Raw genomic sequence first — 143667 nt, 5'->3', positions numbered from 1 at the left:
AATCGGATTGTTTTGTTTCCGAATTTGCACAAATTTGCACAAAAGTGCAAATGCACAATCTCGCAGGTGTGAAATTGCACAAATCCCCCCAAAATGCACATTTTCAGGCTTTAGCCTATGAGGGCAATGCACATTTTTGGCCTTTAAAAAAAAAAGTCTTTTCCTACAATAAAATTTGCTCAGATTCCAGAAAGTTAAAAAATTGATCTGGAAGTCGGCAGAATCCACCCGACAGGGGGAAAGACGGTCTTTTCAGTAATCCCCTTCATGAAATCTGTGAAGCAGAATCTGCGAAGTGGATTCATGAAACTCCAAACTCATTTGGTTCTGTTGTGGATTTCTCTGACATCCCTACTAGAATACTCTAGTATAGTAAAGCCCGGCTTTTTTGCTTCTTCCTCCAAGAGGCAAAAACAAAACAATAAAAGCAAAAACAATGAGATTTGAACATCTCCTTCATCCCCCTATCTCTGGGGTCTCTGACATAGTGTCCGTGGGTGCCAATGTGCTCCTGGATGCCTCTCTAGGTGTCCACCAGTCTTCCTGTCCCCTCCTGATTTTTATTTCTTAATATTTGTTAAACATTTCTTTTTAAACTGGGAGGCCAGCTTGCTGCAAAGTGAAGTGCTGCCCTCCCATGTGAACTTTATTTGGATCCAAAAAGAGTGTGCAGGGGTTGCGTTTTAGAGCTCAGATCCCACCTCTTCCTTGTACTGAGGTTCTTGGGCAAGTTAATTTTCTTTTCGTCTCGTCAGTTTTGGTTCTGGCAAATGCATGTTCTGTGTTATGCCCTCCATGGCAGCCATGTTACGAATGGGTGAGTAGTCTCTGCGGCAGCCATTTCATGAGAGCACCCTTGACACACTCTCAAAATCCCAAACATGCCCGCTGACCCAAAAATGTTGGGGAGCCCTGTCCTATGCCTCAGTGCAGCACTAGCTAAACATCCAGCTTTCATAAGTAACACAGAATTATCAATCGGTGATTAAACTGAGGATTAAAAATAAATAAATAGCTTGCTTCCTATGGCAAAGCTCTTTGAGGAAAAGAGAACAGTTTGTGGCTGCAGTTTAGCAGAGCAAAGATGCTCAGCAAATTTATTAATGCTCTGGAAACAGGTAATCAATCCTTCAGGTCAAAGATGAAAGGGACTAGTAGCAGGGCTTAAAATGAAAAGCCCGAGGAGGTCACTTGGTATTGGCTTTGGATTATGTGGCTTCAGCTCCTCGAGATGAAAGTTCTGAGTTTCTGATGCATGTTTTTTAATCTTTGCCCTGAACCCCACTTAACTGGGGGAAGGGGGGGAAGGATTTGTAAGCTAAGAAACGGAGGATTCCCCCCCTCCTTTAGCTGTCAGAATGGATGTACTTTCTTGCAAAACAGCATCTTGCTTAGTATTCATGCCTGTTGAAGGCCTTGAACTGGAAACAGGAGAGATGTGGGTCACTGCCACCAAACTCTGGGCAAAGGAAGGAACTGCATAGAGAACAGCTATGGAAGGTGCTTTGCACTAATAGGCCAGAGCAGGTCAGGTGGTATGCCCTGACCCTTGCAAAGGCTTTCAGATTAAGCTTCCTTGCAAGTGAACCCTCACAGGGTCGAAGCACCAGGACTTTTTTTATTAGTGGAGCGATGATGTGACCTGGCCCACTCTCAGGCTCTTTTTGAGGTTAGCTTCAATCCTCACAGCAGATGGGGACAAGGGGGAATTGATTCTACCAGCTACAACAGATAGTTGTGAGCTATCCCCGTTGTAGTGCAAAGTATGTGCAAAAGGATTTGAAAGCTTTTTGTGAACCTCCCAGAGAGCTTCGGCTATTGGGCGGTATAGAAATGAAAGAAAGAAAGAAAGAAAGAAAGAAAGAAAGAAAGAAAGAAAGAAAGAAAGCTAGCTGGTGGCCACCCTTTTAGGTTTCCCAGAATGCCCCATTCCGAGGGACATGGGGGTGGGGGTGAGGAAATGGAGGCTGTGACAAAAAAGTGTCCCTACCTTTTTGTGGTGAGTGACTGCCATCCCCTGCCCGACCTGGTCATCAGAATGGAGCACTCTGGGAAATCCAAAATGGCAGCTGTCATTGTGTAGAGAAACAAGAGACAGCCCCCTCTGGCCAATTCTTCTGTGACTTTGCACCTGGGGCAATTGATTGATCCAATCACACCCAGTACAGAGACACAGCTGTTGCCCAGTGGAGTCTGACTGAGGAAAGAAGAGGCTAGAGTAGTAGAAAGCCACACTGGACAGCCTACTCTGGCCAATGCAGGCTCTGAGGTGGATTTTGAGCCTGCAGGAGCCATCCGTTATTTAATTCAGCCTTCCCCTATTTGGTGTTCTCCAGATGCTTTAGAGTTCAATCAGTGGCTGCTGCTGTGGTGACTGCATTTCTGGAGGAGCTCTGATTCCATTCAGGGTTTTAGTTACCACCAGCCAAAACTCTAGTGGTGGCACCCAAGGTGCTGAAAGGTGCTATCCCAGGTGCTGAACCCATTTGGGGATAGGGTTCAGCACCTTGGATAGCACCGTTCAGCACCTTGGATAGCACCATTCAGCACCTTGGATAGTAGTGTTAGCATTTTGGCTGGTGGTAACTAAAACCCTGAATAGAAGCATAGCCCCTCTGGAATTGGAGTCACCAGCCACCACTGACTTCAACTTTCAGCAGCCCCAGCCAGCATGGTCAATGGGGATGGACGGGCACCTCCTGCCCACCCTGATCTAGGTTCTCCTGTAATCTTGCGGATATGGGCCACTGACAGCCCCATTTTGCATATATATGCACAGGAGAAGCCACCACCACCACCGGGGAAGAGGCGTGCTTGCCGCCGCTGGGCCTGCTGCTGCTGCTGCTGCCGCCGCTGGGCCTGCTGCTGCCGCCGCTGGGCCTGCTGCCGCCGCCGCTGCCACCACCACCAGGCCTTCCTTGTGGACTTCTGCCTGGCAGACCGCCAGTCCCTGCAGGACCAGGCCCCCAGGTACCGAGCCAGCTGTGCTGCTCCACCTGCCCCTCCCTGGAGGGGCTACATAAGCTGGCTGGCTGAGGTGGCCTGGGAGAGCCAGGGCCTGCAGGAGAAGCCGCCACCACCACCACCACCGGGGAAGAGGCGTGCTTGCAGCCGCTGGGCCTGCTGCCGCCGTCGCCGCTACCACCGCCACCAGGCCTTCCCTGTGGACTCCTGCCTGGCATTTTTAAGGGGATTTTAATTGTTTTGTTTGTTTGTTTTATTTTGTTGGGGGGGATTTTGTTGTGTTTTTAGGGGTGGGTAGCCTGCCTGATAGGCGGGAGCGAGGGGGCATGTGTCCACCTGATGGAGGCAGTGGGGGGAGTGTTGGGGGCCAGAACATACCGAGGCTGGGCGGCAGGCGCTGGCGGAGTGCTAGGGGCAGGCCATGCCAGCTAAGGGGAACAAGGGAGAGATGTGTAGTATCTGTCCCCTGCTCCGGGCCTGTCCAGAGCCAAAGGATGGCTGGGGGAGGCGTGACCCCATCTTCTGGCCTTCGTTTGCTGCTCTGCAATGCCAGGTCTGTTACCCAGAAAACCTCCCTCATCCATGACATGATCCTGGATGAGGGTGCAGACCTGGCATGTATTACGGAGACCTGGCTGGCCGAGGCTGCTGCTCCAACCCTTGCAGCCATGTGTCCTGCTGGATTTTCGTATGCACAGCAGCCGAGGGCTGGGGATCGGGGAGGGGGAGTGGCTGTTATCTACCGAGATTCCTTGGTCTTCACCAGACCCCCTCTCCGGGAGACCAAGGTTGTTGAGTGCATGTACTGGAGGTTGGGCCCGAAGGGCAGTCTGGGGATTCTGCTCGTGTACCGTCCACCCCGCTGCACAACTGACTCCCTGGCCGAGGTGCTTGAGGTGGTCTCTGATGTGCGTGTACAGTCCCCTAACTTACTGGTGTTGGGGGACTTCAACGTACATTCGGAGGCCATCCTCACAGGAGCACCTCGGGACTTCATGGAGACCATGGCCTCCTGGGAGCTGCACCATATTCTAACTGGGCCCACCCATGTAGCCGGTCATGCACTAGACCTTGTGTTTGTTTCTGGAGAAGCGGGGAGTGATCTGGAAGTCGGGGGTATATCCACCACCCCCTTGTCATGGTCAGATCACTATCTGGTGATGTTGGACTTCTCGGTTCCACAACCCCTCCGCAGGGGTGGAGGACCCATTAAAGTGGTCCGCCCCAGGCGTCTTATGGATCTAAATGGATTCCTGAACGCGCTTGGGGATTCTCTGGGGCATGCCAACGGCCACTCGGTCGAGACCCTGGTGGGTGGCTGGAATGCTGCAATCACTGGGGCATTAGATCGGGTGGCTCCGAAACGCCCTCTCCCCCTGAACAGGGCTCGGACTGCACCATGGTTCAATCTGCGGTTACGAGCTCTGAAACAGGAGGTGAGACGGCTAGAGCGCCGGTGGCAGAAGTCTCGCTCCAAAGACGATCAGACACGGGCTAGAGCTATATCTTCAGCCTATCACGTGGCGGTGAAGGCAGCAAAAAAGGAATATTATGCTGCCTCCATCGCGTCTGCAGAGTGCTGCCCCAGGAGGCTGTTCCAAGTGGTCCGGAGCCTGGTCGGTCCTGTGGCTCCGGAACCACTGGAGCATTCTAAGGCCTCCTGTGAGGCTTTGACAAGGCACTTTGCAGATAAAATTGATCAGATTAGGTGTGTTACTCTGCACACTGTGGATACAGTTAGTGAGCAAGAGGCGGCCTGTGGCAAACCGGTTTTGTGGGATCGGTTCCAGCTTCTTCCTCCTGATGAAGTGGACAAGGTGCTTTCATCTGTAAGGCCAACCACCTGCTTACTTGATCCTTGCCCATCTTGGCTCATTATGAGCTGCAGAGAGAGACTGGGTGAGGGGATCAAGGTGGTGGTGAACGCCTCCCTTGAGGAGGGAGTGATGCCATCAGCCCTCAAGGAGGCAGTGATAAGACCGCTCTTAAAGAAGCCCTCCTTGGATCCTCAAGTTCTGAACAACTTTCGCCCAGTCTCAAATCTGCCATTTTTGGGCAAGGTGATTGAGCGGGTGGTGGCGGTGCAGTTGAAGGCACACTTGGAAGAAACTGATTATCTAGACCCATTTCAGTCGGGCTTCAGGCCTGGGCATGGGACAGAAACGGCCTTGGTCGCCTTGGTGGATGATATGAGGAGGGCTCTGGATAGGGGTGAATGCTCCTTCCTTGTTCTCCTCGACCTCTCAGCGGCTTTTGATACCGTTGACCACGGTATCCTCCTGGACCGCCTGGAGGGGTTGGGCATTGGAAACACTGTATTGCGGTGGTTCCAGTCCTTCCTCTCTGGCAGGTACCAGAGGGTAGCACTGGGAGAGGAGGTTTCGGACCCGTGGCCACTTACTTGTGGGGTGCCACAGGGTTCCATCCTCTCCCCGATGCTATTTAACATCTATGTGAAGCCACTGGGGGCTATCATCAGGAGGTTTGGGGTGCAGTGTCATCAATATGCGGATGACAGTCCGCTCTACCTCTCATTCAAATCTTCACCAAGGTTGGCCGTAGAATCCCTGTCCAAATGTCTGGAGACGGTGAGTGGCTGGATGGGGAGGAATAAGCTGAAGCTCAACCCTGACAAGACCGAGGTACTTTTGGTGGGAGACAAGAGGAGGCTGGGGGATGTTGACCTGGTGTTGAATGGGGTACAGCTACCCTTGAAAGACCAGGTCCGCAGCCTGGGGGTCATTTTGGACTCCCAGCTGTCCATGGAGGCTCAGGTGTCAGCTGTGAGCCGGACAGCGCTGTATCAACTCCATCTGATACGGCGGCTGCGCCCCTACCTTCCCGACCATCTGCTCCCATCGGTAGTACATGCCCTGGTCTCCTCTCGTTTAGACTACTGCAATGCGCTCTACGTGGGGTTACCCTTGAAGACGGTTCGGAAACTGCAGCTGGTACAGAACGCGGCGGCTCACCTGATTAAAGGCAGCCGCCGGCGAGATCACATCACTCCAGTGCTGAAGGAGTTGCACTGGTTACCAGTTGTTTTCCGGGCCAAATTCAAGGTGTTGGTTTTGACCTTTAAAACCCTATATGGTTCCGCCCAGCCTATCTTAAGGAGCGCCTCCATCAACACCAGACAGGCCGCTTAACAAGATCAGCCTCGGATGGCCTTCTCTCTGTCCCATCAGCCAGGACAGCTACACTGGTGGGGACGAGGGAGAGGGCCTTCTCTGTGGTGGCCCCCACTCTGTGGAACTCCCTCCCTAGGGAACTCCGTCATGCCCCCTCTTTAATGAGCTTCCATCGTGCATTAAAAACGTGGTTGTTCAGGCAGGCATTTGGGGTGGGTTAGGGTATTTTTTTTAAAAAAAAAATTATGGTAAAATTTTATTGTTTTAAATTGTTTATGGTGGGTTGTACATCGCCCAGAGTGGCTGGGTGACCAGTCAGATGGGCGATTAATAAATTTAATAAATAAATAAATAAATAAATGTTTGCGATCGCCATTTTTTACTCAAAATGATGATCACGGAGCTCAAGAACAGGGCCCAGGTGAGTGCGGGCAGCTCACCGAGTGGTGGTGGTGGGGCAAGCAGGGGCAGGGGCTATGCGAGAGTGGCTCAGCAGAACGTGGGGGGGGGTCCGCCAGATTCTCGGGCAGAATCAGGTGCCTGCAGTATCCTAATGGTCAGGAATGCTGGGAGGGTAGCAGATTGAGGAAGGCTGATTTAATCATTTATTACCCATGGCACATGCAGTTTTCCCTTAGCACACTTGTGTGATTCTGGCCCACAGTTTGGGCATTATGTCTCTAAAAGGTGACAGCTCACCAAGCCAAGGAACAAAAGCACTTGACTCCTTGGGGCTGCTGCACGTCTTAAATCCAGGTTGCACAGTGTGTCTGAACCTAGAAGACCCTGGGATGCTGAGTCACAGATGAGCCATCCATGCTGTCTAATATGCCGGCATTATTTCCAACCTCCGTATCGGCTCAGTCGTCTCCCATCTTTGTTTTATTCATCAGACAACTTATAGGTAGCACAAGGGAGGGGGATAGGGTCAGGGGAGAGGAAGAAAATACAAAACTGATTGCAACTGAAAACAGATAACTGTGCCGTATATATTATGCCTTATTTTTAGAAGGGGGAAAAGATCACATGAGAAATCGTTACTTTCATGATGTTCGGAGTAGACGGAGGCAATTTATTTCCTACACTACCTGCATTCTTTAGTTAACAATGGCTGTAGATTAAAACCTATTTACAGGCTTGGTATATATTGCAGAGCCCGGTGAAAAGGAGGACAGAATAAATTATAGGCTACGGTGAATTGCGTAGAAACTCGCTTCCTTGTGTTTAAGATCATCATTTCTTTCTGAATAGCCTCGGGGAACGGAGCAGCAAAGGGCTAAATATCAGGACACCTCTGTGAGGTTTACAAGGCCAACAAAGAGGGTTGCCATCTCTTCTTTAATTCCCCTGGCAGGGTTTCTGTGCCTCTAAACATCTTCAGCAGGGAGAGGTTCAGTGGGAAAAGGCTTACCCAGCATGGAAACACAATCGGGGGAAAGCTCGCCCCGTGGAACTGCTGCTGGGACATTTTCACACCTGTCACTTAAAGTGGCCCTTGCTTCCATCATTGGCCTGTCAAATCTCCACTGGCCAAAATGCTCATTTGCATTACAAGAGCCCTTCTTCCATTTTCTCTTTCACAGGACTTATTGTCAAACCTTGTCTCAGTCCAGGTGGAGCTGTAGCCTGTGGCGCTGATTCTGAGTCAGAGGGGGATGTTATGGAGCCAGGCCTAGTTGTGGGAAGTCAGACACCTACGAATTCAGAGCTACCATGCTTTCTACCTGGTTATGAGCCAGGCAATGATGAGACTCAGGATGCTGATACAGCCTATCTTCTACAGTTGGGAGTCCTGACCTTGGCGGAAGCTCCTGCTTCTTGACCAGGGATGCCTTCTATGGGAATGGGTGGCAAGGGGAGGGCTCTGCAGGGAAGAGTCTGCACCTTGGATAGCTCCTTTAGAGTTCTGACAGGTTCTGACTGAAACCCAGAGCAGATTCATTGCCCCACTGACTTTGGAGTAGGGATGTACGAAAGTGACTTACCTGTTCGAGGACTCTTTTTGCGGTGGGGGGATGCTCTGTCCCTCCCCCCGGAATCCTCAAAGGGGGGGAGGCCATCCGGTCCTCCCCCCCGGAATCCTGCCCAGCTGGCTCTGCTGCGCGGTAGCTCCGTGGAGCAGCCAGCCAGCCAGGGCCATCCGCAGCCGGATTTCTGGCCGCAGACTGGCTGGTATGGACGCAAATGGCGGCCGCCATAGCGGCCGCCATTTGCTTCCAGCCAGGCAGCCGTGATAGGCTATGTAAGTCTTTACGTAGCCTATCACGGCTGGGCAAAACAAAAAACAAAAACCGGCGTACGCAAATGGCGGCGGCTACGGCGGCTGCCATTTGCGTTCCCTATTTTTCGCCGTTCTAGCCTATGTAATATTTACGTAGACAATTACGGAGAAAAAAAGGGGAACCGCAAATAGCGTAGTGGGCACTATTTGCATTTCTTTCTTTTTTTCACCGTTAAAGCCTACATAAATATTTACGTAGGATAAAATGGCAAAAAAAAAAAACCCCGCAAATAATGCCCACTATGCTATTTGCGGTTCCCTTTTTTTCGCCGTAATTGCCTACATAAATATTTACGTAGGCTAAAACGGCAAAAAATAGGGAATGCAAATGGCGGCCGCCGTAGCCGCCGCCATTTGCATACGCTGGTTTTTTTGTGGTTTTTTTAGGGGTTAGCCGTGATAGGCTACATAAATTCTTACGTAGCCTATCACAGCTCGAAGGACGGCAATGGCGGCTGCAGCAGCCCGGCCGCGGCCGGCCAGGAGACCAGCCACCGCCGCATCCGCCCCAGGTAAGTTCCATCCCGGGGGATTCCGCGGGGGGGGGGGAGGGCAGGAGGCCGTTCCACCAGGGATTCTTTAGAATCCGGCCTCACTGGAATCTGTGGCGGAATTCTCTGCCATCCCTACTTTGGAGCCATCCACCCGCACTGGTCCTAAAATGCATAATCAGCTACAGCAGAACAGAGGCATCTGGGGAGGTGAAGCACACAGTTACAAGCTGGGTTTCCTTGCCAGGATCGAATGTCCGCTAGTGACCTTTGGCAGCCACTCCCCTGTATTTAAACAGGAGCAACAGGCAGCAGAGTTTGCTGGAAGGAACAGCTTTATAACCTGGAAAGCTTCCTTGCTGCCTTGCATCTTTGATGGAGCTATAAAGTCATTTGGATTTATTCTATATGCTAGACCTAAGTTTGTTTGGCTCTTTTGTTGAGAAACCCTTAAACTAATCTTCGCTATGGAACTACGTTATAATCTGTTCTCTGCTGATCATTATTCAGACTGTAAAGTCTGAACACCCATTACTAGAATTATAGCAATAAAGGTATTATAGAATTATAGTAATAAAAACTTCCTGACTGTTAGAGCAATACGACAATGGAACCCATGACCTAGGGAGGTGGTGGGCTCTCCCACACTGGAGGCGTTCAAGACGAGGCTGGACAGCCATCTGTCAGGGATGCTCTGACTCGGATTCCTGCACTGAGCAGGGGGTTGGACTCGATGGTCATGTAGGCCCCTTCCAACCCTACTGTTCTATGATTCTATGTTTCTGAAATTTGAGCCTCAGTATCAGGAAATCAAGATCTGACACTAATGGATAGACCTTATTTATAAATGGCATGTTTGTGGACAGTTCATTTTTGTTTGTGCATTGGGAGGGACCATAGCTCAGTGGTCGAGCACCTGCATTGCATGCAGAAGGTTCCAGGTTTGATCCCCGACATCTCCAGGTAGGGCTGGGAAGGAGCCCTGTCTGGAACCCTGGAGAGCTGCTGCCACTCAGTGTAGACAATATTGGTCTAGATGGACCAAGCGTTTGACTCAGTATTAGGCAGCTTCCTATGTTCCTGGCTAAAGAGAGGTCCAAAGGCAGTTTAAGCTTCATCTAGCTAGTGTGGCCTGGTGGTTAGAGTGTTGGACTAGGACCCCAGAGATCCGTGTTCTAGTCTCCACATGGCCACAAAGCTCACTGGGTGATTTTGGTCCAGTCATTAACTCTCATCCTAACCTACCTTGCAGGGTTGTTGTGAGGATAAAACAGAGAGGAGGAGGACCATGTAACCCAACTTGGGTTCCTTGCAAGAGGAAAAGGCAGGATATAAGTGCAATCATCACCTTCATCATCTATGACAATGCTCTTAAAGCAGGGATGTTGAACCTCAGGCCCAGGGTCCAAATCCAGCCCAATCCAGTCCTCTGGGGTTCCCCAGATGGCCACACCCTCTTCGTCATGTCACCAGTTCAAGGCCAGCCCTACCATTATGCAGAGTGAAGCAATCACCTCAGGCGGCAGAGGCTGAGAGGGGGCAGTAAGGTGTTGGGGGAGAGACCTGCGTGCCACGCAGCCTGCTTTGTGTCCCCCAAGTTAACCTGCTGTCTTCAGTTGCAGTGGAGAATGCTCTGCCATCATCAGTACTAATCTGCCAGTCCAGATTGGCTTTTGTATGTGAAATAGGAGGGGGCACCAGCTTGATCTTTGCTTCGGGCAGCAAAATGCCCTGCACTAGGTGGTTCTCCCCCCCCCCAACTGTATATTGTTTCCCCGTTTCCCAGCTTTTGTGTGATTTCTTCCCCATTCTAAAAGGTGGCAACGCCTTTCCTAAGGCGTTTTTACTGGCAGTAGGAGCTCTAAGCTCAAATATGCTGGGATGTTGACCCCACCCCCTTTGCCTTCAGTCCTGCCCACCACTGGAATTCATTTATTTATTCCATTTATATCCCACCTTTTTTCAGCCACAGAACTCAAGGTGGCTACATGTGGTTCCCAGGTGGTCTCCCTTCCAAGCACTGACCAAGCCCAGACCTGATTAGCTTCAGCATGGTGGCTGCCTCACGTGCCTTCAGAACATGTCCTGGGAATGTGGCACCCAAGAGCCTCTCGGAAATTTAATTTGGCCCTCAGGCTGAAAGAGGTTCAACACCCCTGCCCTAAAGGCAAAGGAGACCTTCTTGCAGTGGGTGGGTGGGGACATGTGGCAGCCTCACCAACAGGTAAAAGCATGCAGATTGGAACATTGGTACTTACCGAGAAGGTTCCTTCTGGGTCGGTGTGCGGAAGGCATCCCACAATGGGTTAGCTCCCCCTATCGCCCAGGAAAAGCAGGGACCCAAGTGACTGAGTTTTAAACACTCTATGGGTCTGAAGCTCCTCCTAGCCCGTTCTGTCTGTGGCTAAAGCTCAGAAACTGAGGAAGAAAACATCTCTTTGTATCCTAGGTAAAGAAGAACCACAGATTAACAGATAGTTTATCAGTAAATACATAGAAATAAATCTGAGAAAACAAACACTGAGGATCCTTAGGCGAAGAACTGGCCAGCCAAGCACAGAGACGCGTGGCCTGATCACCTATGCAAATAGACTCAGTGGTGTGGCAGGCTGTGGTTGGGATGCCTTCCGCACACCAACCCAGAAGGAGAACCTTCTTGGTAAGCACCAATGTTCCATCTCCAGGGAAGACATCCCACAATGGGACATGCTAAAGCTAAACCCCTTATTTGGGTGGGAAAAATATAAGGCTGCGTCTACTGTACTGCTGCTACCTGCTGAAGGACTCTCCTTCCAAAGGAGGCATCTGCAGAGACATATGTGTCTATTTTGTAATGCTTTATGAAGGAATTAGGATTGAGATAGGAGGAGATGGGAATTAGCTCTGTCCTGGGCAAAAAGCAGGGACGAACAGGCTCAGAGGAGCTTCGGACCAATAGAATGTTTAAAACTCAGTCACATGGGTCCCTGTTTTCCCTGGGTGATTGGGGGGAGGTAACCCATGACATGAACCTACCCATATACCACGCTCAACATCTAAGGCCCTCCTCCGGCTGCCTACACCGAGGGAAGCTCGGAAGACAGTGACAAGGGAGAGGGCCTTTTTGGTGGTGTCCCCTAAATTATGGAATGATCTCCCCGATGAGGCCCGCTGGGTACCAACATTATTATCTTTTCAGCGCCGGGTTAAGACCTTTCTCTTCTCCCAGGCATTCGACAGTATATGATAAGTGTTTAATTGATCCTGGAATGTCTTATGGCTAGGGTTGTTTGTTTTTGAGATTGTTTGTTTGAAGTTGTTTAAGATATATGTTTCCTTTGTGCATATTGTCTGTTCATATGTTTTTTATGTAAATGTTTTTTAATCTCTGGATATTGTATTTTTAATGTTTTTAATCTCTGTAAACTGCTCAGAGAGCTCTGGCTATTGGGCAGTATAGCAATGATGACAATAATAATAATAATAACAACAACAACAACAACTAGGGGTGTACGAAACCCCATTCACCTGCATCCACGGGGGGTCCGCTGGGGGGGGCCATCCGTTCCTCCCCCCCAGAATCCTCCGCAGCTGGCGCCGCTCCGCAGCCGGACCCATCTGCAGCCAGGCCTCTGTCCGCTGCCGGGCTGCTGCAGCCGCAAATGGCGTCCTGCGTAGGGGACGCCATTTGCATCCCCCCTGTAGCCATGATAGGCTACGTAAATACTTACGTAGCTGTGATAGGCTACGTAAATACTTACGTAGCCTATCATGGCAAAGAGCAGGGACACAAATGTTGTCCACTACACCATTTGCATCCCTGCTTTTTGCCAGGATATGCTACATAAATATTTACGTAGCCTATCACGGCTAAAGGAGGGACACAAATGGCATCCCCTATGCAGGGCACCATTCGCAGCCACACACCGGAGCAGAAGACTGCAGCGGCCAGATCCAGACCTGCCAGAGGCAGGCAGGATCTGGTCCGCGGGGACTTCGCGGGGTGGTGGGGGGAGCAGTCCGTTCCGCCACGGACTCCAGGGGGCTGGAGGCTGGATCTGTGAGAATCCAGTGAGGCTGGATTCTAAAGAATCCAGCCTCACTGGAGTCCATGGTGGAATTCTCTGCCATCCCTAAAAACAACAACAACCCATTGTGGGATGCCTTCCTCACAGCCTGGAGAACAAACAACTCTTTCTGATATTTTCATTGACCAGCAGATGAAATAAAAGCACATGGGTGAGGGGAATGGAATGGGTGATGTTCAGTCCATATGTTCAATCAGAGGTCTTGTTTCCACATAATTTATGTCTTTATCTATTTATTACATTTCCATACCACCCAATAGCTGAAGCTCTCAGAGCAGTTCATAACAATTAAAACCATAGAACAAAGACAATAAAATACTGTATAAAAATGTAAACATTTGGGGGGGGGGGATTTTGTCATTTCTTCCTCCATCCTCTAGCCTGAAGAAGAGTTCTGGAGAACTCAAAGTTTGCATAACCTGTTGTTCAATTGTTCTTGCTCCTTATAAAGGAATTGCCAAAATGTGGATTTTGGATTTTTTTTTTTTATCATGGACCAGCACAGCTATCTTTATATTGTTGTTTGTTTGTTTGTTTGTTTGTTTGTTTAATATGAAGAAAAGCCCACTGTGAATTCAGCAGGACTTTCTTCTGAGAAAATACACATGGGATGGGGCTGAAAATGTTTGATCATTGTATCCAGGTCAGAGCCAGATCAAATCAAATCTAGCATCTTGTACTTTCATAATCTGATTTCTTTATTCTTTTTGTACTCCGCTTTTACCTCCCAAAGAAAGCACATCATTTGTAAAATGGTGGTCACTGATCTAATTCAGTGCTTTCAAAACTGCAGTATCTGGCTATCAGTTTCCTAATCTCAATTTCCAGGCTAGCGAGATGGCTAAATCGCCTATCATCTCTGACAAAGATGTTCAGACCAGATTAAATCTGACAGGTCAGCATGAGGCAATTTGTGTGAGCTTCACATGCTGCACTATCATTTCTCCTAGATAAATTCCCATTCCAGGGGCCTTCCCACCATTTAGCTTTCAAGTGCAGAGACCTAAAGCAGGGGAAAACCTGTTTGGTATCCATTGCTCTTTCTTCTTCTTGCTACATTTCCCTCCTGAGTCCTGAGAACAAAAATAAGGCATTACTGGAGTGCCACCTCTTGGCAGATCAACACAATTCTGCCTGTAGATACAATTTCGCAGGGCACATGTGGGTTGTGGTTGTTGTTATTGTTGTTGTTATTATTGTTGTTGTTATTATTATTATTATTATTGCAAAGCATACATTGATTGTTAAATGTATACCTCTTTTATTTGATCCCATGCCCCTCAGTCCAATCAACGTTCTACTAATGTTGAATGTTCTACTAATGTTCAACCAAGAACATAAGGACATAAGAAGAGCCATGCTGGATCAGACCAAGGGTCCATTTAGTCCAGCATTCTATTCACACAGTGGCCAACCAGCTGCCCATGAGAAACCCACAAGCAGGACATGACTACAATGGGACCCTCCTGCCCAAGTTCCCCAGCAACTGGTGTACATAGCCATACCACCTCTGATCTTGGAGGTAGCATATAGCCACCAGGACTAATAGCCATTGATAGCCTTCTCCTCCAGGGATTTGTCTAATTCCCTTTTAAAGCCATCCGAATTGGTGGCCGTCACTACATCTTGTGGTAGAAAATTCCATAGTTTAACTATGCGCCATGTGAAGATATTAACATTCTATTAATATCTTCTTATTCAGTTGAATGATGCATTAGCTGAAAAATGGATTAGCAGAATGTAGAACACCATTGTTGGTAAAATTGCCACCTATGATTCCAGAGAGAGGGAAAGAAATATTTCTCAAGAAAAAAGGGCTCCGTTTTTTAATGTGGATGCATTGTATCAAGGCACAGTCCTTTTAAGTCAGGTGTAACAAGGGGCCAAGCCATAGCTCAGTGGTAGAGCACCTGTTTTGCATGCAGAAAGTCCCAGGTTCGATCCCTGCCTGGCATCTCCAGATAGGAAAGGATCCTGCCTGAAACCCTGGAGAGCCGCTGCCAGTCAGTGTTGACAATACTGGGCTAGATGGACCCAGGGTCTGACTCGGTATAAGGCAGCTTCTGATGTTCCTGTGTTCCAACCTGTGCGCCTAGGGCCACATGATCCTTGACCTGATTTCAAAAGCCCTCTGCAGGCAGTCAGTTCAGACTTTTTTGGCAAGGGCATTCTGTGCCTTCTCTTGCAGACTTTGTTTGCAAGACTATTCTATCCCTTCTCTGGCACTGGAATGAAGAGGGAGAGAAAAAGGAGGGTGACAGAAAGAGAAAGGGGCTGTAGAGTGGACAGTCCTCTGTTTGATGGGTTGTCCTGTCCAGGTCCAGTTTAAAGATAAAGAACCATCAGAAGGCAGATCATGGGCCTTGAATTTGCCCATCAAGACTTAGCATCTGGACAGCTTACTGAGTAGGCTCACAGGTCACCTGGTCCCAGTCTTCCACCCTAGGATTAGAAGTACTGTATTTCTAGTTATATTATAGTGATTATTTCTAAATGTGCACCCATACATATCAATGAGAGTATGCAAATTTCATGCAAATCTGCATCCTCACTACCACAAGATGGAGCAATGGCCACCACTTTGGATGGCTTTAAAAGAGGGTTAGACAAATTCCTGGAGGAGAAGGCTGCCAATGGCTACTAGCCCTGATGGCTACGTACAACGTCCAGTATCAGAGACAGTATGCCTATGTACAGCAATCGCTGAGGAACATGGGTGGGAGGTTGCTGCTGTACTCATGTTCTGCTTGTGGGTTTCCCACAGGCAGCTGACTGGCATGTGAACAGAATGCTGAACTAGATGGACTCTTGGTTTGATCCACCATGGCTCTTCTTATGTTCTTAGGTCCCCTTTTGGGGTGATTTGCAAGTGGCCACCGGACTTTGGTCTCTAGCTCTACCCATTACAGGCTTTTGTTCTGCCTACCACTGACATGCCCCCCAAGCAGCTTACCCATGGGGGAATGAAGCCCTGAAAAAAAAAAAAAGAGTGCCCACCCCTACCTTAAGGAAAGCCCATCCTCCAGACTTCTCCCTCCCTTGCTTTTCTTGGTCTATTAAAAATGAAACAAAAACCTGCTGCAAGCAATTATTTCCCTACTGCTTCTTCCTAGTTCTCTATTTTTATAAAAGTCTTTTTCTATTTCTGTGTTGTCTGTTGCATTGTATTTTATCCTTTTAAATATTTGTGTTGTGTTTTATATTGTTAACGGTTGTATGGCATTTTAGTCAGGACTAACTGAAGTCCCATTCATTTCAATGGGTCTACTCTAAGTAGGTCTTTAAGCGTATGTAAATCAGCTTTATGTGTGTGTTTAATAAAAGGTACAAAACAATGGGACCATATTTTCAAGAGGAAGACAAGGGTCTAGGCCATTCACATCTCCACACCCTTACTTCCTAAAGGCACGTTATATCTAAACGGTGTAGGGAAAAAGGAGAACCATAATAATAATAATAATAACAACAACAACAACAATAATAACAACAATAATAATAATAGCAGCTTGTTTAATCAAAAATTAAGTTTCAGACCACTGTGTAACTTTAGATTACAAATTCAATTTCAATTTCAATTTAGATTGTAAGCTTCTAGAGGCAGAGATCTGACTTTTTTTGCTTATGATTCTCTGTAAAGGACCACATACATTGTAAACACGAAAGTTTGTGCATCTTCTGGAAGCAGCTGAAGACATGTTTTATTCAGATTGTCTTTTAGTGACCAGCAACAGGGAAAGATAAAGTAGATTGATGGGTATATTGTTACCAGCCCTGAGCTTTTGGGATGAAGTAGACAATCCATCCAATCAATTAATCAAATAATACATCAAATATGGACAACAATGATGATTTATTTTCCTACCTCAGATAAAATAGTGACCCTATCATATGGCTAGAATAAAGCCTCATGGTCATGGAGCTTACTCTCAAGTAAGGGCGCTTACTCTCAAGTAAGCACAAAGCAGATATATGGAGGAAGTGTGCATGTGTGTGTGGAGAGAGAGAGAACAAGAGAAAAAGCTGCTTTACTTAACAAATTTATTTAAAGGCCATCGGGGTTGCTGGTAATGTGCACTTTAGGCCCTCACCCTCTGCAGGAACAGCCAAGAAGAACAGCCTGGTGCTCTCCAGATTTGCTGGATAACAACTAGGGATGTACGAAACACTTACCTGGTATCATCCAGGGACATCCGCGGTGGGGGGAGGCGCTCCGTCCCTCCCCCCAAAATCCTTGATTGGGGGGAGGCAATCTGTTCCTCCCCCCCGGAATCCTGCCTGGCCAGCTCCGCTCCACAGCCAGGCCGTGGAGCTGCTGGCCAGGCCAACCCGCAGCAGGGCCTCCAGCCGCTGCCGGGCTGCTGCGGATGCAAATGGCGTCCTGAGTAGGGGACGCTATTTGCATCCCTATGGTAGCCCATGATAGGCTACGTAAATATTTACATAGCCTATCACAGCTAAAGCGGGGACTCAAATGGTGTCCTCTATGCCATTTGCATTTCCGTTTTCTCCGTGATAGGCTACGTAAATATTTATATAGCCTATGACGGCTAAAAAGGGAACGCAAATGGCGTCCCATGGTGAGACCCCCCACCACTTCACCTCTGGTCCCTCCCCTGCCAAACTAGGCCTGAAGCCTCCTTAGCAACATGCTCCTCCTCTCTGCAGTAAGCTCTACCCTAGTGTTCTTTCTGCCTCAAATATGAAGAAATTTGAGAATGGTAAATTCTTATCAAAAAATGAACCGAACCAAAATTCTCACCCATCTGCACAGGCCAAATTAAATAGGTACAGTTATTCCCAGCATGGACAAGTCTAGTTTGAACCTGCCTGCCATACAGCAGTTAAAGATGAGCACCCTCTCAGACAAAATAGGTGGCAACCTTTTGTATTTTCTTCTCAGTAAGGAGGACCCAGAAACAAGGTTTGGACATAAAGAGAACTTCATGTTATTTCTAAACTCTTATTTTCTATTTTCTTTCTTTTTTTCTCCCTTTCTCCCTCTCCTTTTCTCCTCTCCCCCTGGAGCCCTCTAGGGACAAACCTCTTCTAGGGATGTACGAAAGTCACTTACCTTTCCGCGGATTATGTTGATGGTGTGGGGGAGGCGTTCCATCCCTCCCCCCGGAATCCTGCATGGCCAGCTGTGCTCCACGGCAGCTCCGCGGCAGGCTAAAATGGCAAATCAAAAAGGGACACAAATAGCGCCCACTACGCTATTTGCGTTCCCCTTTATTTTCGCCATCATAGTCTACGTAAATGTTTATGTAGATTAAGACATCAAAAATAAGGAACCCAAATGGCGGTGGCCATAGCCGCTGTCATTTGCGTACGCGGTGTTTTGTTTAGGGATGTATGAAAATCACTTACCTGTTCACGGATTATGCTGATGGGGGGGAGGCGCTCCGTTCCTCCCCCCCGGAATCCTCCTTGGCCAGCTGAGCAGCCGGCCAGGCCGCGGAGGGCTCTGAGAAAACAAAAAACCCGCATACGCAAATGGCAGCAGCTATGGCCGCCACCATTTGTGTTCCTTATTTTTGACGTCCTAATCTACGTAAATATTTACGTAGACTAAGACGGTGAAAATAAGCGGAACGCAAATAGCGTAGTGGACGCTATTTGTGTTCCCCTTATTTTCGCCGTCCTAGTCTACGTAATTATTTACGTAGACTAAGACGGCCCAAAATAAGGAACGCAAATGGCAGCGGCCATAGCCACCGCCATTTGCATACGCCTTTTTTTTTTTTTACCCAGACGTTTTAGGCTACGTAAAAACTTATGTAGCCTATCACGTGGGTGTAAAAAAAAAGAAAAAAACCCTGCAAATGGCGGCGGCGGCAGCTGGTCAGAAGACCAGCTGCCGCAGCCGCCGCCACCAAAGCTGCTGCCGGAGCCGCTGCCGCCCGGAATATCTGCCCCAGGTAAGTCTCATCCTGGGGGGATCCGCGGGGGGGTAGGCCGTTCCGCCACAGATTTCGGGGGGCTGAATGCACTGGCATTTGGCCTCCCTGAGATCCGTGGCGGAATTCTCTGCCAAAACTAGTTTTGTTTTTTGTTTTTTACCCAGCTATGATAAGCTATGTAAATCTTTATGTAGCCTATCACGTTGTTTTTTGGGTTTTTTTACAAGACAAGACTGCAAATGGCGGCGGCAGCCGGTCAGAAGACCAGCCACCGCCGCTGCCGCCGCCGCCGCCACCCGGAACATCCGCCCCAGGTAAGTCTCGTCCTGGGGGGGATCCATGGGGGGGCGGGGGGTGGCAGGCCGTTCCGCCATGGAGTTCAGGGGGCCGAATGCACTGGCATTCAGCCTCCCCGAGATCCGTGGCGGAATTCTCTGACATCCCTAACCTCTTCACAACTCAAAACAAGGAAGCGCATATACTTATGGGCTTCACCATACAAGGGTAAAATCCTGCATCCCTACCGGTGCTTTTTCTTCCAGATTCTTTGTGGGATTAAGATCGGCTGCTTTACACGGGTGGACACGTGCTTTGAATTAGGGACTTCCTTTCTCGGCAAGTTCTATAAGTTTCATTTTACAGCCACTAGATGGCGCTGTGCTTATAGTGCAACTCCGCCATTACACACAACTGATATATCTGATTAATGTTCCTCATCAGGTTATCTCTGATCTGTTAAAAGGCAGGATAAAGGTCAGAAAGTGCAAGAGGTGCCCTGGAAGTTGACGACATCATGAAAAGGCCCAACAAATATCTGTGAGTGACCGATCGTGAACATGCAATAAAAGCCTCGTGTAGAAATACTCTATTATAATACAACCCAACCCTAATTCAGCACTACAAAAACAGCTGAAAAGACAGGAATTCAAACTCAGGCTTTTAAGAGCTAAGTACTCAAAGCTCTGGTCTTGGATGGACAAATCTGTCAGTTTTATTTTCTCCCATGTATGTTGGGTTTTTTTTTTTTTTAAGTAAAGTTATTTTTATCCCGAATATGAAGAAATCTGTAAATCTGGTAAATTCTGATCAAAAAGGAACTGGAATTAAATTCTCACTCATCCCTGCTTAGAACACACTTCAGAACATACTTCAGAATCGTCCACATGTCAGGGTTTCTGTAATAGGTGTGTGTATGGTGGCAGTGGTGCGGTGGGGAGGGGAGGGTCCTCACGCAGACAAATTGACATGGAAAAAGATCCTTGAAAGGCCTCATGCAATATAGTGTTACAGATTTAAAACACCTTACTGGCTCTGGATTTATCACTTCATTATCAAAGTTTTCCCCCACCCCCCACTGCTAGCTATTTTGAAAAAGAAAAAGCAAATGGTGGAGGATGCTGATAATATAACCTACCGCACATGTAATGATCTAATTCCAGAGCTACAATTAGTTATTTCATAAAATGTCAGCATCTTAATTTTAGCAAAAGGATTTGTATTCCCTGTTCAGAGTTATGGAAATATTATTCATCTAACATTCTCAGCTCGCATCCCTCTGTTGTTTCATTTATTTACATATCATTATAATTCCCTTTTAGGATTTTTTTTTAAAATAAAAGCTTATTTCAACTCTGAAAACCATCCTTCAGTGAAATAAATGCTAGGGTTTTTTTTCCCCCTCCTTCATCTGTCTTCGGTTTATGATTTAATCTCTCTTCTTCTGCCATAAAAACAACAGATTCTTGCAGCCCTAAAACCTAACACATGACATTACACTTTTGTGGCCTAAACACACATGATGTGAAGTTGCATGAAACTTTCCCCTGTTCTTTAGAGATTTCAGAAAGCAAAAAGCAGTCGCAAGAAGATGCATTCTTGGGAATGGGAGGATAGGCTTAATTCCTTTGCCCTTGGGCTGTTTTTTAAGATACTTCTCCTGGAATCCTGTGATGTTTTCTGCCAAAGGATTCCCCCTGCACCCTGCAGGCTCCTGTGGGCTCTCAAAATCTGCTCCAGAGGGTTGGGCAACTCTCCAGAGCAGATTTTCAGGGGACACAGGGGGCTGAAGTTGGGTGGAAAGAGAGGGAAAGTTTCATCATGCAAATGGACACCTTCACTGCTTTCCCCATTGCTTTTCTCACAGTGGGAGAAAAGATACAGGTCCTCTGCCCCCACATTGGTAGAAAAGGTGGCTGGAGGCCTATTTTGAGCAAGAAAGGAGCCAAGAATGGGATACTCAGCTTCTCTGCCCCACTGGTTGTCCACACCCAAGGCAAAATTAAATGAAGATCACTTCTAACTTGTCCCCAAGTGAAATTAGGTTCCTTTCCATTTTACTCAAGACATCCTTTGTCTTTCTGGTTTATCTTTGACTATCTCTGCATATAGAGGGATGCACATTTTTGAGCATGGAAGGGGGATAGATAGGTGGGTAGCAGGATATGGGAGGATTGGATGAGAAATGCACTGGAGGACGGTCCATTAAGCACAAAGTTAAACTATGGAATTCGCTACCACAAGATGTAGTGATAGCCACCAATTTGGATGGCTTTGAAAGGGGATTGGACACATTCCTGGAGGAGAAGGTTATTAATTAATGGCTACTAGTCCTGATGGCTATATGCTACCTTCAGTATCAGAGGCAATATGCCTATGTACATCCGTTGCTGGGGAACATGGGCGGGAGGGTGCTGTTGCAGTCATGGCGTGCTTGTGGGTTTCCCGGTCAACAGCTGCTTGGCCACTGTGTGAACAGAATGCTGGACTAGATGGACCCTTGGTCTGATCCAACACGGCTCTCCTTGTGTTCTTAAGCTTGCACTTCATCGATATCTTGTCTATTGGTGGAATGTTGTGTCAAAGATTGGATATTGCAATACACATTGATTAAAATAAAGAAATAGAATGCTCATTTTTTAAAAAAAATCTGCCAGGTGTACACAAATCTGGAGCTATTTTCACAAGGATCCTGGTTCAAGGCCATGTGTCCTCGGATCTGCCTGCCACCTGTGGCTCTTGCAGCTTCCTGGCTTTTCATTACCACCTTCAAAAATGAATGCTTATTGACGGCACATAATCAAGATGGAGGACCAGATTCTGGATAAGCAGGCAGAGCGCAGCGTAGAGAAGCAGAGCATGTAATGGCCCAGGGAAAAAAGATAAATGGAAACCAATGATGTAGGTAGGGGTTTGGGTGTGTGTGTTATGTTTTGAGCAGAAGATGCTATAGAAGTTGAAGACTACCGACCCAGAGGCTCAGAGAGTTGTTGCGATGATACTAATTTCATTCAGATCCCACATTTTTCCAGGCGTATATGGGGGGTCCCGGGGGGTCTCCCATACTGGTCCTGATCAGAACTCCAAGATGCTTAGCTTCAGTGAGGTTGCTACATCATGTGCCCTCAGACTGAGACATTGGTGCAACTCTTTAGGGCAAGAGCGCAAAATTGGGTGCCCTCCAGATGTTTTGGAACACAACTCCCATCACACCCGCCCATTGGCTGTGCTAGTTGGGGTTGATGGATGTTGTAGGCCAAAACATCAGGTTGCCTTCCCCTGCTTTAGAATCTTCAAACCACTTCTCATACATCCTTTTAGCAATCTCTGCAGAGGCATCACTAGAGCTGGATCACTGAGCGAACATCTGGGGCCCTGCAGCTTGGAGGGCCCCCAAATGTAGTCCCCACACACACACTGGCATTGATTCCCTCACCAACTGGTGTTCTGCTTGCTCTCCCCCCACAACTGGCATGCTGTTCACTCTCCCCAGGTTCTTTTTTCTCTGCCCCCTCACACATTTTTCCCCAGACAGCATCTTTTCTCTCTCTCCTTTTCCTTCCTTTAAAACTTTTAGAATAGCTCAGGTGTGCTGTGGAGGAAGCTGTCGTTGTGCCCAGCACCTTCATTTCTCTCGACGGCCTCTAGATGGCCACGTTGGGCAAAGGAATCAAAATGCTGCCTGGACCGGATGACTGCAGCTTCCTCCTCGGCATGCCAGTCCTGTTCTAAAAGTTTTAATTAAAGAAAGCAAACAAGAGAGAGAAAGAAAAGGTGTTGCCGAGGGGGGGAGCAAGCACTGAGGTGGGGGAGAGAAAGAGTGAAGAAAGAGTCTGAGGGTGGAAGGAGAAACGGAGCAGAGAGAAAGAGCATGGGGGCGTAGGGAGAGAAGAGAGAGAGAGAGTGAAAGGGAGAGAGAAAGAAAGTCAAGGTGGAAGGAGAAACATAGCAGAGAGAAAGAGAATGTGGGGGAGAAGAGAGAGAGAGAGACAGCCAGGGTGGGGGAGAGAAAGAGCAGAGAGCGTATGTGCAGGGAGGGAGGAGAAACAGAGCAAAGAGAAAGAGCAGGGTGGGCATGTGGGGAGAGAAGAGAGAGAAGTAGAGAGGGAGAAAAAGAGAGAGAGAAAGAAAGCCAGGATGGGAGGAGAAATATAGCAGAGAGAGAAAGAGAAAGAGCATGTGGGGCGTGGGGTGAGAAGAGAGAGAAAGTGCCAGGGTGGGAGGAGAAACATAGCAGAGAGAAAGAGAAAGAGCATGTGGGGCGTGGGGTGAGAAGAGAGAGAAAGTGCCAGGGTGGGAAGAGAAACATAGCAGAGAGAAAGAGAAAGAGCATGGGGGGCGTGGGGTGAGAAGAGAGAGAAAGTGCCAGGGTGGGAGGAGAAACATAGCAGAGAGAAAGAGAAAGAGCATGGGGGGCGTGGGGTGAGAAGAGAGAGAAAGTGCCAGGGTGGGAAGAGAAACATAGCAGAGAGAAAGAGAAAGAGCATGTGGGGCGTGGGGTGAGAAGAGAGAGAAAGTGCCAGGGTGGGAGGAGAAACATAGCAGAGAGAAAGAGAAAGAGCATGGGGGGCGTGGGGTGAGAAGAGAGAGAAAGTGCCAGGGTGGGAAGAGAAACATAGCAGAGAGAAAGAGAAAGAGCATGAGGGGCGTGGGGTGAGAAGAGAGAGAAAGGGAGAGAGAGAGAGCAGTGTGGGGGAGAGAAAGAGCAGAGAGAGCATGTGCAGGGAGGGAGGAGAAGTAGTGTGGAGGGAGGAAAACTGGGAGAACAAACCGAGGATTGCTGTGTCCCTCCAGAAGGCGTGGCCCCCCTCAACGCTGGCAGGGCCACTGAATAATTGCAACGGTCCTACCAGCTAGGTCAAAATTATGAGCTCCGTGTGCAGAGTGAAGGGCTGAGGTTGAGAGGTGGCTGCTTGCCTAAGGAGTCAGCATGGTCGGGCAACTGCCAAGGGACCACACCCCAGCAGGGGCCCCCTGACAGGATCATCCTCTGCACCACTGCAACCTGCCTCTCACTCTGGCCCAGACAGCCGTGGAGGTGAGAAGGAGGAGCAGACGCCACGGCTCATTTGCTCACTGGCTCTCTCCCTGTCAAGCAGGCGAGCAAATGGCAGAGGAGCAACGGCAGCTGGTGACAAGGGCGGCGAGAAGGTAGACTCGCTGAGGGAGGCGGCCCATGGAGGGCCTCTTGCCCGAGGGCCCTCCGAATCCTGGAGGCAGCATTTCAGAGGCAGAATTGGAACAGGGGTGTTGTAGTTCCTAGCTCAGCCTCTAGGCCACTACTCTACACAAGCCATGAGGCACGGCTCTCTGTTGAGACGCCCGCTCCGTTGGGGAAGGCCATTGGTCTATATCTTGTCTGCTGTAGATGGCGCCGACTGGCTGTCTTTCCTAGCCAGCTCCCATGGCACTTTCTGTCTGGAAGCACCAGGAATTAAACACAGAAGAATTTTAGGCCTCCCAGGCCTGTACGATTTTAATCCTTAGAATAGGTAAGCAGCCGGGGGGGGGGGGGAGGAGAGAGAATAGCGTACCATATTTTTGAGCACTAGCAATTCTGGGAGATAACACAGTAAAGGGGGTTGAAATCATGTCATAATTACAGCTTTAAAATTTAAATGTGCCAGAGACAGTGTTTCCAGTATTTAGTCATGGAGTGACATCTAGTGGTGCATTTATGAAATATGATATATTTACTTTGCATGAAGAACACGTGCAAAAAAAGACTGGGCATAATCTGTGTGTGTTCATCCCATTCTTATTACGGGATTATTCACCTCCGAGTGCATCCTTTGCGTTTGCCATCTGAAAGCCTTTTGCTATGTGTGTGATGAAGTGTTTAGTTCCTGGCAGAACGAGTTCAAAAGAGCAGGTTGCAGGTGAGGGGAAGATCATTACTTTAGAGTAGGTGCATGCAGCCCTGATTTGGACTGGAACCAGCACACACCAGGAGAGTGGGACTAACCCTTCCACCCTCATGTCTGTTCGGTTCCTGAAATTCTGGTCAGGCATAGGGATTTAAAAGAGGAAAAAACCTCCATTGACTCCAAGGGCGGGGGGGAATCTTTTTTTAATCCCAGCAAGGGGCGGGGGGGGGGGTATTTCAGGAAAAAAATTGGTTAAAGGGGAGATACCAATCTGAATTGGGGCACTTATTCTAATGTTTTTTTAAAAAATGGCTCAGTTACACACTAAACAATCAATGTATGACGTAGTTTTACGCCCTAGCTCTAGGGGTTGGGAATTGAAGTGCTAGTCCACTGCCCCTGACTCTCTTCTCCAGCTGGAGGGCGGGGGAATTAGTGCTGTGCTGAAAATTTCTCCCACATTTTTTTTGACCATTCTCACTCAATTTGATAGAAAAGAAATTACTTTCCAAAAGATTTTCAGTGGCAAAGGGAACATCAGGGCCTGCTCCAGTTGGACTGCCCCTCCTTTGGGAGATGAGAGGGGGGGACAGGGCCATCCCACCAGCCCTGATGACAGTCTACCTAATTCTTTTTTCTCCCCTCCCCATTGCCTTTTCCTTCTGTGTTGTCTTTTTTAGATTGTAAGCCTGCAGGCAGGGACTGTCTTCTTTGTTCATTGACTGTAAGCCACTCCGGGAGCCTTTTTTGGCTGGGGAGCGGGATAAAAATGCAATTAAATAAATAAATAAATAAATACACAAATAAAATTGAAGAAATTCTCATGGGTTGGGTTTGGGTTTCTTGTGCTTACCTTGCTTATGAGGAGGCCAAGGGGTGTGTGGAAGTGTCCTGTTTTTAGGGGTGGACAAAAGTCCCTTACCTGTCCTCGAAGGTTGTTCGCGGTGGGGGGGAGGCGCTTCGCTGCTCCCCCCGCGAAGTTCAGCCCGGGGGGGGAGGCTTCCCGCCTCGCCCTGGCCGAAATTCAGGCTGGGGGAGAGGCTTCCCGCCTCGCCCCGGCCGAAATTCAGGCCGGGGGGGAGGCTTCCCGCCTCGCCCGGCCGCAAACTCGGAAGTTTAAAAAAAAAAAAAACGCCCCCTGATAGGCTATGTGACGATTAACGTAGCCTATCACGGCTAGATTTGCAAAGTCAGCCGTGATAGGCTACGTCAATCGTCACGTAGCCTATCATGGGTGACTTAAAGAAAAAAGAAAAGAAAAGCGCGTACGGATAATGGCGGCCCCCATAGGGAGCCGCCATTCGCGTTCCTTATTTGGTTGCTGTAGTCTACGTAAAGATTTATGTAGACTACGGCGAAAATAAGGGCAACGCTATTTGCGTTGCCCTTATTTTCGCCGTAGTCTACGTAAACCTTTACATAGACAACAGCGACCAAATAAGGAATGGGAATGGCGGCTCCCTATGGGGGCCGCCATTATCCTTATGCGCTTTTCTTTCTTTTTTTAAGTCACCCATGATAGGCTACGTGACGATTGACGTAGCCTATCACGGCTGACTTTGCAAATCTAGCCGTGATAGGCTATGTTAATTGTCACGTAGCCTATCAGGGGGCGTTTTTTTTTTTTTTCTTTCATTGGAATGGCGGCGGCGGCAGCCGGTCGAAAGACCGGCTGCCGCTCCCGCCCCGCACGAACACCCGACGAACCGCCGGCCGGACCCGCCGCCAGGAGGGACATTCGGCGAAGGTAAGTCCCGTCCCGGGGGGGGGGTGCAGGGGGCGGGGGGGTGCGGAGGATTTCTCCCCGAAACTTGTTCGGGGGGCCGAACACATTGGCGCTCGGACCCCTGAAGTTTCGGGGAGAAATTCTCCGCCATCCCTACCTGTTTTTCATTGTACAATTATCTCCTCTGCAGGCTGTAGCCTCTTTTGCTTCCCTCACTTCAATTAAAGCCCAAGGGAAGACATCATGAGGTAATTCCTCCCATAGGACTTTTTCAGGAAGCGCAGGCAGCCTGGGTGGCTGCAGAGCAATTAGAGAGAAGTGTAATAGAAAGAAAACACACACACAGCACCCTTGGCCGCCTTTTAGTGATTAGGTAAGCTCAAAAACACCATGAAAATAAATTCAAAACTTATAAAATGCCCTGAGAGTGAAGCAGAAAAATGGAAGCCTCTTTCTTTCATGGGGGAAGAAAAATTTCAGGAAATTGGAAGACAGAGTTTCAGCACAACAGTAACTCCATGTCTTCCCTGCCCCCTCAAACCTGTATTGTGGAGGATCCAAAATCCAACTGCCAATACAGTTGATGCTGTTGCCACTTGCAGTGTCAGCACAAGAAACCAAAAACCCTTAAGGAAAAGAAAGAAAGAAAGAAAGAAAGAAAGAAAGAAAGAAAGGAAGGAAGGAAGGAAGGAAGGAAGGAAGGAAGGAAGGAAAGCTAGCTAGCTGTTCTACAACCCTGCCAAAGGTGAGCCCTACCTGTGAGAAACTGTTGGAGAATTTATCCTTCGCCTGGAGAAATCCAGTGAAATTGTTCCCCCAACTTACCTGCCCACAAATAGGGTGGGAAATTTTGTCAGTCCACTTGCGTACAGCTCTAGAGAAAAGTAGTTCCCGACCTCTGTGTTGTCATGGTCAACAGGCCCTGTCCAACCTGAATGGAGCCATAAATTATAACATGTGGCATGTCCTCTGAAGACAGGTACATACACGCTCTTCAATGTCACGCTGACATCGTAAATGGTAGCCGTTCAGTTTATCAAACTGTCACAGTCATTAACAGTGTCATCAGCGTAGTCTGAAAGAACAGTAAAAGTGGGGTTAATGAGCAATCATTGCTTCTAAGTAGGCCGTCTTTAACATCCTTGTGAGGACAGGAACATCTAATGGGCTCTGACTGATTGGAACAATTTTTTTCTGATGGAGACTAATAACTCACATTGCAAGGAACACGTAAGGAGGAAGTTGCCCAGATTATTGTCTAAAATGACAAGAAAAGCTGAAGGCGAAAGAGAAGCTACTGAACCACCCAGCGGAGGCTGGTGGCTCCAATTTTGGTGGGGCTGTGGATCCATTCTGGGTTTTGGTCAGAACCATCCAGAACTTTGAAGGAGCTATCCAAGGTGCTGAGCCTATTTGGGGGGCAGGGTTCAGCACCTTGGATAGCTCTTTTAGAGTTCCAGCTGGTAGTGGCTGCGAGCCAGAGTGGATTTACAGCCCCACCAAACGTGGAGTCACCAGCCACCACTGTAATCACTATTCTGCATCATCTAAGAAACTCCTCTGCAAACGTTCCGAATATTCAGAGGATGTTCTGCATACTTGCCAAATGTTATCCACATTTGGCACCTCATTACATTTGATTTCAAGGCTTGAATATTCGCTGGATGCTCTACGTATTTCAACATTGTCCAGATATGATCGGTGTCTGGCACCCAAGTATGTTTAATTTCAAGGTCTGATATTTGACAGTTGGCACTGGGTGCATTTTGGCACGCAATTGTAGGCACTTTTTTACAATATCGGATCCTTGGCATGCAATGGTATGTGCAGCATTTCACAGATGATTTGATTAGATGACCTGCAGAGGTATATAGCATTTGTCAGTCAACCTTGTAAAACTTCAGAATGGATGGCTACCAAAATCACAAAACAATACAGTATCTGTGGAATGTGGACTCTAGTTACGGTGAGCATGAAGCTAGCAAGTAAATCATAGAATCACAGGGTTGGAAGGGGCCTATAAGGCCATTGAGTCCAACCCCCTGCTCACTGCAAGAAGCCTAATTCCCAGGCAGTCTCCCATCCAAGTACTAACCAGGACTGACCCTGCTTAGCTTACGAGATCAGATGAGATCAGGCACATCCAGCCCTTTGCTATGTTTTTCCAGATGCCCTATTCACATAGGCAAGAAAAATATAGAACAAGGACAACACTAGGCAGTGTTTTAGAGTTCAACGTAGAGCTGTGTGCAGATGACCTCTCAAACTTCTCCACACTATTCATGGGCAGAGAAATGAGGTGGGGCCAGGGGACCATTTCACAGAAATTCTCCAACAATTTCTTACAGGTTGGGTTCACCACTGGCAAGGGTTATACCACAGCTTCTTTCTTTTTTTCCTAAGGGTTTTTTTTTTTTTTTTGCACTGCCACTGCAAATGTCAAGAGCAGTAGCCATGTTGGCAGCCTGGCCCCCATTTGGCATTCTCCACAATACCCAAAGACCATGGCAAGGCTCCAGAGAGCATCATTAGCATCATATCTAGCATTGTTCTGGATCATGGGGGCAGGGGGAGGAAGGCGAAGCCCACCCCAAAATGGGGAAGAACATTATAGGAACTTCTGCAAAGTTGCCTTTTATTGGGGGGGGGGGAAGAAAAATCTCAAGACTTTTCTGAGAAAAACTCAAAAACATCTTCTGAGAAATTTTGGATCAACTCTACTTGTCATTCTTTAGTACTCAGCCCTTTCCCCAGAATCTTCCAAATGTTAAATTTCCTAGGGGTGATTGTGGATACATCCTGCCTCTAATGCAGGGCAGAGAGATGATTGTACAATGAAAGACAGAGCATTCATGCACACTGCAGGATCTCTTCTCAATCATCCCAGAGGGTAGGACATGGAATAATGGTCTCAAGTGACAGGAAGCCAGATTCTGGCTGAACATCAGGAAAAACTTCCTGACTGTTAGAGCAATACGACAATGGCACCAATTACCTAGGGAGGTGGTGGTGTTCCGGGACAGGGAGATTGTAACTGCCTGTACGACACATCCTATTGTGTCTTCTTATTTAGCAGTTTTTGCTATACTGGCTTTTCAGCCCATCTAGTGAGGACACTTTGGAGGGGAGGGAGGGGGCTGGAGGCGGCTCAGGATGTTGTGTATCCTGGCTTCTCCAGTCTCCTCCCCTCTCTACCCACTGGAACACCCCCTTTCCTCCTCCTCCAAGTTCGCTTTTCCAACGTTGGTGGACAGCCAGCGTGTTTCTTTCTGCACTGGCTGCGAGGGGGAGCAGATCTTCGGCTCCCCCTTCCAAGGTTGGAGCACTGTCTCTGACTCCAAGCAATCCTATGGTCCCTGGGATTCACTCCTAGGGACCACAGGATTGCTCCCTTAAAGATAATGAACTATCAGAAGGAAGCGTTGGGCCTTGAAGTTGCCCATCAACAGCAGCTAAACAGCAGCCCAAGCAAGGTCACCTGATCACAGTCTTCCACACTGTACTGTGTAATCATTTCTAAATTTCGGACCAGGATACCTAGCAGACTGCCTTCCCTTTTACATACCAAGGCAACCTTTAAGATCAGCAGAGGAGGCCTTGCTGGTCATTCCAAAATGAACAGAACGTTGCTGTGAAATACCCTTCTCTGTAGTGGCACCCGCCCTCTGGAAAACCCTCCCTCGTGTCATTCGGGAGGCAGAAAACATGACACCTTTCAAACAGGGACATACGAATGGGGGCATCCGCAATGCGGGTGTCCACGGTGGGGGGGAGGTGATCCGTCTCTCCCCCTGGAATTTTCCCTGCCCGGCTCCGCTCCGGGGCAAGTCCACGGAGCTGCCAGCTGGGGCCGGCCACTGCCTGACTTCTGGCCGCAGACGGTCTTCGGATGCAAATGGCATCCACCGTAGCGGACGCCATTTGCGTCCCCTGCCTTTTGCCATGATAGGCTACTTAAAGATTTATGTAGCCTATCACAGCAAAAGGCAGGGACGGAAATGGCGTCTGCTACGCTGGACGCCATTTGCGTCCGAAGAGAAGCAGCGGTGGAGGGCAGCTGGATGGACTGGACCTGCCGACAACCAGGTAAGGTCCATCCAGGGGGGATTCTGAGGGGTGGCGGGGGGGCAGTCCATTCCGCCAATGACTCAGGGGGGGCAGATTCTAAAGAATCCGGCCTCATTGGAGTCTGTGGCAGATTTCTATGCCATCCCTACTTTCAAATGCCTCCTGAAAACACACTAGTTCACCCAGGCTTTCCTTGGGCTGCAGGTAAATTAATTATGCTGCTCCATTTTACTGCTCCTTGATTTTTACTGTAGTTGGAAGTGTTTTTAATGCTGTGCTTTAATGCTGTATTTTTAATATTGTATTTTAATATTGTGAACCGCTGAGATTTTATTATATTCAGCGATATATACATTTGTTGTTGTTGTTGTTGTTCAGTCGTTCAGTCGTGTCCGACTCTTCGTGACCCCATGGACCATAGCACGCCAGGCCTTCCTGTCCTGCGCTCTCTCCCGGAGTGTGCTCAAGTTCATATTCATTGCATCGGTGATGCTATCTAGCCATCTCATCCTCTGCCGTCCCCTTCTCCTTTTGCCTTCAGTCTTTCCCAGCATCAGGGTCTTTTCCAGAGAGTTTTCTCTTCGCATTAGGTGGCCAAAATATTTCAGCTTCAGCTTCAGTATCTGTCCTTCCAATGAGCACTCAGGGTTGATTTCCTTTAGGAAATATATACATGCCATAAATCAAATAAATAGGTTTGCATCTATACAAATAATTAGCTAATGGAAATTGTGTGCAAATTGGTGCCCTCTCTTTTGATGATGCATTTCCTCTTTGGGGGCAATTCAGAAACGGTCAGCCTATGCATATGTCAGAGTTAGCATAGGAAACTGCTCCCACCTGGGCCTGCCCAGGAATAAGAGTTCTCAGGAGGTTTGACAAGCGATCATGAGAGACAGAGCTTTTTCTGGGGTGGTGCTGCCAAGTATGGAACTCTCTCCCAAATGAAATGCATCAGGCTGTCTTTCACCAGAAACTGTAGGTGTTTTTATTTTGCCAGGTTCTTCATTTGTTCAAGCCTAGTTTTATTGCCGCAGATTTTACCGTGCAACAGTTTTGACCTTTGCTGCTGAGCTGTTAGCCTTTGGTTTTTAAGTGTGGGTTATATTACTACATTCTTTGTTATGGCTTTTATGAGCTGGTTGTTATTGTGTTTGAACTGATTATTTTATGGTTATACTGTACACCGCACCAAGGGCTTTCAGCAGAAGAGTGAGATACAAATACATCATCAGCATCATTATTCAGACAATTGGTCCATTCTAGCTCAGTATAGTCTATCCTGGGGTGAGGAACCCAATGGGGGCTGGTGGCTCTGAGTCAGTGGGGCAGTGAATCCACTCCTGGTTTCAAGCAGAACCAGTCAGAACTCTAAAGGAGCTGTCCAAGGTGCTCTGCAGGTTGGTCAGAGCCTCAGACAGGTGGCCAACTTGGAAATGATAGAAGAATTTTAACAAATAGACACAGACACACAGAGAAAGGCCCCTCCCCTTTCTTTTTACAGAGTAAACGGGGGGGGGGTATAGCCTCTGCCACAGTGGCACTCCGATGCCAGTGAATCCAATGTCTATTGCACCTCGGATAGCTCTTTTAGAGTTCTGTCTGGTTCTGACTGAAACGCAGAGCGGATTTACTGCCCCACTGACATCAGAGCCACCAGCCTCCACTGGAGGAATCTCGGGCTGGGGGGGTGGGGGGAAATCTGGCCCACCTGTGGTCCCAATCTGTTCCTCTGGGATTTCCCCAATGGCTAAACCCTCTTCCCCTGGCCCCACCAACTCTTGTCTGATCCTCCATCTTGTAGAGATCTCCTGGCATTTATGCAGTTTTTCCCCCTTCCAAAAGGAGGTTGAACTGACTCTCCTGAGGCAGTAAGAGTCGAACTGACTCTCCTTTACTGGCAGCAAGACTTTTTAAAAGTATTTTTGGCCTTGCCCTTTTGGACCCATCCCTTTTGCCTTTAATCCCACCCACCCCTGGATTGCAGCCCCCGAGAGATTCTCTGAAATGGAATTCGACCCTCTGGCTGAAAGAGGTTCAACACCCCTGGTCTGGGGAACATGGGCAGGAGGGTACTGTGATGATGGTGATGATGATAATGATGATGATATTACATTTCTATACCGCCCAATAGCCGGAGCTCTCTGGGCAGTTTACAAAGATTAAAAACATTAAAAATACAATACACAGAGATTAAAAACCATTTACATTAAAAACACATGAACAGACAATATACACAAAAGAAACATGTATCTAAAACAACTTCAAACAATCTCAAAAGCAAACAACCATAACCATAACATTCCAGGATCGATTAAAATTGTTGCACTCCTGTCCTGCTTGTGGGTTTCCCGTGGGCAGCTGGTTGGCCATTGTGTTAACAGAATGCTGGACTAGATGGACCCTTGGTCTGATCCAGCAGGGCTCTTATTTTATTTAGTTATTTAGTTATTAAATTTCTTAATCGCCCATCTGGCTGGTCACTCGGCCACTTTGGGCAATGTACAATGGTACAATTTAAAACAGTAAAATTATACATTAAAACATTATTTCAAAATACCCTAACCCACCCCAAATGCCTGCCTGAATAACCAAGTTTTCAGTGCGTGGCAGAAGCTCATTAAAGAGGGGGCATGGCGGAGTTCCCTAGGGAGGGAGTTCCACAGAGTGGGGGCCACCACAGAGAAGGCCCTCTCCCTCATCCTCACCAGCCTAGCTGTCCTGGCTGATGGGACAGAGAGAAAGCCACCCAAGGCTGATCTTGTTAAGTGGCCTGTCTGGTGTTGCTGGAGGCGCTCCTATGTTCTTATGATTCTTTTTGATAAGTATTTACCAAATTTTGCCATTTTCTGCATATATGGGATGGAAAGAATTTAGGATCTGGAAGAATTTAGAGAACTGTACAACTAGCAGGAATGATAATTCCATCTCCCCACTGTTCACAAAAACATGGACTTCAGCTTTGTGTGCTGAGGCACCTTGAAGACTAACACACGTATTCTGGCATAAGCTTTCATGGACACTGTCCACTTCATCAGATGCAGGTGGACAGCTAATGCCAGAATAAATCTGCTAGTCCACAAGACTATTATTTTCTGCTGCACAGACTAACATGGCTACCCCTCTGAACTGTGTGTGTGGGGGTTTTGTTTTTAATTACAATTCTGTTAGGCACTTTTATTTATCCATTCACTCGTTTAGGATATTTGTATACTGTCCTTCATCAAAATGATCCCGGAGCAATAAATGAAATAAATTACAATACATTAACACCATAAAATGCCATCAATAAAAAACTAATTATAAAACAAACCATACAATTCAAGCATTATTAAGTAAAACACAGAAAGAGATTCGACTGAAAGGGGAAAAAGAACCAGGAGAATAAAGCTGGGTCTTTTTGTTTGGCTTGGTGCCTAAAAAACAGCCAGGTCCTTCCACACCAAAATACCACAAGCTTTCATCAATTCAGCAGCATCATTTGGAGTGGTGTGGGGATAGCATTTTGTTGTTGCTATTGTTAAACACTTGGAAGTCAGAACGCCTTGATGATCTACTGCAAATCACTGAGATCTGGCCATAGATCCATAGATGTTGGGAATACTGCAACCTTGTCCGCAAGTTACTGGAAAGGGGCAGTGTTCAGTTCATGGGACTTTTGACCACAGGCTACAGCTGGCTTTAGGATCTCTATAGCCTAAAATGTGATTTACTGTGATTTCTTCCTTTTTCTCCTCCCTTTTCTTTTCTCCCTCCCTCGCTCCCTCTCTCTGACTTCTGCTATTGCTGGGACCACATGTGTTTGCTCTCTTGCTCCTACCCACGTAATGGAACACAAAATAGACTGAGCAAACCCTTTTAAAGCTCTATGCTGTATCTGCATTGTATATGCAAGACAATCTGTAAGTAGAACTGCTTTATTCCTTCACTGAAGAAGGGTGTGTTCTCTTTTATTATGCTTAGATAGCCTGTGTGCATGTGGGACTGGGAAATGCTCATTCGGTTTTGCCATTTGTTTTTTTCTCTGCTAAGTGCCTTTCTATCATCTTTTTAATCACCTTTTTAAAAAGATGATGCTGTTAAAGTGCTGCATTCAATATGCCAACAAATCTGGAACACTCAACAATGGCCGCAAGACTGGAAAAGGTCAGTTTACATTCCAGTTCCAAAGAAGGGCAACGCCAAAGAGGGTTCAACGCACAATTGCGCTCATTTCACATGCCAGCAAGGTGATGCTCAAAATCCTACAAGCTAGGCTTCAGCAGTATGCGAACCGAGAACTACCAGAAGTACAAGCTGGGTTTCGAAGAGGCAGAGGAACTAGAGATCAAATTGCCAACATTCGCGGCATCATGGAGAAAGCAAGAGAATTCCAGAAAAACGTCTATTTCTGCTTCATTGACTACGCTAAAGCCTTTGATTGTGTGGATCACAACAAACTGTGGCAAATTCTTAAAGTGATGGGAGTACCAGACCACCTTTCCTGTCTCCTGAGAAACCTGTACGAGGGTCAAGAAGCAACAGTAAGAACCAGACATGGAACAACCAAGTGGTTCAAAATTGGGAAAGGAGTATGACAAGGCTGCATATTGTCACCCTGCTTATTTAACTTATATGCAGAGTACATCATGAGAAACGCCGGGCTGGATGAATCACAGGTTGGAATTAAGATTGCCGGGAGAATTATCAACAACCTCCGATATGCAGACGATACCACCCTAATGGCAGAAAGCGAAGAGGATCTAAAGAGCCTCTTGTTGAGGGTGAAAGAGGAGAGTGCAAAAGCTGGTTTGAAACTCAACATTAAAAAAACCAAGATCATGGCATCTGGCCCCATCACTTCCTGGCATATAGAAGGGGAAGAAATGGAAGCAGTGACAGATTTTACTTTCTTGGGCTCCAAGATCACCGCAGACGGTGACTGTAGCCATGAAATTAAAAGACGCTTGCTCCTTGGGAGGAAAGCTATGGCAAACCTAGACAGCATAGTAAGAAGCAGAGACATCACCTTGCCGACAAAGGTCCGTCTAATCAAAGCTATGGTTTTCCCAGTAGTAATGTATGGCTGTGAGAGCTGGACTATAAGGAAGGCTGAGCGCCGAAGAATTGATGCCTTCGAACTGTGGTGCTGGAGAAGACTCTTACGAGTCCCCTGGACTGCAAGGAGGTCAAATCAGTCCATCCTAAAGGAAATCAACCCTGACTGCTCATTGGAAGGACAGATACTGAAGCTGAAGCTCACATATTTTGGCCACCTAATACGAAGAGAAAACTCTCTGGAAAAGACCCTGATGCTGGGAAAGACTGAAGGCAAAAGGAGAAGGGGACGACAGAGGATGAGATGGCTAGATAGCATCACCGATGCAATGAATATGAGCTTGAGCACACTCCGGGAGAGAGCGCAGGACAGGAAGGCCTGGCATGCTATGGGCCATGGGGTCACGAAGAGTCGGACACGACTGAACGACTGAACAAAGTGCCTTTCTAACAGGAGGCATCCTTACTAAATAATCCCATCAGATCTACCTTGCTTCTTCCCAGTCCTGGCTTAAGACATGGATTACTGTGGCTAGATCCTTCTTCCCCAGGAAAGGATGTAGCTGGCATACCAGCTGAAGCTGGGCAAAGGAATTCCTTAACACCAATACCTGACCATCCGGGGCAGCACTGCATCCAAGGGCACCCTAAAGCTGCATATCTGGTCCTTCAGAGGGTGTGCAAGCAAAACCAGAACAGGTTGTACTCCCAGTCCTGAGTTGGCCTATCTACTGACCGGTAGGACCTCTGTCTTCTCTGGACTGGTCCTCAGTTTGTTCACCTACATCCATTTCCTCCCTGCGCCCAGGATATGCTGTCACTTAGGAGAGCCCATTATCTATTACTGATCTTCTCATTTGAGGAACCTCTAAAGCAGGCATGGGAAACCTCTGGCCCATGGGCCTAATATGGCCCATGGAAGTTCCACATCTGTCAGCTCCTTGCACAGGCCCTTCCCCCTCCCAAGCAACAAAAGGCTCTTATTTCCAATCCCTGCCACGGAGAGAGGAGAGAGCCTGGGGAAGAAGCTGCTGAATGATTCCGTCCTGCTTATTTCTGAGCAGACATGCAGCAATTTGCCCTGCTTACTTGTCAGTAGACATGCTGCTCATACAGAAGCTCGACATCTGGAATACTATTTGAAAGTACTGCTGAGTGATTAAAGGCTTCATCACACAAGGCTAAAAATTCTGCAGTTTATTGGGGCTTCTGCTTCCGGAATCTTTGTGGGATTAGATCAGGTCCTTTCCACGTGGCTTAAAAAAACAAAACAAAAAACCCTAAACTTCTTTGGGTTTCATTACAAAGCCACTAGGTGGCGCTCTTGTTTTCTTTGCAATAAAAGCAACTTTAAACAGTATACCCTCATTTATATCGACTCCATGGTGGGAGGAGGGAAAATGCTGGCCTTTCATCTTCAGGGAGAACAATGCAATAGAGCTCACAAAGAGCAAGAGGTTCCCTGGAGGAGGGCTGCATCGTGTACAGGATCCGCAAACTTCTGTGAGTAAGCAATCTCAGCACAATAAAAGCCCCATGTGAAGGAGCCCTCAGGCCTGCTTACTTCTGAGTAGACAGTCAGAGGCATATCTTGCTTCCTTCTGAATAAGCTTAAAACCTGTAAGAATCACATTTTGGTCCCACCTACTTTGCCTTTGGCTTCACCCACAGATGGAATGTGACACACACAGAGACACACCAGACCTTTCCCAGACTGGAATTCAGCCCTTTGATTAAAGCAAGGCTCTCACCCCTGATCTAGAGCTTCCAAAGAACTCCAGGGTTCAATGGAACACACTCTGAAAGCCATTCAACTAAATGTATCATAATGCTTTCAGCATCATAAAACTGGGATGAGCATTTCAATCAGAAAACATCTGGCTTCATGCAGCAGCCTGTACATGTCATTCCAGAAAAGCTTCCGTGAGCTAGATATCCCAAGCCTGCCACCTTGCTGGCAGCATGTCGTATTGTGTTTGCCAAATGAAAGATACAATTTAAACAAAGTCATCCATAATAAAATAAAATCCAGCAATGCCTTTTTGTGCACTTGCATAGACAGTATTAATCATAAAGAAACTTAAAGAGAGTTTAACATCACAGATGGTTCTCTATAGGAGACTCCAGCTCAATTCCCCCGCCTCCTTTTGTGTTAAGTAAGAATTTGTGGGGGAGAAAAATAAGCCTTTAAGATTTTTGTCAGTGCTTCATAACACACAGTGTGCAGTTCTGTTTATGGTGAGATCTAAGGGCGTTTTACCCATCACATTCTTAAAACCTAGATGCAGAACAGCACAATGTGAGCGTAGTTTTTTCTTTTGATGATTCAAGGAAGGGATCTGCTTTGTTCTTTTGCACCATGGATCTCCAACATCGTGGGTTGCAGCAAGTACGATCACCACCATTTTGTTTGTTTGTTTAGGGCTCCCGACCCTTTTTTTTTTTAAGAGAAAAAACAGAAGGGGAATGAACAGCACAAAGGAAGAGAGGTCTCCTGTTTGCAGCAAGGGGAATTTCAGCAGTTTTCTCATTCCTGCACAATGGTGCCTGCCCAAATTCCTATTTACTGTGCAACGTTTAAAGGCACAAGAGCCCTGTAGTCATCAATATCTTGGCAACCTAGAGAGAAAAACAGGCCAAGCAATGTTCACACAACCAATTGGCAGCAAGCCCTGCCTTATGCGCACTCAACTGGTTGTGTGAACAGTCAGGGCTAGTGTCAAGGGTAGGCATGGTTGGGCACCTGCCGAGGAACCACACCCCAACGGGGCCCACTGGCAAGAGTTCCCTGGACTTGGGCTGCATTAATAGAAGTATAGCTTCCAAATCCTGTGAAGTACTAGTTCCAGTTCCCCTCTACTCAGCACTGGTTAGGCCTCATCTGGAGTACTGTGTCCAGTTCTGGGCGCCACACTTTTAAGAAGGATGCAGACAAACTGGAGAGGGTTCAGAGGAGGGCAACGACGATGATCAGGGGACTGAAAACAAAGCCCTATGAGGAGAGACGGAAAGAACTGGGCATGATCAGCCTTGAGAAGACTGAGGGGAGATAGGATAGCACTCTTCAAGTACTTGAAAGGTTGTCACATAGAGGAAGGTCAGGATCTCTTCTCCATCATCCCAGAATGCAGGACATGGAATAATCGGCTCAAGTGACAGGAAGCCAGGTTCCGGCTGAACATCAGGAAAAACTTCCTTAGAGCAATACGACAATGGAACCAACTACCTAGGGAGGTGGTGGGCTGTCCCACACTGGAGGCATTCAAGATGAGGCTGGACAGCCATCTGTCAGGGATGCTCTGACCTGGATTCCTGCATTGAGCAGGGGGTTGGACTCGATGGTCTTGTAGGCCCCTTCCAACCCTACTATTCTATGATTCGATGATTTTTCACCACTGTAACCTGCTTATTCACCTGACTCTTGCTCTGGCCCAGACAATGATGGTGGTGAGTAGAAGGAGCAGGAGATGCCACTGCCTACTTGCTCACTGGAGCTCTGACTGTCAAGCAAGCAAGTGGTGGAAATGATGAGAAAAGAGGTCAAGGAGCAACTGCAGCTTGGGATATCCAGCTCACGGAAGCTTTTCTGGAATCAGATATGCAGGCTGCTGCATGAGTTCTTTGGTGAAGCCAGATGTTCTCTGACTGAAATGCTCATCCCAGTTTCATGTTAAGAAAATATACACACTGAGGGAGGGGATGCACTGAGGGGGCCTTGCCCAATGGGCCTCAAAAGATGGAGCCAGCACACTGTGAAGCCCGTTGTGTAGCTCTGTATGCACAATCCAGGACACTACAAAAAGCAGGGCATGCCATTTCTGTGCAGAGAGCATCTGATCACATGAGCAATTGAACCACATAAATAAAAAAAAGAGTAGAGTGGCCCATGACATTGGTCTGGATAGAGAATCTCCAGGTGCACTTTGCTGTGACATTTTGAGCGCAACTTTGTTTTAAAATACATTTTAGAAAACCATCTAAGGGCGCAATCTTACGGGGATAGGCAGCCACCTCCAAACTCGGAGGCGACTGCCTATCCAATGCAGGACAGGAGAAGCACGGAGGGGATCATTTCCTATGTGCTTCTCCTGCCCTGCATTTGTAGGTAGACAGCCAATTTCAGCTGTCTAGCTGCAGGAGGGCGGAGCGGGGGAGGAGGCTGCCAGATGACACACGGGATGTGTTGTACTGGCATTTCCACCTTTCCTGCCCCTGGAATGCCCTGTTTTGGCCGCTCCGCGTTCCTCTTCTGAGTGCCAAGTGTGGGGCTGTTCCCTGCTGCCTGTGAGGCAGCGTGGGGGGTGGGGGTAGGTCGGTTCTCCAGGAACCGACCTTGGAGCATGAGCTCCAAGATCGGTTCCCGGAAAACCACATATCCTATGGCCATCTAGCCGCTGAGTAGCGGCCATAGGGTTGCTCTCTCCGTCAATTTTAGATGGAGGTTTTCTTAAAAAAATATTTGTTGATGTTGTACTTCCTTTTAGTTTTCATGTTTCTATTATGTTGCTTTTATAGTTTTGTGTACAGCACCCTGGGATTGCCTTTCACCATGAAGAAGCAGTATAGGAATTCAATTAATTAAAGACAGACAGCATGGTCTAGTAGCTATAGTGTTGGACTGGGAGCTGGGAAATCTGGGTTCTAGTCCCCCCTTCGCCATGGAAGCTCACTGGGTGACATTGGGCCAGTCACAGACTGCCATCCCAGCCAACCTCACAGGCTTATTGTTGTGAGGATAAAATGGAGAGGAGGAGAATTATGTACACCGCCTTGGGTTGCTTAAGGAGGAAAAAAGGCGGGATATAAATGCAAAAATAAACAAACAAACAGCGGAGTAATCCTGTCACGGCAAGCCAATCAAAAAACAAAACAAAACGGCGTACGCAAATGGTGGCGGCTATGGCGGCTGCCATTTGCGTTCCCTATTTTTCGCCGATTTATCTTATGTAAATATTTACGTAGGCTAGAACGGCGAAAAATAAAGGAACGCAAATAGCGCCCACTACGCTATTTGCGTTCCGTTTTTTCACCGTTTTATCTTACGTAAACATTTACGTAAGATAAATTGGCAAAAAATAGGGAGCGCAAGTGGCAGCTGCCGTAGCCACCGCCATTTGCGCACGCCGGTTTTGTGGGTTGTTTTTGATTGGTTTGCCATGATAGGCTACGTAAATACTTACGTAGCCTATCACGGCAAAGACCAGGATGACAATGGCGGCCGTGGCAGCCGGTCGAAAGACCAGCCGCCGCCGCCACCGCCGCCAGACCCACTGCCGGAGCCGCCGCTGTCCGGAACATCCGCCCCAGGTAAGCCTCATCCCGGGGGAAATCCGCGGGGGGGGACAGGCCGTTCCGCCACGGATTTCGGGGGGCCAAAAGCCAGTGCATTCAGCCTCACTGAAATCCGTGGTGGAATTCTCCGCCATCCCTACTCCCATGGCCATCTAGCCACAGACTAGCGGCCATAGGATTGCACCCTAGAGTAAGTGCCCTTTCTAAACATTCCTGCTGCCCCTCCCCAAGGCACAAGTGGCGAGAGCTGTCCATCGAAATCAACAGAGAAATAGGATTTTTATTTAGCATAGCTGTGATTGATCAACACTCCCCCCCCCCCCGCCGCCCCCTAAACCAAAAGTAGCAGCAAATATAGAAGCATGTTCTTTCTAACTCAGGTCTTATTTCTTATGAAGTAATATAGGATTTAAAAAATAATAATAATCGTTCTTCAACAATAAAAAAAAATAGCTGGGCCAATGCAGATGCGATCCACTATCACTGACATTGTGAGTTGGTCGCTTGTGGCGAAGAGGGAGTGATGTAAAGAGAGCAGTCCTGCCGTGTAGTCTGCTGTTAACAGAGCAGGTCTGAAGTAGGCTGAGGGTGGTTTGGATAGCCTGTGGACCTAATCTGACCCTCTGGGTTTCCTCAGTTTGCAGGCTCTTTACATGACACCGTGACCTTCCAAGGCTCCTTCTGCACTAAATTCCCTTTGTTCTGTTTTTAAATAGATCGCAGACAAGGAGCTATCGAATTACCCCATTGTGTTCTGCTTCAGTTTCCTCTGTGAAAAGCGTGAAAGCGTGAAAGGAGTAATAGCGGCAAGAAGAGGAGCGAGATCAATGAAAGATAATGGAAGACTCAGGGCATCTCTACACCAGCTTAAAATCCTGCATTTAAAACAGGGCTTTCTGCTTCCATTTTAAATGAAGGATCACAACCGACTCCCTTTGCATGTGCTTCCTTTCCCCCCTCCCGTTCCCCCCTCCTTCTCCCCGTATCTGAGTCTTCCGTTATCTTTCATTGATCTCGCTCTTCTTCTTGCCGCTTTAAAATGAAGCAGAACATACCGGGGTAATCTGATAGCATAGATTATCAGATTATCTGTGATCTATTTAAAAACAAAACAAAGGGCATTTAGTGCAGGAGACGCTCTGGAGGGTCACGGGCCATCATGTAAAGAGCCCGCAAACGTCTGTGAAGGAGAAATCACAATTGCAGGATAAAAGCTCACTGTGAAGGAGCCCTCAGAAATGGGGGAGGAAGGGGAACGGGGTGGCGGAAAAGCAGGTTGTGATCCTGCACTTAAAACGGAAGCAGAACACCCCTTTCAAATGCAGGAATTTAGGCTAGTGTAGAGCTGCTCATGTGCTTCACAACTGAAGTAATGCCCATGGCCCTGTAAACGGGGCTGCATTAGGGATGGCGGAGAATTCCGCCACAGTCTCCAATGAGTCCAGATCACTTCCTGTTTCTGCTCAGCAGCGACACGACACGGCAGTGGCGGCCGTATCACTTGAGGAACAGAGCCGGCCGGTGGCTTACCACCGGACTTACTGCAGAGCGGAGCTGGCCAGTGAGGATTCCAGGGGCGGGGAGGAACAGATCGCCTCCCCCCCCCACGGACTCAAGGCAAGGGGATTCGTACATCCCTAGGCTGCATACGATCATTAAGTCCAGGGGCTAAAATTTCCTAGCTGCACCACCGGGTAGTAGCCAGTGCTAGTCCTCCTTCGACTAGACCCACTGAAATGAATGGGACTGAATTCCCATTTGTTTCAATGGGTCTACTGCAAGAAGAGCTCACACTGGAGATTACCCATTGGTTTCAATGGGTCTACTGCAGGTAGGGCACACACTGGAGATTACCCATTGGTTTTAATGGGTCTACTGCAAGTACGGCTCACACTGGAGATTACCCATTGGTTTCAGTGGGTCTACTGCAAGTAAAGCTCAAACTGGACATTACCCATTGTCTTCAATGGGTCTAGCGCAAGTAGGGCGCACATTGGAGATTAGCCATTGGTTTCAATGGACATCACCAGATGGTCAATATCGAAATCAGATTGATTATGTACTTTGCAGCCAAAGATGGAGAAGCTCTATACAGTCAGTAAAAACAAGACCTGGAGCTGACTGTGGCTCAGATCATGAGCTGCTTCTTATAAAATTTCGGCTTAAATTGAAGAACGTAGCGAAAACCACTAAACCATTCAGGTATGACCTAAATCCCCCTTCATGGATCACTGCCTTGTTGTGGCAAAGGGGCTTGCGTAACTCAGTGAAGCCATAAGCTATGCCGTGCAGGGCCACCCAGGACGGACAGGTCATGGCAGAGAGTTCTGACAAAATGTGGTCCACTGGAGAAGGAAATGGCAACCCACTCCAGTATTCTTGCAAAGAAAACCCCATGGAACGTAACACAAGGCTAAAAGAGATGACACCGGAAGATGAGCCCCTCAGGTCGGAAGGTGTCCAATATACTACTGGGGAAGAGCAGAGGGTATTTCCAAGTAGCGCCAAAAAGAGTGAAGCGGCTGGGCCAAAGCCGAAAGGACACTCAGCTGTGGATGTGTCTGGTGGTGAAAAGAAAATCCGATGCTGTAAAGAACAATTTTGTTTAGGAACCTGGAATGTCAGATCAATGAATCAAGGTAAGTTCGAGGTGGTCAAACATGAAATGGCAAGATTGAACATCGACATCTTGGGAATCAGCGAACTAAAATGGACAGGCATGGGCGAATTTAATTCAGGTGACCATCATATCTACTATTGTGGGCAAGAATCCCTTAGAAGAAATGGAGTAGCACTCATAGTCAACAAAAGGGTGGGAAAAGCAGTACTGGGGTACAATCTTAAAAACGATAGAATGATCTCAGTACGAATCCAAGGCAAACCATTCAACATCACAGTAATTCAAGTCTATGCCCCAACCACTGAGGCCGAAGAAGCTGAGGTTGATCGGTTCTATGAAGACCTACAACACCTTCTAGAACTAACACCAAAAAAAGATGTCCTCTTCATCATAGGGGATTGGAATGCTAAAGTAGGAAGTCAAGAAATCACCGGGATAACAGGCAAGCATGGCCTTGGTGTACAAAATGAAGCAGGACAAAGGCTAATAGAGTTTTGCCAAGAGAACACGCTAATCATAGCAAACACTCTTTTCCAACAGCACAAGAGACGACTCTACACATGGACATCACCAGATGGTCAATATCGAAATCAGACTGATTATGTCCTTTGCAGCCAAAGATGGAGAAGCTCTATACAGTCAGTCAAAACAAGACCTGGAGCTGACTGTGGCTCAGATCATGAGCTTCTTGTTGCAAAATTTCGGCTTAAATTGAAGAATGTAGGGAAAACCACTAAACCATTCAGGTATGACCTAAATCATATCCCTTATGAATACACAGTGGAGGTGAGGAATAGATTTCAGGGATTAGACCTGATAGACAGAGTGCCTGAGGAACTATGGACAGAGGTCCGTAACATTGTTCAGGAGGCAGCAACAAAATCCATCCCAAAGAAAAAGAAATGCAAGAAAGCCAAGTGGCTGTCTGATCAGACTTTACAAGTAGCTCACAAAAGAAGGGAAGCGAAAAGCAAGGGAGAAAGGGGAAGATATATCCAACTGAATGCAGAGTTCCAGAGAATAGCAAGGAGAGACAAGAAGGCCTTCTTAAATGAACAATGCAAAGAAATCGAGGAAAACAACAGAATGGGAAAGACTAGAGATCTCTTCAAGAAAATCGGAGATCTCAAGGGAACGTTTTGTGCAAAGACGGGCATGATCAAGGACAAAGAAGGCAGGGACCTAACAGAAGCACATGAGATTAAGAAGAGGTGGAAAGAATACACAGAAGAACTATACAGGAAAGATCTGAATGTCCCTGATAGACATGATAGTGCGGTCACTGAACTTGAGCCGGACATCCTAGAAAGTGAAGTCAAGTGGGCCTTAAGAAGCATTACTAACAACAAAGCCAGCGGAGATGACAGTATACCAGCTGAACTATTTAAAATACTAAAAGATGATGCTGTTAAAGTGCTGCATTCAATATGCCAACAAATTTGGAACACTCAACAATGGCCGCAAGACTGGAAAAGGTTAGTTTACATTCCAATTCCAAAGAAGGGCAATGCCAAAGAGTGTTCAAACTACCGCACAATTGTGCTCATTTCACACGCCAGCAAGGTGATGCTCAAAATCCTACAAGCTAGGCTTCAGCAGTATGTGAACAGAGAACTACCGGAAGTACAAGCTGGGTTTCGAAGAGGCAGAGGAACTAGAGATCAAATCGCCAACATTCGCTGCATCATGGAGAAATCAAGAGAATTCCAGAAAAATGTCTATTTCTGCTTCATTGACTACGCTAAAGCCTTTGATTGTGTGGATCACAACAAACTGTGGCAAATTCTGAAAGTGATGGGAGTACCAGACCACCTTTCCTGTCTCCTGAGAAACCTGTACGAGGGTCAAGAAGCAACAGTAAGAACCAGACATGGAACAACCGATTGGTTCAAAATTGGGAAAGGAGTACGACAAGGCTGCATATTGTCACCCTGCTTATTTAACTTATATGCAGAGTACATCATGAGAAAAGCCGGGTTGGATGAATCAGAGGTCGGAATTAAGATTGCCAGGAGAATTATCAACAACCTCCGATATGCAGACGATACCACCCTAATGGCAGAAAGCGAAGAGGATCTCAAGAGCCTCTTGTTGAGGGTGAAAGAGGAGAGTGCAAAAGCTGGTTTGAAACTCCACATTAAAAAAACCAAGATCATGGCATCTGGCCCCATCACTTCCTGGCATATAGAAGGGAAGAAATGGAAGCAGTGACAGATTTTACTTTCCTGGGCTCCAAGATCACCGCAGACGGTGACTTTAGCCATGAAATTCAAAGACGCTTGCTCCTTGGGAGGAAAGCTATGGCACACCTAGACAGCATAGTAAGAAGCAGAGACATCACCTTGCCGACAAAGGTCCGTATAATCAAAGCTTTGGTTTTCCCAGTAGTAACGTATGGCTGTAAGAGCTGGACTATAAGGAAGGCTGAGCGCCAAAGAATTGATGCTTTCGAACTATGGTGCTGGAGAAGACTCTTACGAGTCCCCTGGACTGCAAGGAGGTCAAATCAGTCCATCCTAAAGGAAATCAACCCTGAGTGCTCATTGGAAGGACAGATACTGAAGCTGAAATATTTTGGCCACCTAATGCGAAGAGAAAACTCTCTGGAAAAGACCCTGATGCTGGGAAAGACTGAAGGCAAAAGGAGAAGGGGACGGCAGAGGATGAGATGGCTAGATAGCATCACCGATGCAATGAATATGAACTTGAGCATACTCCGGGAGAGAGCGCAGGACAGGAAGGCCTGGCGTGCTATGGTCCATGGGGTCACGAAGAGTCGGACACGACTGAACGACTGAACAACAACAACAATGACCTAAATCATATCCCTTATGAATATACAGTGGAGGTGAGGAATAAATTTAAGGGATTAGACCTGATAGACAGAGTGCCTGAGGAACTATGGACGGAGGTCTGTAACATTGTTCAGGAGGCAGCAACTCAATCCATTCCAAAGAAAAAGGAATGCAAGAAAGCCAAGTGGCTGTCTGATGAGGCTTTACAAGTAGCTCACGAAAGAAGGGAAGCGAAAAGCAAGGGAGAAAGGGGAAGATATACCCAACTGAATGCAGAGTTCCAGAGAATAGCAAGGAGAGACAAGAAGGCCTTCTTAAATGAACAATGCAAAGAAATTGAGGAAAACAATAGAATGGGAAAGACTAGAGATCTCTTCAAGAAAATCAGAGATCTCAGGGGAACGTTTTGTGCAAAGACAGGCATGATAAAGGACAAAGAAGGCAGGGACCTGACAGAAGCAGATGAGATTAAGAAGAGGTGGAAAGAATGCACAGAAGAACTATACAGGAAAGATCTGAATGTCCCTGATAGCCATGATAGTGCGGTCACTGAACTTGAGCCGGACATCCTTGAGAGTGAAGTCAAGTGGGCCTTAGGAAGCATTACTAACAACAAAGCTAGCGGAGATGACAGTATTCCAGCTGAGCTATTTAAGATCCTAAAAGATGATGCTGTTAAAGTGCTGCACTCAATATGACAACAAATTTGGAACACTCAACAGTGGCCACAAGACTGGAAAAGGTCAGTTTACATTCCAATTCCAAAGAAGGGCAATGCCAAAGAGTGTTCAAACTACCGTACAATTGTGCTCATTTCACATGCCAGCAAGGTGATGCTCAAAATCCTACAAGCTAGGCTTCAGCAGTATGTGAACCGAGAACTACCGGAAGTACAAGCTGGGTTTCAAAGATGCAGAGGAACTAGAGATCAAATCGCCAACATTCGCTGCATCATGGAGAAAGCAAGAGAATTCCAGAAAATGTCTATTTCTGCTTCATTGACTATTCTAAAGCCTTTGATTGTGTGGATCACAACAAACTGTGGCAAATTCTTAAAGTGATGGGAGTACCAGACCATCTTACCTGTCTCCTGAGAAACATGTACGAGGGTCAAGAAGCAACAGTAAGAACCAGATGTGGAACAACCGATTGGTTCAAAACTGGGAAAGGAGTATGACAAGGCTGTATATTGTCGCCCTGCTTATGCAGAGTACATCATGAGAAACGCCAGGTTGGACGAATCACAGGTCGGAATTAAGATTGCCAGGAGAATTATCAACAACCTCAGATACGCAGACGATACCACCCTAATGGCAGAAAGCGAAGAGGATCTAAAGAACCTCTTGTTGAGGGTGAAAGTGGAGAGTTCAAAAGCTGGTTTGAAACTCAACATTAAAAAAACTAAGATCATGGCATCTGGCCCCATTGCTTCCTGGCATATAGAAGGGGAAGAAATGGAAGCAGTGACAGATTTTATTTTCTTGGGCACCAAGATCACCGCAGACGGTGACTGTAGCCATGAAATTAAAAGACGCTTGCTCCTTGGGAGGAAAGCTATGGCAAACCTAGACAGTTTCAATGGGTCTAGCGCAAGTAGGGCACACACTGGAGATTACCCATTGGCTTCAATGGGTCTAGCGCAAGTAGGGCGCACATTGGAAATTACCCATTGGTTTCAATGGGTCTAGCGCAAGTAGGGCGCACACTGGAGGTTACCCATCGGCTTCAATGGGTCTAGCGCAAGTAGGGCGCACATTGGAGATTACCCGCGGCGCCCGGCTGCGTCCCATTCCTTTCCCCCGCCCAAACCTGCTCCTCCTCTTCGCGCCGCCAGGGGCCGCGCTGCCGCGGCCGCCCCGTTGCGCTTTCCTTCCGCTGCTCGCTACTGCGCATGTGTGCCGCTTCTGCGCCTCGGCCCTGCTCCTCTACGCCCTTGCGCCTGCGGCCTGAGCACTTCCTCCTCGCGAAGCTTCGTGAAGCTTCCCGAAGCTTCCGCTCGGCTTTTTCCGGGTGGGGGGGGAGAGACGGGAGGGGCGCGCGGGCGAGCCTGTCCCCCCCGTCAGCCGGCCATCGGCTCCTCCGGCGGTCCGTCCCGGCGCGCTGCGCCTCCCTCGGCCCGGGCTGCCCCGCTTCCTCATGGCTCAGCTCTGCTACAACCGGGGCTGCGGGCAGCGCTTCGACCCCGAGAACAACGAGGAAGGTGAGGCGCGGCGGGGAGCTGCCGCGAAGGGAGGCCGGGGGACGCCGGCAGCCGCGGGGAGGCGCGGTCGCCCGGCCTCGCGGAGAGCGCCCTCGGTTAGCAGAGGGCAGCCCGTCACCCCGCGCGGCGCCCTCCGGACGCCGGGGGCTACAGCGCCCAGCGCCCCCGCTGACGGGAGTTGTAGGGCTGGAGGCTGTGTATGGCAGGGGCAGCAACGGGGCAGCCCGTCCCCCGACCTGGCGCCCTCCAGACGCCTTGGACTACAGCGCCCATGATCCCCGCTGATGGGAGTTGTAGGGTTGATGGGGGTGGAGACTCTGTGTATGGCAGGGGCAGCAACGGGGCAGCCCGTCCCCCGACCTGGTGCCCTCCAGACGCCTTGGACTACAGCGCCCATCACCCCTGCTGATGGGAGTTGTAGGGTTGATGGGGGTGGAGACTCTTGTGTATGGAAGGGGTAGCAATGGGGCTGCCCGTCCCCCGACCTGGTGCCCTCCAGACGCCTTGGACTACAGTGCCCATCACCCCCGCTGATGGGAGTTGTAGGGTTGATTAGGGTGGAGACTCTGTGTATGGCAGGGGCAGCAACGGGGCAGCCCGTCCCCCGACCTGGTGCCCTCCAGACGTCTTGGACTACAGCACCCATCACCCCCGCTGATGGGAGTTGTAGGGTTGGAGACTCTGTGTATGGCAGGGGCAGCAACGGGGCAGCCCGTCCCCCGACCTGGTGCCCTCCAGATGCCTTGGACTACAGTGCCCATCACCCCCGCTGATGGGAGTTGTAGGATTGGAGACTCTGTGTATGGCAGGGGCAGCCCATCCCCCAACCAGGTGCCCTCCAGACGCCTTGGACTACAGCGCCCATCACCCCCGCTGATGGGAGTTGTAGGATTGGAGACTCTGTGTATGGCAGGGGCAGCCCATCCCCCAACCAGGTGCCCTCCAGATGCCTTGGACTACAGCGCCCATCACCCCCGCTGATGGGAGTTGTAGGGTTGATGGGGTTGGAGACTCTTGTGTATGGAAGGGGTAGCAACGGGGCAGCCCGTCCCCCGACCTGGTGCCCTCCAGACGCCTTGGACTACAGCGCCCATCACCCCTGCTGATGGGAGTTGTAGGGTTGGAGACTCTGTGTATGGCAGGGGCAGCCCATCCCCCAACCAGGTGCCCTCCAGATGCCTTGGACTACAGTGCCCATCACCCCCGCTGATGGGAGTTGTAGGGTTGATGGGGGTGGAGACTCTTGTGTATGGAAGGGGTAGCAATGGGGCTGCCCGTCCCCCGACCTGGTGCCCTCCAGACGCCTTGGACTACAGTGCCCATCACCCCCGCTGATGGGAGTTGTAGGGTTGATTAGGGTGGAGACTCTGTGTATGGCAGGGGCAGCAACGGGGCAGCCCGTCCCCCGACCTGGTGCCCTCCAGACGTCTTGGACTACAGCACCCATCACCCCCGCTGATGGGAGTTGTAGGGTTGGAGACTCTGTGTATGGCAGGGGCAGCAACGGGGCAGCCCGTCCCCCGACCTGGTGCCCTCCAGATGCCTTGGACTACAGTGCCCATCACCCCCGCTGATGGGAGTTGTAGGATTGGAGACTCTGTGTATGGCAGGGGCAGCCCATCCCCCAACCAGGTGCCCTCCAGACGCCTTGGACTACAGCGCCCATCACCCCCGCTGATGGGAGTTGTAGGATTGGAGACTCTGTGTATGGCAGGGGCAGCCCATCCCCCAACCAGGTGCCCTCCAGATGCCTTGGACTACAGCGCCCATCACCCCCGCTGATGGGAGTTGTAGGGTTGATGGGGTTGGAGACTCTTGTGTATGGAAGGGGTAGCAACGGGGCAGCCCGTCCCCCGACCTGGTGCCCTCCAGACGCCTTGGACTACAGCGCCCATCGCCCCCGCTGATGGGAGTTGTAGGGTTGGAGACTCTGTGTATGGCAGGGGCAGCAACGGGGCAGCCCGTCCCCCGACCTGGTGCCCTCCAGATGCCTTGGACTACAGTGCCCATCACCCCCGCTGATGGGAGTTGTAGGATTGGAGACTCTGTGTATGGCAGGGGAAGCCCATCCCCCAACCAGGTGCCCTCCAGACGCCTTGGACTACAGCGCCCATCACCCCCGCTGATGGGAGTTGTAGGATTGGAGACTCTGTGTATGGCAGGGGCAGCCCATCCCCCAACCAGGTGCCCTCCAGATGCCTTGGACTACAGCGCCCATCACCCCCGCTGATGGGAGTTGTAGGGTTGATGGGGTTGGAGACTCTTGTGTATGGAAGGGGTAGCAACGGGGCAGCCCGTCCCCCGACCTGGTGCCCTCCAGACGCCTTGGACTACAGCGCCCATCGCCCCCGCTGATGGGAGTTGTAGGATTGGAGACTCTGTGTATGGCAGGGGCAGCCATCCCCCAACCAGGTGCCCTCCAGAGGCCTTGAACTACAGCGCCCATCACCCCCGCTGATGGGAGTTGTAGGGTTGATGGGGTTGGAGACTCTTGTGTATAGAAGGGGTAGCAACGGGGCAGCCCGTCCCCCGACCTGGTGCCCTCCAGACGCCTTGGACTATAGTGCCCATCACCCCCGCTGATGGGAGTTGTAGGGTTGATTAGGGTGGAGACTCTGTGTATGGCAGGGGCAGCAATGGGGCAGCCCGTCCCCCGACCTGGTGCCCTCCAGACGCCTTGGACTACAGCGCCCATCACCCCTGCTGATGGGAGTTGTAGGGTTGGAGACTCTGTGTATGGCAGGGGCAGCCATCCCCCAACCAGGTGCCCTCCAGACGCCTTGGACTATAGTGCCCATCACCCCCGCTGATGGGAGTTGTAGGGTTGATTAGGGTGGAGACTCTGTGTATGGCAGGGGCAGCAATGGGGCAGCTCGTCCCCCGACCTGGTGCCCTCCAGACGCCTTGGACTACAGCGCCCATCACCCCTGCTGATGGGAGTTGTAGGGTTGGAGACTCTGTGTATGTAGGGGCAGCCCATCCCCCAACCAGGTGCCCTCCAGACACCTTGGACTACAGTGCCCATCACCCCCGCTGATGGGAGTTGTAGGATTGGAGACTGTGTATGGCAGGGGCAGCCCATCCCCCAACCAGGTGCCCTCCAGACGCCTTGGACTACAGCGCCCATCGCCCCCGCTGATGGGAGTTGTAGGGTTGATGGGGTTGGAGACTCTTGTGTATGGAAGGGGTAGCAATGGGGCAGCCCGTCCCCCGACCTGGTGCCCTCCAGACGCCTTGGACTACAGTGCCCATCACCCCCGCTGATGGGAGTTGTAGGGTTGATTAGGGTGGAGACTCTGTGTATGGCAGGGGCAGCAACGGGGCAGCCCGTCCCCCGACCTGGTGCCCTCCAGACGCCTTGGACTATAGTGCCCATCACCCCCGCTGATGGGAGTTGTAGGGTTGATTAGGGTGGAGACTCTGTGTATGGCAGGGGCAGCAATGGGGCAGCCCGTCCCCCGACCTGGTGCCCTCCAGACGCCTTGGACTACAGCGCCCATCACCCCTGCTGATGGGAGTTGTAGGGTTGGAGACTCTGTGTATGGCAGGGGCAGCCCATCTCCCAACCAGGTGCCCTCCAGACGCCTTGGACTACAGTGCCCATCACCCCCGCTGATGGGAGTTGTAGGGTTGATGGGGGTGGAGACTCTTGTGTATGGAAGGGGTAGCAACGGGGCAGCCCGTCCCCCGACCTGGTGCCCTCCAGACGCCTTGGACTACAGCACCCATCACCCCCGCCGATGGGAGTTGTAGGGTTGGAGACTCTGTGTATGTAGGGGCAGCCCATCCCCCAACCAGGTGCCCTCCAGACACCTTGGACTACAGCGCCCATCACCCCTGCTGATGGGAGTTGTAGGATTGGAGACTGTGTATGGCAGGGGCAGCCCATCCCCCAACCAGGTGCCCTCCAGACGCCTTGGACTACAGCGCCCATCGCCCCCGCTGATGGGAGTTGTAGGATTGGAGACTCTGTGTATGGCAGGGGCAGCCCATCCCCCAACCAGGTGCCCTCCAGATGCCTTGGACTACAGCGCCCATCACCCCCGCTGATGGGAGTTGTAGGGTTGATGGGGTTGGAGACTCTTGTGTATGGAAGGGGTAGCAACGGGGCAGCCCGTCCCCCGACCTGGTGCCCTCCAGACGCCTTGGACTACAGTGCCCATCACCCCCGCTGATGGGAGTTGTAGGGTTGATTAGGGTGGAGACTCTGTGTATGGCAGGGGCAGCAACGGGGCAGCCCGTCCCCCAACCTGGTGCCCTCCAGACGCCTTGGACTACAGCGCCCATCACCCCTGCTGATGGGAGTTGTAGGGTTGGAGACTCTGTGTATGGAAGGGGCAGCCCATCTCCCAACCAGGTGCCCTCCAGACGCCTTGGACTACAGTGCCCATCACCCCCGCTGATTGGAGTTGTAGGGTTGATGGGGGTGGAGACCCTTGTGTATGGAAGGGGTAGCAACGGGGCAGGCCGTCCCCTGACCTGGTGTCCTCCAGACGCCTTGGACTACAATGCCCATCACCCCCGCTAATGGGAGTTGTAGGGTTGATTAGGGTGGAGACTCTGTGTATGGCAGGGGCAGCAACAGGGCAGCCCGTCCCCCAACCTGGTGCCCTCCAGACGCCTTGGACTACAGCACCCATCACCCCTGCTGATGGGAGTTGTAGGGTTGATGGGGGTGGAGACTCTTGTGTATGGAAGGGGTAGCAACGGGGCAGCCCGTCCCCTGACCTGGTGCCCTCCAGACGCCTTGGACTACAGCATCCATCACCCCCGCTGATGGGAGTTGTAGGGTTGATTAGGGTGGAGACTCTGTGTATGGCAGGGGCAGCAACGGGGCAGCCCGTCCCCCGACCTGGTGCCCTCCAGACGCCTTGGACTACTGCGCCCATCACCCCCGCTGATGGGAGTTGTAGGGTTGATGGGGGTGGAGACTCTGTGTATGGCAGGGGTAGCAACTGGGCAGCCCGTCCCCAGATGCCTTGGACTACAGCGCCCATCACCCCCGCTGATGGGAGTTGTAGGGTTGATGGGGGTGGAGACTCTGTGTATGGAAGGGGCAGCAACGGGGCAGCCCGTCCCCTGACCTGGTGCCCTCCAGATGCCTTGGGCTACAGCTCCCATTAGCCCCAGCCAGCATAGGCAGTGGTCAGAACTGCTGGGAGTTGCAGTCCAAAATGTCTGGAGCGCATCAGGTTGTGGAGGGCTGCAGGAGGGAAAATAAATGTCATGATGAAATGCTGACAGGGTGGAGTAGTGGTTAACGCAGCTTTCCCCAGCCTGGTGCTTTCCAGATGTTTGGGACTACAGCTGCCATCAACTCCAGCCAGCATGAGTAATGGGCAGAGATGATGGGGGGTTGTAGACCAAAACTTTTGGGGGGCACCAGGTTGGGGAAGGCTGTAATCCACTGATAACCTTCATTATCAAATACAGGTAGTGTGGTATAGTGGTAGTGTCTCATTAGAGTTCCAGGTTCAAAACTTCTCGGCCACAAAGCTGGGTGATCTTGGGCCAGTCTCCCTCTTTCTCACTCTCAACTTCACCTGCCTAACAAGGTTATTATGAGGATAAAATGGGAAGAGGGTCTGCCAGCTCCTTGGAGGACGGGTGAGCTAAAAATGCAAAACTGGAATAAAATCAAACTCAGCACACTACTGCTCCTCTTTGAATTGCTTCCTACTTGACTACTACTTGTACTTTGTGTGTGTATCTATGATTCTCTCACACACATGCTATAATTTGTGTGTGCGTGTATCTGTGATTATCTCTCATGTGCCATACCTAAATGAAAGTGGTTAGAAATATGTCAGAAATATGTGTTTATGTGAGTGTGTGTCATTCACAGCTTCCATAAATTTCCCATGGACAGTCAAGTACCTCTTATTATTTTTCCAAATGGGTATTCTTGTCCTTCATTTTAGTACATCCCCGAGGTGCATGGGTGTAAATTACACATACAAAATACATAAATGAAAGTGAGTCCTTATGTTCTGTCATTGATATTCATATATAATATATATGGAACAGAGAATAGAGAATTCTGATTCCTCCCCCTCACTCTTAGGAGAATTGCAAGACTTGAAATGGTGTGAAGGTTTGGGAACAGCCTGCTCCAGTGAATAAATGTGTGGGTGATTACTCAATATTATTTTTAACAAAAGATTAACAGTGTAATTCTTACATCTATTCAGAAGTCCCACTGAGTTCTATGGGGCTTACAGTCTAACAGAGCAATCCTGTGTAGGCCTACTCATATTTCAGTGGGACTTGCTCAAATGTGTCAAAATTGGAAAATACATTAAAAACCATAACATAGGGGTGCATATGTCATGGGAGGAGTGGAGAGGAAAGGTATGCCATGGCTTGAGTTAGAGAAAAAAAACACCATTATTTATGCATTTCATGCATGCTTATTTAACTATTATTTTTGTTTTAAGAAATATTATTTAAAGATTCTAAATATTAAGACATTTTAGATTCAGAAGCTGACTTCTCTCTTCATATTCAGTTGGATCAAGACTAGGGCTCCAATCCTATATACACTTACCTCGGAATAAGTCCCATTAACAATGGGGCTTACTCCTGAGTAGACATATATAGGATCACTCTATAAGTTAGTTGAATTGGGTCCCTTTGGAATCAGTGAGACAAGTTAGTAATGACTTCAGTTCCATTGATTTGGAGAAGGTAGCAATTCAATTCTAACTATTACTATGAGCTCACTCTCCTCCTCTGGCCACTCACCCATCCATTTATTTGTAGAGGGGAAGGGACCGCTTCTAGCCCTTCATACCCACTCCCAGTCTTGTAGCTCCCCTTAGGTTGAGGGAGAAACCACTTCTCCCGAAACCCTTCTCTCTCTCTCTTCTTCTAAGCCCTTAGGAACTAATGAGGTCTGGTTTCTTCAAGAATGTTTTACACGTGACTTGAATGAAAACTTGAGGTGGCTTCTTGACCCATTTGTTACATAGTGTATGGTGCAATATGGCCTACATGTGCTGCACTATAAAGTCCTGACTCTACCTTTCTATCCCTTTCCTTACTCTCCCTCCCCCCAATTAGGTCCTTTTTTTCAGTCTGGACCTATCTCTTTGCCCTACAATGAAGGAACCTCTGAGGAGACATTTGATAGATATCAGAGCTTGAGCTACATAGATGCGGTTGTGATATTTATCTCACTGTAAAAGTATATATGGCTCTGATGCTACTTTGGTCTAGTGACTGTCCTGCTAGCTTGCTGTGATGAATCATGAAGCTAGAGTACCGTGGTCCTCTCCCATCTTATTCATGTTGAAGTATGATACAGAGAGTGCCTAAGCTTCTTATCTGCAACGTGGTCCAGATATTCCTGAGGCGACAGAATGGTTTCTGAGGGCTTTGCGTTTAGTCAATAATCACAGAGAAGAGCCTGCTTCCTTTTTATCACTTCGCAGCACAGATAATGTTTCAGACTTGTTTTGGGAACATCTTGTTTTGCTGCAACAAGATAATAATGGCACTGAGTTACAAATGACATTTAAGTTATTTTAGGAGATGAGCCTGATCAGCACCCATGATACACTTACGTATGCAGAATGTAGAATTTTCATTCAAGTGATGTTTTGATGTAACAGAACTATGATTCACCAAGGAAACGTTCAGTATGTGACCTTAAAAGATGATCTTGTATGTCATTATTTATAGTATTATAATACAGTATTATAGTAACAACCAAAAGACATTCTTCTGCCCTGACAAGCTTCCTCTGAATTTACACTAGAGAAAGGAGAATGATGGAGGGTGAGAAAGGCAATGGTAATAAGTTAGAGTGAAGGAGGGATGGGAGAAAAAAGCTAGGGGTGACTGAGCAAATGCGGTTACACATGCTTGTACTTCCTTTTAGTTGGGGATGAGGCCTATGAAGTTAAACTAATGACTTCATGGAAAAGATGGATTTGAAGCGGAGAGAGTTCCAGTCATATGAGGTAACTAGGGAGAATGGATAAGGCCATTGAAAAGAGCAGAAGACCTTCAAGCAGAGTTGAGTAGTATATGTGTGTCCTATGGTCATATTGTGACCATAGTTAATGCCATGGCAGAAGGATGTTGGCAGTCACTGGTTGCCTACTCCTGGTATAGGTTGAGACACACCATCTTGAATCCTTCTTCCAACAAATGCATTTGCTTAGATTTACACTGTGCCTTCAAATGACTAGATCTGTCTGGGCATACTTGAGGCTTTGTGTATTAGTGTATGGATGGGGGCTATTCATGTCTAAGAAGGAGGGCTGAAACCCAGTTGAATGTTTGAGTAATACTCTATGGATAGGTTAAATTTGCATAAATCTGCCTAAGAATATATATACTTCTGAAGAAAAACATACTTTTTTTATGGATAATATACATGTGTTACAGCAGGCGCCATCTTAGAAGAAGCATTTCCTCCTATACAAGTCGGAAAGGGAATGCCTGTTCTAAGATGCCTGCCACTTGTAGGTTTTGTAAGTGCTATTGCTTTTTTAAATTGTCTAATTAATCTCAGGCACTTTAATAGATCAAAGACTTTTAATTTACTAATCAGCACAGTCCAACTACGAAGAAATATATACATGTCGTCTTTGTGGAGCCCAGCGCTTTTCAGACTCTTGTTAGTCATTAGAATAAGTACATGTATAGCACCTGTTATTTGTTGGTGGTTTTTCCCCTAGGTAGATGTGCCCATAGTAATTCAGATATTCTAAAAGGTGCAGAATTATAGACAACATAATTTTTACTTCACAGAGCTCAATGTTAAGGACTAGTAATGTCAGTGTTTTCAGTATTATCTTTAAAACTATGCGTAATTTGTTTTATATCACATTTAATGCTGATACGTTATATTTAAACCGGACATAGTGCTTAATAAGGTGAGAAATGAAGGCATATTGAACTCTGAAGCAGTTCAATTTGTGCTGTATATAACAGAACTGTACATGCTTAAGCAAGTTGATGACAGTATTCTTCTCTCGTGAGACAAATATCTAATAGAAGGGGCACTTCAACGCCTTCTGGAAACAAATCATGCCTATTTAGTTTTTCACTTGTTTGTTTACCATTTAGTAACTCATCTGTTCCTGCTGCTAAGACAGTATTAATGACTCATCTGGTAGCTTTAGGTGATGGGCAATTCCATGCTCCAACTGCCCTCATATATTGAAATATGACAGGTGACTATAAGAGAAAGTAGTCCCCCCCCCCCATTATGGAATGCCTTCCCAAATGAGGTCTTCCTGGCACCCACTTTAAGGTGCAGTCCTATGCAGGTTTAGATAGATAAAAAAATCCTATAACTCCCAACATGACCCAGCCAACATGGCTCGCTGGGGCTTATAGGACTTTTTCTGTCTAAACTTGCATAGAATTGCACCCTTAATGTCTCTGGTGCTGGGTGAATAACTTCTTATTCTCATAGGCCTCTTAAACTTTGCATATTTTTATTTATTTGTTTAATAAATAAAGAAATAAATGCAGATGAGTGAATGGAGGTCCATGCAGGTGACTGAGTGGGCTGGTGGAAGCGGCATGGATTTTTCAGTTCCACCTCTGCTAGGCCACTTGTGTTTCATGCTGGCCATGGAGAAAGGAAAGCCCCTTCCTCCATGTCAAGCACAGACTAGAAGCAGGATGAGGGAGGAAGAGCAGAGTGATTTTGCCCCTCCTCTGCCAGCCTGCTTGATATGAGCCTCTTTTTTATACTAGCTTGCTAAGAGCTTAGGAGCTTGCATTTCCTTGCTGGATGCGGAGGAAGAGCTTCTCGTATCCCACAGCCAGCATGGAAATGCAGTCTACTAGCCCCTTAGCAGTAAAGAAATGTTTGCAGGTGAGTAATTTTTGTGGGCTTATTTACTGGGGGGTTTCCTAAAAGAAGTGGTTATCCTCTTAAGCTGTGGTGAGGGAGAATGGAGACACTGTCATTAGTTAAAAGGTGCTGTTTGGTACTTCTGTTTAACTGGCATTCTTAGGAAGAGAAATATAAAATTGAAAATCTCCTCTAGTGTAACTTCAGTAGTGACCTAAATCTTGGTGGAGAAAGTCTGGATATGTCAGATGCATTGCTTGAACTGAAGCTTGTTGTTTAAAGTGTCTTGCTGTTCTAGATGAGCTAATGAACTTGCTCATGTGAAGCTGGGATGCAGTCTCATATTACCTGTTGAGAAACAAGTAACTGCAGTTACTGAGGTGATCATTCATCTGAAGTAGTGACCAATAGGGAGTGGCATGGAAATGTGTCTTGCCTGGACATCTCAGGCAAGGCTTCTTGTGCTGGATGGTGGAACTTGATATATGCATTGCCAATTTCAATATTTATCTCTTTGAGCTATTTTTACTAGGTCATTTATACTGGAAAAAAGCCACTTCGCTCTGTGGAACTTGTTTACACCCTGAAGTGGTGGTATATGTGGTTAAAGTCCTCTTCAAACAGTGTAGGATCCAGAGAGGTACTTTAGGCATGTCAAATGGTTTGTATGTGCCTGGTGGGATCTTGCCTTTTTTTACAAGCCCCCATGCCACATCTCTAATTGTTTTTTAAATCCTCTTCTATTTCAAATAGGATTTGCCTGGGAGCATGAGTGGGTGCTGTTAAAGAAACCAAAGTCCAAAGCCCTCCTAGGTATGCAGAGCTAGTTGCTTGCTTTTTTTGGATCCTGGCCTTGGACTCTTTCTTGTATTGTGTTCGTGTTGGAATAACTTGTGATACAAGGAATGCTACAGCAAGTAGTTAGGTGGAGTTGGGATGGAGGGCTTCAGCCATTTGGCGGTATAGAAATGAAATAGATAAATAAATTCACATCAAACATGTTGTTAGCCAAGATGATAGTAAAAGGAGTAACACGATCTTGCAAGTTCCTCTGTTCAAGGTTGACTTGCCAAGTAACCATTAAAAAAATCTGATAAGATTGAATCTGGTTTTTAGATGATTTGTCAAAACTGTGTAATTTGATTAGTTACATATTGGGTTAGTTACATATTTTAAGCTTGAATCTATTGGAACAGTAACACAAGTCTGTCTTTAGTCTTAGAGGCCCCTTCCAACCCTACTATTCTATGATTTATAGGCTATATATTTATCCTCATTACAGTGTGTTTATGTGTATTGTAGATAATGTAATAGTCTACTATCCCCATACCTTTGAGCGGTTTACAAATGGCAGCCAAGAAAGCGCTATAGTGGGCAATACATACATCTCTAAAGGGAGTGTTTTGTGATAATTCTGTATGTTTCCTGAAGTATTTCTATTTAGAGAAGTTTTCATGTGCTACTAGATGTACTGACCTTGTGGAATATATGAAAATATTAGACTGCAGTCAAATAAGATTGACTAACTTGCTAAGCTAAATATAACTCATAGTTTTAAGATGTTATTCACTGCTGTCCTCGGCTAATCCCTCTTATTTTCTCTTTTTAGAATCATGCACATATCACCCAGGAGTACCAGTCTTTCATGATGCTCTTAAAGTAGGTTTGCAATCATATTTATTTCAGAGTCTTAAAAAAAAAAAAGTTTCCATTAAATCCTGCTCATGGCAGTATTTCAAGTGTCCTCGTGACCTTTGTATCAGAAGAACAGAAAAAAATCAGAAAATAACCCCGAGCACAGTTTACAACAGCACATGTTAAATCATTGCAAAAAGGTTAGTGCTGCAGGCAGTAGTGATCTCTCAGTAGTAATATGTTAAACACTTTCCAGATCACTATTGAACCTGTTGCTACCTTTAATCTGCAAGTATGTTAGTGAAATTTGTTCTCGAGTGTTGCTGGATACCAAAGTTTGAATGTTTAGTAAAATTCTGTTGCTTTTTTCAGTAAATGATGGATAGTCACTGTCAATATATCTAAGAGTAATTTATTTTCTTGAGGTTTTGAAAATTGAGGCTCTGTAGTGCTGCACCAACTGTTGAACTATTATGTACTTCTCATCTATATAGTTTGCTATCCTCCATTGGGGGAAGTATTTTCTAGGTGTGTTTGTCTGATGGTAAACATCACTAAATGCTTTCAGTCCTTAAACCAACCACGGTTGCCATAAATACAAACGGTAGTGGAAAGGTAGATGTGATGGAAGTAAGATACAGAGCGGCAGGAGTCTTGCCAAAATATTAACTTGATTAAGATAAACATTTTAACTCTGATTTCTCTTTCCTAGTTCTCATGTGCTGCCTGTTAGCGGTTGCTAAAGAATGAAATGTTTCATATGTCTTGTATTTTGCAGGGCTGGTCATGCTGTAAAAGAAGAACCACAGACTTTTCTGACTTCTTAAGTATTGTGGTATGTATTTGTTACTTTGTAAGGATTTTTTTAAGCTACAAAGTGGACATGGTTGTTGAATGCCAAATCATGATTGAGCAAATCACAGTAAGACAATCTGCTGCAAAGAAGGCAAGGGCTCTTGTACTTTCCTTAGTTGTATAGAAGAGCAGATTTCAGCAGATGCAGCTTTTCTCACCCCTGCATGACAAGCTGTGCATGAAGACATTTCCTCTTTGCATCAGCTGTTGAAAATACAGGAGCCCTGGCTATCTTTGCATCCCAGCATACCACACAACACTGTAAGAACAGAAATACTGAACAAAATACATTTTTGTGTATAATGTAGTGCAGCCAAGGGTAAATATGCAGTCATCTCATATGAGCACGCTTTTATGTGATGTGTTTCCTTCATGTTCACATTTGTATTTCATCATGTTCTTAATCATTTAAGATTATTCCAAATGTAGTTAAATATAAACCAAGCAAGAGAGATATTGATTAAAAAGGCCAAATCATGGGAGGACTGAACTAGGTAACCATTCCTTATCCAAAAAGGAAAGTGCAAGCTCATCTTAAGGAAACCTTACTTCATTTTTAGAATATCTGTCACTACCCACAGTTTCTATGCTGAAAATTGCACCCTCCAGAAGCTCCCCCCTCCCACAGAATAAGTTGCCATCAGGTTCGAAGTACCTGTGTTTGCATGTAGCTTGGCCCCTACAGGTGGTACAGCTTTTTACCATAGATACTTAGATGTTGAAATTTGGTTTTGGCAGCCTTCAAGTGAAGAGAGTGTGTCTCTTCTCCACAGGTGCTTCAGTTATTTAGGGCACAATCCTATGCATATTTGGACAGAGAAGGCCTACAAGGGAGCCAGTGTGGTGCAGTGGCGAGAGTGTTGGACTGGGAGCCGGGAGATCCGGGTTCTAGTCCCCACTCAGCCATGGAAGCTCACTGGGTGACTTTGGGCTAGTCACAGACTCTTAGCCCAACCTACCTCACAGGGTTGTTGTTGTGAGGATAAAATGGAGAGGAGGAGGATTATGTACGCCGCCTTGGGTTTCTTAAAGAGGAAAAATGGCGGGATATAAATGTAATAAATAATACAACCCCAGGCATTCCCCAGCCAGCCATGCATGGCTGGCTGGGGAATGCTAGGGTTTGTAGGCCTTTTCTCTGTCTAAACATGCATAGGATTGTGCCCTTAATGACATTTTGTTTATGTGAGTTGGACCTGCCACAAAATGTTGCAGTATGGAGTGGTCCTGTCCAGGGTGCCAGCCAGCCAGCCCTGCCCTTTCCCTGGATACTCCATTCCTCCTCCCCCACCCACCAGCAGTCAGCATTCTGTGGCCATTGAGGATGCTCGGTCCTCATTGGGCTGTGTTTTGGAGTGGGGATGCCCCCTTAGAATGTTTTTTTCTAAATATTTTTTGTTCTTCTGCAAACCTTGGGGTTTTATGAAGCTGCTGATACTTTCTTGGATGGTACCATTTTGGCAACATAAAGAGTGATTTTTGGATATCTGAGATTGCTATAAGTATATATGATAATTCTAAAAGTATGTTTTACCTTCTTAACCAAGCATACAAGCTAACATTTTAAAGAATGTAGGCCTCCATATGTGAGAAACAAATGGGGGAGGAGTCAGTTTAAATGTTTACTACTAGCCATGGTATTTATGGTGAAATATTACAGATGAAGCAATAGAACTAGATTAAGACATTACTTTGGTAGAGATGAATAATGCACAGTTGATTATAGTTTACTTGTATACAAACATGTGATTTCTATAACAGGGTTGCACCAAGGGTTTCCATAATAGTGAGAAGCCTCCTGAACCTGTCAAACCTGAAGTTAAAACTACCTCTGAGCGAAAGGAGTTAGCTGACCTGAAACCTAAATTTCAGGAACACATAATTCAGGCACCAAAGCCAGTGGAAGCAATTCAGAGGCCAAGGTATTGTACTGAGACTGGACATTCATGACAAGTCTGTTTACCGTTGATAGCATTATTTTGTGTTATATTTATAACCTGTTTTTCAGCCTCTTGGTTGAGATATAGTACTTAAGTAAATGTAATGTTAAAATTGAAGTTGTTTTTTCAAACCAGTTTAAAACATGCTATACATGTAGATTTGGGACTGACTAGTTTTACAGGGCTGGGGATCCTGTTGCCCTCCAGATGATGTTGGACTAGAATTTGCATCATCCCTGACCATAGGTTTAGGAAGTAATTCAGAGGGTGTTTAGTTTTGTCATCAGTTATTAGGAAAGAAACCTTATTGTTGCTGGGGATAACTTGCATCCTGTTGAGTCATACTGATGATGCTCAGATTACAATATTAAAACCATGTTATGAAGTACTAAGCTAAAACTTACTAAAAGAGCCCTCTCTTCTCCCCTTCCCTCCTCATGAGCCCAAGCACTTTTGTCTGGGCTTTGGGAGTCATCTTTATTCCTTTTCCCCTGAAAGCATATCTTCTATGATTTGTTGTTGCTCCAGGTTGCTCAAAGCTAGTGTGTGATCTTCTGCATTAGCTAAATTAGAAACTGACACAGTTTGTAAGTAAACTTGTTAAAATGACAGGTATATTTTCATATAATCCTAGAACTGGAGAGTCAGTCCTGTCAAACAAACACTGTGACTCAAGGTAGGAAGGTTCCTTCATTTCTCTCACATACACAATCCACACTATAATGTGACACAAGCAGAGAGGTCTTAATGGGCAAAAAGCTTGAGATAACATGCAGAAGCCTTCAGGGGAAGGAAACAAATCTTCACACTCACTGCCACTCTGACCTGTGGGAAAATTCCTTCCTCTCCACATAACAGTAACCAGTTAAACTCTTTTTAGTATGAGCACATCCCATCTGGCAGTCATCGTTGGAAAACTTAATTGGGTGCGTATCTGCAACCCAGTATCTTAACGCTTGGTTATGGCACATCCTGATAATCTAGAGGAAATGGTGGAGGGGGATGACGACACACAACCGAGTGTAAAAATGCAGATGGTAAAAGTATTTTCCTGTGTTAGGCTCCATAAGACCCTCAAAGTAAAGATGTGCAAGCGTGGCTCACTAACTAGTAAACCTTGTAACTTCATTTGTAGATATTTCTCTTTCATTCTACCAACTCAGTGTATCAGTATAGGCCTCAACATTTGTCCGTAATCTCAGTTCTTCAGAATATGGTATGATAGTTTGGTACTGCTTAGTTTTGCTGCAAGCCAAGGGAGGTAGAAAAAGGGAAGAGCCTTCCTGATAAAGTGCATGCTTGGAATAAATGAAGTTCCAGTTGTATCCCTGGCATTTCCAGTTAAGGAACCTCTGGGGGGGGGGGGGTGAGAACCCTCCCTGAAACGTTGGGATAGACAGTGCTGGGCTTCGTGAACCAGTCTTCTGAGTTGGTATAAATCAGTGTTCTGGCAGTTCTAGAATAGCACTATTCAAACTTTTATGGATTCTGGATGCACCTTTAACCAAGACATGAATTATAGGACCCATATTTTTGGTTTTTTAACCATATATGTGGAGGTGTCACTGATGTAGTCCATCCTAGGTCAGGCTGTAGCCTAATTGTGGGTCCTAACCTGCCAGTTGAAGACAAATGCTCTGTAATACTTCATAAGCATACTAAAACCAATTAATACTGTCATCGTGTTAACAGTAATGCATTTTTTCTGTGCTTTCTGTAGCCCAGATGAGCCAATGAGTTGCTTGCAGCTGAAAGTATCTGCTTCATTGAAGCAAGCATTAGAGAAGCTAAAACTGTCATCAGGGAATGAAATTAAAAGAGGTATGTAGCTTATTAGGATTCCAAGTTTTTACATAAATGAATGTGATGTCCCTCTGTGCGAGATACATTCCGTGAATCCGTCATTGTTGGTATTGTGCCCTTCCAAGGAGGTCAGACCAGCGTACATTGGGCTATCATATCTCATTGCTTAACTTACAATAACTGAAAGAAAAACATCTTGGGTGGCAACTGTCCAGTGTATCTATTTTACTCTTCTGCATACCTCTTACACTTGGAGTTCAGTTTTTAATTTCATACACAAAGAATGACATCTTTTTTGTTGTTGATGTTCTGTCGTTCAGTTGTGTCCGAGTCTTCGTGACCCCATGGACCATAGCACGCCAGGCCTTCCTGTCCTCCGCTCTCTCCCGGAGTGTGCTCAAGTCCATATTCATTGTATCGGTGATGCTATCTAGCCATCTCATCCTCTGCTGTCCCCTTCTCCTTTTGCCTTCAATCTTTCCCAGCATCAGGGTCTTCTCCAGGTAGTTTTCTCTTCGCATTAGGTGGCCAAAATATTTGAGCTTCAGCTTCAGTATCTGTCCTTCCAGTGAGCAGTCAGGGTTGATTTCCTTTAGGATTGACTGCTTTGACCTCCTTGCAGTCCAGGGGACTCATAAGAGTCTTCTCCAGCACCACAGTTTGAAGGCATAGATTCTTCGGCGCTCAGCCTTCCTTATAGTCCAGCTCTCACAGCCATACGTTGCTACTGGGAAAACCATAGCTTTGATTAGACGGACCTTTGTCGGCAAGGTGATGTCTCTGCTTCTTACTATGCTGTTTAGGTTTGCCATAGCTGTCCTCCCAAGGAGCAAGCGTCTTTTAATTTCATGGCTACAGTCACCGTCTGTGGTGGTCTTGGAGCCCAAGAAAATAAAATCTGTCACTGCTTCCATTTCTTCCCCTTCTATATGCCAGGAAGTGATGGGGCCAGATGCCATGACCTTAGTTTTTTTTAATGTTGAGTTTCAAGCCAGCTTTTGCACTCTCCACTTTCACCCTCAACAAGAGGTTCTTTAGATCCTCTTCGCTTTCTGCCATTAGGGTGGTATCGTCTGCATATCTGAGGTTGTTGATAATTCTCCCGGCAATCTTAATTCCGACCTGTGATTCATCCCACCCATCGTTTCTCATGATGCATATAAATTAAATAAGCAGGGCGACAATATACAGCCTTGTACTCCTTTCCCAATTTTGAACCAATCGGTTGTTCCATGTCCGGTTCTTACTGTTGCTTCTTGACCCTTGTACAGGTTTCTCAGGAGACAGGTAAGGTGGTCTGGTACTCCCATCACTTTAAGAATTTGCCACGGTTTGTTGTGATCCACACAATCAACGGCTTTAGCGTAGTCAGTGAAGCAGAAATAGACTTTTCCTGGAATTCTCTTGCTTTCTCCATGATCCAGCGAATGTTGGCGATTTGATCTCTAGTTCCTCTGCCTCTTCGAAACCCAGCTTGTACTTCAAGTAGTTCTCGGTTCACATGCTGCTGAAGCCTAGCTTGTAGGATTTTGAGCATCACCTTGCTGGCTTGTGAAATGAGCGCAATTGTGCGGTAGTTTGAACACTCTTTGGCATTGCCCTTCCTTGGAATTGGAATGTAAACTGACCTTTTCCAGTCTTGTGGCCATTGTTGAGTGTTCCAAATGTGTTGGCATATTGAGTGCAGCACTTTAACAGCATCATCTTTTAGGATTTTAAATAGCTCAGCTGGAAGACTGTCATCTCCGCTAGCTTTGTTGTTAGTCATGCTTCCTAAGACCCACTTGACTTCACTCTCGAGGATGTCCAGCTCAAGTTCAGTGACCGCACTATCATGGCTATAAGGGACATTCAGATCTTTCCTGTATAGTTCTTCTGTGTATTCTTTCCACCTCTTCTTAATCTCCTCTGCTTCTGTGAGGTCCCTGCCTTCTTTGTCCTTTATCATGCCCGTCTTTGCACAAAACGTTCCCTTGAGATCTCCGATTTTCTTGAAAAGATCTCTAGTCTTTCCCATTCTGTTGTTTTCCTCGATTTCTTTGCATTGTTCATTTAAGAAGGCCTTCTTGTCTCTCCTTGCTATTCTCTGGAACTCTGCATTCAGTTGGATATATCTTCCCCTTTCTCCCTTGCTTTTCGCTTCCCTTCTTTCCTCAGCTACTTGTAAAGCCTCATCAGACGGCCACTTGGCTTTCTTGCATTTCTTTTTCTTTGGTTTGGATTGAGTTGCTGCCTCCTGAACAGTGTTATGGACCTCTGTCCATAGTTCCTCAGGCACTCCGTCTAAGGTCTAATCCCTTAAATCTATTTGTCACCTCCACTGTATATTCATAAGGGATATGATTTAGGTCATACCTGAATGGTTTAGTGGTTTTCCCTATGTTCTTCCATTTAAGCCGAAATTTTGCAAGAAGCAGCTCATGATCTGAGCCAGTCAGCTCCAGGTCTTGTTTTTACTGACTGTATAGAGCTTCTCCATCTTTGGCTGCAAAGGACATAATCAGTCTGATTTCGATATTGACCATCTGGTGATGTCGATGTGTGGAGTCGCCTCTTGTGCTGTTGGAAAAGAGTGTTTGCTATGATCAGCATGTTCTCTTGGCAAAACTCTATTAGCCTTTTTCCTGCTTCATTTTGTACACCAAGGCCATGCTTACCTGTTATCCTGGTGATTTCTTGACTTCCTACTGTAGCATTCCAATCCCCTATGATGAAGAGGACATCTTTTTTTGGTGTTAGTTCTAGAAGGTGTTGTAGGTCTTCATAGAACCGATCAACCTCAGCTTCTTCAGCATCAGTGATTGGGGCATAGACTTGAATTACTGTGATGTTGAAAGGCTTGCCTTGGATTCGTACTGAGATCATTCTATCATTTTTGAGATTGTACCCCAGTACTGCTTTTCCCACCCTTTTGTTGACTATGAGTGCTACTCCATTTCTTCTAAGGGATTCTTGCCCACAGTAGTAGACATAATGGTCACCTGAATTAAATTCGCCCATGGTTGTCCATTTTAGTTCGCTGATTCCCAAGATGTCGATGTTCAATCTTGCCATCTCATGTTTGACCACCTCCAGCTTACCTTGATTCATTGATCTGACATTCCAGGTTCCTAAACAATATTGTTCTTTACAGCATCGGATTTTCTTTTCACCACCAGACACATCCACAGCTGAGTGTCCTTTCGGCTTTGGCCCAGCCGCTTCACTCTTTCTGGCGCTACTTGCAAATTCCCTCTGCTCTTCCCCAGTAGTATATTGGACACCTTCCGACCTGAGGGGCTCATCTTCCGGCGTCATCTGTTTTAGCCTTGTGATAGGTTCCATGGGTTTTTCTTGGCAAGAATACTGGTGTGGGTTGCCATTTCCTTCTCCAGTGGACCACATTTTGTCAGAACTCTCCACCATGACCTGTCCGTCTTGGGTGGCCCTGCATGGCATAGCTTAAGGCTTCACTGAGTTACGCAAGCCCCTTCGCCACAACAAGGCAGTGATCCATGAAGGAGAATGACATCTTAAGATGGTTATAAAGCATAGTATTCTTTTTTTACAGAGGATGTTAGCGATGAGATAAAGATTGGGACTACATGTAAAAATGCAGGCTGTACAAAGGTAAGTATCTCAATTTTATGTCCGTGTAAATTTGCCGCACTTCCAAAACCATTTAATTCCTCCTTTGGGGCATCCAATGTTACATGATGCCCTTCAATACACACCAATAATAGTTGTAGCATGTAACTCTTAAATACACATAAGGAATGTCTGTACGTGTATCTGTTTTTGTACTGCCTAAGCCTAACCCACTTAGGGCGCGATCCTATCAGGATAGTCAGCCGGCTCTGAACTCAGAGGCGGTCAACTATCCAATGCAGGGGAGGTGGAACATGGAGGGGATCCTCTCCTCCTTGCTCTGGCCACCCTGCATTTGGGGCTAGACAGCCTATTTTGGCTGTCTAGCTGGGGACGTCGGAGTGGGAGTGTGGGGGAGGCCAGATGGCGCATAGGAAGCATCATAACTACACTTCTGCAGACCCCTCCTCACCCCTGTAAATCCCCCCTTTTCACTTCCTCTGTACTGTGCTTACAAGTGCGGAGATGGGGGAGAATCACACTGCCTACGAGGTGGCGAGGGAGGGGACAGGGAGCACAGTTCCCGGAAACCGAAAAATCCTACGGCCGTCGAGACACTGTTCAGCGGCTATGGGATTGCTCTTCTCCTTTATTTTCTGTATAATGTATCATGTAAACCTTTAAGAGAAACTTATGTGGGAATTTAGTGGCATGTTTCGTCAGTATTCGTGTATGTAAATAAATATTTATCAAATGGCTTTAGAGATTGTAACTTTAGAAAAAAAGAAGATCCACCCAGTAGTTTTTCCTCTCGCTCCCCACTTTTCTCGCCCCTGGACCAGACATCCGAAGGAAACAGTGAGCTTCTGTTAACTAAGCTGCTATCCCAGTTAATGGTGGGAATTGCACAGTAATCATAATGGTTATTACAGGACTTTTCTTATACCAGCTTGGGAAGCACTGGAATATGCCCTAGTCTAACTCAGTGGCTGGTAAAAGATTAATTTTGTGTTAACATTTCCCCTAGGTATTTGAAGGACCACACAACATGGATGAAACATGTACTTACCATGCAGGCGTGCCTATATTCCATGAAGGGTCAGTATCATGCAGATAGCACATTGCTTCCTTAAATTCTATGTAACCATTGACTTACTCAAAATGGCATGCCTTTCATATAATGAAACTTGGGGTTAGTGCTGTTGTGACTTCATACGGCTTCTTAATACATAGGATGAAGTACTGGAGTTGTTGTAAGAGGAAAACATCAGACTTCAATACTTTCTTGTCTCAAGAGGGTTGTACAACAGGAACACATGTATGGATTAAGAAGGATGCTGTAAGTAGCTAGGACTCTTATTATTGGTAACTGGCTATCTTATTTGGATGTACATGTTCGGATAGATTGACTTGTGTGTGAAACTTGCTTTTTTCATTATTTTTCAACCAACTTGTACCTTAAAATAAGGACTTTAATGTAGTGTAATCTTACCTAGAAGAAAAAGGTGGGTAGTTTGAACACACCAGAACTTGTACTGACATTTTACAAAAGTGTTGTTTCTCTATGGAATATTCTGGAATTTTTCTACTAGACTGTCCTTTCCTCATGCCAATCTATCTTTCTGCACAGCACAATTACAGCAGTTGCTAAGCCAGTCACTTTCACGTCCTTATTCATCCTACTAAAGCATGTTCCCAGCTCCAACTGCTAAAGTATTTATAAATAGATGAACACCATGTTTATGTTACAACCCTTATCACCTGCAGGAGAAAAAACTGGTTCCATGCAGACATGATTGGCATCAAACTGGAGGAGAAGTAACCATTTCAATCTATGCTAAGAATTCCATTCCTGAACTCAGCCATGTAGAAGCAAATAGCACGTTGGTGAGTTACTGCTTTGGTTTGTTGTCCTCTTACTCAAAAACCTTGCCATTTCTGTGCCTCTGAAAAATGTTGAAAATTAATCTGCTTCTCGTCTGAAACTAAGAGCTGGTGTACGTCCTCCAAAAAAGAACATGGTACAGTTTTTGAGGGAATGTACCAGTCCAGAATGTAGGTTGTGGAGTGAACCTCCTTGCTCATGGAAATTTAGCACAGCGGGAAGAAGAGTTCTAACTTCTCCAAACCTGACGTGCTAGTTTAGTCCTCTTGCCACTACTGTATGGTAAGATCACCCACTCCCCACACTCCTCCCCACACACCCATGCCACTGTGTATCAGAGCAGGTACATCACTAGCTCAGGATGACTTCAGCAAGTGAACAAAGCTACATACAAGAGGGGGAAAATCACCACCCCGTCTGATTTGAGGGAAAGCCCTTTCTTAACGCTAAGGGGGTACTACACCTGCAAAGATCATCCAGTTCTGATGGGGGGCAGGGGGAGTTAAACCCATTTTAAAAAATACATCCTCTTGATAGTCAGTGGGAGGCATGAAGCCTCAGATTTCAGAAACTCAATTCTCCTTCGGTACCCAAGTTGAAGCGGGCAGCCTCCAAATCAGTCCAAGCTGTATCAGGCCATTTTCTGAAGCACTGACTTGTGGTCCAAGTTTAATGTTGGGGTCTGTGCACACCACTAGTATCTGCCCATTAGATTCACTACAGTAAAGCTAGTTTATATACTTATTAATGGCTTCTGTGTCTGCAGTTTATTTGGTGTGCTTCAAATTGATTCTTATGTTCCATCCAGGTAGTGATAGACCATTTATATGCTTTAGAACTGTAGTCCTCTGGTATATGCAGAATGATCCTAAACTTGTTTACTCATAAATAAGTTCATTTGATTTCAGCAGGGTTTACTTCCTAGTAAGTATAGCCTTGGTTGGATAAATATGAGCTTATAAAACTTAGAAAATACTGTATGTTTAGCTACTATTGCATAACTATTTCCTTCTCTTGCAGTTAAATATCCATATTGTATTTGGAGGGGATAAGGAATTTAATCAGAATCTGAATTTATGGGGTGTAAGTACGCACATACTTTTCACTTAGGAAATTTTCAGATAGTTTTGTAATGAGTTTTTCTGGCTTAAGTGTTTTTCTGTCTTTATCAGCCATTTGTGACATATGAAGTGATGGGAATAAGTGCCACGAAAAGGTGTAATGCCAAAGGCTAGCTTACAATATGTGACTGGTATATGGATGTTGTGTGTGCTTACTCATTACTCATGTGCTGATGTGCAGATACTACAGGGCACCTCTGACTCTGTTTTCTATTAATCTCAATCTGTTTGAAAAGCAGTTCAAAACATATATCATAAAATCTACACTTTTCCAGGCTTATGTTCTAAATGCTTCAAACTTCCTATGAATCTGAGTAGTACACTGGTTGTATAAAATATTTTTCTGACCTCAGGAACGTTAACCAGTAGTGTTCAAAGTTGTTTCTCGTTCCCATTACGCTTGGAACCTTGTATCTCTGTGTGACAGAGCTTTCTGGCTTCCCTGTATTAAAGAAACTTTATACTTAAACATCTTCTTTCTGGTGCTATATAACCACAACAATATGTAAATTGTCCCTATCAATAGTTGTAGTAGGTTGGATAACTCCCATGTTTTGGTGTTTGTTAAACATGCAGTAATCTAAAATGTTTGTTTTTCTTTTCCAGGTGATCGATGTGAAAAGAAGTTATGTAAATATGACTGCTACAAAGATTGAGCTCACTATGAGGAAAGCTGAGCCCATGTTATGGGCAGGCTTGGAACTCCCAGCATCCAAAGTACAACAGAAACAGCAGCAAAACATTGCAGAGCAAGCTTGAAATCGGAAAGAGGCTTGTTGATGACTTTAAAGTGGTGACTTGGTGTTGTAATATGAATTGATTTTATATGTAATCACTTTTTAAAATTTAGCATTCCAGGTCTGGTAAAGTGCTAGGCTTTTCAACATTGCAATAGATCACTTGTTTCATTATCCTGGCCCTTACTGGCACCATTAAGTGGAACTTATGGAAGCTTTATGAATGTCAAGTTCTGCTTTATCTGGCTATAAAGGAGGCATGTGGCTTCAGTAGTTCAGGCTAACCAGAGTTGTAAGAGATCCTACAAAGTGGCATTTAGGTAACTTCCCTTGGCTGACCACTTTGCTTTGAGAATAGTTGGCATCCTGTGCCTTGGGTTCCCCAAATTTTCACTTAGACCTAGTTCTCATTCATAATGTAAACCTGCATTTGGAGGTTACCATTTCATACTGCAGGTGGGGCACACATGATTGAATGTTCCACAATAATTATTTCTTTTTTAAAAAAACCTCGACATAGGAAAGTAATTATGTCTTCTCTCTGTCATCTAGTTTGCTTTAAGAAGAGGATTGTCTTTTTTGGTATCGAGGACCATTAGATGGTGTGAGACCCCACCTGAGACTCAAGCTTGCTACTTCAGTAGGAACTAGGCCTTTGTTTAAAGTTTGTATGGCAAAGGCTTAGGTAGCTATCTTCCTGTAAGTGCAAGCAAGCTTTACTTGGATGCATTTATTGTTAAATTTTGTAAATCTGGGTTTGCATCTAACCAAAGTCCTGTCCACATTTAAAAGCAGTAATGGGAATGATAATTGGGTGTGCTTGGATTTGGGCAACAGTTTACCAGATCAGTGGGCATTGAACTATGTGAGCAAGCTAGTTGTCTGCAGCATCTTGTAAGGAGACCCCTCCTACATCCCCATGAGGTTTTCTGCCCATAGCAGGGATAGCACAAAGGGTTTTTGCTACCATAAGCAAATTACATTCTGTGTGCACACCCTCCTCCTGTCATCTTTGTTATACTGAGCAGCATAAAAATAGAATAACAGAAAAATATCCTGGTCATTTCTATACTTTCTCTTCACAGTTGTGTCGCTATCCTGAGTAACTAATGGAGATCAAAAGGTTCTCTTTTGTACTCCCTGGCGTTCAGGGGATATATCCTTCCCAATGACCTGCTAAGCTACCTCTGTATGTTTCCTACAGAAGTGCAGATAGTGGCTCTCTCCAAGATGCTTGTATAACTGAGGTAGGCACACCAGGGAATTTTGGCACCTCAGGCAGTTTTCTTGTTTTCCTCTATGCCCTGGCCCATGGTGAGAATTACTAAAACATAAATGTTTGTCTGTTAACTGTTTATCTTCTGTGATTCAACACTCATGTAATTGGGCAACTGGCACAGACTTCCAAGGCTGCTTGGACTTTTTATAGGGAATTTCTAACCTTCGTTGTTGTGAAGCAGCACTTGAAGCCATACATGCAACTTCTGGAAAATGACTTCTCTTTTGGGGGACCAGGACTATGCCCTGCATTGCAACCTGTTGTTCCCTTGTCATGTTATCCCTGTCTTACCCATACATTTCTATTTGCCACTGCAACTGCTTACCAGAAGTGCCCTCTTTTAGGTTGAGATGGGGGCAGGGAGGGCTGAAGTATTTGGAATAAAGACTATTCATGTAAAACTAGCCAATACCTGTGAAGCTGAACACACATTGTGAGTTCTGCTGCAGAACTTGTTTGCACAATAGTGTATTCAGAAGGAGCTTCTTGTTAAATGCTTGAAGACAGAGTGATGTTCCTGTAGACACAGAGATACTAATGTGATTAGAAAAAACAACAACATTACTTTAACTTGCATACTACATAGAGAGAGAGAGGTTGTAACCTGGGTACAATCATATTCAGAAAAAATGCTTGTTAGCAGAGGCTAATGGCATACACTAGTGTCCAATTCTCTTTGAGAGGAGTGAGTTATTCAGAAATGAAAACGGTGTAAGCCAATGCTGTTGTTGCCCCCAAAATATTAGAAATGGGTCAGAACAGCTGGTGGCTTTTTTTAGTGGTGATTTTTTGGTGGAGTATCCTTAATTGATGCCAAGGTTTATACCCAAACAGAGGCTGGAGGTGAAGCTGCCACTTAAATTTATTTTCATATAAAATTTGAAAACTACATAAATAAAGAGCAATAAAGTGCAAGCTCGCTGTTTGGAAATACTTTATAATATGTCAATAGATAATTCTTTATGGAGTACCACAAGCCAGGTTGATCTAGATTGGTCACTTCTTTCATGTTTACTGTATGGTTTTCTTTATGATTAGAGGCCAACGCATGCTCAATATATTAAATGTTTGCCCCTTTTTAATAATGTATCATTACCCCCTAGCACTGGCTAGCCCTCTGGCTATCACAAAATTTAGATTCCATTCATACAGCCTGTAAACCAGCTACAGCTTTGTTCAAAGGCCTCTGGGTGACAGTAGCAGCAGCTTTGGAAGCCAATAGCCACACGCAGGAGAATGACTCCCTTTCCCACCAAAAGCCCTTGGTTGTCCCTGGCTTTTAACAGTGGAAAGGACTATGAAGTTGCTATAACTTTTTCATTCCTCTCTGCTGTTGGAACAATCCAGAGCAGGCAACAAAAACAGGAGGTTGACTGAGACCCTGGTGGCTCTGTGCAGGCCTACTATAGCTGTTCGTTCCCATAGCTTATACTACAGTTCGTTTTCTCTTGACTATATAGTGGTTAGTTCATAGGCTGGAGTTTGAACCAGAGCTTTCATGTTACAATTGCATAACCGTCCTTTGTGCTGCAAGTTAACTCTTTTAGGGCACAAAACTATTACTTCTGCTCTCGGTGCTTGTAAGCCTTCAAACTCGGGGACTTACAAGTATCCAGTGCAGAGTTGGGAGGAGCAGGCGATCGTAGGTTCCGCCACTCCTGCTGCTCCACATTTTTGCTAGATGGGTTTTTTGCCCATCTAGTTGGGGTGTTCCAAAGCAGGAGGGAAGGAGGCTGGAGAGGCCTTGTGCTTGCTCATGTTCTGGCCTCCCCAGTCTCCTCCCCTCCAGAACACCCCCTGTACCTCCTCTCTGGGATGGAGTTCCCAACTTTAGAGAGGCAGCCAGTGCGGTTCTTGCCAAGCTGACGAGTAGGGGGGCAGAGCGTGGATTCCCAGATCTGAGGTCAGAGCTTGGTCTCTGACCTTGCATCCAGGAATCCAAAGTACCCTATCCCCCTCCCCCCCACCCCCCGATGCTATCTAGGGGACCATAGGATTGCTCCCTTAGTCAACTTGTAACAGACATGCATGTGCATCCTGGTTCAACACAGGTTCATATTGGGATCCAAACTGTTTTAAGCCTTCCTCGTTGTTAAAAATATTACTCGGCAAAATCACCACTTCAGGAGTCAGTACTACTCATAGTTTTGCCTTGAAAAGAAAAAAAAAGATTTATTCTGTGTAATAATGCAATTATTTGCTTTAAATTATAGCATGAGAATTTTTAAAAAATTCAATAGCAGTTAAGTTAATTGAGTTTTTCCGTATTGCGACCAGGAACTTCATTTGTATATGGAAATTGGCTGAAAAAATAGGTGTCTGGAACACTAGAATTTTTTTTAAATTGTTTTTTAGTGTGTGTGCTTTTCCTGCATGGATGTTTGTTTTAATTTTTGTTGATGAAGAATGTTAGGGGTCTCATGCCTTCAGACCTTTTTATAAATTTATGGAATAAACAGTTAACATAAAATTGGTTTCACTCAGTTTCTGATTTCTACAGTGCTGGGAGAATGTTGTGGGTTGAGGGGGGATTTTCCTGGGTTTGTGCAGTATGACTCTCCGGGTGGGGGGCTTAATTACACAAACCCAGTAAAGATTTCTTTCTGTCTAATGTTTTGTCTTGTGTTCTGCCTGTCCCAGGCCAAAATCTTCCTTTGCACAACTGTCAGGAAACTGGCAAAACAGTATAGAGGATACACTCACAGGACATTTTAAAGAAGAGCTGTTGCCCATTTTAAGAAATACTATGCATATCTCTAGTTACACCCATAGTGAAAATTTCATAGCTTGTCAGAGCCCCTTTGCTCTTAATACCTTTATCCTACTACATCCAGCTGTTACCACTTTGCTCGGAGAGAACCATTTTCCATCGTCTGTAGGGTGTGATTCTTTAACATTTATTCTGTGGTGGCCCGCTGTGGCTTTGTGTATTTCATACAGTCCATAGCACTGCCATCTAGTGCTGTAGAACAGGAGGTTATGAATTTGGAAGAGTTAGGGGAGAAACTGGATATTAAATGACAACTCAGTGGGAAGGGTAGAATGCATATAAGAGAAGGGGGAATGCAGCCTGGATGGGCTTCTGATAGATTGCTTTAGGCGAGATTATGAAGTGGTTGACCCACTTATAATCCCTACTATTCTATGATTCTGTGACCCCTGCTGAAAACAGAACTGCTTCTTCCTCTGTATCTACCTAAACTGCTGGCAGCTATACTCATTGCCAGAAATATGCTCAACCTTGGCCCATGCTATAAATGACAACTTTAGGGCTCGTTTGGAGCAGACTAGCAGTGTGGTATGAATGAGCACTTAAACTGCTGGAAGTAGCATTACCAGACTAAAAGTCTTGTTTTCAGCTGTCTGTGTTGAAGATGTAGCTGAACTGTTTGGGAATAAAGAGCACCTGCTACAGGAGCAGAGATGCTTCGGAAGAAGAACCTCCACATGCAGGTTCAGTCCCTGGCTTCTCCAGTTAAAAAGAAAGAGCAGGTAGTAGGTGAGGGCAAAGACTGACTGTCGGAATAAATGACAGAGGACTTGAGGCTGATCAAATAGTCTGACCTGGTGTAAGGCAGCTTCCTATATTCCTCTGCAGGTGGGATTCTTAGAGGATGTAAATGAAGAGGCTGCTCCACATGAAAGAGGTGGTCCTTCAAGTGCCCACTTTGGGCTTTAGGGGTCAAACCCTTCACTTTGAAGTGGGTGTGAAAAGAATCAAAGCGGCTAATGAGGATCTCCACCTATGTATTTATTTTATTACATTTTTATCCTGCCCTTCCTCCAAGGAGCTCAGCATAGCACATGTGATTCTCTCCCTCCCCCCCCCCCCGCGCCCACGCTGTGTTATACTCAAACAGCCCTGTGATGTAGGCTAGGCCAGGGGTCAGCAACATGGCACCTGTAGGCGCACTGGCGCCCACTAGGACTCCCAGTGCGCCCATGTCTGCCATGCTTTTCCCTACCTCTATTAAAGGCAACAGAGCAAGATTGATCCATAGACTTTAATAGAGGTGGGGAAAAGGTTGCACTGCCCAAAAGTGCGACTTTGTGGCCGCAAAAGTGTTGTCCCCGCCCCCCTCAAGCTATTTGTGGGAGGGGACTGTTTTCCCCACCTCTCTTAAAGTCTATGGAACGAGATCTCGCTTCATTGACTTTATTAAAGATGGGGGAAAGGGTGCCCTTTAGAAAAATAACTTGGGGGAGGTGATAAAAAAGTTGAAAATCCAGGAAGGTGGGGGGAGTCAAAATCCAGAAGGAAGGGCAAGAAAAATGAATATCCAGAGAAGGGGCTGCTCCCAACATTTTACCTCCTACAGCAATTTGTGGTGGTGCCCAGGACACTTTTTCAAAATGTCAAATGTGCCTGTGAACCCCAAAAGGTTGCCTACCCCAAGGTTAGGCTAAGTGGTAAGGATTAGGTCACCCATCATGCTCCATGGCTGAGTGAGGATTTGAAGAACTTATCCCCACTCCCAGTACTACTATAGCTTTCTTGTTCATTACTCCAACGGGCAGAGAGAATCAAGGGTTTGGTGAGATTTCAAGAAAGCTGAAGCTAAAGGCACAAAAGCAGGAGGAAGGAGGAGAATAGGGTTTGGGAGGTGGGGAAGGACTGCAACTTTCCATCCATTCCAGTCAAACATGATGAGTCTTTCTGATCAACTGTCCTGAAGATACCTAGGAAATAGTGTGATCATGGTGCTGCTGTTGAAAATCACACCTGCAGGGAGATTTTTTTAATGCAAATGGTCGATCTCGGCTCATTCCTGCTCCCACTGCCCTAGATCCCGGCTTTCAGCGTCCCTGCAGCAGCCTGCACCGTGAAGGCTGCGATGGAGATCTGCCTCTTGACTTCCTCCCAAGCTTTGCGTTGGTCTGTCCTGCTGTCGATATCGAACAAGGCATCGTAGATCCCGGGAAAGGACACTCCTGCATACTTGTTGTGACTGCTTGGGGCAAAGATGATGTGTCTATGGAGCAAGGGGACATAGGTTAAAAAAACAAAATAGTGAGTTCTTGTAGAAAGAGCATGCCTTACTTCATTTGCTGGGTGTTTAATAGGGCTCTTCAACAAAGGTTTCCAGGGCAATTTTCAAAGATGTATATAAAAGCAGAAAAAATCATTAAAACACTACAGTGCAGAGAACACAGTATCTGGAGAGCACCAGATTTTGGAAGGATGCACTAGACTTCAACCTCTCATGCACCAAGGCCAGGCCTGCACAATACCCACAGTTGATTCCTGGAACAGCATATGCAACCATTTGGTGTTTCACAGCCCGCTCCAGTATTTCGGTGGAGCACAAGGTATCCACGATACTCTCAAGAGATCAAATAAGTCCACCTCTCCTTACCTGTTGTGCTGTGTGTGTGTCCCTAGCCTAGACCACAGCAGCCCAGCCATGCTCCTTCCAAAATATTGAACATCTTCAGGGCTAGGAAGCCAGGCCCCTCAGCCCAAACATGCTGGCCTTCCAAGGGCTGCTACTGTACAAATATAGGAAGCTGCCTTATGCCAAGTCAGTCTCTCGGCCCACCTAGCCCAGGATTGTCCACACCAGGGTTTCAGGCAGATGGACTGCCCTGTCAGCTGCTAAGTGATCCTTTAAACTCTGGGGTGCAGAACACTTTAAGTGTGGGGGCCAAATCCAGCCTGCCTGGGGCCCCATTCCGGCCTGCTTAGGGTTTCCCAAACGGTCACACACACCCCTTCCCCCAACCGCCGATCATTTGGTGGTTCCCTGGCTTTTGGGCAGCTTCCCTCCCCGCTTTCTAAAAGGTTGAAAAAAAGATTAACTGGAGATACTAGTGACTGATCCTGGGAGCTCCTGCCTGCAAAGCAGGTACTCAACCACTGACGATTTCCCCGTGTTCCATTTAAAATTAGCAGAAGTGACAATGAATGTGGGATCGGCTGTTTGCCAGCATTTACAGCCAGAGGGGAAGGGTGTGAATGGGTAGTGGAGGCAGATCTTCTCTCAGTGGAAGAGGAAGCTCGGCTTACAGAGATGTTGAGGCTGGCAGGAGTGGAGAGCCAAGTGCCTTGGCCGACCAGGGGAACTGGCAATGGGTGGCAGCAGAGGTTCTGGTGACAGCATTTTGACAGGCAAGGTGTAGAAAGATGACTTCACTGGGGTTGGGTGCTCTAAAGCAGCCTTCCCCAATCTGGTACCCTCCAGATCTTTCGGACTACAACTCCCAACATTCCTGACCATTGGCCATGCTGGCTGGGGATGATGGGAGCTGAAATCCAAAACATCTAGAGGGCAACCATGTTGGCGACGTCTGTTCTAAAGTGCATCGAAACATGATGGTGCTTAGTTCAAGTGGCAGCAGCTGGAACCATCACTTTACTTAAATTCGTTATGTTAAGTTACAGTGAGAGTGTAGAGGCACTCAGGTCTGATGCAGATGTAATGCTGATTTCTGGTAAACCATGGTTTGCAAATCGGGAGGAGGTGGCTCAGGAATATTTATTCTTTCCCACTGTCTGCCCTCTCTGTAATGAATGCTTCTTCTGACCCCTTTTTGGCATTCACTATGGTTTTACATTACATCTGCACCAGTGCTATCCATAGTAAATAATAACTGGGTTCTCTCATAACCATGGTTCGCAAACCCACTTCATACCATGGTTTCACATTACAACTGCACCAGTGTTTTCATGGAAAATGCAATTGTTTAGAAGCTGCCCACTGGTACTACCATTTGCCTCTCTCCCGACAAAGCCAATTACTTTTCTTGGGAATGAAAATTTATGGGGGTGACCTCTGGGCATCGGCTGTGTGGGGAGCTCATTGCTTTAATCCATTTGTTTGTCCCTTCACACTGGGTCTTTATGCTATTAAGAGAGAGTTCAAGAACTCCCTGTCTATGCTTTTCAAACGAAGCATCCCTGTACTATGATGGGTTACCTGTAAAACCGCCTGCCCGGCAAACCAAGAGGGTCAATGAAAGCTCTTTCCAGAAGCATCAGCTGATCATTCATGCTCCGCGCAGCAATGGGGCTATAAGAGATGAAGACAGCAGGAAGACGTCAGACACCCCAACATGAGAAACGTGCCTTTACCATGCTGGCTGGGGCATGATGGAAATTGTAGTCCAACTCATCTGGTGGGCACCAGGCTGAGGAAGGCTGGTCTAACTCTTTTATTTATTTTTAGTTGTTCATATTGCCATCCTATACATGTCTACTCAGATGAAAGTCCCATTGAGTTCCCAAGGAAGTGAGAATAGGACTGCAGCCTTAGTTAATTACTACTTGTAAATCATGGGTGGGAGCCTCAGGCCTGGGGTCCCAATCCATCCCTCCGGAGGTCCCAATCCGGCCCTCTGGGATTCCCCAGATTGCTACACCTCCTTTCCCTGACCCCCCTCCCCTCCCTCAACCATGGTTTCATGGCTGTCTGGCTTTTGTGCAGTTTTTTCCCCATTCTAAAGGGTAGAAATGCCTCTCTTAACGGTTTAATTACTGGCAATAAAAGCTCTAGGCTACAATATCGGGGGGGGGGGTGCATTTTTGGCCCCACCTCTTTTTCCTTTGACCCCACCCGCCATTGGAATGCAGCCTCCAAGAGCTTTTCCAAAATAGAATTCAGCCCCAGGGATGAAAGAGGTACTCCACCTCTTGTCTAGCCTGACCGGCCATGACTCTCCAGGTCTCAGACAGAGGTCTGAAAGTTCAACACCCCTGTTGTAAATTAAAATCCCTTCTATTCATTATGATATACTGTATTGTTCTGTAAAAGAATATTGCTTAAAATAAAGAGTTCCTTAAAAAAAAAAAAACCCTGAGCAAATAGAGATGCATCCAGCGTGCAGAACTGATTTTATTTTACTTTTTTGCAAAACTTACTCATTCTTATCAAGCTGCAACAGTCTGTGGTGAAAAGCAGCCACTGCGTCTGTGAAATTAGTCACAGCAGAAAAGAGAGGATCTGCAAATACAGAGTTACAAGTTCAGTAACCTAACAAGAAAAGGGTGCGTGCGGGGGCAGAGGGGAAGCATGTCTGTCAAGGAGGCCAAAGGCCATGCTTTGCATGGAAAAGGTTGTGGGTTCAATCCCCAGCATCTCCAGTTTAAAAAAGGACCGGGCAAGGCTGGTGATGGAAAAAATCTCTCCGCCTGAGACCTAGAAAGCTGGTGCCAGCTAGAGCATCTCTACACCAGACTAAAATCCCACATTTAAAAGGTGGCTTTCTGCTTCCATTTTAAATGCAGGATCACAATGGACTCCCTTTACAAGGGCTTCCTTTCCCCCTCCCCTTTCCCCCTTATCTGAGTCTCCCATATGTATCATTGGTCCAGCTCCTCTTCTTGTGGCCTTTCCTTTTTCACAGAGGGAACTCAAGCAGGGTAATTGCATAGCTCATTATCTCGGATCTATTTAAAAATGGAATAAAGGTCATTTAGTGCAGAAGACGCTCTGGAGGTTCACGACGTCATCTAAAGGGCCCGCAAAGCAAACATCCATGAATGAGCAACCTCAATAGCAGGATAAAAGCTCTGTGTGAAGGAACCCTTAGAATAGATAAAATATTGGGCTAGATAAACAAGATGGACAAAATACTGGGCTAGATGTGTTTCTATGGGAAATCAAAAGGCTTTTTTAAAAAATGGAAAAGGAATGAATTATGCTGGGTATTTATCAGATTTTCCGATTTGGGTCAGAATTCTCAGAAGATGGTGGATTTACTCCTGCTTTTTACGTTTTCCTGTAGGACACACTCAAGCTGATTGAACAGTCATTCTCTCCTCTGTGGAATCAGCACCCCACTTTGCCACGACGGGACGGGCAGCGGCGTTCACCCACCACTCTGCAAAGCAGAGGAGCGCCAAGCAAAGCAGCTGCCATCTTTATGCCCCCAGAATGCCTCTGAGCTCTACTGCCCATCCCCGCTGCTGGCCACCCCCTAGCCTGGTAAGCTTACGGGAGAGGGCAAGCAATGTTGGAGACAGGCGGCACAGAAGGATTGAGGAAAGCGGCTACAGAAGCTGCCACTATCTTCATTTTCTGGGAGGGGGCACCAGGTTAGATGGGGGGGGGCAAGGGGATAGCTTGCCTGTGGCACTCTCAAACCCAGTGTTGGGTCTGTTTCTCCCAGGACATCTTGGGAACTGTAGTTCTTTGAGAGAATGGAGCAGAGCTAGCGATTTGCAATAGAGGATTCTCAGAATCCTCCTCATGGCATAATCATTCATTCATTCTTTACATTTCTAAACCACTCAATAGCCGAAACTCTCTAGGAAGGTTACAAAGATTAAAAAAACATTAAAAAATACATGATGCAAAATGTAAAACCATTTACAGACAAACCTGTAAACAGACAGCACACACACGGGCGACATATATATATGAAACAATTTCGAACGATCAACAGTAAGACAAATCCAAGACCTGCTTAAAGCCTCATCATATGTTGCCAAATGCCTGAGAGTGAGAGAAGAGAAAGGTCTTAACCCAGTGCCGAAAAGATAACAGCGTCGGCACCAGGCGGGCCTCATCAACACCTAGCTGTGCCCAGGCAAAAAGCAATAGGCTAAAACCACCCCAAAACGTAAGATGAACACGGAGTGGTACAGAACCCTGTTTAATAAACCTTTTTCCTTAGCAACAGCTCTGTGGTACCTGAAGGAGCTATCCAGGTCAGACAGATCACACAGTCCCTATCTCCTTTGAAACAGGGGAAGACACATATTTGTGGGAGTTGCCAGTAAGCGGCTGCAAAAATGGCTAATGCGATTTTAGGCCGCATTACTCTAGGGATGTACGAAAGTCACTTACCTTGAACGAAATTTGATTTGCGGTGGGGGGGAGGCGCTCCGTCCCTCCCCCCGAAATTCTGGCAGGAGGGGAGGCGCTCCGTCCCTCCCCCCGGAAATTCTGGCCGGGGGGGGAGGCGCTCCGTCCCTCCACCCCTGAATCCTGACCGGCCGGGCCGCAAATGGCGGCGGCCATAGCCGCCGCCGTTTGCGTCCCTGCAGTCAGCTGTGATAGGCTACGTAAATGTTTACGTAGCCTATCACGGCTGAGCAAAAAACCAAAAACCACGCATACGCAAATGGCGGCGCCCATGGGCGCCGCCATTTGCGTTCCTTATTTTGGCACGTCTAGTCTACGTAAACATTTACGTAGACTACGGCGAAAATAAGGGGAACGCAAATAGCGTAGTGTCTATGCTATTTGCGTTCCCCTTATTTTCGCCATAGTCTTCATAAATGTTTAAGTAGACTAGACGTGCCAAAATAAGGAATGCAAATGGCGGCGCCCATGGGCGCCGCCATTTGCGTACGCGCGTTTGTTTGTTTTTTTGTTTGTTTTACTCCGCTGCGATAGGCTACGTAAACATTTACGTAGCCTATCACGGTATTTTTTAAAAATCTAGCCGTGATAGGCTACGTAAATCTTTACGTAGCCTATCACGTTTTTTTGTTTGTTTTTACTGGAAATGGCGGCGGCGGCCACCGCAGCTGCCACCACCGCACCACCGCCTTCGCCGCAAGCAGGATTCGCCCAAGGTAAGTCCCGTCCCGGGGGGGGGGGGGCAGACCGTTTTGCCACCACCTCCCCGAGATTCGTGGCGAAATTCTCTGACATCCCTACTAGAACCACAGTTTCCAAGTCATAATATTCTGCACTAGTCAGACCTCATCTAGAGAAAAGTGTCCAGCTCTGAGTGTTGCACCTGAAGCAGTATGAAGACAAATTGGAATGGGTTCAGAGGAAAGCAACGAAGGTGACCAGGGGTATGGAAAACATGAGGAAACAGGTATGTTTAGCCTGGGGAAGAGAAGACTGAGGGGGTCATGATAGCAGTTCAAATCCCTCGAGGGGTCACACATGGAAGAGGGCAAAAACTTGTTCTCTGTTGTCCCAGAGGGCAGGGCGAGATCTAATCGGTTTAAGTTACCAGAGGGTAGATTTTGGTTGAACATTATGAGAAACTTCACAGTAAGAGCCAACAATATGATGTGGCTGCAAAAAAGGCAAATGCTATTTTGGGTTGCATTAATAGAAGTATAGCTTCCAAATCATGTGAAGTACTAGTTCCCCTCTACTCAGCACTGGTTAGGCCTCATCTTGAATACAGTGTCCAGTTCTGAGCACCACACTTTAAGAAGGATGCAGACAAGCTGGAGAGGGTTCAGAGGAAGGCAACAAAGATGATCAGGGGACTGGAAACAAAGCCCTGTGAGGAGAGACTGAAAGAACTAGGCATGTTTAGCCTTGAGAAGAGAAGACTGAGGGGAGATATGATAGTGCTCTTCAAGTACTTGAAAGGCTGTCATAGAGAGGAAGGCCAGGATCTCTTCTCGATCATCCCAGAGTGCAGGACACAGAATTATGGGCTCAAGTTACAGGAAGCCAGGTTCCGGCTGAACATCAGAAAAAAAACTTCCTGACTGTTAGAGTAATACAACAATGGAACCAATGACCTAGGGAGGTAGTGGGCTCTCCCACACTGGAGGCATTCAAGACAAAGCTGGACAGCCACCTGTCAGGGATGCTTTGACTTGGATTCCTGTATTAAGCAGGGGGTTGGACTCGATGGTCTTGTAGGCCACTTCCAACCCTACTGTTCTGTTATTCTATGATTCACCCCTCCATTGTGCCTGGATACAGTTCCAGCTGAGACCCTCTCCTGCTGCCAACTGTCGCTGCTGAGGCCATCAGAGGGTGAGGAAGCAGCAGTCCTTCTACCGTACCCATGACCTGCTGACAATCTACAATGAAATATCTAGTGACTGAATATGCTTTTTCCTCCTCCCTCCCAATCCAATTTCCTTTTGTGTCATATCTTTTAGATTGTAAACCTGCGGGCACAGACAAATTTCTTACCTTTGCAAGCCTCCTTGGGAACATATTTGGTTAATGGGTGGGATTCTAGATATGGAGCGGTATATAAATATTGTAAATAAATACATACATACATCAAAAATGCTATTTTAAAAAAATGCTATGAATAAGATCTACCGTACACTCCTGATATAAAGCACAACTGTATGGATTTAAAGTGTCATTTGAGTCACGCTCACCAAAAGATACTCCGTACATCTCAAGTTGTGTTTTGTGTTTCTTGGCCAAATCGTAGATTCCGTCAGCATAGGTCTTTAAAGCTTCCGCGTAATCCTGACAATGTAGTGGAAGGACCAGGGCGTCTGCCAGTTCATAGACCAAGCCAGCCCGCAGCTGTGCAATGACAAGCTGCCTCCTGAAAGCGGGGTCGTAAAACCGCTCAACCAACTCAAAGGTCTCGTATGTGGTGTGGTACACGGGGTAGTTACTGAACTTGTCCACTTTCTGTTGAGGAGATCAAATGAATGGGTCAAACAGCTTCAACATTCACATCAGGCAGGAAAGGTAGAAACTATGACTATAATCAGCATTGCATTTCTTCTGTACTAAAAGATTTTTTAAAAAATCCTCCCCAAGGTAAGCCAATTTCTGGAAAAGCCAAAATTATCATATCCCTTGTGGCCATGGAGAGGGATATCAGGGACCACACTGATATCAGGGACCACTCTCCCACACTGGAGGCATTCAAGATGAGTCTGGACAGCCACCTGTCAGGGATGCTCTGACTTGGATTCCTGCACTGAGCAGGGGGCTGGACTCGATGGTCTTGTTGGCCCCTTCCAACCCTACTATTCTATGTTTCTATTACCAATGGGCTCATGCATGAAGCCTTGTGGATCATGTCCCAGCAACCTGAGCCACTTGGGCTGCTGATTGGAACAGGAAACTCTAGGCCATTCCAGCCAGGAGTTGGCTACAGCAGCCCATAATCCTCCTGGCCTGGGAAGTCACATGATACTGGAGGGCCAATCAGTTGCTATACAAAGCCCTGAAGGCTTTCTTCCTATACCAGTATTCCAAACAGCCTTTTTAGTTCCATATCCTTGCCAACATTTCTTATATGGAGTTATTTTGCTGTAGTAGTAAATTTCCTGCATCGGCAGTGGGATGGACTAGATGACCTTGGAGGATCCGTCCAACTCGATTTTGTACATCAGTATCCTACACTATATGCCCCATATCCAGTCCCCTGTTAATGGAGGCTTTTGTTGCTTCCAGTTTTCTTGCTACCAATATATGTGCTGCTACTAACATATTCCCTATCACCTTATGTAACTTATGTGGGAGGGATTATTCCATTCAGTCTTCCTAGTAATATGATTGTGGGTTCTGTTGGCATTTTAGATCTTATAATTTCCTTTAATGTATTAATTATACTATTCAGCTTCATCTTGAACCTGGGCTTCTTGAACCTGTCCACACCTGCAGCAAAATGAGGTGGCAGAATGCTTAGGAGATGCAGTAGATTGTATCACTTCAGACGTCAAGTGTGGGATATCGTTTTTTAATACGTTAAAAATGCACCTCCCTACAAGTTAAAACAAAAACGCCATCTAGCACAGAGAGAGAAAGATACTTGCTCTGAATCTGCTCCATGCTGTGCTAGTTTTCTACTTGCAAGGAGGGCTGGGATTGTGTGTGTGTGTGTGTGTGTGTAGGGGGGATGTTTTGTTTTTTAATACAGGGCAATATTTTAAAAAATGAGATTCCCCATCTGCAGTCTGAAGTGGTACATTCCATTCTTCTACCTCAAGACTCTACCACCTGATCTGCAACTTCTCCTTCTGTGTTCAAATTTCCACTCAGCCTGCCCCGCAACACAAGCCATGGCGGCGGCGGGGTACATGTGTGATTCCAGTCAGGACCAAAGTGGGGGGAAAGGGTTAAAGCCCCCATCCTCCCATGCCACGGTCCCAATCCAGTTTGCACTGCCCCATACCGGTTATTTGTGAAAGAAATAGGCAAACTATGTGACAAACATCATGACTGGACTGGCTCAGAGTTCAATGGGACTTTTTTTTAACTTATCCCATATAAATGTGTGAAAGGAGGCATCAGTCTATGTCCGGAATGATTCTGAGCGTGTGGAGATAGTTAGCAGCTCAGACTCAGAATGGGAACAGCCAGAACTGGGGGAGGTTTCCTCCCTGGTGAGCTCAGATATGGATAGGCGTTCTTCTCAGGAACTTGGCACACAGATAGCTCGACCGGAAGCCCCCCCGCCCTTTCCTCCCCCGTGAGATCCCAGGTCTCAGAGGAGGAGGAGAGTGCAGGGTGTGACCTGAAGGGTGCTAGAGTCCGGCACAGAGCAAAGCGGGAAAAGTTAGAGGTGGAGCTCAGATGTTCCACCCAGTTGCCTAGGCGTGATAGCCTACATAGGGGGGCACAACTATAAGGGAGGGGCATCCCTCCCCAAGTTATTCTGGCCGGCAAGTTCTTGTTTCAAGCTGCTGGCACCGTCTCTGATTCCCACTTGGCTCCTCTTTTGATATCCGTAATTGTGTGGAGTAGCTGTTTCCCTTTGTAGTCTCCGAGGACTGGCATTTGTAAAGAACCTGGTTGCTAACTAATAAAGTGGTGAGCCTGAAGCCTGGTGCCTTCGAGTGTGTGATTGCGAATGGAGAGGACCAAGGAATTTGACAGTCTTATCCTTCCAATTCTGTCTGTTTTTCCAGAAACATAGCTTGGTACTTCCCGGGACTGGCATCAAGGGTAGGCATGGTCGGGAACCTGCCAAGGGCCCACACCCCAGCAGGGGCCCACTGACAAGAACCTGCTGGAACCTGCTCCTCCTGTTCCCTGTTGCAACGTGCTTGTTTACCTGCCTCTTGCTCTGGCCCAGACAACGGTGAGGGTGAGAAGGAGCAGCAGCAGATACCACGGCCTACTTGCTCACTGATCCTCTGCCTAGCAGGCAGGCAAGCGGAAGCAGTCATGAGAAAAAGGATGAGGTGGACGAGCAGCTGGTAACAAGGGGGGTGAGGAGGTAGACTCGCTGAGGGAGGGGCCCATGGAGTGTGCTTTGCCCAGGGGCCCGCAAAAACCTGGAGCTGCCACTGCTGCTTCCGCATCGGCAGGCTAATACCTTTGGGATTCTTTTCCCTCTCAAGAAGAACGGGGGACGCAGGAGACAGAAAAGAAGCCTCATTTTCATGGAGCATTCATAGCAGAGCTGTGCACAAAGGGCCTCCCAAAATTCTCCAGCCTATTTGTGGGCAGAGAAGTTTGGGGGGGGGGGGGACACAATTTCACCGAATTTCTCCTGGCAGAGGAGAAATTCTCCAACCGTTTCTCACAGATAGGGCTGACTGACAGCAGGGGTAGCATGGCTTCTTTCTGTTTCCCTGAGGGTTTTTTTTGTTTTCTTGAGGCGGACTTTTGAATTTCTTTTGGTAGTATTTTTGAGCTTACCTAATCATTGTGAGGTGGCCGAGGGCGCTGAGTGCGTTTTCTGTCTCTATTGCACATCTTTCCATTGCTCTGCAGCCTCCCAGGCCACCTGCACTTTCTGAACTGAGAAAGCCCCATGGGAGGAATTGCCTCATGACGTCTTCCTCATGATGGCTTTAACTGAAGTGGGGGAAGCTGAGGAGGCTACAGGCTGCCACAGAGATTATTGTACCATGAAAGACGGGACAATCATGCACACTCCATGGCCACCTCATAATTAAAGTAAGGACAAGAACCCCAAACCCAACCCATGAGAATTTCTCCGAAATTTCTTCTCCTTTTCTATCAAATTGAATGAGAATGGTTAAAAAAAAAAAAGTGGAAGAAATTTTCAGCACAGCACTAATTCATAGCACTCCAAAAATAAACCCACAAATGGCGGTGTCAGCTTTCAGACAAGCCGGTCAGCTTACTCTATTCTTAGTGTACCGTGCTCTGCCTGACACAATCCCCAACCGCTGGAAATAAGCTTCGAAATCACTGCCAGATCCAAGTTTGTTTATCCTGCCGAGAGGGAGAATAAAAAGATGCTACAGTCAGACCTCTTGCAATGCTGCAGCTAAAAAGCTTTGGCGCATGGGTTTACCAATGAAGGTGTTGCCCTTTGCAAGCATGAAGGTTACGCAGATTAGGCCTGAAATGAGCTACATGCATAATGCTGGCAAAATTTGCCAGACAGATAAAATGTGAGAAGTGTTGTGTTCAGTGGTGTAGGAGTAGATTTTGAAGTACAGCCACTCATCATGACAGTCCCCACGGCCACACCCCCAAGGAGAGTCCATAGATGCAGACAGCTGTGTTGATCCATTTCAGCAAACCAGTTCTAGCAGTTTTCATCTCCAACAGGAGCAGCTGTAAAGCTCATGGACTAAACTGCCCATTCAAGACCAAGCTACCCCAAAATATTTTGCAGTATGTAACAGATGGAGTTTGTAGGTTTGGAAAGAGTTAACAGGAGTTAAGTGGGAGTTAATGTGGCTGTCCTCTTCTGACCAGAAGAGGTGCACATTTAAGTAAAAGGCCAGAGGTAAGAGGGAGAGCGGGGAGGAGGAGGCATTTGTCTGGCTGGTGCGAGTTCTTGTTCAACAAGTTTGTTGAAAGAAGAAGATCCACGGACAGAGTGGGGGAGGCTTCAATAAGAAGTTTAAGACTGCTCTTGTAAATCTGCCTGTTTGGGGGAGAAGGAGGATTGCTGGGCTGTTTTTGCTGAGACAAGAAGCTGTGCACAATTGGAAGCTGAGAGAAGGTTCCCTTCAAGGCGTGAGGACTCAATTGTTGCAAACTGGGGCCTGGTGGCTAATACAGTGTTGGAGTCTGGAGGCTTGCCTGTTTTCTCCCAGAGCCAAGACAGAGAGTGACTGTCTGTCTGTGTTTCTGTGTCTGTCTGTTGCTCTCCTGTTAAGGGCTTATGGGAATGGGCTTTGATGTCTGTTAGGAATGCAGTATTTGTCTAGAATATATTAATAAATACCTTGGTTAACAGATTTGCCCTGGTCTGGGTGTGTGAGCAAGGTTGACTGCCTAGGGGTAAATTCTAAGACTCGGGTTACAATTACAACAGGGAATGATATATTGTTGCTGGGAAAGTCCATCCATAAAAGAAAAACCTTGGAAAAGTAAACAGGTAGGACTTTCCATCACTCCTGGGCCCTCATTGGCCACCCCCCTCCACAAAGGCAGCATCTCATTGGTTCCGATCACTGCTACTCAAAACATATCCCCCCCCCCCCAAGGTTTTTTAAAAATGGTGAGGCACAGGGCCTGCCGGCTTCCTGGCACTTCTTTTTGGCAGTGGGGCTGACTGGGTGAGCAGTTAGAGACTCCACTGCCAGGTGGAAAAAGGGAGGACTGGCAGAGTGGTGGCAGAGGGTCCCAGATGGCGTGCAAGCGGAGGGGAAGGGGCATCAGCAGCACTATGCTGAGGTGCTGGCTCTGCTCAGAGAATCTGGTAGGGATGGCGGAGAATTTCTCCACGAATCTCCGGGAGGCCAAATGCCAACGCATTCGGCCCCCCGAAATTGGTGGGGAAATTCTCCGCCACCCCCCTGGGATGGGACTTAGCTCTGTCAAATGTCCCTCTCGGCAGCGGGTCCCGGCGGCATTTCGGCAGCGTTTTGGCGGGGGCGCGGGCGGCGGCCGGTCTTCCAACCGGCTGCCACCGCCGCCATTTCCCAGTAAAATAAAATAAAATTAAAAAAAACGTGATAGGCTACGTAACGATTTACGTAGCCTATCACGGCTAGATTTTCAAAGTCAGCCGTGATAGGCTACGTAAATCGTTACGTAGCCTATCACAGGTGACTTTGGAAAAAAAAGGGGGGGGAAAGCGTGTACGCAAATGGCGGCACCCATGGGCGCCGCCATTTGCGTTCCTTATTTGGGCACGGGTAGTCTACGTAAAGATTTACGTAGACTACACGTGCCCAAATAAGGAATTCAAATGGCGGCGCCCATGGGTGCCGCCATTTGCGTACGCGCTTCTTTTTTTTTCAAAGTCACCCGTGATAGGCTACGTAATGATTTACGTAGCCTATCACAGCTGACTTTGAAAATCTAGCTGTGATAGGCTACGTAAATCGTTACGTAGCCTATCACTTTTTTTTAATTTAATTTTATTTTACTGGGAAATGGCGGCGGCGGCAGCCGGTTGGAAGACCGGCCGCCGCCCCCGCCCCCGCCAAAACGCTGCCGAAATGCCGCCGGGACCCGCTGCCGAGAGGGACATTTGACAGAGCTAAGTCCCATCCCGGGGGGGTGGAGGAGAATTTCCCCACCAATTTCAGGCGGCCGAATGCGTTGGCATTTGGCCTCCCGGAGATTCGTGGAGAAATTCTCCGCCATCCCTACCAAATTCTCCGAGCAGAGCCAGCACCTCAGCATAGTGCTGCTGATGCCCCTTCCCCCCCGCTTGCACGCCATCTGGGACCCTCTGCCACCACTCTGCCAGTCCTCCCTCCTTTTTTCCACCTGGCAGTGGAGTCTCTTAACTGCTCACCCAGTCAGCCCCACTGCCAAAAAGAAGTGCCAAAAGAAATGGAAAGTCCTCCCCCCCGGCCAGAATTTTGGCAGCGAGGGATGGGGCGCCTCCCCCCCAGCCTGAATTTCGGGGGGAGAACCGAAGCGCCTCCCCCACACACCGAAAACAGCTGCGGGACCAGGTAAGGGACTTTCGTCCATCGTTAGAATTTGGGTGCAATCTCATAATATACTACAGATCAGTCTGAGTTCAGCAAACATCACGGACTCCTAACTCCAGCACCACTGGGGTGAGCTTCAGAGGACTTCATTGAGATGACTAGAGAATAGGATTATTGCCTTTTCTTTGGGCTCCTTCATACGGAGCTTTTATCCTGCAATTGAGATTGCTCCTTCACGGAAGTTTGCGGGCTCTTTGCATGACACCGTGACCCTCCAGGGCGTCTCCTGCACTAAATGCCCTTTGTTCTGTTTTTAAATAGATCGCAGATAAGGAGCTATCAAATTACCCTGTTGTGTTCCGCTTCACTTTCCTCCGTGAAAAGAGTAAAAGCGGCAAGAAGAGGAGCAAGATCAATGAAAGATAATGGAAGAGTCAGATACTGGGAGAAGGAGGGGGAAAGGGGAGGGGGGAAAGGAAGCATGTGAGGAGTCAGTTGTGATCCTGCATTTAAAACGAGAGCAGAAAGCCCCGTTTTAAATGCAGGATTTTAGGCTGGTGCAGAGATGCCCTTTGGCAGGCCAAAGGAGAGGAGGCAGACATATATAAAATCAAAGGTTCACACGTGCATGTTTACGGCCTGATTTCTCTACCCTGGTGGCTGATGACTGAAAGTGTGGACAGAGGAGTGTTGCGTTTGAAATAATGCCAGTAATGAGAACATGCCTGTGGTGTGGGAACATTGATGGCTCACTTACATATGCAAATGATCAAGTGTAAAAGACACGCATGTCTGTGCTACATATGAAGAGATCTTACCTGGGTAGATGCTTACTTTCTGGGGAGGGGTCCTTCTCAAGCCAGCTCTCATAGAGAGATTTGCTTCCATACCCTTCATCAGGGCTTGGGATCTGGAGAAGGAAAATAACTGCTTTTACTGTGAACCATTAAGGCCGGGGTCCCCAGTCGGGCTTCTGAGGGCACAGGTGTACCCTCGAGGTCTTTAATTGTGCCTTTGTGGTGAAGTCTGCTAACTTCCTGGTTGTTCTATATTTTTAAGTCTATGGACCTGGTTTCGCTATAATTTTAAGTCTATGTACCTCGCCTTGCCATTTTGACATGGCCCCTTACTCTCTGACTGGTCAAAGTAATAGGTTACAAACCAGTGTCCTTACTCCCATTCTGTGCCTGCTAAGAGTTGGTGTGAGCGGTGGGTGGCTGTGTCAGAAAGGAAAGTGTTCCCTTTGCATGCAAACTGGAAGTACAGGGATGGGACTGAGTGGGCTGGGGCCTTTTCCACCTGAGAGGGGAGCTCAGGCAAAGGGAGGACATTTCCTACCTGCTTGCTCACCCTCCTATCTGCATTTTGGGGGGTGAGGGGGATGGCGCTTGGTCTCCAACCCTTTATTTTTGTGTGTTGGGAGGTGCCGTGCTTGTCCACTGTGCCCTTCTGATTGGTTGTTGGATGTAGGTGAGTAAAGCAATGGAATTTCCAGCATGTTCACTCATCTGTGCACGTTGCTTTACCTTGAGGATTTTCTGTTTGGGATGGTGGTGATGTGGGGGCATTTCCTATTCTCCACCATGACCGCCTGCCTTGTGGTGGTGTGGCAGTTTGGATGTTGTTTGGTGCATGTGGGGAGCACATGCAAAGTTAAGGATTTTACCACATGCTCGCTCACTTGCCTGCACTGTTTTTGTTCATTGTGCGTGCTAGATTTCTGGGTTTGCCAGCTGCCCCACCCAGCCCCATTTGTTTGGTTTGTGTGGTGTGCGGCGTGCGGCGTGCAGCAGCGGCCTTTTACTGGGGAGCGGAGAAGCTAGGGATGGATGAGTGCCCTCCTGTCCGGGTTCTCCGAGCACCCGCCCAGCCCCAGCCCCCACTCACTGGCCCTCCAGGCTGCACTCGAGTCTCCCTCCGCACTTGGTAAGCAGCCCACGACTTACCTGGGCCCATCGGTCTCTGTCCCAATCACCATGTTTTTACAAAACATGGTGATCGGGACAGACAGATGGGCCTAGGTAAGTTGTGGGCTGCTTACCAAATGCGGGAGGGCGGTCCGGGGACTGATGAGCAGAGAGCAGAGCTCAGTGGGTGCAGTTTGGGTTGCACGGGCGCTGGCAGTCTGACAGATTTGTGGACCGAAATGGGCGCCCGCACTATCCTTAGGAGAAGCCAGAGTCTTGCCCTGCTTGCTTGCCCGCCTGACTCCTTTCTGATCTGACCCCCACCACCACCATGGTGGCGATTTTGTGAGTGGCCATGCCCTCTCCATAGCAACCATTTTGTCACTGGTGCCTATGGCACTGTATCAGGATTTCAAATGAGCCCACAGGCCGAAAAAAGTTAGGGACCTCTGTGGTAAAGGTTTTTAATATATTAAGTGGTATAAATCAATCAATCAAACCTGTATGAATCACTGTCATTGTTGTTACTGTTCTAAATATATAAATACATTTAAGCCCCCAGAAAGAGGCTTAAAGATATAGAAGACAAAGCCACAACTGATAAAATGGGATGCGACACAGATGGCTAAGAGGAAAGGAAGAACAAACATTCTGTGCACATCATAGTTCTCCCCTTCATGCGTTAACTATATGAAGAAGCTCCACATGATGGAAGGGGTAGCAGGGCTGCACTGCTGGCCCCACCCCTGACATTATGCACTTCCTCCAACATTCGTGCATTGAGCATGGATATCTGCATAGGTCAGGGGTGCAGAAACTCAGACCAAATCTGACTCGCCTGAGGTCCCAGTCGGAGGGTCCAGCGTTCCCCAGATAGCCCCGCTCCTTTTCCTGGCACCACCCCCTTCCCCCGACTGCCGATAGTTTGGTGGTTTCCTGGCTTTTGCTCAGGTTCTTCCTGCCCTCTGCCTGCCACTGCCCATTCTAAAAAGTGGAAATACCTCTCCTAAGGCTTAGCTACTGGCGGTAAGAGCTTTAAGCTAAAATACAGTGATTCTTTTGGTGTTTCTGGTGTTTGGGGCCCCCGCCCCTTTTGCCTTCAGGCCCTCCCGCCACTGAAATGTGACCCCTAAGTGCTTCTCATAAGAACATAAGAAGAGCCCTGCTGAATCAGACCAAGGGTCCACCTAGTCCAGCGTTCTTTCCACACTGTGGCCAACCATGGGCAGGAGGGTGCTGTTGCGCTCATGCCCTGCTTGTGGGTACCTGGTTGACAGCTAGTTGGCCACTGTGTGAACAGAATGCTGGACTAGATGGACCCTTGGTCTGATCCAGCAAGGCTCTCCTGATGTTCTGATGTTCTTAACCAGCTGCCCATGGGAAACCCACAAGCCAGACATGATTGCGACAGAGTCCTTCTAAGCCAGTATTGTCTGATGCAGGGTTGAGGAACCTCAGGCTCTGGGGCCAAATTCGGCCCTCGGGCTGAAAGAGGTTCAATACCCCTGGCATAGGTGAAGCTTGCGTAGGCTACAGCCATAGCCTACACCTATATCTATATTTGGTCTGCTTTTATTGAAGTTTATGTTGTAGTCAATTGAAGCTGATACTTTTAATGCATGTCGTTATAATGAGAGAGAGACGGGGGGGGGGAGAGAGAGAGAGAGATTGTTTGCTGTTTTTTAAAAAATATTCTTTATTTTTCCTTTTTTATGATCTGTTTTGTTTTTGTTGAAATTTACATTTTTTTTTTAATGTCTATGTTCAACATGTGGGTGTCAGAGGGTAGGCCGAGAAAGATGGGTGGCCTCTGGAGCCCCTTTAATCCCATGGAGCCCCTTCCTGCGATGAATGCATGCTTAAGAGCCAAACTAAACAAACTTAACAAACTTAAGTCCCAATCCCTGGAGCTGCTATTAAGCCGAGGAGGGGAGTTCCCATTGTTACCAAACAGAGCTTCCCTTCCAGGGCTAAGGGTCACTTTTGGGAGCGGGGGAAGCAATTTTTGATGGGAGTACAGATTGGGGCTAAAGAGTGAAATTCCCTTTCCTGTGGTAGCTATTTATATTCTTTAAAAGTGTGCACGTGCTGCTTTCACGCAATTAGAATTACATGTCGTTTATCTGTCTATCTGTCTGTCTGTTACTACATTTATATCCTGTCATTTTTTCCCCTTGCAAGGAATCTAAGGCACCACCTTACATGATGCTCTTCCTCTCCTTTTTATCCTCACAACAACCCTGCGAGGTAGGTTAGGCTGAGAGTCAGTGATTGGCCCAAAGTCCCCCAACGAGCTTCACATCCGAGTGGGGACTAGAACCTGGATCTCCTCAGTCCAACTCTCTAACCACGACACCGCACGGACTCTAAGGCTGCAATTCTAAGCATGCTTACCAGGAAGTAAGTCCTCTTGAACTCAGAGGGACTTACTACGGAGTCAACGCCTTTCAAGATTGGGCTGCAACAGCCAGTTTACAGACCCCTGGGAAGATTCTAGGAGGAGCCCTGAGGAGATCGTCTACGAACCACTGCATGTCTCAAGACAAGTGCTGACACCTACCTTTGCACTCATAAAGTCTAGAGAGTCGACATTAAAAGCTGAGATTCTCAAGAAGCTTTTCTCTGCACTTGAAAGGAATCACCAAACCCACGGGGGGGGCAAAGGAAGGCCAGGGGAAGGAAGAGGAAGAGCAAGAGGAAGAGGAGGAAGAGAAGAGGAGCCAGGGAAACTCGACTTCTTGTACCTCTTTTGTCAGATTATATACCAATTGATTGAGAAGTGGTGTGCAGTCAACTCTTAAGGTGTAGTTGCCTGAAAATCAAAACACAGATAAGAGTTCCTTTCTTTCAGGCCTCTCTTTAAAAGGTAATTTTTAAAATGTCAACTTAAAAGGAGGTCATAGGAAGCCTTATACCAGGTCAGACTATTTGCGGAGGCTGGTGGCTCCGATGTCAGTGGGATGGCAAATCCGCTCTGGGTTTCAGTCAGAACCAGCCAGAACTCTAAAGGAGCTATCTAAAGGAGCTTCACACCTGGGATAGCTCCCTTAGAGTTCTGACTGGTCCTGACTGAAACCTGGAGCAGGTTCACCACCTCACTGACATTGGAGCCACCAGCCTCCACTGCTATTTGTCCTTCTAACCCAGTATTGTCTACTCCAGGGTTGGAGAACCTCAAGCTGGCCCTCCAGGGTTACCCAGAGGGCCACACCCCCTTCCCCCAACTCCGCCCCTTCCCCCCAACTGCCAATTGTTTGTGGCTTCCTGGTTTTTGTGCAGTTTTTCCCCCTTTCTAAAAAGTTGAAATGCCTCCCCTAAGGCAGTAAGAGCTTGAAGCTACAATAGGCAGGTATTTATGGTATTTCTGGCCCTGCCCCTTTTGCCTTTGGCTCCACCCACCACTGGGAAACAGCCCCCAAGAGCTTCCCCAAAACTGAATTCTGCCCTCGGGTGGAAAGGGTTTCCCCACCCCTGGTCTACCCTGACTGGCAACTGTTCTCCTGGTCTGAAGCCAAGATCTTTCCCACCACCTACAACCTGATCTTTTTGACTGGGGATGCCTTGGACAGACCGTGGATGTTTTTGCATGCAAAGCATAGGCTCTACCACCTCTAGTTTCCCCCTTTAGTTCCTACTGCACAAACTCTCCCTCTTACTGGGCAATTCCAGTACAGGTGAACCCACCAATAACAACTCACGAGCCACCCCTGGAACTACCAATTGCCTCCAAAGCACAGCAGAGGTAACTCTTATCTAGAACAGGCTCTCCTCCTCAGGAGGGGTGTCAAGGGTAGGCATGGTTGGACCCTTGCTGAGGGCCATGCCCCAGGAGGGGGCCCACTGACAAGAGCCTCCTGGACTCGCTTCTCCACTTTGCCATTGCAACCTGCTTGTTCACCTGCCTCTTGCTCTAGCCCAGAGAACGATGATGGTGAGAAGGAGCAGCAGCAGATGCCACAGCCTCCTTGCTCACTGGCTCTCTTTCTCTCAAGCAAGCAAGTGCTAGCAGCATTCAGGAAGAGGAAGAGAAGGAATAGCAGCTGGTGACAATGGCGGTGAGAAGGAGGACTCACTGAGGGTGGGGGCCCATTAAGGGTGTCTTGCCCATGAGCCCTCCAAAAACCTGGAGCCAGAACTGCTCTGCCTGACACTGTTTACCAGGGACTGACTTTCTGAGATGTATTCCTGGTAAATCACAGTTGCGATTTTTTTCCTTTGGAATGGTAGGAAATTACAGGCAACGGCATCTGAAGGGATCTGTGTTGCGGAAGGCTGGCCCAGAATTTGGCCAATGCCCATCTTGACGGCTTTGAAAGCAAAGATGTTGCCACATAATCTCAGGAGCAAATTGCTACAGCCACAGGGCTTCAGATTAGCCCCCGCCAAGGGCACATTAGGAACAGACATGCAACAGCAAGGGAGAACTTGGCTTTTTCAGTGCCATTAAATGCATTTACAAACCTCGCACTGCCTGCTGTCCTTCCAACTCAGCCTGGAGACAGAGGATATCTGCAGAAACAGGTATTACCTCCTCCCTGTATCCCAGCAATTTTGGAGAACATAGAAGTTGATTTTGGGTTCCCTCCCCTTCCCTCCACTATTTTTCCATAACTGTGGGAAATTCATGGAATGGCTCAGGGCGAGTCAATACATGCGATTGTTGACAGCTTTCTTCTGAACAGAAGAACAGTGAAATTTAAGATTTACTCATATAAAACTATGTAAATGCACCCTCCCAAGGCAAAGAAGAAATTGCAGGCATTGCTATGCAATGCGTACACCCCCCCAGGGGACTGGATCCAGGATCTTCTTTCAGCGAGAGGAAGGGACCTTCCATGAGAGGAGGAGCTCTGCTCACATAAGCTCCCTCCACCTGATTTTGGGGGATCCCCCTCTCCCCACTCAATTTTTAGTTGCCCACGTGTTCATGCCTACCAGTGTAAGGCTACTTCCAGATAGAGAGCTCCTTGTGCTAGCAATCAGAAGGTGCTGTGCATCTTTTTCTCCTTGAAAACTGAAGGAGGTGAGCATCCAAAGTACATCACAAAGAAGAAAAACAAGTTCTCAGGATGCAATATATTTATGTATGTATGTATGTATTGTAGGAAGCCCAACACATTTCAGTCATTTTCTTATTGTTAGGGCTTCTTCAGGGGGTAGAGAAAAAAGTCTGCAGCATTTTTTTACAAAGATTGTCTCCTGTGTCAATCGGTCACCAGTAGATTGACACAGGAGACAATCTTTTATGAAAAAAATCTGCAGACTTTTTTCTCTATCCCCTGAAGAAGCCCTAACAATGAGAAAAAGGCTGAAACATGTTGGGCTTCCTACAGTAATTTATTTATGTATTTTGCATCCTGTTTCTCTTATTTGTGATTCATCTTTTTCTCCTTAATGAATTTTCTGAATTAAGGTAAAAGCCATAAAAGCCTCATCTGGAAGCACCCTAAGTCATAGACATAGACTCATAGGGTTGGAAGAGGCCTACAAGACCATCGAGTCCAACCCCCTGCTCAATGCAGAAAGCCTGATTCCCAGGCGGTTTCCCATCCAAGTACTAACCACTAACAACCTTGAAAAAAAATGAACCCATTCCCATCTAGTTTACAAAAGCTTTGCTACCTGCTCACCTTGGGGCAACTCTTAATCGCCACAGGCAAGTAGGTGAAGAACCAGCCTGCACAAGTAGATTACTAATGTGAGCAAAGAGAGGGGAAGGACATAGGGATGCTGGAGAACTCCAGGACGGGCCAAAATGAGCTTGGATTTCTAAGAATCCAACCTGTGGAATCCGCTACGGAGCGACTCCCACAGGCCGCATGGAATCCGTGGATTTCCAGATCTTTTTGTTTTTTACTTTCCAGAAATGTAGGAAAATATGCAAGTTTCTGCAGAGGGGGAAAAGTTGAATGGAATGGAGGACAATACGCTAAATCTTATGTACCAAGGTAAATTATGTATAGTGTTGTAAACCTTCTTACGGAATTGTTTGTGAATTTTTCCACATAATGAAAAAAAAATCAAATCCATCTGTGAACAGACGACGGAGCAAAAGGCACCTGACAATCCACAAAATACAGACAGAGCAGACTTCACACAATCCATACGTCCCTAGAAGGATATATCATTTGAATTGGCTGAGCACCAGGACCTGGGTTCGCTCCAAACGTAAAAGTCTCACAGCATTGAAACCGAAAGTCCAGCTCGCAACTGTCTGGAATATGGCAAAGGGACATTCACCTTCTATAGAAGAATCCGTGTTGATGTAAGCCACGGCCCGTGCCTGCAGAATTTTGACATTCTCCTGTAGTTGCAAAAAGGTACAATCATTACCAGGTTGATACAAGATTCAATGGCTTGCCTCCATTAACGAAAACCCCAGCTGATGAAATGGAAAACCAACCACATTCACAAACTTGTGACATGTCTTGGCTTACTAAGGATCAAAGAGACAAGCAGTTCCTGCTAGGGACAGCATTATATTCTTCTACAGCAGGGGTGAGGAGCCTCCGCCTTCCCTGCAGACTTCTGCCTGGCAGACCGCCACTCTCTGCAGGACTAGGCCCCCAGGTACCGAGCCAGCTGTGCTGCTTCCACCTACCCCTTCCTGGAGGGGCTACATAAGCTGGCTGGCTGAGGTGGCCTGGGAGAGCCAGGGCCTGCAGGAGAAGCTGCCACCACCGGGGAAGAGGCAGGCCTGCTGCCACTGCCGCCGCCACCACCACCACCACCAGGCCTTCCCCGCAGACTTCTGCCTGGCATTATTTTTAAGGGGAAATTTAGTTGTTGTTGTGTGGTTTTTGTTTTGTTTTTTTTAATTTCTGGGGGAGTCTGTTGTGTTTTTAGGGGTGGGTAGCCTGCCTGATAGGCAAGAGCAAGGGGGCATGTGTCCACCTGATGGAGGCAGTGGGGGGAGTGTTGGGGGCCAGAACATACCGAGGCTGGGCGGCAGGTGCTGGCGGAGCGCTAGGGGCAGGCCATGCCAGGTAAGGGGAACAAGGGAGAGATGTGTAGTATCTGTCCCCTGCTCCGGGCCTGTCCGGAGCCAAAGGATGGCTGGGGGAGGCGTGACTCCATCTTTTGGCCTTCGTTTGCTGCTCTGCAATGCCAGGTCTGTTACCCAGAAAACCTCCCTCATCCATGACATGATCCTGGATGAGGGTGCAGACCTGGCATGTATTACGGAGACCTGGCTGGCCGAGGCCGCTGCTCCAACTCTTGTGGCCATGTGTCCAGCCGGATTTTCGTATGCACAGCAGCTGAGGGCTGGGGATCGGGGAGGGGGAGTGGCTGTTATCTACCGAGAGTCCTTGGTCTTCACCAGACCCCCTCTCCAGGAGACCAAGGTTGCTGAGTGCATGTACTGGAGGTTGGGCCCGAAGGGCAGTCTGGGGATTCTGCTCGTGTACCGTCCACCCTGCTGCACGACTGACTCCCTGGCTGAGGTGCTGGAGGTGGTCTCTGATGTGCGTGTACAGTCCCCTAACTTGTTGGTGTTGGGGGACTTCAACGTACATTCGGGGGCCGTCCTCACAGGAGCACCTCGGGACTTCATGGAGACCATGGCTTCCTGGGGGCTGCACCATATTCTAACTGGGCCCACCCATGTAGCCGGTCATGCACTAGACCTTGTGTTTGTTTCTGGAGAAGCGGGGAGTGATCTGGAAGTCGAGGGTATATCCACCACCCCCTTGTCATGGTCAGATCACTATCTGGTGACGTTAGACTTCTCGGTTCCACATCCCCTCCGCAGGGGTGGAGGACCCATTAAAATGGTCCGCCCCAGGCATCTTATGGATCCGAATGGATTCTTGGACGCGCTTGGGGATTCTCTGGAGCATGCCAACGGCCACTCGGTCGAGACCCTGGTGGGTGGGTGGAATGCTGCAATCACTGGGGCATCAGATCAGGTGGCTCCGAAACGCCCTCTCCCCCTGAACAGGGCTCGGACTGCACCATGGTTCAATCTGCAGTTACGAGCTCTGAAACAGGAGGTGAGACGGCTAGAGCACCGGTGGCAGAAGTCTTGCTCCAAAGGCGATCGGACACGGGCTAGAGATATATCTTCAGCCTATCACGTGGCGGTGAAGGCAGCAAAAAAGGAATATTATGCTGCCTCTATCGCATCTGCAGAGTGCTGTCCCAGGAAGCTGTTCCAAGTGGTCCGGAGCCTGGTCGGTCCTGTGGCTCCGGAACCACTGGAGCATTCTAAGACCTCCTGTGAGGCCTTGGCAAGGCACTTTGCAGATAAAATTGATCGGATTAGGAGTGTTACTCTGCACACTGTGGATACAGTTAGTGAGCAAGAGGCGGCCTGTGGCAAACCGGTTTTGTGGGATCGGTTCCAGCTTCTTCCTTCTGATGAAGTGGACAAGGTGCTTTCATCTGTAAGGCTGACCACCTGCTTACTTGATCCTTGCCCATCTTGGCTCATTATGGGCTGCAGAGAGAGACTGAGTGAGGGGATCAGGGCGGTCATGAACACCTCCCTTGAGGAGGGAGTGATGCCATCAGCCCTCAAGGAGGCAGTGATAAGACCGCTCTTAAAGAAGCCCTCCTTGGATCCCCAAGTTCTGAACAACTTTCACCCAGTCTCAAACATGCCATTTTTGGGCAAGGTGATTGAGCGGGTGGTGGCAATGCAGTTGAAGGCACACTTGGAAGAAACCGATTATCTAGACCCATTTCAGTCGGGCTTCAGGCTTGGGCATGGGATAGAAACGGCCTTGGTCGCCTTGGTGGATGATATGAGGAGGGCTCTGGATAGGGGTGAATGCCCCTTCCTTGTTCTCCGTGACCTCTCAGCGGCTTTTGATACCGTTGACCACGGTATCCTCCTGGACCGCCTGGAGGGGTTGGGCATTGGAGACACCGTATTGCGGTGGTTCCGGTCCTTCCTCTCCGGCAGGTACCAGGGGGTAGCACTGGGAGAGGAGGTTTCAGACCCATGGCCACTTACTTGTGGGGTGCCACAGGGTTCCATCCTCTCCCCGATGCCATTTAACATCTATGTGAAGCGCTGGGGGCTATCATCAGGAGGTTTGGGGTGTGGTGTCATCAATATGCGGATGACACACAGCTCTACCTCTCGTTCAAATCTTCACCAAGGTTGGCCGTAGAATCCTTGTCCAAATGTCTGGAGATGGTGAGTGGCTGGATGGGGAGGAATAAGCTGAAGATGAACCCTGACAAGACCGAGGTACTTTTGGTGGGAGACAAGAGGAGACTGGGGGATGTTGACCTGGTGTTGAATGGGGTACGGCTACCCTTGAAAGACCAGGTCCACAGCCTGGGGGTCATTTTGGACTCCCAGCTGTCCATGGAGGCTCAGGTGTCAGCTGTGAGCTGGACAGCGCTGTATCAACTCCATCTGATACAGCGGCTGCGCCCCTTCCTTCCCGACCATCTGCTCCCATCGATAGTACATCTCCTGGGTCTCCTCTCCTTTAGACTACTGTAATGCGCTCTACATGGGGTTACCCTTGAAGACGGTTCAGAAGCTGTAGCTGGTATAGAACGCGGCGGCTCGCCTGATTAAAGGCAGCCGCTGGCAAGATCACATCACTCCAGTGCTGAAGGAGTTGCACTGGTTACCAGTTGTTTTCCGGGCCAAATTCAAGGTGTTGGTTTGGAGGAGCACCTCCAGCAACACCAGACAGGCCGCTTAACAAGATCAGCCTCGGATGGCCTTCTCTCTGTCCCATCAGCCAGGACAGCTAGACTGGTGGGGACAAGGGAGAGGGCCTTTTCTGTGGTGGCCCCCACTCTGTGGAACTCCCTCCCTAGGGAACTCCGCCGTGCCCCCTCTTTAATGAGCTTCCGCCGTGCATTAAAAACATGGTTGTTCAGGCAGGCATTTGGGGTGGGTTAGGGTATTTTAGAAAATGTTTTTATTGTAGAATTTTGTTGTTTTAAACTGTTTTTATTATATGCTGTACATTGCCCAGAGTGGCTGGGTGACCAGCCAGATGGGCGATTAATAAATTTAATAAATAAATACATTTTAGCTTGAGGGCCAAATGCAGTCTCAGAGAAGCTGTAGGGGGCTGCATTCCAGTGGTGGGTGGGGCCAAAGGCAGAGAGGGTGGGACCAGATGCAGAAAAGGCAGGGCCAAAAAGGCAAAAATATCAGCATATTGTAGCTTCAAGCTCCAACTGCCAGTAACTAAGCCTTAGGAGAGGCATTTCAACCTTTTTGAATGGGGAACAAACTGTATCAAACCAGGAAACCACCAAATGACTGGTGATCAGGGAGAATGGGGTGGGGCCTGGGGAAGTGGGCCTGGCCATTTGGGGAACACCAGAGGGCCAGATTGGGGCCCCAGACCTGGCGTTCTGCACCCCTGTTGTACAGGCTCAGTCGCTCACCTCTGCCCATTCTGTGGAACCCAATAACCCAAATTCTTCTGCATCCCAGCTGGCAAAGATGATCGTTCTCCTAGGCTTCCAACCTGCACACACAAAATTAATGTTGCACAGAAAAAGGTTTATTTTCCCTGTACACAAAATTAATGTTGCACAGAAAAAGGTTTATTTTCCCCATACATGACTGACGGTGCAAGCCTATATGTGTCTACGCACAAGCAAGTCCCATTGAGTTCAATGGTCCTTACTGCCAGGGAAGTGGGTATCAGCTTGCAGCTTGAGTTTTCATTGCTTAAAAATGAAAGGAAAACAATCCTTTATAAGATTACCAGGAGCATTTAAATGCCAACCCTTGAACTATCTCTACAAGAGTATCTGATTCTGATTGCCTTATTTTTGGATCAGGATTCTATTTTTATTTTACTGATTTCATTTATTTCCTATATTTGTTGGGCAAAAGATAAAGGCAACTTACAGTCTATTTAAAATACACAAAATCAAACATTTAATAATTCAACCAACACCTCAATCAATATGAACAATAAAAATAGGTAAAGACAACATCATTAAAATGAGAGTCAAGTTTTTTGTCATATTAAGCTGGAAATAGCAGAGCAACTGCCTTACAAGGAAATATTACACTGTCTGGGACTGTTTAGCTTAGACAAAAGGCAAGCGAGGGGAGACATGCTAGAGGTGTACAAAATTATGCATGGTGTAGAGAATGTGGACAGGGAGACATTTTCCTCCTCTCACAATACTAGAACCTGTGATCATTCAATGAAGCTGATTGGTGGGAGATGCAGGACAGATCAAATGAAGTCTTTCGTCACACAGCACATAGGTCACCTATGGAATTCACTACCATAAGATGTAGTGATGGCCACCGTGGAGTCCCTACCCCTTCCCAGTGAGAATATTCCCCTTCTTTAAAGCCTTTCTCACCCCATGCAGGAAAGGAAACACCTTCCCCACACACTGTTATGCTGCCACCAGGACCTTTAAGGCTCAGGTCCAACTCATGTTCAGTCCTCTATCCATGTGGACACACTTGTTTATAATATCACCTGTATTGTTTCCTTTATTACCTTCCCCTTACATAGCCAAGTGCAGAAGGCATAGGATTTGGTTAAACAAATAAACTGTATTAACTACAGCAAATAAGTTGCTGAATAATAAACAGGTAACTCTTAATGGCTTCATCAATGTATGTTCTCTCATAAACCATTCTCTAGATCACACTCTCAAACAATCATTTCATAAATCCCCACAGATCTTTCTTTCTCTCTCTCTCTCTCTCTCTCTCTCAGTCCTAAAAACCTAACCCTATCCAATCATATCCCTTTCTCTATCTGACCCCCACAGCACAGCCCACAGTTTATATAACACACTTCACCCACCCACCTGTTCACTCACTTGGCCAATCATCACACACATGCAAATCCACCATTCTTCCTGCCAGTCATCCCATGCTTACTCTAGAGACAGTAGTCACCATAACCATAGACTCATAACAGCAACATACCATTATACAGTCAGGGCCAGAAATATTGGAACAAGGATAACTGTTTTGGCAGTTGGCCTCTGTACACCACCACATTGAAGTTGAAAGGAAACACACCCAGATGGGAGCGAAGTCAGGACTTTCAGCTGTCATTCAAGGGGTTTGACAAAAGTGGGGCACTAACCATTCAGGAAGGACAGCCAGTGGCATACACGCACACTCCATCATTGGTGGCTCATAAGTAATGGAACGAATGGCTGACAAGCAGCTGCATGGCCAGGTGTGACCTGTTTTCTGGGTACCCCATGACCAGTCAAGCAGATAAAAGGCCTGGAGGGGGTTCTGAGTGTTACATTTGCATTTGGTAGCTGTTCACTGGAACTCCAAACATGCGGTCCAAAGAGGTGTCCAGGCGAGTGAAAGAGGCCATCATTAGACTGAGGAAACAACATAAACCCATCAGAGAGATGGCAAAAACAGTGGGAGTGGCCAACACAACAGTTTGGAACATCCTGAAAAAGAAGGAATCAACTGGCAAGCTCAGCAACAGCAAAAGGCCTGGAAGACCGCGGAAGACAACTAAAGTGGATGACCGCAGAATTCTGCTCATGGTGAAGAGGAACCCTTTCACAACATCTAGCCAGGTCAAGAACACTCTTGCGGAGGTAGGCATGTCGTTGTCAACATCTACAGTCAAGAGACGGCTTTATGAATAAATACAGAGGCTTCACAACAAGGTGCAAACCACTGGTAACACTCAAGAACCGAAAAGCCAGATTAGCCTTTGCCAGCAAACACCTAAAAAAGCCTGCCTGGTTCTGGAATAAGATTCTTTGGACTGATGAAACCAAGATTAACTTGTACCAGAATGATGGGAAGAGAAAAGTATGGAGAAGGAAAGGAACAGCTCATGATCCAAAGCATACCACATCATCTGTCCAACATGGTGGAGGCAGTGTTATGGCATGGGCATATATGGCTGCCAATGGAACCGGGTCACTGGTGTTTATTGATGACCTGACTGCTGATCAAAGCAGCAGGATGAATTCTGAAGTGTATAGAGCTATGCTTTCTGCTCAGATTCAGCTGAATGCTGCCAAACTGATAGGACGCCGCTTCATATTGCAGCTGGATAATGACCCAAAACATAAAGCAAAAGCTACCCAAGAGTTTCTCAAGGCAAAGAAGTGGGATGTTCTTCAATGGCCAAGTCAGTCACCTGATCTCAACCCAATAGAGCATGCTTTTCACTTACTGAAGACAAGGCTGAAGGCAGAAAGACCCACAAACAAGCAGAACCTGAAGGCAGCTGCAGTCAAGGCCTGGCAAAGCATCTCAAGGGAGGAAACTCAGCATTTGGTCATGTCCATGGGTTCCAGACTTCAGGCAGTCATTGACTGCAAAGGATTTTCATCCAGGTATTAAAGGCGATCCTTCAGTTTGAAGTGATGTTGGTTTGTTCCATTACTTATGAGCCACCAACGATGGGGGGGGGGGTATGCCATTGGCTGTCCTTCCTGAATGGTTAGTGCCCCACTTTTGTCAAACCCCCTGAATGACAGCTGAAAGTCCTGACTTCGCTCCCATCTGGGTGTGTTTCCTTTCAACTTCAATGTGGTGGTGTACAGAGGCCAACTGCCAAAACAGTTATCCTTGTTCCAATATTTCTGGCCCTAACTGTATGTACTTATAAACTCCATATATAGACAGACATGTAATGTCACACCGATTTGGATGGTTTGAAAAGGGGATTAGACAAATTCATGGAGGATAAGGCTAATATATAGTCCTGATGGCTGTATATTGTCTCCACTATCAAAGGCAGTAAGCTGGGCTAGATAGGCCTGTTGTCTGATTCGGCCTGTTGTCTGATTCAGCATGGATCTTCTTATGTTCTTATGTGGAGATACCCTCTCAGATATGGTGGGCTCAGGTTGGTTTTGAGGAGGGCCTAGGCAATAGACAGCTTTGAGGCTGCAATCCTACACCCGTTTACCTGGGAGCAAGTCCCGTTGAACTCAAAGGGACACATCTGAGTAGATATACATAGGGCTGCAGTGTAATAACTATCACCATTAATTTGACCTGGAAACAAATTCATAACCAGTGCAGCCAAGGCAACACCAGGCTGCCCATGTGCCATGTTTTAATGAAAAATCACAGCTTTTTGCCACCATATTTCAGCAGAAAATTTGGCAGCCTGGTGGTGGCAATTTTGGTGGGTTCCAGGGAGGGAGGCCCTTAAGAGTTCCAACAAAGCGGAGAAATCGGCTCCTGAACCTGTGGAGTTGCCCACCCCTGTTCTAATGACTGAGGCCATATTCAGACAATCATATCTCATTTGAACAAACATTTTGCCTGCACACACAGCCCCTTCGCTCCCTCTTATTCCTTGCAGTGTGAGCAATCAGACTAGGAAACCTCTAATTAATCATAGTTTCCCTGTTCATCCAAACCAGGAAACTGTGGTTAGCAGCTACAGAACAAGCTAGGATATTAAATCATGGTTTGAAGTTGGTGTAATAACTTGGCTTGTTTGAAAGCTGGTAACCACAGTTCCTTAATTCACTACAAAACAGGGAAATTTGTTAATTAGAGCCTTCCAGGTTTAATCACTGTTAATTAGAGCTGTCCTTGTTTAATCATGGCTTGCTTGAAGGGAGGAGTAAAGGGAATGTGTGCAGAGGGAAAAGGCTTGTTGATATGATTGTACAAACCAATTCAATGTAAGGCAGTTCCTAACACTGGATTAGGAATCACTAGTCCTTTAACAAATCTGTTCCCCTTTCCCTCTTTTCTTGTTGGGGAAATGTGATGGGGGAGTGATTTGGATGCTATTCCCAAAAGGTGAGTAGCATAAAAGCTGCCATCATCACTGAGGTCCTGTAACATACTGTCAGGGTTCCCCGTATGACCTGGACCACTTGAGCAACTCCTTAAGGATCTCTTGTCTCCTTAACAGTCCTACCTTCCTTCTTTTAAACTTTCCCTTCCCAGTAATGTGGGGCTTAGGCTGCAGACATAGGGGGACTGGCACTTCAGACACTTGGGTTTTAATCACAACAATTTACTGGTAAATTAGAACAAGCAAATTACAACTAAAGGCATTTACACAATACAGCTGATTGATGCAAAAGGCCTTAAGAGAAAATAAAGGTTGCAAAAATTCAAGTTCCTCTACCCTAGCTGCACTTAGACTTCTCCAGGCTGCTTCTTCCTGCTCTGTCTTCATGCTCTGGTTAGGCATGTACGAATCCCTTACCTGTTCCGGTTGGGACATCCGCTGGCGGGGGGAGGCGCTCCATCCCTCCGCCCGGAATCCTCGATGGGGGGGAAGCGATCCGGTCCTCCCCCCCCCCCGGAATCCTGCCCAGCCGGCTCTGCTCTGCGGCGGCTCTGCGGAGCAGCCAGCCAGGTCCATCCGCAGCCGGACTTCCGGCCGTGGATGGGCTGCTGCGGACGCAAATGGCTACGCAAATGGTCCCCCCCCCTTTTTTGGGGGGGTAGCCGTGATAGGCTATGTAAATTCTTACATAGCCTATCACAGCTGCAAGGACAGCAATGGCGGCTGCAGCAGCCCGGCCGTGGTCGGCCAGGAGACCAGCCACCGCCGCCAGAAAAGCCTCCGCCGCCGAATCCGCCGCATCCGCCCCAGGTAAGTTCCATCCCGGGGGATTCCGCAGGGGGGGCAGGAGACCATTCCGCCATGGATTCTGGGGGGCCGGATTCTAAAGAATCACTGGAATCCGTGGCGGAATTCTCTGCCATCCCTAGCTCTGGTCTTTCCGACCCTCTGGTCTTCCTCTCTCTCTCTCTGGTCTCCCTGTCACTGCCCCTCTCTCCCTTTATATCCCCTCCTTCCCCAAAACTGGAAGTACTGTTTCAAACCTGGAGGAATGAAATCTAACTCAGGAAAATGAAACCTAACCAGGGAAATGAAACTACTCTTCTCAGGGATACCCCCTCCAAAAAGCCCAGGCCTCTAGGCCTGACTTTTTTTCCTTGCCTTGCCTCTGTAGGCCTCGAACCTTCACACATATACATACATATCATTGCACAGGCAGCTAAGTACTATACCCACACACCTCTGAATCTAGGCCACTGTATGTAATGCTCATTCTTGACAAGCTCAGCCAGAAGGTCTCAGCTTGCACTGCCTCTCCCCCAGTGTGCTTCATAGTTTCTCTTTTATTTGTGCGGCTCTGTTACCTTTCATCACCATCTTGCCAAAACTCTGCACAACTGCTTGAAGAACAGCTGCCCCCGTGGTGGGGTCAATGCCACCAAACACCCAGGAGTCTCGATGGCCTCCGAAAAGGACATACCGATCTAAGGAAGAGGGGGGAAAGATTCAAAGAACTGGATTGAAGTCAAAATGTTGGTGTTGGGAAGACATTTCTTTCCTGATTCAGATCAGAAAATGTTTCGAGGGGCTAAGGATGGATGGAACTATTGATTTGTTTTTTTTTCATAGCAAAATAGAAGACAGAAAATCCATTCCTCCAGATCATAAAATCATAGAATAGTAGGGTTGGAAGGGGCCTATAAGACCATCGAATCCAACCCCCTGCTTGAATGCCTCCAGTGTGGGAGAGCCCACCACCTCCCTAGGTCATTGGTTCTGTTGTCATATTGCTCTAACAGCAGGACGTTTTTCCTGCTGTTCAGCCGGAATCTGGCTTCCTGTCACTTGAGCCCATTATTCCGTGTCCTGCACTGTGGGATGATCGAGAAGGGATCCTGGCCTTCCTCTCTGTGACAACCTTTCAAGTACTTGAAGAGCCCTATCCTATCTCCCCTCAGTCTTCTCTTCTCAAGGCTAAACATACCCAGTTCTTTCAGTCTCTCCTCATAGGGCTTTGTTTCCAGTCCCCTAAGATGTTTTCAGCTACAGCTCACAACAAGGCCAATGACCAGGGACCACGAGGGTTGTAGTCCAAAATATCTGGAGGGCACCCAGTTGCCTATACTCACCCCACAATATTATCTGGAGGGTTTGTTTCCCCATTTCCACGCTTATTTAATTTTCACATTAAGAACGCCATAAAATCAGCAATCGTGACGCCAAAAGCTCACCGGGTTCCACTGCTCCTTTGATGGTCCCAATAACATTATATATTCGTGTAATTTGACTGACTGTGTGAATGTGCATTCTGACTTTCCTGAAGAAAAAGAAAGAAAGCTATTCAGGGAAAGAGCAGGAAGGCCAACTAAAGGAGAATATTAACCAGGGGGTTGTATATGGAGAACAGCAATTGATGCTTGCTTGCTTGCTTGCTTGCATTTATATCCCGCCTTTTTCCCTCTTGCAAGGAACCCAAGGCGGCTTACAAGGCGGCCTCCTCCTCTCCGTTTCATCCTCACAACAACAACCCTGTGAGGTAGGTTGGGCTGAGAGTCTGTGACTGCCCCAAAGTCACCCAGTGAGCTTCCATGGCCAAGTGGGGACTAGAACCCAGATCTCCCGGCTCCCAGTCCGTCACTCTCATCACTGCGTTAGCACCTGGGCCTGTCTCCAGGGTCAGCCCTAGACTAGCTGCTAACAACTGGAGCACTAGACAAACTGCGCAAATGGTCTCCGTACAAACAGACCCCCAAATTTCAAGGGCAGATCTAGGCTGAGGTTTGGGGTAAACTGGGAAACATCCCCCCCCCCGACACACACATCTTTGGAAGCAGAAATATCATAATTTATAATAAAACATGCCCCCAATAGGTTTGTTTTGTTGTTGTTATTTTACTAAGCACTGTATCAGCACTGAGGGTCTGATAAAAAACAACAAAGGAGGGGTGCTCAGCCCTGGAAGAAGGGTCCCGCTTGCATCCTCGGGGCGACACGGCCAAAAAGGTGCTGCCACTCCCTAGTCTTAGCCCTCTGAGGGCAAAGGGAGCGGCTGCTCTCACGGTGGCCTGTCACTCTCCGCCTCCAACTGGGAGCAGCAGTGGAGCAGGGGGTATCTCTGAGGGAGGACCAGGTCCCAAAGGCAGGTGGGCGGGTGGCCTGGCTTAGCCCCACCATCACCAGTCAGTCTCTCGCTCACCTCCACAGCCTCCATCTTATTCCCTCTGTCCACACACGGAAATAGAAATAAGGGCATCTTTGTTATTTTACATGTATTTCTTCCTCGAATTTTGCGCCCCACTTAATTTGGCACCCTAGATGGCCTACATGGGCCACCCCTGCCTTATTCTGAGGCTAATGGGAGGAGTCAACTTTCTCCTAGTACCAGAAGACTAAAAGCGCTGATCATGTGAGATGCTGCAGCAGCAAAAACCCTCCCCTAAAAGTGAAAAAGCGGCTCAGGACAGGCAGTTTTGAGCTGAAAATGGCAGGAGGGAAAGGGTGAAGCAGCCTCTTTCCGGGCCTCACTGTCTTATTCACATACAGTGTGCCCAGGGATCCTTTTTGTGAATAACAAAAGTCAGAGAGCACTGCTTAGCGTGTAGCGCAACTTTTAGAAATATTATTAGCTTTAAAATGAACTGGCACTATTAACACTACAACAGGGGAATGGAAATCCCGTGCGGCTCGACAAGTGATGCATTTCCCTGCGTGGAGAAGATACAGAGATGAGGAAGCTTCACCAGTTGAAGTTCTGCCTTTTGGGCAACAAATGATCATACCATTTATATCAAGTTTGGGAGGGTTCAAAAATAGAGCTGGGCTAAAAATACCACCATCACCACCACCGCCCACAGACAGAGTTTTGCAGCCCCCTTCACAGACATTTTTGGACATTTTCCACGGGTGGGTAGAGAAATCCTTACAATTTTTGAGAGGCCAGAGTCTTAAAATACAAAAGCGGGGCAGCACCTGTTCCTAACTCCACCCCTTCTGTATGTATATATATTTGTTTCCCACTTTTTTTCCTTTTGCAAGGAGCCCAAGGCAGTGTACATGATCCTCCTCCTCTCCGTTTTATCCCACAACAACCCTGTGAGGTAGGTTAGGCTGAGTCAGTGACTGGCCCAAAGTCACCCAGTCAGCTTCATGGCTGAGTGGGGACTAGAACCTGGATCTTCTGAATCCCAGCCCAACACTCTAGCCGCTACACCACACTGGCTTTAAAAATTCATTGTTCTGCACCTCGTGGCCTTTGATGAAACAATGTTACAGCATCATTCCAGATGCAGGGCGTGTGCGCGTATGTGGCCTGGGGAGCGGGGCAGGGGGAGAGAGAGAGAGAGAGAAATGAGGCTCAGAATAAACGCCTTGCTTAAAGCCACCCCTTTAATTCATGGCAGAGGGGCGATTTGAATGAAGGACTGCATGAACTGTAGCTTAGCCAGTGTGTTACATGAAAGACACAGAAGTCCCTTCCAGAAAATGATGGCAACTCTCATCTTTGCTTGGGTGGGGTGGGCGTGGCAGCGGGATGGCAGAAGTGCCCGAACTGACCTTGTGGCATGTGTGTCTGAAAACCCAGGCCCGACATTATAGGACACGTTGAGATTCCCCTTCCAAGTCTCCGGAGCTGCAGCGCCTCCCATGAATCTGTGGAAGGAAAATCAAGGCAAACCATATCTGTGAGGCCAACTTGAAATAACAGTCAGCATCTCTTTAATGCAGTAATTCCCAAATGATAAGCTGGGAGGGAGGGAAGCCACATTTCATGGGTGGCTTCAGACGGGATCATCTTTCTATGGAGGTAGTGGGCTTTCTATGGAGGTGGTGGGCTCTCCCACACTGGAGGCATTCAAGACAAGGCTGGACAGCCATCTGTCGGGGATGCTCTGACTTGGATTCCTGCATTGAGCAGGGGGTTGGACTCGATGGCCTTGTAGGCCCCTTCCAACCCTACTGTTCAATGATTCTATGATTCATCAGCTTCTCATGAAAGAACAGTCCTATTATTTCCCATGATTAGGCGTGAGTGCCGTTGCTTCTGTAGCCAAAATGGCACTACCCACAAAAAGGAGGAGGTATCAGCTTGAGGGAGCTTCAAGGTTTGTAGAAGTAGAAAATGTTTTTTTGGGGGGAAGCCACTAAAGGGGGGGCACCCAAAACAGCTCAGTGAGCTTAAGGTAGCATATATGAAGCATGCATCCCTCCCAATTTTGTCCTCACAATAACCCTGTGAGGCTGGTTAGGCTGAAAGTCAGTTAAAGGTATGTACCGTAATAGTATTTCAGCATCATGGTAACCAATGGGATGAACTGGGATTTTGGGAATCCCTACGCCATCATCAGCCTTGGTTCTGAAAGTGTATTCTGAGAAATCAAGAACAGTTCAAGAGAATCAGGATGTTACTTATATGCAATCACAGGGCTGGCGCCAGCAGCCGGATCATTGGGCAGCTGCCAGTGCCCCAGCACTTTGGCATGGCCCAGCAATCCCTTCCCTAGTCCACCTCCCCTTACATTCTGTTCTTTTGGCCAAGTGGCCCAACAGCACCAGGCGGCTAGATCCAGCCACCCTTTTAATTTCCCACAATGCCCTTGACCTAGTGTCACTCTGGGGCATTGTGGGATGTTAAAAAGGGTGGCTAGATCAAATCACCAAGAGTGCTACCCCCATAGCCAGGTAAAACCGTCATGGCACACTGAGAGGGCCCAACAGAGGATACCCCGAGCCAGTCCTGTGTAAACACCATCAAACAGCATGGGGCAGATGAAGGTCCAGTTGCAAAACAGCGAAATGTGTATTAGTGAAGCTGTTTTTACCCTTTCACTATGTTCTTTTATTCACATTGGGACAATTGAAAAGTGGTAGATTGTTGGAGATCTGTCCTCCTTTGCGTCCCACCAGTGCGAGACATACACTATGGCGGGACTTGGGAGAGGGCCTTCTCTGCTGTGGCACCCCGGTTGTGGAATGCCCTCCCCTTGGAGGCCCGATTGGCACAGACATTGGTCTCATTTCGGTGCCAAGTAAAAACATGGCTTTTTACCAAATCCTTTGAGGGCTAAATGCATTCCCTAGCACATGGTTTTAACTGTTTTATTGTTTTAGATTTTCACTGGTATTAGCTTCTTTAATAGTTTAATATGTTCTAGGTGTTTAAATTATTTATTGTTTTATACTGTTTAAATTGATTTTATCTGTATGTCACCCTGAGATCTTAATGATATAGGGTGAGATAGAAATGTAATAAACAAACAATAGATTGTTCCTGCCATTTCACCGAATTCTTCCAGGTGTCAGGACTAAGAAAGCTGCACTGAAATCCAGACCTGGAGGGTGTTGCTCTCCAGATCAGGCACTGTTGGCTTCAGCTTTTAGAGGGCCCCTGGTCAAGACACCCTCAATGGTCCCCTTCAGTCAGTGAATCTACCTTCTCACCACAATTGTTACCAGCTGCTATTGCTCCTCTTCCCCTTCCTTCTCATCATTGCTGCCACTTCCTTGCCAGGTAGAGGGCCAGTGAGCAAGTAGGCCGTGGCATCTCCGCTCCTCGTTCTCATCACCTCCGTTGTCTGGGCCAGAGCGAGAGGCAGGTGAACAAGGAGGTTGCAATGGTGAAGAGGAGGCGCGCATGCAGGGTGCTCTCGTCAGTGGGCCTCTGCTGTGGTCTGGGCCCTCAGCAAGTGCCCAATCATGCCTACCCTTGACACCAGCCCTGCTTTCTGCATGCAGCAAGCCAGAGAGCCAAGGAGGGACCTGTGGTGCACACACAAGGTGTTCCCCATATCCCCGAAGCACAATGGTTCCCCGAAACCGACGACCACTGACGCAACAAGGTAGCTTCCCTTTGTAGGCTGCAATCCTATCCACACTGACTTGGGAGTAAATCCCACTGAATGCAAGGGGGCTTACTTCCCAGTGTACATGCATAAGATGGCCTTGGACGGGGCTATTGCCTCTCACCTTTGGCTGGATACCCTGGAGTCAGGGGATCTCCTGCACCGTTTAGGTTCAACACATTGCCACGCTGAACCCCTCCTCCAGGAAGGTTCCACCCATCTGGGTAGGGGTTGACTCCAGGTGCACAGTAATCCGCAGGGTCTGAGTAAAGGATAATCCCTTTAGCTCCAGCTAACATGGCATTTTTAACCTACAGAGCAGTTAAACATTAAGAAGTGGTTTTCAAAATGTGTGTCGCCACAACCCCAGAACGAGTAGAAGAATCTGGTGTTCCTGTTGTGGCGAATTTAATAAGGCCACATGCTTGAAGCTACGGTCAGCAACACTCAAGTCGGCCCCTTGGCCTTTTGGGCTCCTTCACACGGGGCTTTTATCCTGCTATTGAGATTGGTTGCTCACAGAAGTTTGCGGGTCCTGTACACAACACTGTCTTCCTCCAGGGTGCCTCCTGCTCTATGTGAGCTCTATTGCGTCGTTTTTAACGACCATGAAAGTCCAGCATTTCCCCTCCTCCCACCATGGAGTCGTGGTAAATCGCGATTAAAGTCACTTTATTGCAGATAATACAACACCGCCACCTAGTGTCTTTGTAATGAAACACATGGAACTTCTTGAGAAGTTTAGTTTTTTTGAGAAGCCATGTGAAAAGGAGCCGCCCTAATCCCACAAAGATTCTGGAAGCAGAAGCCCCGGTAAGTTGCGGGATTTTTAGCCTTGTATGATGAAGCCCTTTGTGAGGCCATTGCTTCTTTGTCCCCATATCCTATGGGTAACCTGATACCTGCAGCACCCAGCAGCTACTAAAGGTGTTTCCAAAAGAGGCTTTGGTCACACGATTGCCTTCCCTCATGCACCAGGTGTTACTGGGGTGGAGACTTTTCTGTCTTCCACTTGCAACCATTCCATTTTCCCATAGCTTTTTCAGTCTTTTTTCTTACCACAGAAACACCGTTAAAAAGAAAAAAGACAGAATATGTGCACAACGCCTTTTGCATGGTAGCGCTAAGAGCCCTCCATCTTAAGAGCCCTCCATTCAAGCTGCAGCCCTATGCCTCTTACCTGGGAGCAAGCCCCACTGAACTCAATGGGACTTCTTTCCAAGCAGACATGCATAGGATTGCACTGGTATTCTGCAATCTCCATCTTGAGACAGGGTCTACAACGCAGACCTTCTGGCCACAACATCTGCCCTTATTTTTGTGTGTTGTACTCATTTGTGTCCCCATCCTCTGCCTTTTGTACCACCTCGCCTGATTAGCCAAAGCTCTCTGGGCAGTTTACAAGACAAAGCTTAAAAAACCGTAACAGACAATAACATAGCAAAGCGTAATATAAAACTAGACATTGAAAACAGACTAAAAACCACAGTAGCCACCAAGATAAAAGCCAGCAGCAGTGCAAATATCTAAAAACTTACTAACACAAGTTTTAAAACTGAAAGTTCTGGAGAACTTTCGCACACTCCTTTGTGACATTTGAGTTGGTCCCACTAAAGGTATTGCCCAACTGTGGATCCTGAAGTTAAAACACATTATTCTCAATTTTCTCATTGATCTTGCAATTGAGGGTGCAGTCCTTAAGCTTGGAAGCCTCTGAACCTGGAAGCTTCCGAGATCCCTGTGTCCTGCCAGACTGAAACCAGCAGGGCAGGAGGAGGGGCAGAGCTGATCTTTGCCTCCCTGACCTCCAGTCTCCTACGTTTCCGCTAGACAGACTTTTTCAGACCTTTGGAAGGGGAGGGAAGGAAGCTGGAGGAGGCTCAGGATAGATTGTATCCTGGTCTCTCCGGTCTCCTCTCCTCCCCACCCCCTGGAACATCCCCTATTCCCCCTCTCCAACCTCAACCTTCCGACCATGGAGAGGCAGCTAGCACAGTCCTCTCTATGCCAGCTGCAAGCGGGCAGGGGGGAGATTTCCAACTCCTCCTTCCAAGGTTGGAGCGCTGTGTCCAACCCTGGAAGGGGTTTTCCAAACCATCCTATGGTCCCTGGCATGTCAGGCCTGGTCTACACATTATTTCTATACCCCTTACTGAAACCTGAAATGGAGTGCCTGGGAAGATGGAGGAGGGGCACGTGTGTAAACAACTTACTTTGTTTCCTCTGAATATTTTCCCATATCGGGCAATGACAATCTTTCCTGTGCAGTTGATTCCCATCTCCCGCTCCAGTTTGAAAAAGTCTTCAGTGCGGCCATAATTTACATACACCAGATCTGCCTTTTCAGGGTGAAAACAAAAAGTATGTTTGGTGTTACTGTAAACGCTAATGATCTCTTCACATTGCTACATTGGAAATCTGTTATACTTGTGCAGAGCGACCGTTTTTGAAACATCTATACTCTTCCTTTCTCAAAACACTTGAACTTGGGAAGTCATGCAGTGCTAAGCACCCATTTAGACTACTGTAGTGCCTTATACGTGGGGCTGCCCTTGAAGATGGCCCAGAAACTACAGTTTGTACAGAACAAGTAGGACCTGTAACAAAATGTTGCACTGTGTCTTTGTAGAGTATTCCTGTTCAGGTTTCCAGCCAGCAAGCCATAGGGCTTCTTTACACAGAGCTTTTATCCTGCTATTGAGATTGGTTACGGGCCCTTTAGATGACATCATAGAATAATAGAATAGGAGGGTTGGAAGGGGCCTATAAGACCGTCGAGTCCAACCCCCTGCTCAATGCAGGAATCCAAGTCAAAGCATCCCTGACAGATGGCTGTCCAGCTTCATCTTGAATGCCTCCAGTGTGGGAGAGCCCACCACCTCCCTAGGGAATTGGTTCCATTGTCGTATTGCTCTAACAGCCAGGACGTTTTTCCTGAAGTTCAGCCGGAATCTGGCTTCCTGTCACTTGAGCCCATTGTTCTGTGTCCTGCACTCTGGGATGATCGAGAAGAGATCCTGGCCTTCCTCTCTGTGACAACCTTTCAAGTACTTGAAGAGCGCTATCCTATCTCCCCTCAGTCTTCTCTTCTCAAGGCTAAACATGCCCATTTCTTTCAGTCTCTCTTCATAGGGTTTTGTTTCCAGTCCCCTGATCATCTTTGTTGCCCTCCTCTGAACCCTCTCCAGTTGTCATCAACCTCCAAGTCACCTCCTGCACTAAATGACCTTTATTCCATTGGTAAAAAGATCCGAGATAATGAGCTATCAAATTACAGTGCTTGAGTTCCCTCCCTGAAAAAAGGAAAACTAGCAATAAGAGAGCTAGACCACAGCGCCATCTAGCAGCTGTATAATGAAACATATCAAAGACTCAGATAAGGGGGAAATGGAGGGGGAAGGGAAGGGGGAGGAAGCATGTGTGAAGGGAGTCCGTTGTGATCCTGCATTTAAAACAGAAGCAGGCAGCCCCATTTTAAATGCGGGCTTTTAGGCTGGTGTAGAGATGCTCATACCCTCTTCATACCCTCCATTAATTTTCCATTTTTCTTCTTCAACTAATGCCCAGTATTCTATGGTTACCGAGCATACTCAGTCTTCATTGGGCTGTTTTTTTGGAGTGCTTAGTGGGGTTCTCCTGATCATGCTGATCCCTCCCTCTTGTTTCTTAGTGGCCCCTTTTTGGTTACATAGATGTTGGCACACACCACTTGAGTTCAGTATTAAAGGGAACGATGCTGCTGCTGCTGCTGCTGCTGCTGCTAGAGGATTGCCTAGGACCAGTCATTGGGAATATGTCTTGCTACAGTTGAAAGGAATCCACTGGTTCCTGGTTTATTTCCAAGCTCAGTTCAAGATGCTGCTGCTTCCCTATACAACCCTACATGGCATGGACCATCCCTTCCCCCATATCAACCTTCCTGTAGGATGGGGTCATCTGCTGATGCTATCCTCCTGTGATGACTGGGAAGAGGGCATTTTCAGCTGTGGTGCTCCACACTGGATCTCTCTCCTCAAGGAGACTCACCTGGCACCCATCCTGTTTCCTTCTTAGCACTGAGCAAAAGTTTTTATTATTATTATTATTATTATTCTCCCAGCCTTTAAAAAAAAGTTCTCTGATTTGGCTTTTATTCTGCTTTTAATGGCTGTATTTTGTTGGCTTTATGATGATGCTTATTTTTCTACTGTTACAAGTTATTATTTTAATTGCAACTATGTAAACTGCCCTGGAAACTGATGTTGAAGGGGACTATAGAAATCTATTAATAAATAAATATTTAAATAAATAAGTGATTGATTAGGGCAGAAACAGAATTTCATTACCACAAGTAGCCAATGCTATATACCACTACACATCTAAACGGATTCCATAGTGGTGAACAATAGAAGAAAAAAGGAATAAAACAACATGTTAACAGTTTTTTAAAACAGTACCAATAAGAACTGTGACTGGTCACTCAAGGAAGGGTTCTGGAAATAAAGATGTCTTCTGCTGGCACCAAAAACAGCACAGTGTTGGTGTCTGCCTGACCTCCAGAGGCAGGGAGTGCCACAGGAAGGGGGCCACCACACTGAAGGCTCTATTCCGGGTGGACTCCAACCAGGCCATAGGTCCATGTGGAACCACCAGGAGCATCCCATCTGATGACCTCACTGATGGGCAGATTGATAAGGGAGGAGGCAAGTACATCTCAAGTACATTAAGGATCATTCCATTCCCAAATATACAAAAACTGGGTGCATGCAGCTATAATCACCAAACAACAGTTCCAGGTGTACATTAGAACAGTAGTAAGAAAAACTTTATTTATTAATTTCATTTCATTTCTATACCGCCCAATAGTCGAAGCTCTCTGGGTGGTTCACAAAATTTTAAAAAAACATGTGGGCTATTGAGCCCATACAGATGGCTATTTTACACAGATTGTACACGAGAGCAGCTGCTAATGTCTGATTAAATTCTCCTTGCCACTTGGCAAGATGGTACTGAGATTGTCTGAACAGCAGGGGTGATGAACCTCTTTCAGCCCAAGGACGAAATCCCATTTTGAAGAAGCGCTCAGGGCCGCTTTCTGTGGTGGGTGGGGTCAAAGGCAAATGGGGGTGGGGTCAAAATACCAAAAATACCAGCATATTTTAGCTTAAATCTCTTACCGCCAGTAGCTAAGCCTTAGGAGAAGCACTTCAACCTTTTGAATGGGGAAAAAATTCCACAAAAGTCAGAAAAACATCCAACCATTGGTGGTCAAGGGAAAGGGGTAGGGCCATGATAAGGGGACATGGCCATCTAGAGAACCTCAGAGGGCTGGATTAGCACCTGAGGCAGGCCAGCTTTGGCCCCCAGTATGGAAGTTCTACACCCCAACTGTATGGGTTCTAGACCCCAACTGTATGGGTTCTAGACTAGTTTATCTCATATCAAAAAAGTAATTCTGCTGAATTGGCAGTAGAATTGGGATGGACAAAATAGCCCTTTGTCACACATTGTTAACCTGTGGAATTCCTGGCTGCAGGATGTTGTGATGGACACTAGCTTAGATGTCTTTAAGAAAGAATTAACCCATTTATGAAGATTCTTTCTTTCTTTCTTTCTGACATTTGTATGCCACCTCATAACATAAAGTTCTCGGAGAGGCTTACAACAAACAAACAACAATTTAAATATGAAATAAAACATAAAACCAAAAAACCAAAAAATCAAAAAATCAAATGCAGCCTAAAATATGACAACAAATCAAGACTCATAGCAACCCAAAATTAAACACACAGCTTTTAAAACTGAGAGGCCCGGACTACACGAGTTATTTAAAAGCTCTGCTGAGCAAAGAAGGTCTTCACCTAGCAACGAAAAGACCAGTGGGAAAGCACCTGGCGACCTTCTCTGGGAAGGCTGCATCAGAACTGGGGTACCACTACCAAAAGGGCCCTCTCCCTGGTAATCACCCACTCCACTTCATTCAGAGGGCACACTCGGAGTAGGGGCTCTGAGGAAAGTCTTAAGGTTTGGGTAGGTACATATGGGAAAAGGTGGCCCTTGCCCATATGGAACCTCCCTGTTCAAAGGCAGAACATGGAGATACTCCAGATAAATACCAGGATGGACAATCCTGTCTTGCCTCACTTGTAAACTTTCCACGGGAATCAGCTTTCCACTGTTGGCGACTGAGCACTGGGCTACACAGACCTAAAACAGCAGTTCTCCTTTCCACACATTGCCCATCAATAGCAGGATTCACGTAAAGATGCTTCTCCAGTTCTTACCATCGGCATGCCTTGTGCTGAAAAAGCATTATAAGGTGGCAGCACCCCTGAGACATTTTCATATCCCGGAGGAGGGAGCTCAAAGAGTGACGTGTTGAAAATCTATTCAGAAGAAATTCAAAACACAATGAGAGAGCTGAAATGACACTTCACATACATTCATAAAGTTGGCCTGCTTTCAGAACTAGAATTTCAAGCAGGTTCCGATTTTGGTTTAGAAATTCAACCTAGAAATACTTGGGTATGTTTTTTAAAAAACGGCCACAATCCAGCTATAGGTCGACAAGTTGAACTCCCAGATTTACAGTGCAATACTATACATGTCTATTCAAAAGTAAAACCCACTGAGTTCAGTGGGACTCAATGATAATCACGTAGCATGTAGCTGAGGCTTGTCTTTTTACTCTCTGTAAGTGTGCATGGCCCCAATTCTGAGTGAGACCATGGTGCTCCAGGAGAGGAGGGTTAAACCATCCACCCCACCCATTTTTTTCCCCTGAATTTCCACATACACACACATACACCCCTATGGGGGAGGTTAAAAGGGGGGGAAAGCCTCTATTGGAGTTAGTGGAGGGTTTTTCTCTCTTTTTTTTAACCCCCCCCCATGGAATGGAATTTCAGAGGGGGAATGGATGGGGGGGGATCTGATTCAGGGTTACACATGTTTACACAAGAGTAAAAAAGTAAGACAAGCCTCAGCTTGTCCTATGTGATTAGCATAACAAATAGTTTGCCTCTAAGTTTGGCTCTAAGCAGGGATGGCGTCAGGAAGGCTAAAGCTGAGAATGAGCTGAGGTTAGCGAGGGATGCTAAAAATGAAAAAGAGGCTTTCTTCAGCTACGTGCATATTAAAAGGCAGAGGAAAGAAATGGTTGTTCAGCTATTAAATAAGGATGGTAAAATGATAATGGATGACAAAGAAAAGGCAGAGGTGCTCAGTTCCTACTTTGGCTCAGTCTTCTCACAAAAGAGGGTCTATGACCCCCCTGGCAAAGGCAAAGTACAGGCTGAAGGAGCAGGATTGCAGCTTGAGATCAATGGGCATATGGTCAAGGAACACCTAATTACTTTGAATGAGTTCAAATCTCCAGGGCCAGATGAACTGCTTCCTAGAGTAATAAAGGAACTGGCAGAAGAACTCTCAGAACCACTGTCTATTCTCTTTGAGAAATCATGGAGGACGGGGGAAGTGCCAGATGACTGGAGGAGGGCTAATGTTGTCCCTGTCTTCAAAAAGGGTAAAAAGGAGGAACCTGGGATCTACAGACCAGTCAGTCTGACATAAATCCCTGGGAAAATTCTGGAGCAGATGATAAAGCAATCCAAGCACCTTGAAAACAATGCAGTCATTACTCGAAGCCAACATGGATTTGTCAAAAACAAGTCCTGCCAGATGAATCTGATCTCATTTTTGGATCAAGTAACCTCCCTTGTGGACCATGGGAATGCTGTAGACATCATTTACCTCGACTTCAGCAAAGCTTTTGACAAAGTGCCCCATGATATTCTGATGAGCAAACTAGCTCAAAGTGGGCTAGATGAAACAACGATCCGGTGGATCTACAGTTGGCTACAGAATCGGACTCAAAGAGTGCTTCTCAATGGGACCTTCTCCAACTGGGGAGAGGTAACGAGTGGGGTACCGCAGGGCTCAGTCCTGGGCCCAGTGCTCTTCAACATTTTTATGAATGACTTGGAGGAGGAGGTGCAGGGAATGCTGATCAAATTTGCAGATGACACAAAATTGGGCGGGATAGCTAATACTTTGGAAGACAGAAAAAAAATTCAAAGTGATCTGGATAGACCAGAGTGCTGGGCAGAAAACAACAGAATGACATTTAATAGGTCTAAATGCCAAATTCTGCACCTAGGAAAAAGAAACCAAATGCACAGTTACAAGATGGGGGATACGTGGCTCAACAACACTACAAGCGAGAAGGATCTTGGAATTGTTGTCGATCACAAGCTGAATATGAGCCAACCATGTGATGTGGCTGCAAAAAAGGCAAATGCTCTTTTGGGCTGCATTAATAGAAGCATAGCTTCCAAATCCCAGGAAGTACTAGTTCCCCTCTACTCAGCACTGGTTAGGCCTCATCTGGAGTACTGTGTCCAGTTCTGGGCACCGCACTTTAAGAAGGATGCAGACAAACTGGAGAGGGTTCAGAGGAGGGCAACAAAGATGACTGGAACTGTGGGACTGGAAACAAAGCCCTATGAAGAGAGACTGAAAGAACTGGGCATGTTTAGCCTTGAGAACAGAAGACTGAGGGGAGATATGATAGCACTCTTCAAGTACTTGAAAGGTTGTCACAGAGAGGAAGGCCAGGATCTCTTCTTGATCATCCCAGAGTGCAGGACACAGAACAATGGGCTCAAGTGACAGGAAGCCAGATTCCGGCTGAACTTCAGGAAAAACGTCCTGGCTGTTAGAGCAATACGACAATGGAACCAATTCCCTAGGGAGGTGGTGGGTTCTCCCACACTGGAGGCATTCAAGACGAGGCTGGACAGCCACCTGTCAGGGATGCTCTGACCTGGATTCCTGCATTGAGCAGGGGGTTGTACTCGATGGCCTTGTTGGCCCATTCCAACCCTACTATTCTATGATTCTAAGTCTTCCTGATCAATTTAAAAGGAAATAATGACAATTATCAATATGCCAAATTCAATACTTTTATACCATTTCTTTTTTTAAAAAAGCCTCTAAATCTAAGAGCACCCATAAGTAAATATGTTCTAGATCAAATGAAGGGGATATAAATTTTAAAACTGGCAAGCGCAACTGAAGGAAGAGAATGTCTTCAACACATTGGTTTCAGCTCTACACTGTCAGACTCCTGGCCAACCCGAGCTCAGGAGCGACCTCTCCGGAGGAGGAAGGCTGGGATTCCCCAACAAGCCCCATTCCTACGGATGACCTGGAGCATTTCGAAGAGTTCCATCAAAGGGATCCCTCAGCTTGGATCCCTTTGAACCCATTCCAACCTCTGCCTTGGTTTCAGACTCTCATGCCCACTGCTCTCCAGGGAACCAGCAGGAGCAGACCAGGTGGGACGCTCAAAGTCACTGGAGTGCCCAACTGGCCTCTAGAAGCTCCTTTCATCCAGGGTCTACTCAGGAGGAAGGGGAACTCTTAGCTGCAAACAGTGGAGAAGCAGACCCAACTGAAAGTGCTGAACCAGGAAGTGAGGTCGCTGACAGCAGCCATCTAAGGCCTCTGTCTCCTTAACAGCTCCCCTCAAGCCATTACCTCCATCTTCATAGACACCGTAGACAGAGTTGTCAACTCTAGTAATCACAACTTGTCTATTCGCCTAAGGCAGGGGTGTTGAGCATCTTTCAGCCCAAGGGCCAAATTCAATTTTGGAGAGCTCTTGGAGTGGGGGGGGGCACATTCCAGTGGTGAGTGGGGGCAAAGGCAAAAAGGGCAAGGCCAAAAATGCCAGAAATGCCAAAAACACCAGCATAGTTTAGCGTAAGGGAGCAATCCTACGCAGATAGAATCATAGAATCATAGAATAGTAGGGCTGGAACGGGCCTACAACGCCACTGAGTCCAACCTCCTGCTCAATGCAGGAATCCAGGTCAGAGCATCCCTGACAGATGGCTGTCCAGCCTCGTCTTGAACGCCTCCAGTGTGAGAGAGCCCACCACCTCCCTAGGGAATTGGTTCCATTGTCGTATTGCTCTAACAGTCAGGAAGTTTTTCCTGATGTTCAGCCGGAATCTGGCTTCCTGTCACTTGAGCCTATTATTCTGTGTCCTGCACTCTGGCATGATCGAGAAGAGATCCTGGCTTTCCTCTCTGTGACAACCTTTCAAGTACTTAAAGAGCGCGATCATATCACCCCTCAGTTTTCTCTTCTCAAGGCTAAACATGTCCAGTTCTTTCAGTCTCTCTTCTTCATAGGGCTTTGTTTCCAGTCCCCTGATCATCTTTGTTGCCCTCCTCTGAACCCTCTCCAGTTTGTCTGCATCCTTCTTAAAATGTGGTGCCCAGAACTGGACACAGTACTCCAGATGAGGCCTAACCAGTGCTGAGTAGAGGGGAACTAGTACTTCCCGGGATTTGGAAGCTATGCTTCTGTTAATGCAGCCCAAAATAGTATTTGCCATTTTTGCAGCCACATCACATGGTTGGCTCATATTCAACTTGTGATCAACAACAATTCCAAGATCCTTCTCGCTTGTAGTGTTGTTGAGCCAGGTATCCCCCATCTTATAACTGTGAATTTGGTTTCTTTTTCCTAGGTGCAGAACTTGGCATTTATCCTTATTAAATGTCATTCTGTTGTTTTCTGCCCAGCACTCCAGTCTATCCAGATCACTTTGAATTTTGTTTCTGTCTTCCAAAGTATTCGCTGTCCCGCCCAATTTTGTGTCAGGTGGCCGCCTCCGAACTTGGAGGTGACCGCCTATCCAATGCACAGTGGGAGGAGCGTGGAGGGGATCCTCTCCTCCGCTCTCCAGTCACCTTGCATTTGCAGCCAGATGGCTGATTTCGGCTGTCCGGCTACAGGACATTGCAGCAGGGGGTGGACAGGCCAGACGACACATAGGAAGCATCGTAACAGCACTTCCACGCTTCTCCACCACTCCCTACTCTGCGCTGCTCTTCTGAGCATGGAGTCTGGGCACAATCCTCACCACCTACGAGGCGGTGGGGGAGGGGGGAGGCGGTTCTCCAGGAACCAACCTATCCAATGGCCATCTAGCTGCTGTCTAGCGGCCATAGGATTGCACCCTAATGCTCTTATTGGTAGTAACTAAGCTTTAGGAGAGGCATTTTCACCTTTTAGAATAGAAAAAAAATTGTGCAAAAGCGAGGAAACCACCCAGTGCTTGGTGGATGGGGAAAGGGTCTGGGCCAGTGGGAGGGGGCATGGCCATCTGGGAAGGCCCAGAGGGTTGGATTTGGAGTCTAGGTGGGCCAGATTTGACCCATCAGCCTTTGGTTCAATACGCCTGACCAAAGGTGTCCAGCTAGTTTTTCCGCAGGGAGGGGGAAAGCTGAGGGGAAAATACCCTTACTGGCTTTGCCACTCCCCATTTTTACACTCACAGGTTTGCACACACAAACCCACACACATGTCTATGCAGGGGACTATGACATACATCCCAGGCTCTAAGAGCATCACGGTCCAATACAGACAGGCCCAGTTCTCCAAGTGGTAAGGTTTTCCACCACCAATTTGCTCGGTCACCTACACTAACAAAAGCATGGTGTGCCAGAGGGCTTCTCCACATGGGGCTTTCACCTTGCGATTGAGATTGGTTACTCACAGAAGTTTGCGGGTCCTTTACATGACATCCTCAACCTCCAGCACCTTTCTAGTGTTTTCCAAGCACTTCCGCGGCTTAATTTGAAACGGAAATAATGAGCTAACAAAAAGATCCACTTTCAATCAGTCTGAGTCTGCACATGAAGGGGATGTGGTGCTATATAACAACAGCACCATCTAGTGGCTGTATACTGAAACATATAGATCTTGCAGACAAATGGTGGTGGGGAGGGAAGTGGCAGGGAGAGGGAAGCTCATGTAAAGGGCGGATCTCAATGCCGCAAAGAATCCAGAAGCAGAAGCTTCGGTAAAATCGCAGGACAAAAAGCTTCAGTGTGGAGAAGCCCAGATAGATAGATCACATTTTCTTCCCACAGACTCCCCACATTAACCCCTTGGTTCATTGGTCATCTGTATTCACCTAACAATGCCTATAAAGCAAGTGCCTTTCACTTCCAAGCCTTACAAAAGACTCACGAGATGGTCATCTCCCTCCACTTGATGTAACAGAGCAGCCATTCAAGTCTAATTGGCTTTCAGATTTGATTTTAAGATCTACCATAGTTTCATCTCAACAATATTCTGAACAGTTCTTTCTTTTCCCCTCAGCTTTCTTTTCTTTAGGCCCACAGAGAGAACATTCTGCCCTCTTTACCTCATTTCCGTGTCCATCGGTAATAGCGATGTAGTTCGGGGCACTTTGATTTGGGTAGGAAAGTAGGACATCGTAATGAACCAGCTCTGCTGTATCCAAGCCAAATTCCTTCCACTGCATTTGTATTTGTCTCGCCAGCTGAAGATTCTGTTCTGTTCCTGCCACGTGTGGGAGCTTGGTGAAAGAGCTGGGATAAACGCAGAAAAAGTCCGGGTGAGCCACGAGATCTCATGTTCACGCATGGGCAGAGCAGTCGGGTGTTTTTCAAAATGATTTTAGAGCCGATCTTATCATGAAATAGGGTGGCCGTGTGTCCTCTTTTATAGAGGATATTCCTGTATTTGAAACTGTACTCAATGTGAAGGGCTGTCCTCTCCAAGTCTGGTTTAACGATAAAGATCCATCAGAAGGGAGACCAGGGGCCCTAGAGTTGCCCATCAACAATTAGCACCTGGAGAGCAGACAGGTCACCTTGTCACAGTCTTTCCCAAGATGTAACTTCATTTCTATTTAAATTATAATAACTATATCTAAGGGCACAATTTTATGCATGTTTAGACGGGAAAAAAGTCCTACAACTCCCAGCATGACCCAGCCAGCTATGCTCGGAGTTGTAGGACTTTTTCAGTCTAAAAATGCAAAGGATTGTGCCCTAAATGTGCATTTATACATGTAAATTAGCATATGCAAATTTTATACAAATCTGTGCCCTCTTTTGTCCTCTTTTTAGGGGATGCGTATGTGGACCCCCTATTCTGAAACATTTCTAGCACATCTCATCCATCCTTAGGGGTGTCTGTGTGTTTTAAAAATGAGGGTTTAAGAAAAGCCGGAAGCATATTCCATGCCACTTTGAACATATGAACAAGTGGCCTTATGCTGATGGCCATGCTGCCTGGCAATGGTGGGAGTTGTAGTCCAATCCATTTGGAGCCAGGTTGGGAAAGGCTGTCCTACGATCATCCTGTCACTGGGGAGGGGCACATCAAAGCCACCTTCCTCCATAATCTGAAACAATGGTGTTGCTAGGCCTGGGCCAATGAGGCCGTTGCCCCAAATTTATTTTCCAGGTCCCTGGATCTATTTCTCAGAGCATAGAGTACCCATTGCTGCCAATGGAAGTCTTTTCTAAGTTTAATTGCCAGAAGTGTGTGCATGTGTGTGTGTGGGGGAGATTTTCGGGGGTGGGCACAGCTGGGGAGGGAAGAGTAAATCCTCCCTTCCCCATGTGCTGCAACAACCCCAGATGTTGCTGGACTGCAACTCCCATCAGCCCTTGCAAGCATAACTAATGGTGAGGGATGATGGAAGTTGCTGTCAAAAAACATCTGGAGGGCCGCACATTCCCCATCCCTGCTTTGAAAGGTGCACAACTGTTCTAGTAAAAGAAAAAAAAAGTTAAATGAAGGCATTTTTCAGCACTTTTTTATGCTTTTTGTTTCCAGTTTTTGCATTGGGCAATACATATATACAATTCTGTAAGGGTTTACGGCTTTGTACAACAGCATACTAATTAAGGGCAGAATCCTATGCATGTTTCGACAGAAGTAACTCCTACTGTTCCCAGCATTACCCAGAACGCATGGCTGGCTGGGGGATGCTGGGAGCTGTAGGATTTATTTTTGTGTAAATATACATAGGATTGCGCCGTAAGTTGCCATAATCTGAAATGAAGCAAGATTCATTAACTGCTCCCTGAATTAATTACATGGAGCAGGCAGGTATATTGCAAATTGCAACACATCAAACCCTCTCCCCACCACACACAAACTTTTCAGTTAATCTAGACTGGATTGTCAACTGGGTTAAACTTTAAATGGGATGAGTGGTGGTTCTATTATGTGAGCTGATAAGTGTTGTGCGTCATTAAGGGGTGGGGGTGGGGAGAATAGAAAGTTGGCTCATGTGTCTTGAGGCACATGGCTGCCCAACCCATGAAGACTCAGTGGCTCAATGATTAATCAATGCTTGGAATCAATGACATTCAATGCAACACTGATATTTAATCAGCTGAGTAGTGCTTGCACCCAATTGTTCTTGTTCATGCAGCATTCATGCATGAGTCAACAATGTGATGTGCCTGAAACACAGGCAAATGCTGTTTTGGGTTGCATTAATAGAAGTATAGCTTCCAAATCATGTGAAGTACTAGTTCCCCTCTACTCAGCACTGGTTAGGCCTCATCTGGAGTACTGTGTCCAGTTCTGGGCACCACACTTTAAGAAGGATGCAGACAAACTGGAGAGGGTTCAGAGGAGGGCAACGAAGATGATCAGGGGACTGGAAACAAAGCCCTGTGAAGAGAGACTGAAAGAAATGGGCATGTTTAGCCTTGAGAAGAGAAGACTAAGGGGAGAGATGATAGCGCTCTTCAAGTACTTGAAAGGTTGTCACAGAGAGGAAGGCCAGGATCTCTTCTCGATCATCCCAGAGTGCAGGACACGGAATAATGGGCTCAAGTGACAGGAAGCCAGATTCCGGCTGAACATCAGGAAAAACTTCCTGACTATTAGAGCAATACGACATGGAACCCATTCCCTAGGGAGGTGGTGGGTTCTCCCACACTGGAGGCATTCAAGACGAGGCTGCACAGCCATCTGTCAGGGATGCTCTGAGTTGGATTCCTGCATTGAGCAGGGGGTTGGACTTGATGGTCTTGTAGGCCCCTTCCAACCCTACTATTCTATGATTCTATGAGTGCTTTTAAGCTGCAAAATTCTATCATCTATTCCTTATTTGTCTCCACATATCTCTGTCTATATTACAGGGGTACATATAAACCCCTCAAGTGTTCACCCAATGCATGTGAAGGTCACATTGCTAACCATTCTGCCTCTGCCAGCACACTTGCTAACCATGCATTTGGTTACAGTGAAAATGGGTCATATTGCACGTGTGCAGGGCCCATTCTCACGACAGCCATAGTGTGGGTGGGGGGCAGGAGGGGGCAATCTAGTAAAGACAGTGGAGTCAGGGGATGGGATCCTGTAACCCCTTCACACATGAAGTGAATACATGGGGGGTCTCGTGTGTGCCCCCTTCTGTTTTATTAATACAGCTTAAACAGGGCTGTACAGAAGGCAGATCTCCAGATGTTCTGAACGTCAGCTCTGCCAGCATGAGCAATGGTCAGGAAAACTGGGAGTAGGGATGTACGGACTGTGTAAAATCTGTTCCGTCTGTGTTTCGTGGATTGTCAGGTGCCTTTCATTCCACAGTCCACCCATCAATGGAATCAGATTCCTTTTCGTTCCCAGATTTGTGCAAATATGCATGTGCAATAACATGCAAATCCCTCCAAATGCAGAAAATCCCCCCAAATGTGCATTTTCATGCTTTAGCCTATGGGGAAACAAGCATTTTTGGATGTTGTTTCTTTTTAATGTGTCTTTTTTAATGACAAAATTTGCGCAAAATCAAAAAAGTTAGAATAACACCTTGCAAGTCGGCGGAATCCACCCAACAGGGGAAAAGCAGATCTGCTGCGGAATCAAATAAAAATCCGAACTCATTTGGTTCCGTTGTAGATTTCTCCGACATCCCAAGCTGGTGGGAGTTGACATCCAAAACATCTGGAGATCTACTTTCTGCCCACCTCTGGGCTGGGGAACTAAGGCGTGCCCAACATCATCCATTGAAGGTCAAACTACACATTACGTTAATTGCATTAAATTTTCCCTCCATCCTGCTGCAACCTGTTTGCTTCCCGAAATACTGCTCCCCCCTGCGGGGATTTAAAAAAGAGAAAAAGTCTCTATTGACCTCCCCTCCTGGTCTGTGCTGATCTCGATGCGAGAGCACACTTACTCTCAAGTAAAAAAAATCCTATGAAAGAGGCAGTTTGATTGCAGAATGAAAGTCTTGTCTGGACGTACCCTAAGTCTAGATCCAGTGCAACATCGGGCTTCAAAATGGATACGAAAAGGAGCCTAATTCTGTCTGGGCTGCACTTTCCAGTCTTTCTTCTGATAGTCTGGTAATATTGCTTGTTTGGAGAGATCCTTCTAGAGCTCCCTGGAGTTTACTTTGGGTTTTACCATCTCAAACAATTAATTGTCAGAGAAAGCAGTGAACTTACCGCAGAAATTCCCGGATGTTTTCTGCTTTTATTTCTGTGAGAAGTTGCCTTCTTGCATTTGGAAAGATATTGGCTTGGCCAGTCGATTTATCAACTGATTTCACACACCAGCCTGCATGTCATAGCAACAATAACAGTCAGTTCTGGGCCCCATATCCATTCACACTACCCTATTCTAGGACCTCCTGAGATCAGCCAAACTATCAGGGGTTCATTCACTCACTCATCATCCAGCAGTGTATATGGCCCCACCTCTCAACCATGCCTATCTGCAGTCTACATAGGGCATAAACAAAAGAATAAAGGAACACAAAGCTGATGTCAAGAATTGCAACAACATTCCTTCTAATATTGATGCAGGTTTTCCTGTGCTCACATGAACATAGACAAAATTGCACCACCTATGCAGAAGAGGGAGGTATCAGCAGACTTAGGATACCCCCTGAGGTCATAGAATCATAGAATAGTAGGGCAGGGAGGGGCCTATAAGACCATCAAGTCCAACCCCCTGCTCAATGCAGGAAACCAGGTCAAAGCATCCCTGACAGATGGCTGTCCAGCCTCGTCTTGAATGCCTCCAGTGTGGGAGAGCCCACCACCTCCCTAGGTACAAGGGAGGGATGCTTAAAAACAGCCCAATGATAACTCCATGTCAAGCCTAATGTTGACAGAGAGAGAGAGAGAGAGAGAGAACCCTGATAACCAGGTGGGAGGACAAATGGAATGGAGTGGCTGGGCAAGGGGGAGGGAGGAAGAGACACATAGAGTTAAAAGGATAAACAGCATCACCTCATTGCTTGGATAAGCAATTTCCTGGTTCACACTGAGAATCTATTTTAAAATATCCACAGGGATGGAACTAAGAAATCAATGGAGAAATCAAATATTTTAATGTAGCTGGGATTGGGTCCAACTGGGAAAACCCAAAATGGAGGATAAACCTCCCATAAGCAGTTCAATGAGTAGGGACAGAACACTGCCTTACTGTTGGGGGTAACAAAAGGTAAACCTGGGGAGTGGGGGGATGGGGAGGAAAGAATGGAGTTGCTGGAAGTCTGAACAGAAGCTCTCCACACTGAAGAACCAGGCTGCAGGGCCCCGCTAGTAACAGAACATTTTAGTCTCCTAGGGCATTCTGCTGCTAGCCTGAATGCCACCATTCTCCACCAAAAGAACTTCAGCATAAAATGTGTGAACTACAGCAAGGGTGGGCAGAAGGTAGATCTCCAGATGTTTCGGACTTCAGCTCCCCAAAGCCCCTGCCACCAGGAATGCTGGGAGTTCAAGTCCAAAACATCCAGAGATCTGCTTTCTGCCCACCCCTGAACTAGAGCCACCATCCCCCAACCTGGTGCCCTCCAGATGTGTTGGACTACAAATCCCATCTGCCTCAGCCAGCATGTCCCATGGTCAGGGGTGATGGGAGTTGCAGTCCCAAACATATGGAAAGCACCAGATTGCCTGCCCCTGCTCTAACCCCTACACCATACTGCTTCTCGAGCCAAGAAGAGCCTGTCAGCCATGTACTCTGCCTAGCACTTGACACCCCCCTCGGATTTTTGCAGTTACAGAGAGCCAGGGGAGTTGGTCAAACTCCCCATGGGCAGCTGTGCTACAACGCGAGTCAGGGGTCCGTACTGGCATGTCTTGGATAGAAAGCCTTAGCGGCACAAAGCAAAACCAGGAGTTTGAGCTGGGCCTGAAAAGAGGTATTGTTGAGGCTGGAGAATTGGCGTAACATGATGTCTCTGACCCGCTGCTGGTGAATAAAAAGTTACCACCTTCCTTTTTATCACCTCCTTTGTTCTCCGTGATCAACACAGCAAAAGCACTTCCAAATTGCTCCCTTTGTGGGTTTGTGAACAGGAAGGGGAAAAAAACAAGCATGCTTGGACAGATTTGTTGCCTGCATAAATCATAAATCGGAAGCGTTCTGTAATGTTCAGTCTCAGCAAAGGTCTGCCTGTTTATAGCTGCGATGTAGAAAAGCCTCACCTCTACCATTCCTCCCACCTCCAATCCAAATGTGTTAAAACAAATGAAGTGGTTTCATTTCTGGTCAGAGCTTTATCTAGCTCAGTATTGGAGGCAGTTCTTCAGGGGCTCAGGCAAAGGTCTTTCCCATCACTCCCTCTATTAACCAACTCAAGTGGTGAGTGCCGACATAACTGGAGCCAAAACAGGGCCACTGAGTTATCACCCTCTCCTTATATTGTTATGCCCCCCTTCCTCAATGGAGTTCAGAGCAGCATACAAGTGATCCCTCTTGCCATTTTATCCTCACAACAACGCTGTGGCGTAGGTTAGGCTGCAAGAATGTGGCTGGCCTAAGATCACCCAGAGCAAGCTGAATGGCGATTTGAACCTGGGTCTCGCCCATCCTAGACTCTCTGATGCTCAACGTGGAACCTAACTGCAACACAACCACATCTGCAGCTAATAAAAAATACCTCCAAAGCGCAAGGATTTGGTGCCTGGGCAGACTTCAGCCCCTGACATCCCCCTCCCCTTTTAAAGGAATCACACAAACCCTACTTACTGAAGGACAGTAAGGGGCCAGTGGAAAAACTCCGCTTACTGAATGGGGCTGGAGGCCTACGACCAAATTTATTTTCTGTAGGACATGTAGGACCTGCAACAAAATGTTGCAGCATAGAGTACTCCTGTTCAGGATTCCAGCCAGCCGTACCCCTTTCCAATATCCTACATTCCACTCCTCCCCCATTAGCATTCTGTGGCTATTGAGCATGCTTAGTCCTCACCGGGCCGTTTTATTGGTGGGGTTCTCCCCTGAGGGTTCCCATTCCTAAAGATCTATTGTACTTCGGAAAGCTTGGTGTCCCCCTGAAGAGGGGCCGCTAGGGCATCTTAGACCCTGGACTTAACGGTCTTCTCCTCCCCTGCCCCCCATCCGTTTAGATGGCCATGTGCATTTCTTCAGTTGTGAAGCACAAAGCTAACATTTCTCTTCCCTTCCCACATACCACCAATGGCGATTCAGTGCTTTACAACTGCTTCTGCATTCTTGATACATTATAGCAGAGAGAGAGAGAGAGAGAAAGAGAGATCCTGAGCATGTGCAATTTCACATTTTAAACTCATTTAAATCATAGCATCATTATGACTACATAGGAATAAACTGGAGTTTGCCTTGACTTGGAAGTAAGCTCCATGCTGTTGAAGAAAAGGATGGCATCTTTGAGAAGTGGGAAAAGAATAAAACGAGCACCTGGCACCATGTATATGCCTGGCTGGCGGCCGCCTTAAAATATTTCTAAAATACAAATAAATAAATGAGACGAAAGGACTTTGCGGTGACCGGCGCCAGTCCAGGTGAAGACAGGAGTCTTTTGGGGTGGAGGTGGGGGCTGGACTTTGACCGCAGCTGCTGCCTGAGCTGCGCCACTGTTCCCCAGCTCCTACCGCCTCCTTGGATGGTGCCTTTTGGGCTACATCAGGACGGGCGCTCCAAGAACAGAGTTCACTGTTAGTAAATCAGACTACTTTGCTGGAGCCGAGGCTCACCTGGAGGGGTTGCAGCAGCGCTAGGGCTCTGCTTGAGAAAGTGAAGAATTTGAGCATGTACAGAGGGTTTCCCTCTTACTCCAAACCCACACCCCTCTTGGGTGGGGGCTGATCCTCTAGAGACAAAGTTCTGAATTCGAGGCTATGGAGACACACACACACACACAACATAAGCTCGGGTTTGTAACAAATTAAGGCAGCCGTCTCCTCCAGATCTGTTGGACTACAACTCCCATCACCCCCACAGACACACACCAGCTCTGATTTGTAACACATTAAGGCATCCTCCCCCTCCCCGCCCCCCAACCCGGGGCCCTCCAGACATGTCGGGCTACAGCTCCCATCAGCCCCCAAACTGCTGGACTACAACTCCCATCACCCCCACAGACACACACCAGCTCTGATTTGTAACACATTAAGGCAGCCTCCCCCTCCCCGCCCCCCAACCCGGGGCCCTCCAGACGTGTCGGGCTACAGCTCCCATCAGCCCCCAAGCAGTGGCTGGGGAAGATGGGAGTTGTAGTCCACCATATGGGAGGCCAGGGGGAGGCTGGTTTCAAGCCATGCTTCATCTTTTCCAGCCTTGCCCCTTCCTTGTTCCAAGCTCCCACTGGAGGCTGCTCCCACCCCCGACCCTCATTTTCCCAAGGAAGAAGTTAAAACCCCCTTGGAGTACTCACCCACCAAGATCCCCAGCAAGAACAGCGCCAGGAGCGCCGCCAAGCCCGGCCAGCTGCAGAGCGTCACTTTCCTCCTGGTCATGGCGAGTCTTTCCCAAGCAAAGGCAGGTTTGCTGCGCAACAGGACGGGCTGCAACCCTCCCGTCCCGCCTAGGGCTCCCACCCACCTCTCCTCCCACTGGGATTCTCTCTCTCTCTCTCTCTCTCTCTCTCTCGTGTCAAGAGAAAGGGGCTGGAGAGAGCGAGTTGAGCTGAGGTTACTGGAGGGGAGCTCCAGGCCAGGCATTTGCCCATGTGTGGGCACTGGACGTCCCCTGACAGCACCCGGCCCAGATTCCCTGCCCCCAGGACCGAGTTGATCACAAACACGCAAACAAGCAAGAAACAACAGAGAGTGGCCAAAAGGTGACTAAGGTGGTGGTGGGTTTAACTGGAGAGCTGTGATTTGTCTTTATGTCTAAGTCTTGACACTTGCAAAGTAAGGCTTGATTTGAATTTATTGTTGCTGTTATTATCATCATCATCATAATCATCACTATCACTATTATTATTATTATTATTTTGTGGCAGAGTGTCAAACATCTGTAGTGAGTAATAAGGAAGAAAGACCCTTGAGCAGCCTTCCCTAACCTGGTGGTGTTTTCCAGATCTGTTGGACTACAACCGCCATGATTCCCAGCCAACTGGCTGGGAATAATGGGAGTTGTAATCCAGCAGCTCTAGAGGTTTGGGGAAGGCTGCTCTTGAGCATGTCCAAAGTGCTTTTCTATTCCACCTCTTGCATGGCTTGGGCCCCCGCCCCCCCATGCATATCCAATCAGCTTTAGGGGACGGACTTTACGCTCAGCGGTAGATCTTTTTGCATGGTGCCAGAATCAGTCCCCAGCATCTCCAGGTAGGGCTGGGAAAGAGCCCCACCTAAAACCTGGACAGCCGCTGCCCGTCAGTGTTTACCGTCCAGGGGTCGGCAACCTGGTGTCCTCCAGATGTTTGGGGCTGCATCAGCCCCAGCTGGCATGGCCAATGGTCAACAGTTATGGGAGATGTAGTCCAAAATGTCTGGAGGACACCAGGTTACCTACTCCTACATGGGTGGTATAGAAATGTAATTAATAGTGATAATAATAGTATGAGCTATTATCAGTACAATAATACAAATAAAAATGAATGCTATACAAACATAATCTCAAAACAATACAATATGAAAACTGTTAATCCACAAATATTCAGAATCGCCCCCCACTCACAACCTAGAATGAACACCACAAAAGCAGCCCACAATAATTGAGCCATAACAAATGTCCAAATGCCTGGGGAAATAAGTCTGTCTTCGCCTGGCTCCAAAAAGATGACATTATTGGTGCTAGATGAGCTTGGGGAGAGTGTCCCACAAACAAGGGGCTATTACAGAAAAGGCCCATTCCCGAACTGACACCCCCTGAGCTTCTCTCAGATGGGGCACACAGAGCAGGGCCTCTGAAGCTGACCTCAGGGACTGGGTACGTTCATACAGCGAGACGCAGTCCTTCAGGTATTGGGGTCCCAAGCCATGTAGGGCTTTAAAGGTTAAAAAAACCCAGCACTTTGAATTTGGCCTGGGAACAAAATGGCAACCAGGGCAGGCAAGCCAGGCCTGGGGTGATATGTTCGCATCACCTAGTCCCAGTCAACAACCTGTCTGCCAAATTCTGCACGAGCTGCAGTTTCCAAACTGTCTTCAAAGGCAGCCCAATGTACAACACTTTACAGTAATCTAACCTAGAGGTTACTAGAGCATTGACCACTGATGCTGAGCTATCCCCATCCAGATAGGGTCATGACTGGGCAACTGACTGACGTAGAAGGTACTCCACACGACAGAGGCCACCTGAGCCTTCAATGACAAGAATGGATCCCCGAGCTGCACACCTGCTCCTTCAGGGGGAGTGTGGCCCCATCCAGATCTGGTTGCGTTTCCCCCATCTGGACAGAAGAACCACCCACAAGCAGAGCCTCAGTCATGTCTGGATTGAGCCCCACTTTATTAGCTCAATAAGATTGGAATGCCTCTCCTAAGGCTAAGTTGCTTGCAGTAAGAGCTTTAAGCTAAAATAGCCTGGTATTTTGGCCCCACGTCCTTTGCGTTTGTCTACACACCCTTTGCCTTCACCCCTCAGGCTGAAAGAGGTTCAGAACCTCTAATCTGAAGTCTATATACCGGTGGAGGCTGGTGGCTCTTATGTCACTGGGGCAGTGAATCTGCTCTGGGTTTCAGACAGAACCAGTCAGAACTCTAAAGGAGTGATCCAAGGTCCTTTAGAGTTCTGACAGAAGCCCGGAGTGGATTCACTGCCTCCCTGACATCAGAGCCACCACCCTCCACTACTATATATATTCTTTAAAATTATTATAATTTATATACATCCCACCCTTTTTTATTTATACGTATTTTAGTTTTATATTTTTGTTTATGTCCCGCCCATTTATATCCCACCCTTTTTCCTCTTGCAAGGAACCCAAGGCGGTGTACATAACCCCCCCTCCTCTCCACTTTATCCTCACAACAACAACCCTGTGAGGTGGGTTGGGCTGAGAGTCTGTGACTGGCCCAAAGTCACCCAGTGACTTCCATGGCCAAGTGGGGACTAGAACCTGGATCTCCCAGCTCCCAGTCCAACACTCAAATACTACACCATATTGGCTCTCTGATATGCCATCAGGGTTCCAGCTCAAAGGTAGAGCTTACATCTGTTCAACAGGTTTGTGCATTGCAGACATGCCCACAATGTGTGAGCAGCATGCGGGTGAGGCTAGAAGACTTCATCTAAAGGTGGACTTGGGGGGTGGGGGATTTGAACGGGGAGAGAGGTGGCACCATGACAGTGTTTACAAGTAGATGTTTGCCTCATTCACACATTACAGGTATCTCACTTCCCTCTTAACTTTGAGAGAGAGAGAGAGAGAGAGAGAGAGAGAATTCAACTCTATGTGATACTACAAGCAAATTTTCTAACATGTCTTGATTACACTTTGGTAGGACCTCCAGGGTTGAGATACAATTGCCTTGCACTGGTCCACCAACTCAGATTTGCTGCTGTGTGATACGTGAAATGGCCCTAAGTTATTACACTTACATGAACACATTGCTGATACATGCTGAATTTGTAGCTCAGTGTAGAGCTCATGTTATGGTTCCGAGCTGCAGGCGTGAATCTGAAAGATTGTACACCACCCAGAAAACTCTGGGTGCTGGGTGGTCTACAAGCACAGACCACCCAATAGCACCATCCAGGTTGTGATCTCCAACTAGTATTGAGTGGCATGCTGCCTCTCATACTGGAGGTAATATATAGCCATCATGATTAGTAGTCATTAAGGGTGCAATCCTATGCATGTTTAGGCAGCAAAAAAGTCCTACAACTCCCAGCATGCCCCAGTCAGCATGGCTGGCTGGGGCATGCTGGGAACTGTAGCACTTTTTTTCTGTCTAGACATGCATAGGATTGTGCCCTAATATTCTTTGATCCTCCATGAATTTGTCTCTTCCCCTTTTGAAGAGGGTGGGATATCACACATGCTTAAGATTGTGCTGTCAAACCTTTTGTAATCTATTAAAAAGACTTTCTCAGTGAATTGGGCTAAACTTTAAAGGTGAGTTACTTTTAATATAAGTAGTTACAAAAACTAGCCATGTTAGAAAATACATCCCACTGCCATTCTCACACAGGACAGGATTACTCATCCAAGACAGCTCCTGGCTATCTAGAAACAAACCATGGTTTTTCCTATCAAAATTATTATTAAAGTTATATGCAAATGTATCGGATTTAATTAATTAATTAATCGATTGATCGAAGAGAACCCATTTAATTCATCAACTCAGATTTTTAAAAAATGTTTGACAGTCCAGCCAAAAATCATGGATTGTTGTTGTTGTTTTTAATGCGATGGGGGGCAACATCAAGTTTCTTTGCCTGTTGTTTTGTGATGGTTAATTCACACATGCAAGTCGTCACTTGATGTTGCAGTCATCCAGTGATGAATGTACACGTGCAAGCTAACTCCAGGATTTGGGCTGCAACCCATACATCCTTACGTCTGGGCTACTGGATCCAGTTCTGGGCACCACATTTTAAGAAGGACATTGACAAGTTGGAGCACGTCCAGAGAAGATGAGCCAGGATGGGGAGGGGTCTGGAAACCAAGTTCTATCAGGGATGGTTCGAAAGAGCTGAGTGTGTTGAGCCTGGAGAACAGAAGATTAAGGGGAGACATGATAGTGGCAACTAAAATGATCAAGTGGGTGGAGCATCTCCCCTATGAGAGAAGGTTAGAACAGCTGGGATTGTTTAGCTTGGAAAAAAAGGAGGGTACGGGAGACATGATACAGGTCTACAAAATTATGCATGGTGTGGAGAAAGTGGATAGGGAGACATTTTTCTCCCTCTCTCAAAATGCTAGAATCCAAAGGGGTCATCCTATGAAGCTGATTGGTGGGAGATTCAGGACTGATGCAAGGCAGGACTTCTTCACACAGCGCATAGTTAAACTATGAAATTCACTACCACAGATGTAGTGATGGCCACCAATTTGGATGGCTTTAAAGGGGGGTTAGACAAATTCCTGGAGGAAAAGGCTATCAATGGCTACTAGTCTTGATGGCTAGTACCAGAGGCAGTGAGCCCATGTACACCAGTTGCTGGGGAACATGGGTGGGAGGGTGCTGTTGCACTCATGCCCTGCTTGTGGGTTCCTGGTTGACAGCTGGTTGGCCACTGTGTGAACAGAATGCTGGACCAAATGGATCCTTGGTCTGATCCAGCATGGTTCTTCTTATGTGCTTAAATATCTGAAGGGCTTTTTACATAGAGGATGGAACAGACTTGTTTTCAGTTGCTCCAGAGGGCAGAACTAGAATCAATGGATGGAAATGGCCGGGAAGCAGATTTTGACTAAACATTAGGAGAAACTTCCTAATGGTAAAAACTCTTTGACAGTGGAAGAGGAGAGCTTCTCCACACACAGCTTTTATCTTGTGGTTGAGATTGGTTACTCATGGACATTTGTGGGTCCTTTCCTTGACATCGTCAACCTCCAGCTCCTCTCTAGTGTTCTCCAAGCATTTACGTGGCTTATTTTGAAATGGAAATAATGAGCTAACAAAAAGAACTGCTTTCAATCAGTCTGAATTTGCATGTGAGATGAGGACGTGCTGCTGTATAACAACAGATCTCACAGATAAACAGGAGGGGGGGAGTGGAGTGGGAGGGAAGCTCATGAAAAGGGTCGATGTTCCCACAAAAAATCTGGAAGCAGAAGCCCCAGTAAAATCTTGGGACCAAAACCCTCAGTGTGGAGAAGCTCTTGGCAGGTATTCATGACCAGATACCCTGACTTTTTCTTTAGCTTTTAAGGCAGCTGAGATGGGGAACACCACACAAAGACCACCCATATCATACAGGTCATTTCGCACTCTATGGCTAATCAGAGCTTTTCAAGGTACCAACTCCATCTGATACAGCAGCTCCACCCCTAGCTTCCTGACCATCTGCTCCCATGGGTAGTACATACCCTAGTCTCCTCTCATCTAGACTACTGTAATGTGCTCTAACTGGGGTTACCCTTGAAGACGGTTCGGAAGCTGCAGAACGCAGAGGCTCGCCTGATTAAAGGCAGCCGCCGGCGTGATCACATCGCTCCGGTGCTGAAGGAGTTGAACTGGTTACCAGTTGTTTTCCAGGCCAAATTCAAGGTGTTGGTTTTGACCTTTAAAACCCTATATGGTTCTGGCCCAGCTTATCTCAAGGAGCCCCTCCAGCAGCACCAGACAGGCCACTTAACAAGATCAGCCTTGGATGGCCTTCTCTCTGTTCCATCAGCCAGGACAGCTAGGCTGGTGAGGACAAGGGAGAGGGCCTTCTCTTTGGTGGCCCCCACTCTGTGGAACTCCCTCCCTAGGGAACTCCACCATGCCCCCTCTTTAATGAGCTTCCACCACACATTAAAAACGTGGTTGTTCAGGCAGGCTTTGGGGGTGGGTTAGGGTGTTTTTAGAAATATGATGTTTTAATGTAAAATTTTATTGTTTTAAAACTGTTTGTATTGATGTATATTGCCCAGAGTGGCCGGGTGACCAGCCAGATAGGTGATTAAGAAATTCAATAAATAAATACATAAAAGGTGGGGAGTGATTCCTATCTGGAAGAAAGGGGGGAAAGGGTTAAGCTGCTTTTAAGACTTTAAAAAACACCACAGCCACATGGGGGGATCAAATCAGAACTCCTGTGCCAAATGTAGTTTGGCCTTCAGACTAATATTAACCTGTGCAAGAGAGAACAACAACTCCCCCGCCCCCATAAAGTGACACTTGTTCCTGACACCCATATGTCAGAAAAGGTTGTCAAGAAAAATAGTGATTTACACCCATCTGAAATGCCCTAAACATGCCTTCTTTTTTCCACCCAGGACAAATTATGTAGGCTTGTCCCATCTGCTGGTCTTATTTTAAAACTGTACTCTTCATACTGATGGAAAACAAATACCTTCTGTTGCTTGCTTTTGCTACTTTTTGTGCTAGCTGAAACAATGATTTTGGTTGCAGAAATGGAGCTTTAAATTATGTTGCAAATGTTGTATAATTTGTGTGTGTGTGTGTGTGTGTGTGGTGGGGTAAAGGTGGTTTGAATCTTTAAGCAAAGGGTCTCAATTTTTGGAGCTTGCTGGCAAAAAAAAGCACCACTGAGGGCATGCTGCTGATTTTGGAGGACTGATGCAAACTGAAAAATTAACTCTTCTTATTTAAGAAGTCATATCACACTGTTCCCAATGCTGTTTGGTTTGTTTATTTGTAAATAAACCAACATAACAAGAACACCGGAAGTCAATAGAGCTTCAGCTATTGGGTGATCGATAGAATGATGATAGATAGATAGATAGATAGATAGATAGATAGATAGATAGATAGATAGAGTCTTCAGCACTTTCTCCCAGTGGCAGCTGGTGCTCATTGGGGCTGGTGGGGCAGAAGAGAGCAGAAACTCAATATTCCACTAAGATTGTCAGAGGAAGGAAGGGAAAATCATTCATGGCAGTTGTCAGCTGCATGCTGTGCATTGGAGCAAATGTTCCTAGTTGTGGGTGGGATTTCTCTGCCACAAATGGGTGGGGGAGAGGCTGAGGGTTGCCACCCCATTCGCCCCAAATATAGAGCCACCTCTGTTTTCTCCTCTCCAGGAAAGTGACCGTGTAAAGCAAGAATGTTGAACCTTTTTCAGCCCGAGGGCAAAATTCCAATTTGGGAAGGGTCTCTGGGGCTGCATTGCAGCAGTGGGTAGGGCTAAGGGCATGGGATGGGGCCACGGACAGAGAAAGCAAAGTGGGCAAGGACAGATATGAGTTTTACCAGTTTGGACATTTTCCCGCCAACTATACAAAACAATGCTCAATTCTAAGCAAGTCTACTCAGGAGTAAGCTCCAATGCGCCAGCTCTCATGTCTGCAAAATGTGGTGTGGTGCCATTGTGGTTAGAGTGCTGGACTGGGGAGACCCGGGTTCGAGTCCCCACGCGGCCATGAAGCTCAGTGGATGACTTTGGGCCAGTCACTGACTCTCACCCTAACCTCCCTCACAGGGTTGTCGTTGTGAGGATAAAATGGAGAGGAGGAGGTTGACGTACACTGCGTTGGGCTCTTTGGAGGAAGAGGTGGGATATAAATGTAATAACTAAATACATAAAATGCACAGCTGTTCTTTGCAATGGCTCTCATGCTTGCAAAGCATGGCTCCTTGTTCTTTGTTGTTGCTATTGGTTGCAGGTTTGTACACCTCAAGGGAGTGGGGAGAGCAAAATACAATTTGTGTTATCTGGCTATAAAGCTACACCAGTCCAAAGAGCATAGCTTGATTCTACTGATGTGACCCCATCCTCCCTCTACCG

At 47.2% G+C, this 143667-nt stretch overlaps 2 protein-coding genes across 4 annotated transcripts; one reads left to right on the top strand and one right to left on the bottom strand.

Moving 5' to 3' along the window:
* The first annotated feature begins 48523 nt into the window (after window positions 1–48523).
* Window positions 48524–75830, top strand: CHORDC1 (cysteine and histidine rich domain containing 1). 3 transcript variants are annotated; one of them, XM_084842562.1, is made up of 12 exons: window positions 48524–48715; window positions 59286–59345; window positions 60142–60191; window positions 60946–61002; window positions 62784–62944; window positions 64683–64783; window positions 68316–68374; window positions 69360–69430; window positions 69566–69671; window positions 70100–70219; window positions 71238–71300; window positions 71945–75821. In XM_084842562.1, the coding sequence occupies exons 1-12, from the start codon at window positions 48652–48654 to the stop codon at window positions 72095–72097; spliced, it is 1065 nt and encodes a 354-aa protein (XP_084698688.1). In that variant the 5' UTR covers window positions 48524–48651; the 3' UTR covers window positions 72098–75821. The 3 variants fall into 3 exon arrangements, with proteins under 3 accessions (XP_084698688.1, XP_084698690.1, XP_084698689.1); XM_084842563.1 differs by lacking the exon at window positions 48524–48715 and adding an exon at window positions 54191–54322 and having other exon boundaries at window positions 71945–75820; XM_084842564.1 differs by lacking the exon at window positions 59286–59345 and having other exon boundaries at window positions 71945–75830.
* On the bottom strand, window positions 75054–135857 carry NAALAD2 (N-acetylated alpha-linked acidic dipeptidase 2). The gene is made up of 19 exons (XM_084842560.1): window positions 135752–135857; window positions 131547–131658; window positions 127469–127655; window positions 121526–121627; window positions 117476–117601; window positions 115387–115573; window positions 113696–113789; window positions 112978–113073; window positions 110655–110740; window positions 109788–109907; window positions 104078–104160; window positions 99950–100013; window positions 96454–96521; window positions 92621–92712; window positions 89079–89169; window positions 85395–85659; window positions 81213–81294; window positions 80272–80364; window positions 75054–78327 (listed from the first exon to the last, which is right to left on the bottom strand). The coding sequence occupies exons 1-19, from the start codon at window positions 135831–135833 to the stop codon at window positions 78138–78140; spliced, it is 2220 nt and encodes a 739-aa protein (XP_084698686.1). The 5' UTR covers window positions 135834–135857; the 3' UTR covers window positions 75054–78137.
* Window positions 135858–143667: the final 7810 nt, after the last annotated feature.

This window comes from Heloderma suspectum, chromosome 3, assembly GCF_057233095.1.
Source record: "Heloderma suspectum isolate Gila_16-S chromosome 3, 16-S_ref, whole genome shotgun sequence".
NCBI classification, from domain to species: Eukaryota; Metazoa; Chordata; class Lepidosauria; order Squamata; family Helodermatidae; genus Heloderma; species Heloderma suspectum.
This window is presented reverse-complemented; position numbering and strand designations above follow the sequence as displayed.

Excerpts from the sequence above, each read along its gene's own strand:
- CHORDC1 (XM_084842562.1), top strand. The coding sequence starts at position 48,652 with ATGGCTCAGCTCTGCTACAACCGGGGCTGCGGGCAGCGCTTCGACCCC. Across the intron at positions 62,945-64,682 it reads GAAGCAATTCAGAGGCCAAG|CCCAGATGAGCCAATGAGTT; the intron begins GTATTGTACTGA and ends TGCTTTCTGTAG. Across the intron at positions 69,431-69,565 it reads GTGCCTATATTCCATGAAGG|GATGAAGTACTGGAGTTGTT; the intron begins GTCAGTATCATG and ends CTTAATACATAG.
- NAALAD2 (XM_084842560.1), bottom strand. The coding sequence starts at position 135,833 with ATGACCAGGAGGAAAGTGACGCTCTGCAGCTGGCCGGGCTTGGCGGCG. Across the intron at positions 131,659-135,751 it reads CTTGCTGGGGATCTTGGTGG|GCTGGTGTGTGAAATCAGTT; the intron begins GTGAGTACTCCA and ends TATGACATGCAG. Across the intron at positions 81,295-85,394 it reads GATGTACGGAGTATCTTTTG|ATCCTCTCTTTTCTGCTGTG; the intron begins GTGAGCGTGACT and ends CTGTATTTGCAG.